At 46.0% G+C, this 144,179-nt stretch overlaps 2 protein-coding genes across 4 annotated transcripts; one reads left to right on the top strand and one right to left on the bottom strand.

Annotated features, from left to right (window-relative positions):
* Positions 1–24,844: 24,844 nt before the first annotated feature.
* Positions 24,845–81,391, bottom strand: LOC121443233 (protein tyrosine phosphatase domain-containing protein 1-like). Of its 3 annotated transcripts, none has more exons than XM_041644914.1 (10): positions 81,234–81,391; positions 62,922–63,012; positions 43,943–44,114; positions 40,773–40,853; positions 40,439–40,557; positions 38,399–38,536; positions 34,474–35,723; positions 31,209–31,394; positions 28,354–28,464; positions 24,845–26,977 (listed from the first exon to the last, which is right to left on the bottom strand). In XM_041644914.1, exons 2-10 carry the CDS (start codon positions 63,004–63,006, stop codon positions 26,858–26,860), a joined length of 2,262 nt encoding a protein of 753 aa, XP_041500848.1. In that variant the 5' UTR covers positions 63,007–63,012; positions 81,234–81,391; the 3' UTR covers positions 24,845–26,857. The 3 variants fall into 3 exon arrangements, with proteins under 3 accessions (XP_041500848.1, XP_041500847.1, XP_041500846.1); XM_041644913.1 differs by having other exon boundaries at positions 62,922–63,015; XM_041644912.1 differs by lacking the exons at positions 62,922–63,012; positions 81,234–81,391 and adding an exon at positions 44,545–44,770.
* A 23,690-nt stretch (positions 81,392–105,081) lies between these two features.
* Positions 105,082–108,193, top strand: LOC121443228 (homeobox protein BarH-like 1). The gene is made up of 4 exons (XM_041644903.1): positions 105,082–105,304; positions 106,916–107,207; positions 107,290–107,374; positions 107,743–108,193. Exons 1-4 carry the CDS (start codon positions 105,082–105,084, stop codon positions 107,905–107,907), a joined length of 765 nt encoding a protein of 254 aa, XP_041500837.1. The 3' UTR covers positions 107,908–108,193.
* The last annotated feature ends 35,986 nt before the right edge of the window (positions 108,194–144,179 follow it).

Here is a 144,179-nt window from a genome sequence, read left to right on the forward strand (position 1 = left end):
CTGTCTTGGAAGAGAGAGAGAGAGAGAGAGAGGGAGAGGGAGAGGGAGAGGGAGAGGGAGAGAAGAGGAGGAGGAGGAGGAGGAGGAGGAGGAGGAGGAGGAGGAGGAGGAGGAGGAGGAGGAGGAAGAAGCAGTAGGGAGCTTCTTCATAATTAAGTAGGTTTCCCCTACAAAAGAGGAAGCCTTGGATAACAGTTACCAGCTGGGTGACCCGTGTGGAGAGAGAACTCACAACGTGTAGAGAACGCGCTTCCCCCCCCCCCCGCCCCCCAGGAGTTGAAATGTAGCTACTTTCTAACTGCAGCCAAAATAATCAAAGTTGTTGACATTCTGGGGCCCCAAACAGGACTTTACACCATGGATTCCATGACCCCAAACCCACTTTCCTGCTCAGAGGGCACCTTAGCAGAGGAAGTAGAGGAGGCTGAAGGTGGGTCGGGTAAACCAGGCAGCTTCCTCGGACTTTGGCAGGGAGCCGGCACTGTGGGACACAGAACTTCCTTCAGCGCTGCAAGGTCCACCCACGCCCTGCCCTTGCCCTCCCCAGCCTGCTGCCTAGGGCTCCCGGAACCAGGCCCCGGGTCCAGCACACACTCAGACTGGACCTAGTCAGTGATGTCTGTTCCTATGGACACTTTGGCCTTGACGCGAATGCTCACCAGGAGCCTCCTCAAGTCAGCCATGTCCTGGTGCAGTAACTGCTCTGTGTTCCAGTGTTTCAGCACAGCCGCTTCATGTGCTGTAGGGCTGGCGCGAAGCCTGGAGGAGGCCAGCTGGAGCCCCTCCAAGGCGGAGAGCTCCAGCTCCCCCTCTCGCGAGGCAGTCCTCCTGCCATGGATGCCGTAAGCAACCATTCTGCCTGTGTTTCCAGTCCAGCACGTGTGGCGGTGGTCGACTGGTAGAAAGTTCCAGACGAGCCTGTTTCTGGTGAAGGGAACGAGAGTTTCTCCTTAGGAAAGATATCCCGGGAGATAGCAGGAGGCCACATGCTTGCTTCTAGGCTAGGAGGCCCAAGGCTTGCAGGCACTGCTGGCCATCTGCCCGGGATCTATTTGTCAACGGTCCTACCCAGGGAACCCTGATTCTTTGGGGCAGCTAAAAATATTACATTCATTTCCTGTTTCCTTTACAGTTGGGTGCAGTAGATGCCGATGCAGACATCCTGGGATGGAGCTTCCAGGAATGCGTCTCAAAGCTGGTAGTACCTCTGGGATAAGTTTGGACCCCTGCCCTTCCTGTTCACCCATAGAACCGTGGACCAGTTGCCTGTGTGGATCAGCGGTCTTTCTAACCTATGGGACGATTACAATGTGTTGAGGCCTCAGGGTGGGGAGCGTCCGGATCTCCCAAGCCAACCTCCTTCCACTTGCAACCCGGAGACATTAAGTCAGAAACCCTTCCCCGACACACACACCCCATCATCTACTTCTGCTGTAGCCAAATGCAGATCCTTATTGAAAGAAAAACAGAAGAAATTACCCAAATATTTTGAAGAAGATGAGACCTAGGATACTCCCCAGGTAATAGTCTAAAAACAAACTAAAAATAACAGCAAAACCAAGATCTTCCTCTCTGGGTTGTCTATAGTCAACATCATCCTGCCTGATTCACTGGACCCGTGGTCTACAGTTCATCCCTGAAGTTCAAAGGTCAGGCCTTCCCTGATATAGACAGCAAAGGCAGGGGAAGTACAGTCATGGCAAGCCATGAAGAATCACAGGGATCTTGTCTTGTAGCAGCGGTGAGCCCTGCATTTCAGTTTCTTGCCTTGTGGAGAAAGATTCTTGGATCCGAAGAATAGTAAGTGAGATGCTGGATATGCAGACCCAGGCACCGGGCCATGTGTGCGGTAAGCACTTTAACAAGTTCCTCCCTTTACCCTCTGTAACAACGTGCTCTTCGGTTTATCAGCAAGGAGATATGTCCTGCCACCCACAGGAGAGCCTAAAACCGGATATTGTATCCAACCCTAGGTGTACTATTGGTAAGGTGTACTCACCAATGGCAAATTAAGCAAAATAAGAATAACAACAATAAAGTAAGACAATTACAGCACACGTTATGAAAGGGTGGTCTCTCTCTAAATGCCTGACTGTACTCATCTTCCCTGTTCTTGGAATAATGGCTAATTAGCTTGCAATGATAATTAAAGAAAGTCCTTTGCAGCTTCTTGTGGGGCCATCGCTGAGTAAAATCAGGGTTTCTCGGACAGAAGTACTGCAGTACCACAACAGTCTGCCGTGATGGCTGAGATGCCTCAAAGGGACTAACAGGTAGGTCGTGGACACAGAGTGTACACACGGGCAAAGGGATAATCACGTCCAGGGTGGTATGGAATGTGTCAGCATGATGCCCACTTTAAAACTTAGGAGCTGTTAGTGGATTTTTTCCTTCACTATTTTCAGATTGCAGTTGAAACCATCAGTAGCAAAGCACAGAAAAAGGAAGGTTAATGTATATGCACCCTATTATCTCGCAAACACATGGCGATCTCATTTGATGTGAATTTGAATCATAGTTCAAAACAGTATAATAAGAATATTGTGGTGTTCTGTGTAAACTCTGTCACAGCGTGGGGAGCAAGGGGCAGATCAGGTCTAACTTGCTAACTGGCAGCTCCGGCTCTGTAGTGAAGCAGAGTGGGCCCCATTGGAGCTACCACTGCGGTCAGGCCAGAGATGAGGGAGAGCCCTAGCAATGGGGCAAAAAGGCGGGTTTGGCAGCATCTACATTGATGTCAGGACTCAGGGTGAACACAGTGAGGGCCTAAATTGTCTTGAGCAGGAACTCTTGTCTTGCTCATGGGTACACTGCATTGCCTTCCATAGAATATATGACCTGCTAGAACTATGAAGGAAGGAGGGAGGGAGGGAGGGAAGGAGGGAGGGAGGAAGGGAGGGAGGGAAGGAGGGAGGGAGGGAGGGCGGGCAGGCTGGCTATACTTCATTTACTGATAATATATATGTGCTTATTCAAGTTCAGTAAGCTTGACTCTTCACGTCCTTTAAACTGTCTTTAAAGCTGCCCTTTGGAGTAAAATTGATGTGTAAAAGCTCATGTCATTTTAAAAATGACTTGTGCCAGGCAGTGGAGGCGCACGCACTTGGGAGGCAGAGGCAGGCAGATCTCTGTGAGTTTGAGACCAGCCTGATCTACAGAGTGAGTTCCAAGACAGTCAGGGCTGTTACACAGAGAAACCCTATCTTAAAAAACCAAAAAACCAAACCCAAACAAATCTCATCTAATGTTTTGAAACCACAATCAAACTTATTAACAGACATGCCTATCATTCCCAAAAATGTCTCCATGCCCTTTAAAAAATTGTATGAGTGTTTGCCTACAAGTACATATGTGTACCACATGCATGTCTGAGGCCCATGGAGGACAGCAGACAGGAGTAAGATCTCCTGGAGCTGGAGTCATGAGCCACATTGTGGGTGCTGGGAACAAAGCCAGGTGTCATAGTTAGGGTTTCTGTTGCTGTGAAGAGACTCCATGCCCGCAGCAACTCTTAGAAAGTAAAGCATTTAATTGGGATGTCTCCCTTACAGTTCAGAGATTCAGTCAGTTATCAGCATGGTGAGACACAGCAGCGTGCAGGTAGACATGGTGCTGGAGAAGACATCTAGCTGAGAGTCTGACATCTTAGAGGTGATAGGAAATGGTTTGTGACACTGGGCTAAACTTAAGCGAAAGAGACCTCAAAGCCACCCCACAGTGACACACTTCCTCTGAAAAGGCCATACCCGCTCCAGCAAATCCACACCTCCTGATAGTGCCTCTCCCTATGAGCTTATGGGGACCAATTACATTCACACTACCACGCCAGGTCCTCCGCAAGAGCAAGAGCTCTTAATTGCTGAGCTAACTCTCCAGCACCCCTTTACCCATTCCCAACCTTCCCTCCCCCAGCATTCACTCATGTGCTTTCTCTGATTAGATGCTACTTCACAGTTTCAGGAATTTATATTAATGGAAATCATACTCTTTTTCGTCTAGCTTCTTTTTTTTATTTATCTATTTATTATGTATACAATATTTTGTCTGTGTGCATGCCTGAAGAGGGCACCAGATCTCATTACAGATGGTTGTAAGCCACCATGTGGTTGCTGGGAATTGAACTCAGGACCTTTGGAAGAGCAGACAGTGCTCTTAACCGCTGAGACATCTCCCCAGCCCCATCGTCTAGCTTCTTGTACCCAGATATATATATGTCATTGATCCACCCCAGTCTACCAGGTGACACCACACCTTTCCACACACAACCTATGACTTAGAGTAGTGTACTGACATGTCACCCGTGTGACTTAGAGTAGTGTACTGACGTGTCACCCGTGTGACTTAGTGTACTGACATGTCACCCGTGTGACTTAGAGAGTAGTGTACTGACATGTCACCCGTGTGACTTAGTGTACTGACGTGTCACCCGTGTGACTTAGAGTAGTGTACTGACATGTCACCCGTGTGACTTAGTGTACTGACGTGTCACCCGTGTGACTTAGAGTAGTGTACTGACGTGTCACCCGTGTGACTTAGTGTACTGACGTGTCACCCGTGTGACTTAGTGTACTGACATGTCACCCGTGTGACTTAGTGTACTGACGTGTCACCCGTGTGACTTAGAGTAGTGTACTGACATGTCACCCGTGTGACTTAGTGTACTGACGTGTCACCCGTGTGACTTAGAGTAGTGTACTGACGTGTCACCCGTGTGACTTAGTGTACTGACGTGTCACCCGTGTGACTTAGAGTAGTGTACTGACGTGTCACCCGTGTGACTTAGAGTAGTGTACTGACGTGTCACCCGTGTGACTTAGTGTACTGACGTGTCACCCGTGTGACTTAGTGTACTGACATGTCACCCGTGTGACTTAGTGTACTGACATGTCACCCGTGTGACTTAGTGTACTGACGTGTCACCCGTGTGACTTAGAGTAGTGTACTGACGTGTCACCCGTGTGACTTAGTGTACTGACGTGTCACCCGTGTGACTTAGAGTAGTGTACTGACATGTCACCCGTGTGACTTAGTGTACTGACGTGTCACCCGTGTGACTTAGAGTAGTGCACTGACGTGTCACCCGTGTGACTTAGTGTACTGACATGTCACCCGTGTGACTTAGAGTAGTGTACTGACATGTCACCCGTGTGACTTAGTGTACTGACATGTCACCCGTGTGACTTAGAGTAGTGTACTGACATGTCACCCGTGTGACTTAGTGTACTGACATGTCACCCGTGTGACTTAGAGTAGTGTACTGACGTGTCACCCGTGTGACTTAGTGTACTGACGTGTCACCCGTGTGACTTAGTGTACTGACGTGTCACCCATGTGACTTAGAGTAGTGTACTGACATGTCACCCGTGTGACTTAGTGTACTGACGTGTCACCCGTGTGACTTAGTGTACTGACATGTCACCCGTGTGACTTAGTGTACTGACGTGTCACCCGTGTGACTTAGAGTAGTGTACTGACGTGTCACCCGTGTGACTTAGTGTACTGACATGTCACCCGTGTGACTTAGAGTAGTGTACTGACATGTCACCCGTGTGACTTAGTGTACTGACATGTCACCCGTGTGACTTAGTGTACTGACATGTCACCCGTGTGACTTAGTGTACTGACGTGTCACCCGTCCAGGTCCTTGTCTATTATCGTACATTTGGATACACACAGTTTCTAAACTCCACCACGTGCTGTCATTTTTAAGCAGTCTGTTGAATATTTAAATCGTACAAAAACAGTTGTATCCTTCTGCTCCTACCTTCCAGGCTGGTGCTCCTCACCTTTTGTGCAGATCCAGATCGCCTCCAGCCGAAGGATGACTTTTGACATTCTTGTTCCGCTAGCAATGGATTCTTTCCACTTTGTGTATCTGGGAATGTCTTTATTTCACTTCCCTTTTTCAATGTTCTCTTCATGGCAGCACAGAATTTTAGGTAGAGATCCTCTTCACTTCATGTTTTTATGAGTTTTATTCCGTTGTCTTCTCGTTTACATTGTTTCTAAGGAGAAATATGATACTTCCTTATGTTTGTTCCTCTGTGAGAGAAAAGCCTTCCTTCATCATGAGAGACAGAGGCAGACACACACACACATCATGTGAAAACGCACTAACTTTCAGCACACAGTGGGCGTTATGGATCAAATTGTCCCAGAGAAGAAAATGAGCATCACCATTAGGACTTGAGGAAGTACTGAGTTCTATCACCAAATGTTTCATTAAAGCAAATGTGGGGGCATTGAGAGGATGGCTCAGTTGGTAAAGAGCTTGCTTGCCACAGAAGCATGAGTATGTGAGTTCAAATCCGAGTACTCATATACATCTTTTTTAAAAGTCCAAATTAGAGCCTGGTGTGGTGGCACACGAATTTAATCCAAGTGCTTGAGAAGCAGATGCAGGTAGATCTCTGTGAGTTTGAGGCCAGCCTGGTCTACAAAGCGAGTTCCAGGACAGTCAGGGCTACACAAAGAAACCCTGTCTTAAAAAACCAAAACAACAACAAAAAAGGTTGTATTTGGTGGGATGCACCTATACTCCCAGCACTAGGATGATGGAGACAGGAGGGTCCCTGCAGCTCAGTGGGTACTCAGTCTTGCTGAACTGGTAAATTCCGAGTTTAGTGTGGGACCGTCTCAGAAAATAAGGTGAGATGTGGTAGAGGCAGGCAACCAATGCCAGCCTCTGGCTGGCACGTACACACATGTGCATATCACACACACCACCGTCACGAGGAAACACATCAGCATATTTAATGTTTTGTCAGGTTTTACATTTGGAGAACTTTTGGCCATGTTTTTCTTGAAATAATTTTCTGTCAGTTCTATCTTTTTCTTCAGCGACTCCTTATACACTGATAATTGTTAAGAGGCAAAAAGTCACTTGACAAGAAGAGATACCAGATTGTGCATCCATGTATTTGGGACATTTGCAGTCACTCTACAGCTCACTGACAATCTAGTCCAGCAAAAACAAAAACCCCTGCTTTTCTTTGTTTCATCCTGTGTAATTTCTATTGTTATATTTTCAAGTTTGTCCTTCTTTTCTCTTACAGTATCTGACCTGCTGTTAGCCCCATTCTGTGTATTTTTCAAGACACTGTAGTTTTCATAAAAAAAAAATAAAACAAAAATTCTCAACCTAAATTTTTGTGAAGAGGGGCATCATGTGTAAGTATAATGTCTGTGTGTGTGGTGTGTGTGTGTGTGTGTGTGTGTGTGTGTGTGTGTGTGTGCAGGCGTACTTGCCTATGTGTGTATGTGCAAAGCCAGAACATATTTGGTATCTTTCCCAGTTACCCGTCACCTTATTATTTGAGAGAGGATCTCTTACTAAATGTAGAACATTCTATTCCAGCAGGACTGGCTGACCACTGAGCCCCAGGATCTGCTTGTCTCGGCCCCACCCCAGCATTGGAGTTACAGGCACATGCCACGGTACCTGGCTTTATGTGGGTGCTGAGGATCTGAACTTGCGGTCCTCAGGCTTGCACAGTGAGCTCTGTGACCACGTTACAAGCGTCTCTCCAGCCCTCCACCTAGATATTTATCTCTCGTGTCTCCAGCTACTGTTTGAAAATGTATGCAGTGCAATTATAATAATGTTTGAGTGTATTATGTTTTATTTATTTGTTGTGTGTGTGGGGGGGCACCTATATGCCATGACACATGTGGAGGTCAGAGGAAAAGTTATCGTGTCCATTCCCTTCATCATATGGTTTCTGACCACTCAAGTGGCCAAGCGTGACAGCAAGTGCCTTTGTCTGAGGAACTAGCTCCCCAACCCCTAGCTACAATTCTTAATGTCTTTGCCTGCGAATTCTACCATCTGTCTCTTCCGACTTGGCTGTGAGCCTATGGTTATTGTCCTCATGTTTTGCTACTTCATAGCCTGCCTGATTATCTTTGATTAGATGCCAGACACAGTAAATTTGACTCCTTTGGATGCTGGGTATTTTTGCATTCCTACATTTTGTCCTGGGATGTAGTTGAGTGACCCAGAAGTGATTTGTGAGGGACAGAGCAGTGGTCAGCATAGGGCTGGTTATTTCCACTACTAAAATAAGACCCCTCGAGTGCGTCCCAGGATGTACGGGGTTCAGAGCTTTCCATTAACTGCAGTGGGGACGAGCATCGCTGCAAGCTTGCTCTATCTCTCTGAGCTCCCTTTCCTCACAGACCTGTGACAGACGCAGCACGCTGGCCCTGCCTTCCCTCTGGACTCCTCCTGTGTGCTTCAGTGCTTCAGTCTTCCCAGACTCTCAGCTCTATCTCTGGAACTCAGGGAGTCTGTCACAACTTGCACAAACTCCCTCTGTCCTTGTTTGTTTTTCTGTCCAGGAATTGTCACTGGTGAACATAGATACAGTGCCTTTAAAAGTATTGCTTGTTAAGTTTTGTTTTTGCTATTGTTTCAAGAGGCAGAGTAAACTCAGTCCCTGTTACCCCAACCTGGCTAACAGAAGAGGTAGCCCCATTTCAATGGGCATTGTCTAGTATGAAAGGAAGAAATGCAGAGGTTGACACAGATATTGCCAGCCTAGATTTTCTTTTAAAGTTGGGCCGACTGTCCCAGGGCCTCATCAGCTTCCAGCTATCAGATCCTGTAGGCTTCCACAGCTGTGTCTCTCCCAAGCCACTTACCCTCAGCCCCATATGGGTCCTCTCGTGGACAATGCTGGGCAACTTAGGTTTCTTGCAACCCAAATTTTCAACTTCTGCTTCCAGAAAATCCAGTGTACACTGCCTACTCACAGATACTCCTCTTGACCCAGACAACAGTCCCAGGGTCTCTTTCCTGGCCTTTCTATTGATATCACCATCCACAAAACCAAAAGCTTTTTCCAAAATGACCATCTAGTTTTTTAGTGTGTGAGTCTGCATATATATATATATATATATATATATATATATATATATGTATGTATGTATTTGCATATATATAAATATATATATGACTTAGAAACTTTTGCTCTCTTGGCAAATGTATCCAAAAATTACTCCTTAAAATACATATTGCAGGGGATGGGGAGATGACTCAGCAGTTAAGAACACTGGCTGCTCTTCCAGAGGTCTCAGGTTCAGTTCCCAGCATCCACACAGGGGCTCACAACCACTCATAACTTCAGTTGTATGATATCCGATGCCTTCTTCTGGCCTCTGCAGGCACTGCATACACAGCCAGTAAGTCTTCCCTTCTAGCAAGCTGGTTTTCTCAGGCTTTTTGTGATGTGTACTCTCTCCAGTGATGAAGAGCTAACACAGACAGCTCCCATAATGCCATCTACCTAAAACCTCCTCTATTTCTTGGACAGCCCTTCAAGGCCTCTTTTCTCACATCTCATTTTTGGCCCTTGGAATCCATTGCTCTCTTTGGGGAATGCCTGAACCCCCCCCCCCCCGCCCCGCCCACCTCACTCTGCAGGTCCTGCACTGCCATTGCCTCCTCTCATGCTCTCCTACCTGCCTCCCATCAAATGCACACTGTGCGTTCTCCTCTTAGAGACAAAGCCACGGCTTTCATTGGCCATTTTCTATGGTGTCCGACCACCATGGCAAGGCACCTAGGCAGCAGCCCTACCCCAGTTCAAATGAACTATCATTCACATTGGGTCCCTCAGTGCCTTCTCAGCCTGCAGGAGAAGCCTCCCCTACCAACCATGAAGGCCCGAAGGACTTCCTTCGACCCAGAATTCCCAGTTCTTCTATGGGACAAAGTTTGAGGATCAATGACCAGAAAAGAATCTGCTACTATGTGCTGCTGGGGGTCAGATGGTGGAAATTCTCACTTTCCTACACAGCACACAGCAGGCATCTCCAGCACTGTTCAGGGTTGTCTTCTCTGTCTGCAGTAACTGCAGGAGGTCAGGAGAAGCAGGGCATGAATATCAGCCTGCATGGGATCAGTCAGTTCCATGCCCAGTGTCCAAGTGGCCTTTAGTCACACACAAATATGCCTGCTCTTCCAGCTCTGAGAACAGTCAGGGGACTCCACTCAGGAGATATATCTTTGTAGAACGATGGCCAGCAGAGCTTTCTCAGGATAGAGGCCCAGGAAGGGCTTCGGACACTCCAAGGAGAAGGCCCAGGAAGGGCTTCGGACACTCCAAGGAGAACCAGAGCATGCTAGGCAGCAGCAGCTCCGTCTAGCCCACCACTCTTAGCTGAGGAGGGGGCTTGTCTTCTTAAAAAATTGAGAAATCAGATGGCAAAACAAAACAGAACAGAATAAAAACAACAACAAGGCTATTTGAAAGAAATCATCTGAGCTGCAAAGTCTGAAATACTTACTTGATGGGGGCTTTTTCTTCTTTTGCATTCTTTGTATCTGGAGGCCAGACGACAATCTTGGCTGTCATTCCTCAGGTTTCATCCGCCCTTCCTTGGCTTAAGACTCCCCAGGTAGGCTAGACTGGGCGGCCAGTGACTGACTCTCCTCTCAGTGCTGCAGTTACAACATAACAACAGGTTTTTGTTTTGTTTTGTTTTGTTTTTTTCCATTTCTTTTTTTTAATATTTATTTATTATGTATACAATATTCTGTCTGTGTGTACGTCTGCAGGCCAGAAGAGGGTACCAGACCTCATTACAGATGGTTGTGAGCCACCATGTGGTTGCTGGGAATTGAACTCAGGACCTTTGGAAGAGCAGGCAATGCTCTTAACCGCTGAGCCATCTCTCCAGCCCCTCCATTTCTTTTCTTAACATAAGCTCCAGGGGCTGAGCCTAGGCTCTTAAGTCCTTATGCAAGCGCTTTACCTACTGAGCCATCTCTCTCTGGTCCTTCCTAGCTGGCTCCTTATGACAGCTTGTGGTCCCTTATTAGCATCTTCTGAGCACAGTCATCTCCACGTCTGTGGTAAGCTTGGAAAGGGAGACACGTGGAGACGGGGCAGGCACCTTGGCTCCAGGTTCCAGCCACCATCAGCTGACTGGACCTGACCGGCTTGGGCCAGGAAGCTCCAGCTGCTCTCCTTCTGTGTCTTCACCAGGGGTCTGTAAAACACGGCCTCGTTGGATCCCTTTTGGTTTCTAATCCTCTAGAGCTTTGGTCCCTGGCTTGTTAGTTTACAATTCCTAGCATCCTCCACATGCCTTACATTCAGGAATATCTTTGAACTGTAGTAGTTGTCTTATGATCAAGAAGTCAAGCCCCAGGCTGGAGAGATGGCTCAGCAGTTAAGAGCGCTGACTGCTCTTCCAGAGGACCTGGTTCAACCCCCAGTGCCCACGTGGCGGCTCACACCTGTCTGTAATTCAGCTTGAAGTGACTTGACACTCTCACACAGGTCTAAATGTAGGCAAAACAATGCCCATAAAATAAAAAGAATAAATCATGAAGAAGAAGGAAAAGAAGGAGAAGGAGAAGAAAATAAGTGGTCAAGCCCCAAGCTCTACCAAGATCGTAATCCAAACCGCGACAATGAGTCAGGGAGCTGATTCCTTGCTGGAGTAAGGAACTTCCTGCGAGTGAAGAACCACGCCTTTCTAGTTTAAGCATTGGCGGTTCTTTTGTTCGCTCTTAGCTGCTTCACAGACTGGCGTTTGAGCTGAGCTTGAAGAATGAGTTATGTTTGGACTTGCAAATGTGAAGGGAAGGTGCATCTTCTCGAAGAGCAGTCATTAGCGTGGGGCAGAGGCACGTGTGAGCCACCGCAGGCCCCATTGAGAGCCGCGAGTCCAGAAGAGAGCCTTGCAAAGGTGAGCAGTCAGGGCCAAAGACCCGAGCCCACAAAGACAGTGAGAATGATCGCGTTCACAGAAACATGGGTCCTGGCAGCTGCCTACGTTCACGTCTGCTTGAGCTTATTGCCCATCCCCACCGCTCTGTGTTCCCAGCCTCCCTAGGGCCTTGTGATCATTCTGGTTCTGGACTACAGGGCAACAAAATGAAAGCTGGCTTCTGCATTCTTTGTCCCCATCAGGGCTGGGAAGCAGCCCAGGGCCTGAGGGGAGCTGCCTTGCAGGCCCTTGCGGGAGTTTTTCAGCTCATACTGATACTCGGGGATGGACCTGGATGTAGTTTAGCTTACATCACGGCTGTTTAAACTGTCCATAATATAAGGCCAGTTTAAATCAAAAATTTAACATAACACAAATTGATACGTTTTATTTTGTGTGTGATGTGTGTATGTATGTGTTCACTATGCATGCACATGTGCATGTATTTGCTCCTGGAGGCTGAGATTGATGTTGGGTGTCTTCTCTCTCTTTTCTCTTTATGTTTTGAGACAGGTGCTCATCCTGGAGCTCAGGCTAGACCTGCTGCCCAGAAAACTTTATTACTGAGCTAGCCTTCTCTCCAGCCCCTGTCATTTTCTTTGGTTTGGTTTTGAGATAGGGTCTTGATATCTCTCCTGTCTCAGCATCCCAAGTCCTGGGACCACAGTTGTGACCACCACTTCAGATACATGCTTTCATAAGACGCAATCAAAAATGAATTAGGGGGAGTGTGTCCACACACAAAAAATGCTTATGCAAAGGTATCTTTATGTAACACGGGGCCATGTAAATTGAATATATTCAATGAATTTTTAAAATAAAATAAAATGTTGCAAAATAAAAAAACAAACAAAAGAAGCAACTAGAATACAAACCCAACTTTGTATTGTCTTTGTAATTATTCTATCCATTAAACTTTGTTAGATTGGTGCTGTTTCTAAATTCACATCCCACTTTCTACACCCTGTATTCCAAGAGAGCATCCTTGGAGCTGCCCTGGCCTGTCTTACACCTACTTCTCCTGCGGGACACCCTTCACTAGGCACGGGCACAGAGGCGAATGCTCCTCTCCTGCTCAACCTATCACCTGTTGCTTGTGTGCTCCAAAGGGAAGGACAGATTGTGCTTTTCTTGTGACAGGTTTCCTCTATGTGGTCAAGGATAGCCCTGAACTCACAATCTTCCTTCCTCAGCCTCCTGAGTGCTAGAATTTCGGGAATGACCCACCATGCCCAGCTGGACTGCACCGTGTAATAGCATATGCCCCCCAGGGAACTGGAGAGCTGTCATGGAGGACTGTGGCAGTTTGCTGAACTCTATTGGATGCCGAGCACTGCATCCAATGTTTCACCAGCCCTGCCCCACGCATCACAGGACCACCACATGGACCTGGCACTCATTTTCTTTCTCTTCAAAAGATTTGTCAAGTCTTCTGCTAGTGTAAGGGACCAGGATGGTGGCTCTGACTGATGAGGAAGAATGGGGCTCTGGCTGGAGTCTGCCTTGGTGTTTTCCAGGCTCTTCTGGAAAGCCTTTCAGGCTTGAAGTGGAAGAGGCTGGAGATGTAGCTAGGCTGATGGAATGCTTGCCTAGCAGATAGGACGTCTCACATAATCCAGGCAGAGACGTAATTCCTCTATGTAATTCCCATACTTACCAGGTGGAGCCACGAAGAGTGGAAGTTCAAGGTCATCCTTGGCTATAAAGTGAATGCAAGGCCAACCTGAGAAGCCTTGGTCCTGTGCTGTGGAATTCTCCTCTGTAGGCTGTGAATATGTTTTATTACCATTGGTTAATAAAGAAGTTGCTTTGGCCAATGGCAGGGCAGAATAGAGCTGGTGTGGGGGGCGGGAATAAACTGAATGCAGGGAAAAAGAAGGTGGGGTCAGGCATGTGCCATGTAGTTGCCAAAGGAGAAAGATGCCGGAACCTTATTGGTAGGCCACAGCCTCATGGTGATACACAGATTAATAGAAATGGGTTAATTTAAGATATACGAGTTAGCTAGGAATAGGCCTAAACTATTGTCCAAATAGTGTTGTAATCAATACAGTTCCTGTGTGATTTTTCGGGTCTGGGTGGCCGGGAAATGCACAAGCAGTCTCCTTTTATAGTCCCGCCTTACCTGACAACAAACCTTTGAGCCTGGACTGTGTTTAACGGGATTGCGGGGTCAGACCCTGTCTATTGTGGAATGAGGGCATACTGAGGTCAAGGTTTTGCTTTCACCTCTGTTGGTCAGAGCACAGACACCTGTCCTTTAGAGAGACTGGTCTCCAAAAAGGACTCTAGACTTTTAAGGGAAAGATATGTATGTTTCTGCTGTGCTGGAGGTCTCTGCCTGAGCCCAGGTGAGCAAAAGGAGGACTGAGGCACGGAACTGAACCTGTATCTAGGGCCACACACAGTCTTGAGTCTTGGCTGGGTCTTGGGGGTTCGGAAGACTAAGATATTTCACCAGCCTCGAGGAGCATGGTGCAGGGCCTGGGGACACTGAGATTAAAGAATTCCAACACTGGATTTTTTTTTAAAAAAAGCCTCGGTTTTAGTGGTACCCGCATTTTATGTCAGCATTCAGGAGGCAGAGCCAGGAAAACCTGTGAGTGTGAGGCCAGCCAGGGGTACCTAGTAAAATTCCATCTCAATACAAACAACCTGAAGAGCCCGACTCTTAGAACTCATTACCAGAATGACCCCCGGCTTAGTTTATCTGAATCTCCTCTTCCTCTGCAGGGAATCATTTGAACTTCTCAGACTACAGGAACAAAGAGCTCACATTTAGTGTCCCCGTGTCCAGAAAGTGGATCCTCCTGCCCGGTGAGCACAGCAGGCCCCTCCTGTGGCTTTGCCTATCTTCACAGGACCTGGCTTGGCGCGTCCCACGGTGGACACCCATCCAGCTTCGGGCTGCTCCCGGCTGCTCTCTGTTGTCACCCTCTTCGCTGTGGGCTGCTCAAGGGCAGAAAGCATTTCTGTGTCCCTCACTGGAGGGGGCTGGGGTGGGAAGACCCCCCCTCCAGGTTTAGTTCCAGTGAGGCTTGAACGAGGCGGGCACCGCTTCAGACCTCTCCCTGCAGCTCCGACAAAGGCCCTTCTGAAGCAGCGTTTCTCATTAGCCCAAAGGTTTATTTTTCAGGCAGCTTTGCTCCATGACTCAGTTTCTGGCTCACAGCCAGGAGGCCTTGTGTTAGAAATTCCTGCAGAGGAGGCCTCAGGGCCTTGGCCTGACCTTCCTCCCGGCCCTGCAAAAGCTAGTTCGCCTGTACCCCTTCCTAAGCGAGGTTGGGGAATCGGCATTCTTGGGCCTTCAAATTGAAATGATGTCAACATTTTAGATCATTGACCCAAAGAAGAAAATAAAAAAGTATGTGGCTATCACGGCTATATCTCCTCTGTGTGTTTTAAATATAGAAAGCAGGAAGCCGAACATCTGGCAAGAGAGGTTGTGTGCTGACTGTGTGGTGGAAAGCCAGAAGAACCACGAATTAGTCAGAGTAGAAAATGACGGTTTTCTCTTACTGAGCAATATTTGGAGACAGGACTGGGGAGGTTGGAAGATGGCTGTTACAACACAGGTTGTGTTTTTCCAAATTCAGTCCTTCAGAAATTCTCAAGGAAAAGAAAAACCTAAGAAATAAATTTCTATTTATTTAAAGACATTTCAGAGTGAAAAATGAAATGAGCCAAGCCTTTTAGTGCCAAAATGCAGCAACTGGCAGAGGTCCGCTGGAGGCCCAGAGTCAGCAGGCAGCGGAGTTCAGGTAGAAGGTCGATTTCTTTTTAACTTGTAAAAATAACGGGAGGTGACAGCTTAGTCAGGACAAACCCTTGCCGTAAAGTGTAAGAACTCAAGTTCAGCTCTTTTGGCACCCCCATGTAAAACACCAGTACAGGCCTGGCATCATATCACAGTGACTCCAGGGCCTGGAGGCAGAGGCAGTAGATTCTGGGGGCTCGGAGGCCAGTCTAGCCACATGGGTGAGCTTCAGGTTCAGGGAGAGACCCACTCTAACTAAAAAATAAAGGGAGAGAAAGATACCGGTATCAACTTCTAGCCTCGACATGTATGTACTTGGGCACGCTCACATGGGGGTGGGGTATGGCAACTTTAAAACTGTTTTTAAAAGTCAAGAAGGATTCATCATCAAGAAGGTATAATTGAAAATATAAAGAAGCTTGAACTCTGATATTGCCGGTGGGGAACACAGTGGCCCAATCACTCTGGGACGCAGTTGTATAAGACGTTAAAACTGTTAAATATGGAGCCCAGCTATTCCTAGATATCTATCCAAGAATAAAACAAAGCAAGAGCCTACCAAGTGCTCATGACATCTGGGAACACTGGAAGCAATGCCAATGTCATGAGCCGGAGAGGAAATAGGCATTTGTGGAATAATCGGGGCGTGGTGGTGGACACCTTTAACCCCAGCACTTAGGAGGCAGAGGCAGGGGGATCTATGACAGTTCAAGACCAGCCTGGTCTACACAGCAAGCTCCAGGACAGCCAAGACTGAATAATAAGACCCTGTCTCAAAAACCAAATGAACAAAAAGGAAAAAAAAACTCAGTTGGTATTTCTAAAATATATGGATTTGGGGACTGGAGAGATGGCTCAGTAGTTGAGAGCATTTCCTGCTCATTCAGAGGCCTGGGTTTGGTGCCCAGCACCTACATCAGATGTCTCGTAACTATGTGTAACTCCAGCTCCAGGGAATCTGACACATTCTCTGGCCTCCACGGGCCCTGTATGTATGCAGTGGATATACATGTACTCAGGTACACAGACATACATGGAAAAATAAAAATTAAAAATGCATGTGAATTTTGGGTTAGCGAGACGGCTTACAGGTAAAAGTGCCTGAGACCAAGTCTGATGACCTGAGCCTGATCCTCACATTCCACGTGGCAGACAGGAAGACTCCTGCACATGCCCAGGTCCCGCTCCCTTAATAAAGGTAATTTAATATATATACATTTTAAAAACAAAAACTGCAATGCTTCCTTGCATCACCAGAGCTCCTGTGGGCATTGCCATCGGCATCCTATGACAGCTCATTCACATCAGGATCAATGCCAGGTCCACACATTCTTCTCAACCCATAGATTCCACTCTCGTTTTCTCTTGTGATTTGTTGGCTGAAGGCAACAGGTCCTTGGTGCTGTAGTCCCCCATTGAATGGAAATCTACACACTGTCTCCAATACAGTGCCCATGACTCAGATGCAGCACCTTCAGGAATTCTAATGTCTTCTGATATGTGTGTGTGTGGAATTTGTGCATGGGTGTGTGCATGTATGTTAGGGCTTGCGGTTATACTGGATTACTCTACCTTCCATATTGAGGCAGGGGCTCTTCCTGAACCCAGAACTTTCTGTTTCAGCTAACCACTCTAGCCAGTTTGCTCTGGGGACCTCCTGTCTCCACCTCCTGAAGTTCTGGGTTTACAGAGGGCCTCCGCATACACGCAAAAACCTAATAAGATGCTTGCTCCCAGCACCAGGATACTTTTAGCAAATTGATGGCTAAGAGAATTCGTTTTCCTTGTAAATATTAGCCATTTTGTCTGCTTGTCCAAAAAATTTCCCTTTCCCTTTAAAATCTGATAATTTTTCTAGACTGTTCCTCACTGTTAGTCAAATGGGTTGGTTTTTCTTATATAAGTAGAATGATTTAAGATATATAAAGATGTATAGTTTAAGTCTTATTTCACCAGATAAGAATTTTTTAAGTTAATTTACCTTATGCATAATGTGTGTATGTGTGTGTGTGTCTGTGTGTGTGTGTGCACACACACGTGTGTGTGTGTGCATGTGTGTGTGTGTGTAGGCATGCACATGCCTGGGCGTGCATATATGTGAAGGTCAGAGGTCAAGATCTGGTGCTGTTATTTAGTCATTGCCCACCTTCTGTCTGACAGTCTCCTCCTGGCTTGGAAGTCACTGATTCAGCTAAGGCAGCTGGCCATTGAGCTCCAGGGATCCGCCCATCCCTGCCTCCCCAGCACTAGGATTAAAAGCACACACCACCATGCCCAGCCTTTTGACATAGGTTCAGAAAAATGAACCCAGGTCCTTGTGTTTGCAGATTGAGCACTAAACCGAGCTATCTCCCAAACCCATAGCTAGGACTTGAGACTCCTTCAAAGTATCTGTAAGGTTAAAACTGTCTTCAGAATGCTAAGATATCCTGTGCACGTTTCATTCTCACGAACGTACTGTGGAACTTTCCAGATGCAGCGGGACATGTGACGCTGTGACAGATTGCAGGAAAAGGCAGCTAGCTGTGAGAATCCAGCTGTCTTTTCTTAAATAAGATCCTTGGAAAATTTTCAAGTCATGCTGCTGTCAGCATTCCATTGCTGGGAAAAAATATCTCACAGAATCATTGTAAAGGAAGAAAGACTTATGGATCCAAAGGTGGACGGTTCAAAGGTTTCCTTCTGTGGGGGCTGGGCCCCATTAGTTGGGTCTGTTGCAGCAGTCTTGGGTGGGAGTGGTGGAGGGGAATCTGTGCACTTTGTCAACAGGATGTAGAGACCGGGGGAGTAGAGGCCATCGAGAGACCCTATTATCACTTCCAGAGCTACGGCCCCAATGAACTAACTCCCTTCCACCAAGCTACACCTTTACCCCACAACCCCCACAAACAGGGCCTCCACTGGGGAGGAAGCCATAACCAGTGAGGTTGAGAAGCAGGCGAATACAAGCCTGGAGGTGAGCATGTGCAGTAGCCTGGAGGACTGCAGGCATCCAGTTCCTTCCAAAATCATCCTCCTTGGGCCCCAGTACTTGGGGCCAGGGGTAATACAGCAGCATGGAAGATCCCTGAACCCCCCCAGAACATCCTCCTTGGTGTGGATGAACAGTACTAGGCTTCCTTCTGGCTGTACTGAACTTCTTACTAAGGGTCCTGGCTTGAAGCTCTGTGCCCTGCCTTCCTCTCATAAATTCTATTTTGAATAATTTCTTCTCTTGCTTTACTAGAAGAGAAGCCAGGCAGCATCCAGGACACTTTGGGGCTGGGAGATTTCTCTGGCCCTAAATTATGACTCCTAGAAACTTCTACAACAGACATGAAACTTTTTGCCACTTTGTAGCAAGGATGGCCTTTCCCCTAATTTCCAGTAAGATACTCCTGTACACCTATGGCTTCTTTGATTCTTTTTGTAAAAATATTTATTTATTTATTTATTTATTATGTATACAATATTCTGTCTGTGTGTATGCCTGCAGGCCAGAAGAGGGCACCAGACCTCATTACAGGTGGTTATGAGCCACCATGTGGTTGCTGGGAATTGAACTCAGGACCTTTGGAAGATCAGGCAATGCTCTTAACCTCTGAGCCATCTCTCCAGCCCCGGCTTCTTTAATTCTTTAATAGCATATCTGTCTGTCTATCTATCTACAGTATAATCTTCTTGTCCCGTACTCCCCCCCCCCCCACCAAGGTTTCTTTGTACCTTTGTAATCTGTCCTGGAACTAGCTCTTGTAGGCCAGGCTGGTACTGTATGATCATGTAACGTGGGATCTGAGAATTAATATTAGTAATTAAGCTTTGAATAGAAGAATCCATGCTTACAACATCCAGCTCTCGTGGGAGCTGGGACTGCTCTGCAAATTGCAGCCGACAAAACCGGTGTCACTTGCAACTTAATTCAATAAATTCGCTCATTGTGAAAAGATACAAACATCGTCCGTGTCTGGTATAGCGAGCTCACCACGTCGCTAAGAATGACTTGCAGCGACAGCACCAGACACAGAGACACAACTTTGAAACAGTTGTAGGCTCTCCTTGACCCAGTTCCCAAGCTCCTTCTTTCACTTGTCACGGCAACACCCTACTCCTGTGGTGTCAGCTTCTTGGTAATTAGTGAACAATTACCTCGTCCAGGCTGGGAGGTCAAGCGAGGCTTCCCCGCCCCTTGTGGGTCGTAGGTTGTCTTCGGCTCCTAAGATTGTGCCGGGCTCTTTCAAACTGGTGGTGGGTGGTGGGTGGAGCACACTGTATGCTCACGTGATGGAGGGGAAAATAAAGCAGACTTTTAGATGGGATGGTGGTGGTAAGAACAGAACCTCACGACCCAGTCACCCCTCCCCGCAGAGGCTCTACTCCCAGCACTGCTGCGTGGGGATTTAGGCCCCAACACATGAATCTGGGGCCCATTTGGAGCATAGCACCTTGGCCCTTAGATAAAGGGACTCACGACAAAGTCCTTCCCATGTAGCATTAGCACAGAGTGGGCGCAGAGCAGCAGCACACTTCCTGCTCAGAGGACCACGGTTTCATACTGGCCTCTAGCCGTTGTAAAAGAAACTAGTGTGAAAAAGTAGGCTGCTGTCTAGAATAATAGTCATCTAATCTAGACCTTACCAAAAACCCAGGGAATACCCCCTGCCAGCCATAGGAACATTTAATATTAGGTTGAACCACATTGAGTGACCAATTTGACCATTTCTTTTCTACAGAAATGGCCCCTCCACGTGAATCTGAAATCAAAGGCCTGGGTGTTGGTTTTTTTTTTCCTTTCTTTTTTTAAATTTTTATTATTTCTCTGATAGAGGAAGCATCTCTCAAGGAAGCCCAGAGTTAGCAGATACAGCAAGTTTGGCTAGCTAGCTTGGTTGGATGGGTGTCTCTACCTTCTGAATACTGAAAACACAGGTGGGCGAGCATGCCCGTCCTGAATTTATATGGGATTAGGGGACTTGAACTCTGGTCCTCATGCTTCTATGACAAGTGCTTTAATCGGTGAGCATTTCCCCAGTCCCCGACTTAAGAAGAAAATGAGAAAAATTCACAAGAAATCAAAGGGTGGAGGGCTGAAGAGATGTTTCAGCAGTCGAGAATGTGTGCTGCTCTTGCAGAGGACCCGAGTTTGATTTCAGCACCCATGTTCTCAACACCAGGGGACCTGAAGCCTTTTCTTGTCTCTGTATGTTCTCAAGTGCATAATTGCACACACACACACACAGAGACAGAGAGACAGCGCATACAGCAGGCACAATGTTACACTCCTGTCATCTTGGCACTTGGGAGGTGTGAAGGAGAATTCCTGGAAAGAAGCTGTATCTGCTAGACTGACAAACAGAACTACAGTACTGTGATACTGTGGAGATTGGAATGTCACGGTCCAGGGGTTAATTTCTTTATCTTGGGCTAAGTTCTGGCTCTCAAGAACAGCCATTCCTTATCCCTGTTGAAACTTAAGTCTTATGACTAATAGGTAAAAGCCTTTTTGAAAACTATTAACTTAGCAGACTATGAGCATGCACCAGCCCAGAAGCTAAGAATATCATCAGATAGTATCTTAGGCCTATAGAAAAGATGGTTCAGAGGTTAAGAGCACTGACAGGTCTTCCAGAGGTCCTAAATTCAATTCCCAGTCACCATGTGGTGGCTCACAACCATCTATAATAGGATCTGGTGCCCTTTTCTGGCCTGTAGGCACACATGCAGGCACAACACTGCACACATGATAAATAAAAGAAAACCTCCCCCATCTTGCTGAATTTGACTCTGATGTACCCACAAGTGTGCTTTAAACTTACCTTCATTTATTAATTTCTTTGTTCTTTAAAATGATAAAACTTCATAAAACTGCTTCCAATGCAACCCTAAAACTTCTCCAATGTGTGAAAATATCATCCATTTGCTGGGAAAAAAAAACCCTTTCTTTATTAGGAAATGGAGGGCTAACACAACATACCCAAATTTACGGGACACAATGAAAGCAGTGTTAAGAGAAAGTTCATAGGACTACATGACTACATAAAGAAGCTGGAAAAAAACCTACACTAGTGAGTTAACAGAACATTTGAAAACTAGAGAACAAAAAGAAGAAAACTTACCCAGGAGGGCTGAGTAGATAGCAGGGAATAATCAAATTGAGAGCTGAAATCAACAAAATAGAAACAAAGAAAACAATACAAAGAATCAATGAGACAAAGAGTTGGTTCTTCGAGAAAATCAACAAAATGGTCAAACTTTTATCCAAACTAACCAAAAGGCAGAGAGAGACTATCCAAATTAACAAAATCAGAAATGAAAAGGGGGACATAACAACAGACACGGAGGAAATCCAGAGAATCATAAGGTCATATTTTGAAATTCTGTATTCCACAAAATTGGAAAACTTAAAGGAAATGGACACGTTTCTGGATAAATACCACTTACCAAAATTAAATCAAGACCAGATAAGTAAATTAAATAGACCTATAACTGTTGAAGAAATAGAAACAGTCAAACAGTCATCAAAAGTCTCCCAGCCAAAAAAAGGCCTAGGGCCAGATAGTTTCAGCTCAGAATTCTACAAGATTTTCAAAGAAGAACTAATACCAATACTCCTCAAATTGTTCCACACAATAGAAACAGAAGGAACATTGCCAAATTCTTTTTATGAGGCTACAATTACCCTTATACTTAAACCACAAAAAGAGATTACTAAGAAAGAGAATTACAGACCAATCTCCCTCATGAACACTGATGCAGAAATACTCAATAAAATACTGGCAAATCGAATCCAAGAACTCATCAGAAAAATCATCCACCATGACCAAGTCAACTTCATCCCAGGGATGGTTCGACATATGAAAATTTGTCATTGATATATTTTGTTCACCATATAAACAAACTGAAAAAACCCACAAGATCATCTCATTAGATGATGATAAAGCCTTTGACAAAATATAATATCCCTTCATGATAAAGGTCTTGGAGAGAGCAGGCATACAAGGAGCATACCTAAACATAATAAAGGCAATATACAGCAAGCCAACAGCCAACATCAAACTAAAAGGAGAGAAACTCACAGCAATTCCGCTGAAATCAGGAACAAGACAAGGTTGTCCACTCTCTCCATATCTATTCAATATAGTACTTGAGGTTCTGGCTAAAGCAATAAGACAACAGAAGGAGAACAAGGGAATACAAATCAGAAAAGAAGAAGTCAGACTCTCATTATTTGTTGATGATATGATAGTTTACATAAGTGATCCTAAAAAAATTCTACCAAGAAACTTCTACAACTCATAAACACCTTCAGTAATGTATCAGGATACAAGATTAACTTGAAAATATCAGTATCCTTCCTTTACACAGATGATAAATGGGCTGAGAAAGAAATCAGAGAAACATCACCCTTCACAATAGCCATGAATGGCATAAAATATCTTGCAGTAACTCTAACCAAACAAGTGGAAGACCTATATGAGAAGAACTTTAAATCTTTGAAGAAAGAAATTGAAGAAGATACCAGAAAGTGGAAAGATCTCCCATGCTCTTGGGTAGGTAGAATTAACATAGTAAAGATGGCAATCTTATCAAAGCAATCTACAGATTCAATGCAATGCCCATCAAAATCTCAGTAAAAATTTTCACAGACCTCGAAAGAACAATATTCAACTTCATATGGAAAAACAAAAAGCCCAGGATAGCCAAAACAATCCTGTACAATAAAGGAACTTCTGAAGGCATCACAATCCCTGACTTCAAACTCTATTACAGAGCTACAGTACTGAAAACAGCCTGGTATTGGCATAAAAACAGACAGGAGGACCAATGGAACTGAAACAAAGACCCAGATAACAATTCACACACCTATAAACACCTGATTTTCGACAAAGAAGCAAAAAATATCAAATGGAAAAAAGAAAATATATTCAACAAATAGTGCTGGCATAACTGCGTATTAATATGTAAAAGAATGAAAATAGATCCATATCTACCACCATGCACAAAACTCAAGTCTAAATGGATCAAAGACCTCAGCATAAAACCGACCACAGTGAATCTCATAGAAGAGAAAGTGGGAAGTACACTTGAAAGCATTGGCACAGGAGACCACTTCCTAAATATAACCCCAGTAGCACAAAACACTGAGAGCAACAATTAATAAGTGGAACCTTGTAAAACTGAGAATCTTCTGCTAAGCAAAGGACATGGTCAACAAGACAAAATGACAGCCTATAGAATGGGACAAGAGCTTCACCAACCCCACATCAGAGAGAGGTCTGATCTCCAAAATATACAAAGAACTCAAGAAATTGGTTATCAAAAAAACAAATAATCCAATAAAAAATGGGGTACAGACCTAAACAGAGAACTCTCAACAGAGTAATCTAAAATGACTGAAAGACATTTAAAGAAATGCTCAACATCTTTAACCATCAGAAAAATGCAAATCAAAACAACTCTGAGATTCCATCTTAAACCTGTAAGAATGGCCAAGATCAAAAACATTGATGCCAACTTATGCTGGAGAGGATGTGGGATAAACAGAATATTTCTGCATTGCTGGTGGGAGTGCAAACTGGTACAGCCCCTTTGGATTTCAGTATGGCAATTTCTCAGAAAATTAGGAAATAACTTATCTCGAGACCCAGTAATACCATTTTTGGGTATATACCCAAAAGATGCTCAATCATACCACTAGGACATGTGCTCAACTATGTTCACAGCAGCATTGTTTGTCATAGCCAAAACCTGGAAACAACCTAAATGCCCCTTGACTGAAGAATGGATAAGGAAAATGTGGTACATTTACAAAATGGAGTACTACACAGCAATAAAAGACAATGACATCTTGAAATTTTTGGGCAAGTAGATGGATCTAGAAAACATCATATTGAATGAGTTAACCCAGATTCAGAAAGACAAATATCACATGTATGCACTCATAAGTGGCTTTTAGACATGAAGGAAAAAAAATCCTACAATTCACAGTCCCAGAGAACCTAGACAACAAAGAGAACCCTAAGAGAGACATACATGGATCTAATGTACATGGGAAGTAGAAAAAGACAAGATCTCCTGAGTAAATTGGGAGCATGGGAACCATGGGGGAGAGTAGGAGGGGAGGAGAGGAGAGAGGGAAAAATATATATAGCTCAATAAAAACAATTAAAAAAAAAGAAAGAAGAGGAAGGCTAGAATCTTGTCCACCTGGATTTTGATTTAAACCATTCCCTATAGAAGCCACTCTCCAACCTGGTCTCTCCAACAGAAGGTGAGCATGGCTAGCTAACTCAGCTACTAAAACAGCTCCCAGCAAAGGCTTACAGCATCGCTGGAGTGTGCACAACGGCCAGGGCCGCTACAGTGAAGAAGCACAAGACAGGGTAGCAGTTGTTCTTCTCATCTTTATTCAAATAAACACAACACCCGTACAGAGCCTGATTGTGTCTTCTCAGGCTGGTGTATTTCGATTCTCTGACATGCAGTGGCGTGATCACATGACTGTTCTAGAACTTACAACAAGCGCTCCAGATGCACAGGCGCAGCTGGCTTTGAGAAGGGAGGGTGGTGAAGTTCCATGGTGTCGCTTGCCCATTCGAGGCTGACATAGATGAGGACAAACACTCTTTGAACTCCAGATTTGAGAATGTACCAAGGAGACAGAATGAAGGTATTTCCTGCTGCTAGCTAGGCACTTGAAAAGGTATCTCTACACGGGGTGAGCCAGTTTATTAACAACTATCATATTTTATTTCCCCTGAAGACACTTCAGGGTGAAGAGGCCTGCACTTAGCCTTTGCCATCAGAGTTGTAAGAATAATGATTAAAACAGTTTCTGATATACTAGAGTGTAATTCAGCAAGGCACAAATTAGGGAAATTTCAGTTGTTCTAATTCAGTCTTGTGTCTTTCCTAAAATTCTGAGATGCCAAGAGTTACTTCTTTAGCTTGAATTGGTCTGATTCTCTTTATGGCATGGGTTTTGCAGTTCCTGTATATTAATTTAAATAAGTTAGGCTTCAATTGCTGATTAATAGATTAAAGGAACAAGTTTAAACAGTCATCTGTTCTCATTTGAAGCCAGTTAAGGTGAATTCAACCTGGGGTCAAATTCAATTTAAAAATTATAATCCTCACAACAAAACTGCAGCTAGTATCAGAGGCCGAGGCAAATGGGTTTATAAAAGGGCAGGGGTGGGGGGGGGGACAGGCAGCAATGCCACCACTCCTGGGGCAGACAGTGGGCTGGGGGAGGGGGACAGGCAGCAATGCCACCACTCCTGGGGCAGACAGTGGGCTGGGGGGGGGCAGGCAGCAATGCCACCACTCCTGGGGCAGACAGTGGGCTGGGGGGGGGGCAGGCAGCAATGCCACCACTCCTGGGGCAGACAGTGGGCTGGGGCGGGGGGACAGCCAGCAATTCCACTACTCCAGGTCTGAGCTCCCTGTCAAAATGGTCACAGTGCCACAAGAGAGCAGGGTTGGCGAGGAGCCTTCTCCCAGAGCTGCAGTCCCTTCTGCACAGTCCCTGGGAGGACAAAGGCCAGTTCTGCTCCTTAGCAACTGCCCCCAGTGGTCGCTTCTGATCCCACTTCTCTGAAAAGAAGTGAACTGGCTGAGCAGCAGGCTGGGGAAGTGAAATAAGGCTTCTGGGTTGAGAGCGGCTCCCTCCTCGGACAACCAAGGGAGAGGGTGTCTGGACGCCTGACAAAGAGCAGGGCTACTTTCCACAAGTACCAAGTCCCAACCTCTCCAGTCAGTCTATTAAAGAAAACTGAATCGTTGGATCGTTGAAAAATAACAGACTTTGAAAGGCTTTGCCACATCTGTAAAAAGAGAAAAGAAAACAAAAAAACTTCAAAGTTTTTTAAAGTTCTTTAAAATGTATTAATAGCCTTCTTAGTAACAAATATAAAACATTTTAAGACACTTGGTGACTTTCTTAGGTCATAGTTCTGATGAAGGGGACACATATATGCCTTGTGGGGGGGGGATATATAGTAAGGTTTTACTGCTAAAATGATCTATTTGGTAGAAACTCCAGGAAGAGTTCTGTTAAGAAAATATCTGTTTTGGAAGGAAGAGTTATTTTTTTTCCTTCAAAATGTCAAAAAGAGTAAGGACACAAATATACATAAAATGTCAGTACAACTATATTAATTCAGTAAATAAATAAAGTGGCACCAACTTTATGGCAAATTTTCAAGACACAGCTCAAGGATATTTTAAAATAAATAACTACTCTAAAAAGGAACCACTATTCTCAGCACAAGAGACACAGCGTTGACAACGAAGTGTGGCAAGGAAGGGCAGTGCCAGCATGCCACGTCCACATGGGAGCAGAAGCGCCACCCTTAGGTGGGATGGACCCTTAGGACGGATACTTGTCCAGAGAAGGAAGCTTCAGGCGAGGCCAGGCCTAGGGCTGTCTTTTGCCATTTTTCTTTTCTCTTCCAATGTGTGCTTAAATATCTTCTTCAGGGTGTTGTAAACTATTGGTCCATTTTCAGAGTCAAAATTAACCTAGTGACAAAGAACATTTCTATTTAAGACACTGTGGCAACAATTTAACCAGTTTCTGTTTGCAAAGGAAGGAAGGAAGGACTCAGCAAATGCAGCAATTGACTTAGAGAGAAATGCATGCAGTTAAAACCACACAGGATGGGTTTCTTTCCCCGAAGGGCTATGTTAGAGCTATCGATCTCATCAATCAAATTTGAGAGTGAGAACTCAAACCTGCACTCCAGTGCTGAGATTACAATCCACACAGCTGGCCAGCACGGAAGTGAGCAGTGAGCGGGAGCTCAGAGTCATTCATGTTGCAACAGAAGTCTCTTATCCAAAGGAAGCACACCAGCTGCTCTGTATGGTGTTCAGAAGCCCTGGGCCACTCTGGACTGCAGTCTGAAGACCTCACTGTCTGGCTTTCCACCTGTCCCTGTGTATCTCCACCTTTCATGTGGTGGTGGTTCTCAACCTTCCTAATGCTGAGACCCTTTATTTCAGCTCCTCATGCTGTGGTGACCGCCACCATGACATTACTTCATTGCTACTTCATAACTGTAATTTGGCCACTGTTATGAGTCGTAGTGTAAATATCTGCTATGGGACCCCCAAAGGGGTCAGACTGAGAGCCACTGGTACATGGGCTTCAATTTCCTTATGTGAAAATATAAAACCCAAAACCTACTGCCTTAAGATCTCTGTGAGTTTAAATGAAATCTGGCACCTGCAAGTGTTGTGTACACAAAAAACCTCAGTGAGATTGAGGGTCCCCTCTCTCCTGGAAACGCATTGTGTGCACACCTGGGGCCTCTGCCATGCCTGTCATGCTCTGCCGAGGAGTGATGCTGACAGACAGGGAACTAGAGCAGTCCCTGCACTGTCCCCAGAGTAAGGTGGGTCCTACTGAAAAGGAGCCAACATCTTGGGCACAGCATCTCACCACCACAAATTGCTCGTCTTTACACAAAGCGGGATCCAGGACACTGCGCTACTTGATTTTCAGTGTTCGGGTGCGGCATTCCCAAGGCTCACGGGTCAGAATTAAACTCCTGGAACCATGCATTAATGTTTTTGTGGGTACTGACCTGACTATTCTGCTTAGACGATTCTTGTTTAAACGCAAGGGGGAACTGACAAACAAATACCCCTGACTCCTATGAGGAACAAGATTTAAAATACTTGCTGAATACTCAGCTGTTTCTCTCTTTGGCTCTATAAATGCTCTTTGTTCCGACACCGCCCTTCAACTACCTGGCAGTTCAGCTTTGTCATGACACCACTGTTAGGAAACTCCCTGACTTCTTATAAAACACATGCGCAAGAGCTCGGAGTCTTACCTGAGAAGTCCTGGCTTACAAAGCTGGTGTGACCAGCATGGGGACACAAGGACTCACCTTGGTGAAAGCTTTGACGGCATGTGAAAGGCACGCTTCCTCCACCTCCACAGGAAGTGTCTGCAGGCTCACTATACAATGCAACACACAGAGGATGGTCTGGTACTGACCCTGTTTCATTTTTTCCAGATATGAAAAATAAAAAAATTAATTTGAAAATATCTCAAGAAATCAGCTCAAATAATTATAGAGGGAGCTTCTGGCTATGCAGCTCTATGACTTAGCACTCAGTTTTAAAGGTTGTTCATCAAGCACTCAGCCAGGTGTTTACTGTATATATTAATATGGCACGGAAACTTCATGAAATGGGTCAGAGCTAGTTGATTTATCTCAAGTTTGGTATGGTTTTAAACCACATGCTTCTCTTGCAGTGCTCAGAATAGACCTTTCTTTCCTACTGTTTCTGGCTATAATCACTTCAGCTTGGTCAGCTGATGCTGCAGTTGAGTGCACAGCTCACTTGGGCACCAGGCAGTCAGTACTGTGGGTGCGCCCAGCTCCCTGCAGACACTGTCTGGGGAGGTGGGCAGACGGAGCCCCCCAGTGGCAACAGAGATGTAAGGAGGCAGCTGTAGGGTAGATGCTGTAGGAAGGGTCTGCTGACTAGAATGCTAGGGATCTTCTACCCTAGCAAAGGAAAAAACCCCATCACCATGTATGTATGTATGTATGTATGTATGTATGTATGTATGTAGATTGGACTCACTGAGGCCAACCACCAACATCTCCTCTAGAAATCTATTCTAAGGGAATAATCTGAAATACAGAAAAGCCTGTGAAGACAGATTATTGTTACAAAGATGTTTATAAAAGTAAAAATCCGTGGTGCAAAATAATTGTACTCAGGAGTTGGGATGGGTGTAGTAAAGCAGACGGGACTTGATGCGCCTCAGTGTGTGAGCCTCGCCCAGTAGGATCCAAGTTGGAACCCTGCAAGAACACCTGCCATAAACTTGGGGCAAGCTGGTCTCCCTTGCCTTGTCTATAAAAGGGGCCTTCGTTCTAAGCACTGTCAAGATGAACAGGGTGAAAGTAGCCACTACTTCCTGACAGGGTTGTCCACAGCTGCCAAACAAGGCTAATCTCTTTCCTATCACTTCCTATTTGATCGCTGAAATTTAACGACAGAGAAAATATCCTAAGAATTCTAGACACTGGGGCAAAAAAATCTTATCTTAAAAGGTGTACACAGGGCTGGGAAGATGGCTCAGGTAAAGTGCTTGCTGGGAAAGCCTGCCGACTAGAACCCATGTAGAAAGCCTGGTGGGCATGACAGGCCTGGTGTAAACAGTCAGGGAGTCAGAGATGGGATTCTGAGAACATGCTGGCTACCAGGAAGGTAGAGAGATGGAGGAAGACAGCTGACATCAATCTTAGGCCTTCACATACACAAATGTGTGCCCACACATGTAAGCAAGCAAGCAGTTACACCACACAGCGTCTGTCTCTCTGTTTTATACCTTGATATTCATGTGAGGGGATATACTTTCATGTGTGTTTGTGGAGTGACAGTAGCTTGTGTGAGCAGACACAGTCACATATTTTCTGAAGACTTGGAGGCAATGAGATGCTTACGCTGTAGCATGGTGGGCTAACAGTCAGCATTGTTCCCCAAAACAAAAGCAAAGCCTATTTTGAACTAAAACACTTCTATTTTTATGTGGTTAAAAATGCTAAATTGTATGGTAGGAGCTACAATGAAAAGCAGTTTCCCTCTCTTCCTACATCCCTGATGGCAAACATCAGAACCAGTGTATAGCCTCCTGATACTTTTTTCTATTTTATACATATATAAGCTATATAGACATATGCACACATACAAGCTATATAGACATATGCACACATACATCTTTAAAAATAGCAAGGAGTATATATTTGAATCTCCATTTTAGTTTTTATAGACACATACTCACAGTAAGCAGAAACAGACACTTTGAAGAGGTATTTAGTTATAATGTAACCCACATAAGAGCCAAACAAGCTCATTATAGTTACTGAGATGGTCACCCATTCATGAAAAAATCATACAGTTTGTTTTGGTTTGTTTGTTGGGACAGAGTCCCACTATGTAGCCCTGGATGGCCTAGAACTCACTATGTAGAGCAGGCTGTCGTCAGACTCGGAGAGATGTGACTCCTGAATGCTGGGATTACAAGTACTCGCTGCCATTTCTGTATTTTCTAAACGTCTATGTTGTGTATCAATGTCTCTGTGTCTACAATGTTGTAGATCAAACACAGGGCTTGTACACACTAGGCTATTTCTCTACCACTGAGCTACATCTCCAGCCCCAATTTCTCTTATTTTAGAAAAACTACTAAAAAAATGGGGAACTGGAGCGATGGCTCAGTGGTTAGGAACATGTGCTCCTCTTGCAGAGGACCTGAGTTCAGTTCCCAGAACCCACAGCAGGTGGTTCACAAGGGTCTGTAACTTCAGTTCAAGGGGGATGGGATGCCCTCTTGTGTCCTCTGCAAGGGTCTGTAACTTCAGTTCAAGGGGGATGGGATGCCCTCTTGTGTCCTCTGCAAGGGTCTGTGACTTCAGTTCAAGGGGGATGGGATGCCCTCTTGTGTCCTCTGCAAGGGTCTGTGACTTCAGTTCAAGGGGGATGGGATGCCCTCTTGTGTCCTCTGCAAGGGTCTGTGACTTCAGTTCAAGGGGGATGGGATGCCCTCTTGTGTCCTCTGCAAGCATTGCATTCACATAAACACAGAAGCCAGACCGTTTATACAAAATTAAGGGGAAAAAAGGAAAAAAACCACTAAAATAGACAAAATAATATTTTCATTCTTTTTTTTGCACATGTGTGAGGGCCTTAATTAACTTATTAGCTGGCCCGATAGCTACTTTACCTTTTCTAGTAAAAACAGGGCATCACCAGCATCTGCTTGTCTGTCAACCAACATGTCCACATCCTCTTTGGTGATTACAGGCTCTTTCAGTTGCTCCACCCAAGACCACATCAAACTGCACAAGATGAAAGGGTCTCTCTCACCACATATTCTTTCCCAGGCTCCCTCTCGGGAATTCAATTCTTTCTGCAAAGGAAGAGGGAGAGAGAGATGGCCAGGGGAAAGAGAGGTGTATGGAGCCTTACTGGAGGATCCACAAGTGACTTAAGAGTGAAGGCTGGGCTCTGGTGTACAATGTGGACCTTCTTCAGGGCCTGCACCTCTAGGTAGGGGTGCCTGGCTAATCGCATCGCTGTCACAAACAGAGCAGGCTAACTACTGAGAGAAGAGCCACTGAAGCGTGCAGCCCTGACTCCGATTCAGAGGCCAGAGATGCAGTTCAAGAGGCAGTCTTCTTTCTTAGGCATCTGATAAACAAAACAGAAATTCAGGCTGCAAATGAAGTGAAATTGTAGATTAAAACTAGGGGAGCAATTATAAGTTAGCCTGGGGCCTCAGCTAAGCCTTTAAACACACACACACACACACACACACACACACACAGAAAATTGCATGAAAGTTGGCAAATGTGGAGTGTTTTTCTGAAAGTGCCTTTTAGAATCCTACAGAGAATCCTACAGATGAAGTAATAAGCCTGGCAGCCTGAGATCTGGGAGGGTAAAAACAAGTGGGAAGCCTTGTGAACACACCCAAAGATCTGCAGACAGGTCAGTGTATTCATGTATGTGCCTGCGCATGTGTGTGCACGGAGGTCAGAAGCAGCGCTGTGCAGCTGCTCTGCTCCATTTATCATGTGAGTCTAGGGACTTGGAGGAGTCATCTCTAATGACTCAAACTGCCAGCCTCACATGAGAATTTAAGACTTCACCTTACAAAGAAGAGTTAAGAAATTTCTGACAGGGATCAGATTTATGTTTTGGTAAATCAAATAAAACTTTTCAATAGTCAAAAACACAGTAGTTGTTAATATCCATTTGGTTACTCAGTAAATCTTGTAGCCTGTACCACAAAGTGGTAGAAATGGTAACAGAAGACTTAGAATACAAGACTTATTTCCAGTAAGATGGATACAGTAACTTGTGCAGAGCTCAAAGCTAGCAACTGGCAGGGAGGCATTCCACTAACTTGCCTTACTGCGTGGGCCATGGCCTAGGAACCCTCCAGTGCTAGCTTCTCTTTATCATATAAATAAGCTCATACTTGGAATTGTCTATATTCCTGCCTATCTCACATATTGTGTACAGAAAAGGAGAGCTTTTATTTCATCTCAGGGCTATATGAGGAGATAACTGGGCAGAACAAAAGCTGTCTTAGTGAAATGAGCATTGCACCAGGAAGCTTCCCAGTGAGGCAGAGCTGTGACTCCGGAGAGCTTGCCTATACGTACTACCGCATGAACCACAGCCTTGAGTAGCCACTTGACCTCTGGAGTTCTTAACCCTCACCTGTGACTCTGAGTTCCTAAACAGACCACCTGCATCTAGGGGCTCTGTGAAAAGCACAAGACATGCTCACAAAACAGCTTAGTATAGGCACACACAGCACTGCACTGCTTTTCCCAGAGTACAGTCTTGCTCACAGTCCTAAAATAAAGCTAAGAAGTAAAAGGTTTTTGGTTCCAGAAAATGCTCTTTATACATGTTACACGTTGAAATAGCCTACCTCAAATGAAACCTGCCCATTTTTGTTGTTGTCTGAGGCAAGCTCTCTCTGTAGCCCTGGCTGTTCTGAAACTCCCTATGTAGACCAGGCTGGCCTTGAATTTGTAAGATTTGATCTCTCTTGGCTTGAGTGCTTGATTAAAAGTATAGCTGACAGCACCTGACCCAAACCTGCATTTTCTCAGCTCGTGTGGGTAATTGGCTGAGGGACGTGCAGGGCTGACCTGGGAGTGGCATCGTGACATTCTTAGCACTAGGGTCCTCTTACTTGTTAGCTCTCAGCATAGAATACTGCATGAGAAATATCTGCTGTCTAAATGACGGGTTTTTTTTTTTCGGTTTATAGTGGAGAATAAAGAAAATTTATTTAGAAGGAAAACAATATTTGAGTTTTTAATTAGGTAAATACACTAATTCAGTTCTCTCTTCTGTTGCACACTGTAAGTTGTTAAGAGCTCCAAACATAAGTTCCTACCTCTGAAGATATCCTAGCTTATAGAAGTTTCAGGTCCTTGGTTCTATCCATCATGGCACATGGAAGAGTAGCAATTACTTTAATAGCACGACCTGAAGAGATGGCTCACAGCTAAGAGTGTGTGCTTCCAGAGGACCTGAGTTCAGTTCCCAGCACTCACATCATCAGCTCTAGGGATATCAGACAGTCTCTTCTGCTCTGAGGGCACCTCCATGCCACTGTACACAACCTCCTAATACACACAATTATAATATAAAATGAAATCTTTCAAGTAATCCACAGAAGAGTATAGCTGCCAATTCAGGATTTCTCTGAATCAAAAAGCCCAGGTCAGTTCCATGTTGGGGCTGGTTTCCTGTTTCTGCTAGCTGAGTTTCTAAGGACCCATCTTTTCTTCTAGACAAGGTGCTCATCCCAGGAAAGGAAGTACAACCGAAGACTGCTTTCCTACGAAGAGTAAAACGCACACACACACACACACAAAAGGAGTTAAAATCTAAAACTTCACATTCTAAATTAGAGCCGAGAAATGGGTTTTCGAGTCCTCCTCTCAGATATAACAGATCACTGGGCTCATTCTCATTTACTATCTCTAAGCCTCAAGTGACATCGTTGGGATGAGGCCAGCAAATCTGTGAGAGAGCAGGCCAGGAAGGCAGGCCTGACTCACCACTTGTACCAAGAAGCTTTGGGAAGTAACTTTATTTTTATCACTCGACTAGTGGTTCCCAAATGTGGTTCCCTGTTCCAGGCCCTCAGTCAGAAAAACACTGCAGACCAGGTCCTAACATCATCTTCTGTGGACTTGACTGTCCCTAGGAGAAAGCTACCAACATTAACATCATGTATGGAGCAAGCATCACACTAGATGTTTGGAAAAATGTGTCACATACTTTTGGTCTGACAAAACCATTTCTACGTGTGTGTGTGTGTGTGTGTGTGTGTGTGTGTGTATGTGTGTGTATATATATATATACACACATATATATATATTTACACACACACACATATATGCATACACTCCATATAAATATATAAGTACATATATATTTAAATGAAATACAAATACCTGCCACATTTCCACTTTCCTTTTCACTTCCTCCTTTTCCACAAACTCATTTAAATTTGCAAGGGCTTTGGCTGCCAATATTCTCCTTGCTTCAGCGCTCAGTTCAGACTGCAAACCAGCATGTGGCATTGCTTCCGACAGGTATGTGCTGTCTTGGATTTTCTGTCCATGTGGGAACTGTGCCTTAGGACTGGAGGAGCCACAGTTTAGAGGGCTGCAGGGAGTCCTCCCTTCCCCCTGAACAGAGCCTGGAACCCAACCACCAGGAGCTTCACCCCGACAGTGAGTGACTTGCTCTGGACCCCTAGGGATACTTGCAAAGTTGGGTGGCACTGGTTCTCCAGGATTGTGTGAACAGGAAACACCCACAGAGAAGGTTCTGCTCCGCTGTACTTCCTTTGGAATGTCCTTCCTACAGAAAAGTGGTGATCCCTCATCCTTGAGTCCTTCTAAGCCTCCACACTTTGAATGAGTCCAGAAAGAAAATGTACTGTGAACCAATGCTTCCTTATTTAAACCTAGCTCTGGATTCGGTGACATGTAACAATGGCTGATATGCTTCTGATGCTGGAGGCTGTGGTCTAGCAAGTCCTGGGCAGGTACTGTCCAAGGTGTCTCCCCTTGCTCCAGGATAGCTTTGGCCCTTTTTAAGTCTGAGTCACTGTAGCTGAGCTGCCTTTTCAGATGTGTTAGGGGCTGAAGACTCTCAGCATTCCTCCTCTTCCAGAGGGGGTCAAGGTCATGCTCATTAGAAAGGCTCACATCCTGGTCCTCGAACTCGGCCGCCACTGCAGGGGGTTGAAACGGGTCAGGTGCGTCACTGCTCTGCCTCAGTAACTCTTGATCCAGTTGCATCGTAACCATCTCCGACACAGTCTTTTCAATTTCAGCAGAGAGTCCAGGTCCTTCTATCATGCTCTTCATGACGACTGGCCTGTTCTCAGCCAGGTCGAGCAGGAGCTTGCAGACCAGGTGGATGATCTTTGGCACATGTTTTAGAAGTCGGGCCTCGTAACCATGAAGCAGATGACGCTGGCGAATCAGGTACTGGGCTAGGGTAACGGCATGTGCTTTGGGATCACAGCAAGAGAAAATATTTCGGAGTGGAGCCAGAAACTGAGTGAATTCCCGTACACAAAGCAGCTGCCCTCTGGTTTGTATGGAATTGGGGCGTTTTGCTCGCACAAATATAATTGCTTGGTCAGCAGTCATTCTTGTTGCAAAAACTAAGTAACATGCTATTAGAACACCTACACAGTAAAGAAAATTAGTATGAGAAAAGGCTCGTTTATGTATCAGTCTTTGATGATTTAAAACTTTGATGATTTATAAATCATATGTTAAGAAAGCGTATTTGAAAGATAGTAATGACATCTGCCAGTTTTTTATTGCTTTTTTTTTTTAATACAGGGACTCATGTAGGCTGGCCTGGAACTCTGTATATAGGCAAGAATGACTCTCTGGCTTCCACCATCCAAATGCTAGTATTACAAGTGTACACCACCAGGCTGGTGTTATGAAGTACTGGGTATCAGACCCAGGACCTCCTGTATTCTAGGCAAGCACTCTGCCACCTGAGCTTTATAAATCCCAACCCCTCCAGCATTTGTTACTGCAAAGACTTCTCCTCATCTCTGTGGCAGTTCCTTCCTGTGACTGAGTCAGCTTTGCACCCCAGAGAGGAGCTAGCACACAGCTGGCAGGTGACAGGGTGCTCAAGTGAGAAGGGCTTCAGAAGAAAGCTAAGGGTCTGGCACAGTCTCCTCCTGGCTAATTCTGGCATGGAAGGAAGCCAAACTGTGCTTCTGCATTCAGGGTCAACAGTTCTTGACGTTTACATCCAATCCACCACCCACTCCACCCTTGAACTTCCTGCTCTGATATCTCTGGCATCCACTGACAAGATAGTCTTGTTGAGCCTTCCCCCAGATTGGGAAGGTTTTGCTTTGGGATTATCTACGTTCACAGATTCACTTCTCTGCCCGACAATTCTTCCAAACCATGTCTACACTAATATGTGTTTTTCACCGCACCAGGCTATAACTCTGTTACGTAAGCAAATACTATGAAGGATGTCAGCTGCAATAGTATAATGACTAATTTTCATTAGTTACTTATTGGTAAGAATTCATAATCAATTAATTGTAATACAATAGCTAACAAATAAAGGCAAATCAAAGACACCCACACAAGTCCTAGATTTGTGAACATCTAGTTACACATGAAAATCAGAACCTCTGAGAACTACATGTCCTCTAGTTTGCAGTGAATACAATATAGGTCTCTCATGGGGAAAACAGCAGATCTTTGGTATAAAGATGAATATCTGCAGAGCTATACCATGCAATGTCCAGGAACAAAGATATTTTGGCTTTATCCTAAGAGTTGCTAATATTTACATGAGTTCAATTCTAATCTGGGTGCTCCTAGGTAGGTAGGGAATTCCATATACACTGGGATGGTTTTGTCTAACTAAATCACATGACAATCAAACTATTGACCCCATACCTTTTATTTTTACTATCAGACCAGCAGTTAATAAAGTTTGTTGAGTGTTTGTATAAAGCCACTGACTTTCACATAGAACTTTACATACAAATAGTCTTCTTCAAGTACACAATTCTTATGAATCCCAAAGTAGAGAAGACACGAAAGATGGAGCCAGACAGGCATGAGTGGAACACTGAGCCTGCCACTCACTAAATGTAGCAGATGACTTAATTTTTCCTAAGCTGCAGTTCATTCAACCCCAACTGTTGCTAACAACTTCACAGGAGAGCAAATACAAAATACTCGGAGTATGGCAGGTGAATAGGACTTGCTATTCTAGTTGCTCTTTAGCTAAGAAAAATATTTTGGGGGCTGGAGAGATGGCTGGGTGGTTAAGAGTACCTATTGCTCTTGGAAGATGCCGGTTTGGTTCCTAACAGCTACATGGTATTCACAAGGGTCTGTGGCTCCAGTCCCAGGGGAATCAGACACCCTCCTTTGACCTCCATGGGCACCAGCCTGCATGTGGTACACAGACACACATGCAGGTAAACATGCACAGACATAAAAGTCTTTAAGAAAAAAGTCTTTCTGCCTGGTGGTGGTGGTGCACGCCTTTAATCCCAGTACTCGAGAAGCAGAGGCAGGTGGATATCTGTGAGTTCAAGACTAGCCGGGTCAGACAAGGTTACACACACACAAAAAAAATCTTGTCTCAAAAAACAAAACAAAAAAGGAGAGAAAAGGGGGTTGGAGAGATGGCTCAGAGGTTAAGAGCACTGACTACTCTTCCTGAGGTCCTGAGTTCAATTCCCAGCAACCACATGGTGGCTTACAACCATCTGTAATGAGATCTGGTACCCTCTTTGGGCCAGCAAACATACAGACAGACAGAACACTGTATACATAATAAATAAATAAATATTTTTTTAAAAAAGGAGAGAAAACAGTATTTAAAAACACTACTAACGTGAGGTGCTCCATTTCAATAAGCAGATCAATGAAGCAGTTTTAGAAACATGAAAACATGAGTTTTCAACTCTAAATTATTGAGAATACTCTTATCGATTCAATATTATGATTATTATTACTACTACTACTACTACTATTAGGGTTTTTGAGACAGGCTTTCTCTGTGTAGCCCTGCCTGTCCTGGAACTAGCTCTGTAGACCAGCCTGGCCTCGAACTCACAGAGATCCTCCGCCTGCCTCTGCCTCCCTGAGTGCTGGGATTAAAGGCGTGCGTCACTACCACTTGGTTTCAATTCATGGTTATTATATAGGCTTAAGACGCTTCAAATATCTTTTATTTCTTTAATTTAATTCAAAATCTTTGTTATAATTCTAAAAACTATTTATCTTTAGAATTAGGAAATCTCATTCCTACATATCTAAATATGCCCACACACCAGTAATTTGATTCTCTAGAATTCACCTGTTCGCCCAAGCCCTGCGTGGCAGTGGACAGCTACTTTTCCTTCCTGTAAGGCAAATGTCATCACTTTTACCATGTCTAAGATGGCAGTGAGGGATGCTACGCCATAATCCTTCCATCCGAAGTTGTAGAAATAAACTAGACAATGGAAGAGAAAAAGAAAAACAAAATTAATATATATTAAAAATACTTGCAAGGACAGTTGAAGAAAATGAGTTACAAGGTGCCGAGATTTCACTCAAGAAGTAGGCTTACATTATTTATAAAAGCCAGAACCTGAAAACAACCTAGATGCCCCTCAACCTAAGAATGGACACAGAAAATGTGGTCCATTTACACAATGGAGTACTATTCAGCAGCAAAAAACAATGGCATCTTGAAATTTGCATGCAAATGAGCAGAACTAGAAAAAAACCATTCCAAATGAGGTTAACCAGACCCAGAAAGACAAATATAGTGTGTATTCACTCATAGGTGGATACCAGACATAAAGCAAAGGATAACCAGTCCACAGTCCACAACCCCAAAGAAGATAGAATGTCTTTCAGAAACAGATGGAAGCAGATACAGAGATCCACAACTAACCACTGGGCCGAGCTCCAGACAAAGAGCGATAATATAAATAAAGGGGTCAAGACCATGATGGGGAAACCCACAGAATCAGCTGACCCGAACTTACGGAAGATCACTGACTCCTGACTGACAACTGGAGAGCTTGTATAGGACCAAATAGGCCCCCTGAATACGGGTGACAGTGGTGTGGCTTGGGCAGTCTATAGGGCCACTGGCAGTGGGACCAGGATCTAACTCCAATGCATGAACTGCCTTTGCAGAGCCCATTCTCTATGGAGAGATACCTTGCTCAGCCTAGGCATGGGGGAGGATCTTGGTCCTGTCTCAAAGAGGGAACTGTACTTAGTTGACTTCCCAGGGGAGGCCTTAACCTCTCTGAGGAGTGGATTGAAGGTGGGGTGGTGGGAGGGAGGCAGCAGGAGGAGGGGGAAATGGGATTGGTATGTAAAAAATTAATTAATTTAAAAAACCAAATTCAAGGAAAGAAAGGAAACCCTAATAAATGAGAACATTAAAATAAAACAAACAACAACAACAAAAAGAAGCAGGCTTACAATAATAGGCTTTTTTATTTGTTTTTATTTCTTGAGGCAGGGACTCGCAGTGTAGCCCTGGCTCTCCTGGAGCTTGATATGCAAACTGGGATAGTCTTGAATGCATCTGCCTCTGCGCTTCCTGAGTGCTGGGATTAAAGGTGTGAGCCACCATGCCCATATAACAGGATTTTTATATTTCCAGTAAGTTTAACTTTTCTTAAAAGTACATTCTTTATTATCTAATATATTTTCTGCTTTAGTGCAGATGGAAAAAATTAGAATAGAATTAAAAATTAAGGTGGAGGTAAATAACATGTATTCTTGTTTAAGAATATAAATTCTCTAAAAGGTTAATAAATGGTTATATATCTCTATCTCTACCTCTTTATCTCTATCTCTATCTAGAGCTGGCTAGACATAAGCCTCATAAGTACACGTTCCCAGCCCACATGCTCATCTGGATCAGCCTGCTTTCAACAACCCCGCTGAGTGGACTTTCCTCCAAAGCTCCTGTGAGGAGCTCTGGGCTGGCCACAAGGACATATTCTTATGGGGCCAAAAATTATTCAACTTCTAATCCTCACTGGACTTTCTAAGCTATGTGATCTCAGACAAGCAGATAACTCTCTAAGCCTAAGTGGAGTCACACAACTACTGTAAAGAGATAATGAGGCCATCATGTCTGACAGGTACAGGCTCTAACTAAACAGAAGCCTTTTACTGTAGCATTTCCTCCCACCCCCTCCTAGAGGAAAAAGAAACCCTGTACTACTCACAACTGCAACATCAAAGAACAGTAGCATCATTTAGAGTGAAATCAGAAGCCCACCACTGTGCAGATTCTATTGATAATCATTACCTCTTTAACCTAAGAGCCCGGGAGACAAAAGTCTCTAAGTATTGTCCTTGACAAGGGTGGAAAGGGACTTACTGCCGGCCTCCATGAAGGCTTCAGGAAGGTACGTGAAACCACTCTCTTGTTCCAGCGAGTTCCCACAGCTGGCATGCTCACCAGGGCGCTGAAGGTTGATGATTGTTTTTATGCCGTGACTTCAAAGAAAACGAGAAATCAGTTATAAGGACCTGGAGTCATGAGAAATGATTTCAGCATTAGTAAGACATTATTAATTGTTCTCAAACTTTTCTTAAAATCAGCTCTTCATGGCCTGTTTTTTAAGCGAAGTCCTTTTCCCTTGATGCCATAACCAATGGAAGAAAAGCATGCCTAGCGTATTCACTACAGCTGTGAAGGCTGCGGTACTTACCCGAGGAACTGCTCGATGATGTGATACTTCTCCAGCAGCTCAGAGGACGGGCGAGCCATGGCCAGGATACTGTCGGTGACCCTGGAGATAGTATGGACTGCTGAGATGCGCAAAACTCAGATCATTCTACCTGACAGGATCAGCAACTTTTTCCCTATCACAACAACTTCTATATTCTTACACAAATCTGTCTTCAATTCTGCATCACAATTAGAACTCTGAGAAACCTTGCAGCTCCTTAAACCCCCTGGAGGGGTGGGTTTCAAGACCTAAGTCATCTATGGATTCTGACAAAAGGTCTCCAAGGACTCTAGAGAGATTCTAGTGGACAGGAAGGGCACTTCACCTTGCGATACAGTGGTCAGTCAGCTAAATGGAGGACAACTAGGAGGCTGTTACCTGAGGTGTGAAACGGGGTAATAAGGCCAGACACACACAGGGTTGGGGTGAGAATTCAGGATGATGTAGATGTACAAATAGAGCACAAGTCCTGGCCTGTGGCTATAAATAAATACTGAGATGCTGTAATTTAGCAAAGAAGGAAGGTGGCGATTCAGAGTCAGTTGGGCCTGACTTCAAATGTTCTTTTGCTTTTCTGCTTTCTATCTGTGAAGCAAATTAATTCATCTCTCTGGGCTATCGATAAAATGTCATTAACAACTCATAAGGTTTTATGAATATTAGTGATAATTTGAAAGCATCTAGTAGCAAAGTGCCTTGTCCTACAATTAAATGCTTATGAATGTATCTATGAACAAAGCAGACTGAGTCAATGAACAGCTGGCCATAAAAAGGGCCATAAAAAGCCTGTTGCTCTTATTAGACCTCCAGCTTTACTGTTTTATTCAAATTTGTCATCAAGTAGAAGGCGAAAGATGTGTAAAGTAGTCCATTGCAAGTTGTGACTCATGAATCTCAGAGGAGAAGCAGAGTGTCAGGTCAGTATCTGAAAGACAACTCTCCCTCCTGGAGCAATGTGTAGAGCCTCACATGAACTCCCAAAGACTAAGATGGAACCTGGTGTGAGAGGGCAGGGACAGGACAGGCTCACGTGGAGAGCTGACACGTGAGCAAAGCGTTCGTGTGAGCTGTGCTCCGCCGGACATTTGCTTGCCCGACTCTGACTCAGGAGGGTGTCCTCATGGCCATTACTGTCATCAGGCTGCACATGACTCATACAGAACACTTACAACAGTGCCTCAGGCTGTGTTACCACAGGTGTACCAGAAATTCAACATAAAAAAGTAGAGACAGAAAGTCAAATAAGCAGTCTACAACATCTGATCTTAAAAGTGGTTTCTTGTAGAAGCTAAATAAGGTGAACCCAAAGAAAAACATATAGCTATCCTCCTGGATATGGGAAGTAGACAAGATTGCCAGGCAAAAAATTGGGATCTTGGGGGTGGGGTGGGATGGGGGTAAGGGGAGATGGGGAGAGAAAAGTGAGAAGGGGAGGATGGGGGAACTTGGGGAAATGGGATGATTGGGATAAAGGAAGGGTGGATATGGGAGCAGGGAAGCATATATCTTAATTAAGGGAGCCATCTTAGGGTTGGCAAGAGACTTGAACCTAGAGGGGCTCCCAGGTCCCCAGGGCGATGTCCCCAGTTAGTTCCTTGGGCAGCTGAGGATGGGGAACCTGAAATGGCCCTATCCTATAGCCATACTGACGAATATCTTGCATATCACCATAGAACCTTCATCTGGCGATGGATGGAGATAGAGACAGAGACCCACACTGGAGCACCGGACTGAGCTCCCAAGGTCCCAATGAGGAGCAGAAGGAGGGAGAACATGAGCAAGGAAGTCAGGACCACGAGGGGTGCACCCACCCACTGAGACAGTGGGGTTGATCTATTGGAAGCTCACCAAGGCCAGCTGGACTGTGACTGAAAAAGCATGGGATAAAACCGGACTCTCTGAACATGGCAGACAATGAGGGCTGATGAGAAGCCAAGGACAATGGCACTGGGTTTTGATCCTACTTCATGTTCTGGCTTTGAGGGAGCCTAGCCAGTTTGGATGCTTGCCTTCCTAGACCTGTATGGAGGGGGGAGGACCTTGGTATTTCCACAGGGCAGGAAACCCTGACTGCTCTTCGGACTAGAGAGGGAGGGAGAGAGGAGTGGGGGAGGGGGAGAGGAGAGAGAGGAGGGGGAGGGAAATGGGAGGCTGGGAGGAGGCGGGAATTTTTTTTTCAATAAAAAATAAATAAATAAAAAAAATGGGTTCTTGTGTATAAAATAATTCATGAGCAAAACTCTTTTTAAACAGTAAATTCTAAGAGTGTTCCAAATATGATTTTGTTTTTTGAGTTTTTTGAGACAATGTCTCTCTGTATAGCCCTGGCTGTCCTGGAACTTACTATGTAAACCAAGCTAGCCTTGAACCCACAGAGATCTGTTTACCTCTGCTCCCTGTGTACTGGGAATAAAGGCAGTCACCACTATGCCCAGCTCAGATATGATCTCATTATCCATATTTTTGAGACCACAGTGCATACCTGACTAGCTCATTGCTACCAAGAAAGGCAGGATGATTTAAGTGTAGAATTAACTGTGCTTAAACACAAGAAACCACGCCAGCATCTCATGGGCTGCCTGCTGAACTGGCAGCCTGTGCCTCTTCTTCAAGGAACACTAGAGTATATTTCATAATAAGAGATAAATTCACATTCAGATGTGAATGCTGAACTGCACAAACCCGAAGACTACACATGTGATTTTCTCAAATGTATAGCTGAACATTTTTATTGTTTTCACCAATTTCTGAAATTTAAGAACTATCTAATTATCTATTAATTTAAGAAAAAGACAAGATCTCCTGAGTAAATTGGGAGCATGGGGACCTCGGGGGAGGGAGGGTTGAAGGGGAGAAGGGAGAGGCAGGGAGAGAAGCATGTAGAGCTCAATAAAAATCAATAAATAAAAAGGAAATTTTTTAGTATCATTTCATTTAATATTAAGGCTTTGAATTTAATTATTTCCATTTTGCAGATGAGAAACTAAGGTTGAGTAGGTCAGTATCCCACAGGCAACCTACTGGTAAACCCAAGGATGGTTGCAGGGTCCCCTGAATCCTTCCTATTGCCTGCCTGTAGCATGCATCCTCACATGCATTCCTGCTTCCTTCATCCTACAGAGATGTGCAAGACCCAGAGCCATACTTACCAGGAGGAGTACACTCCCTTTATGGCTTGCTCCTGCTCACTCCAGCGTGCAGGGTTCTCATACTTACATGCTCTCCCACCACATGCCATGGAACATGCCATGTGTCCAGGGATGACATGCCGTAAACGTTCTCCCACCTTTGTGTACTTTGGTGTTGGGCGTTCGGAATTTTCTAGAATATACAAGGAAAGTAAGGTTCAAACTTCTATCCTCCCAGTAGAATAGTAACATGGGAAACAGTTGCATTTTGCCTCAGGATTGTAGATGGGAACCAGTTTAAATCCCTTCATGTAGTATTAAAAAGCTTTCGCATGCAATAATTTCTATATACTATACTGGTAAAGAGAAGAAAAAGCAAAAGCTCATCTTTTTCAAGAGGGTGAATTTTGTTTAAAACTATACTTGTAACAACAACAAAACCACCACACATCATGCCATCATTTTATCTCCTCTTATACATCCATTTGGTCTTAGCCTGAGCAGAGTCAAAAGCATACCCAGAATCACCTGTCAACACTCTAAAAGTACAGACACAACAGGAGCCTATTCCCACTCCTTACACTTAGATACAAAGGGTAGAAAATTATAAGAAAGAGTTTTACTTTTTCTCTCGGGAAAAGTTGGTTTCCCCTCCGTACGGCTGACAGAAGACACAGCCACCATCACTTGGACAGAAGATGAGGACAGCAGCTTGGTGGCAGAGCCAGAGCCACGCCGGGCTTGCTGTAGTCTCAGGACCGGGTCAGAAGTGGAGTGCCGGCGGCCCTGCAGGAAGGCACTGAGGAAGTGCACAGCCGAGGGCCTCCGGGATGGGTCCTGCACCTGCATGGCACTCACTGGCTCCGGGGAAGCAAGAGCTGGAGGCAGGCAGAAGCCAGCTCTGGCTTGCTCAGTGAGGAGCTACACTGAGACACAGGCATCGCTCTGTATGATCTAAGAGCTTTTCAGGATAGGCTGATTGGTTTCCATAGCGACCAACAAAGAAACTACTGATTCCCACTTACATGTGAACAGGCAAAAATCCTACACGAACCAATTGTGTTTTGGACAAATTGTTCAAATACAGGGAAGAATACTATGCATTTAAAGTAGATTGTTCTTACGTCTAGATTATTTTGTTTCTCAAATACACTTAAGATCTGACTCCTCAAAGAATTACTTCCAAAATATCGTTATGAGTTTTAAAATGCTTTTATGACATTGCCTTCTACACACAAAAATTAAAAGCTTAATTTTTGTTATGCCTTTCATAGCTGGTCTCCAGGTATTTTAACAGAAAATTCTACTTTTCTTTGGAACAGGACAGGAAAAAAAAGTTTATTGTAATTCAGCAGTATATGCTAGATCCTACAACATTAGATTTTTCAATTTGTCAGAACCAAGTACCTTCTTATATTTTCTTGACAGAACCAAAGAAGCACTTGAATGGAACAAATAAAGACATTCTATAGCTAAGAAGACAGCTTTGTATTTTGACTTTCAGAAATGAAGCCCCAATCTTGGTTATACGCTGTTGGGAACAACTTAGCTGTAAGCAAGGTTAACTATGAGCAGCCATGCCTTCCCAAAGTTCACAACTGCAATCAATCCTCTGCCTTCCGTTGCTATGGGAGGAAAACAGCTTCTAAGTCTCAGCGGAGGCATTTGAATAAAATTCTCTAAAGTATCACATTTTTAAAGGAACTGGATGAGGGGGAGGTGGCAGTTTGAGAATAAAGGCTATAAAGAAAACAGAAACTCAACAACTGCAAAGCACTTATTGTCCGCCTCCTCCCTCACTAATGTCAGGCTGTGCCCGCACTTTCTCTCCTGCGCTCTCTGCACAAATGGTATTTCAGGGGTGTGCGGACAGAAACATAAGTACTGCTATAGATCAGGCTCTAATCTATGCTGTTAAGTTTCCACCGTCATATCCCTGGCATCATGTACTTTTGTGAAATAAGACAGGGACAGAGAAGTCTAGTTCGACGCTTCAATTGCTACTTTATCTGTAGTATCATACAGAAACGGAAAAGGTCCCCCTACACACACACCAATTCAGAAAGCAGTTACTCTGCCTGGAAGAATGGCCTGAGAAATATTCTAGACAAAGCTCACTGGACCCTTAGAATGCTGCAGGGCAGATCCACAAGGGTTTGCAGGAGAGCAAGGAGGGACCTAAAAGCAGGAGGCCCTTTGAGCTGTGTGTTTGCTACTCTGGTGACAGAGCCTGAGAAGACTTCGGGTTGGCAGCACATGGAGAGTCTGAAAGAGACCAGCACGGGAAGCTCACTGTGGCCTCATGAAGACAGCAGCTGTGGATGGGGACATGCCAAAGGGTGGACTGCTGTGGCACCAATGTGGTGCTGGGAGTCCAGCTCAAGTGGCCAGCACATCTTTCCGCTGGCTCACACAGAACCCATGCACAGGTGGTAAGAGAAACCCGCAAGCTCTGAGGCAGGCGCAGATATTTAAGGCAACAGGGAGGAGGTGCCAGTCAGTGAGTGCGTCCGGAAAACGGAGGTTGCACTGAAGGATGTCTACGGATGGGGGAGGGGGGGGGAACACCTCAAAAGTGGCTCTGCTCCTGACTGTACTAAAACTGCAAAGTCATCTGATGTGGGACTAAGAAAGGGATGGTTTAAGTGATTTCTGCTGTAAAATCCTGAGAACTGGGCTAACCTCAAACACAGAGAAAGCACACGGCTGAGCTGACTGGACATGTTAGTGCAGTAAGCCTGTGTCAGGGCCTAAGGGAGGGTGGCCTGGTGCAAAAACGGACTGGGTAGGCAAATGTAGCCCCCTTCCCCCACCTGCCTCCAAGGATACATCCTGCATCCACCCGGCAGACAAACTGGAACTGCACTCACCTCCCCACAAGAGACAGGCACCCGACCCTTTGCCTCTCTGCTCATTTGAAGGAATCCTCAAAAACTACACCTTGGCCAAGTGCTCAATTTACAGCCAATCCCCTTTGGAAAATAAACTTTAGGGATGGAGGCATGGCTCAGCAGTAAAAAGGACTGGCTGCTCTTCCAGAGGACCCAGGTTCAATTTTCAGTACCTACATAGTAACTCACAATCCAGGAGATCTGATGACCTCTTCTGGTATCCATGAGCACCAGGCATGCATGTAGTGCAAAGTCATACATGCAGGCAAAATAGCCAAAAACACAAAAAAATTAAGTAAGAATGTAAGTTTTATTTATATCATAGAGGGCTTTACAACTGGCATACAACCTTTAGTCTCCATCCAACATGCTAGCTTGGTTTCCTTCTCCAATATGTTCATGTATTTATGGGTTTTCTAGGTTTATTTGTTTTCTTACTTAGAGACTGTGTGTAATCCTTCCTGACATAGAACTCATTATGGAGACCAGGCTGGACTGGAATGCACAAGGATTCCTCTGTCTGGCTCCAGACTACTGGAATTAAGCAGACCATCACTCCCAGCCTTTTAAGTATTTACAGCCCCAGTGCACATACATTTTTCCTGCTCTTTCCAATCAAGACAGGTACATCTTCCATTTTGGTTTCATCTTAAATTTGCATGTAATGAAGCACAATGACTATGAAAGCTCATTTAGCTAATACACCATAAAAAAAATTCTCGAATCCCTTAGGTGTTGGACAATTAGGGCATTATCAACAGCTTATTTTAAAAATAAGATACTAAACTTTTGAAGACCAAGACGTTTATTTTGATATTTTGCTTTAGTAAACTTTTGGGGAAGATATGATTCATGAGTAAAATTAATATTCAAAGTGCAAAGTTTTATTTAGTTGAGTCTTTACATGTTTAAAAATCATCTATAAACTGACAGAAAGAGGGAACCTGTTCAGCAACTCCACTCAGGATTCAGGGATTGAGGCTGGATTGGAATGAATAGAACTAGGATTTTGTGTGTGTGTAGGTGTGTATGTACACACACATACATACAAACATAAGTAAGTACAAGCGTTGATACATAGTCGCTATGGTTATCCACATATCCATTCTTCAACTCTGACAGCCCAAGCAGTCCTTGTGGAAAGTAACAGGATAGTAATGAACACATATGACAAGCAGACATTGGTTTGCAAGTTCAATTTTTCTAGCAATAAGCACTACGGTTTGTTGACTGTAATCCTGATGAAATAGACAAACTCAGATTGAGAGAATTTAGCAGCATAACTTGCTGTCTTCTTCAGAAATAATGAGGTCATCAAAGTCAAGGAAATTTGGAGTGTGTCCTATCATGAAACATGTGAAAGAGACAGGACCCAGAGCTTGGCCCTGGACTGCCAGCAACCCTTCTGGGGTAATCTGCGAAGCTCCAGTGAAGCTGGAGAGCGGAGGGGAGGCTGCGATAGCTCCGTCTAATTTGCTGATGTACGGAGTGGGGAGAATGTCTTTGTGAGGGTAATGGAGAGTCATGTCTGCAGTTCACACCCAAGTAATTCAAGAAAAACATCTTTATGCTACAACTCCCCCACCTCCCAAGTTTCAGACTGCTTCAAAATGAAAACAAATCTCTGAAAGATGCCAAACAATTAAAACTCAGGGTGTGTGTTATGTACTGCTCGGCAAAGAAGAGAACTGTAGAGCCTACTTCAAATGGGTCATCAGTGACCTCAGTCACAATTTCAGTGGACACCAGCGACAGACGGCAGAGCAGACCTGAGACTTGAACAAGCGACAGAGATAGCTACTATCGTCAGCATCTGTCTGTGACAGGAAGAGAAGGGCCTCAGACAAATTATAGCGAGAGGTCTAGAAACCATCACATGCAGCAGGAATATGAGAAGTTCTGGAAGTTCAAGGAATGTTTTTTGTTTGTTCTGTTGTTGAGGATGAATTAGAATTAACGCTTATTGAGAAACAGATCCGACCCAGCATCAGCAAACATCCTGAACTAACAGCTCAACAGTGGCTGCTTTGTAGGAAGTGGGCCTGTCTCAGAAAGGAGAACAGAGCTGGGAAGTCAGCACCACAGCCACGCTCCTGGATGTGCTCCTGTGGACCTAAGAACGTGAGCAGGTAACCACCATTTCCCCTGAACATCTTAGGGGTTTGTCTAAAACCCTGAACATAAGGAGATGACCAGTCCTCGGAGAACCAGGCCTGGCACTGAATGCTTGGGATTTGAACCACCTACGGGAACAGCTGAAGAAGAAAAGGCCGTACTCACTTGGTAGCACTTACTCAGCTTGTTGCTCTCATTGTGCTTATCAAGAGAATGTGTACTTTTGCATTCTGTATAAAATAGCTCATTTTACTGCTTATTACTCTTAAGCTCGGTTCTGCCTAGCTGCAAACAGGCAGCGGCCCCTTAGCTGAGGCCCCAGCACAGCAATTTCTCCACACTCTCATGCAGAGGGTGTGGGAGGAGCCCAGAGGCACGAGTGGTCCTGTACATTATATATATCTAGTATTGTTTCCCTGAATTTTCTTGAAGCAGATCTTCTTTTTCTTTTTGGAGACAGGGTTTTCTTTGTGGAGCTCTGGCTGTCTTGGAACTTGTTTTGTTGACCAGGCTGGCCTCAAACTCATAGCGATCCACCTGTCTTTGCCTCCTGAGTACTGGGATTAAAAGTGTGCGTTACCACACCTGGCCTCAGGTTTTCTTTTTCTAATGCATGTTTGGAAGTAGAGAGAGGAGTAAGACAGATACTGAGGGCAGTTTCCTGTAATTTTGCAGAAAATGAAAAAGGAAATGGAACATCTTTTCTGGGTGCTTATTTAGACCATGTATTGTCAGAGGAGGAAAAACAGGATAGCTGTTAGGGGTGAGTGAGATGCAACAGGCGGACTGGTTCTTGTGACTGTACACAATGAAGGAGAGGGACCCTCAAGGAGCAGGGCTTGTTATGTAAAAACCTCTTCATCTGTTGAGTGTCTGTGGAAAATATGGTTTTTCAAAAAATTACTCATACTAAAATATTTCCATATAGCTGGGCAGTGGTGGTGTACACCTTTAACCTCAGCATTTGGGAGGCAGAGGCAGATGAATCTCTGAGTTCAAGGCCAGCCTTTTCTACAGAGTAAGTTCCAGGACAGCCAGGGCTACACAGAATACCCATCTCAAGAACAAAAACTGAAATAGCTTTCTGATTCTGTTACGTAAAAACATGGCTTTTGGGTTAATGCTTGTATGTGGCATAAGGACGGCCAACATCATTCCTTTGCAGTGAATGAGCCTGTGTTTCTGTTACCCTTTGCTGAAAAGATGCCATTGCCCTGCTAAACAGTCTCAGTACACTTTTTGAAAATCATTTAAGGACTGGGGAGTGGCAGAGTATTTGCCTAACATACTTGAGGTCCTGGGTTTAATCCGCACCACACCAAGTAAAACAGAGTGGGTGATGCTCAGTTGGTAAAGGTACCAAGTCTGATGGTATGTCAGTTGGCCTCTGACCTCCATGTATGAATACACAGACATAAAGATAATCACACACAGCCGGGCGGTGGTGGCGCATGCCTTTAATCCCAGCACTTGGGAAGCAGAGGCAGGCGGATCTCTGTGAGTTCGAGACCAGCCTGGTCTACAAGAGCTAGCTAGTTCCAGGACAGGCTCCAAAACCACAGAGAAACCCTGTCTCGAAAAACCAAAATATATAAATAAATAAATAGATAGATAGATAATCACACATGCAGGGATTCTTTCTGGGCTCTTCATTCTATTACACTATATAGTTGTCTTTATTTTGATTAATGTAGCCTTGTATAAAAGATTTAAAATTAGGAAATGACTATTTTTCAATATTATTTTGGAGGTCTTTGAGATTCCTCTTAAAATGTGGGTAGACTTTTCATTTCTATGCCTAGGGGATTTTAACAGGGATTGTGCTGAATCTGCAGGTCAGGTTAGATTGCGCTGGCATCTGACAATTCTGTCCTCTACTCACAAGCTCAGTCAGTCTTTTCTCTCCCCAGCAAGCATGCTGAGAGGACCAAGGCCAGACTGCCCCGCTCTACTTCATCCGTAGTGTCGGCCTATCTCAGGAAAGGCATCAAAGTCACACATGGGGAAGCAGTAAAACAAGCCAATCAAAATTCAGAAGAGCAGAAGTAGAGAAATGACAAAATATATACTGTGAAATTCAACAGCAGACATAAACCCAGAAATTAGAGAAATTGAAGACAGAAATTATATACATGGAAGAACAGAGAAAATAAAGAAATAGGAAAAATGAAGAAAGTCTTCATAAAATGCAGTCAGCAACATGTATACAAAGAATATACCAAGAAACTAAGAAAACTAGGAGAAGAGAACAAAAAAGAATGGAGAAATGATGGCTTCACACATCCCAGGTGCCATGACAGCGTGAATAAACACACAGCACACTGAAGGAGCTCAGCAGGCCCCATGGTAAAGCCACGGCTCCACATCCAGACAGGGTCTGTAAGACTTCTCAACATAAACATTTTACTCCTCGCCTACAAGAAAATCCCCGATAAAACTAATACCTAATTTCTTACTAGAAACAATGGAGGCCTCAATTAGAGGGACACATATTCAAATTGCTGAAAATAAAACACTTAAGTTAAAAATCTTATAATATCATCTTTCACCTGGGCGGTGGTGATGCACGCCTTTAATCCCAGCACTTGGGAGGCAGAGGTAGGTGTGAGTTCGAGGCTAGCCTGGTCTACAAATGTGAGTTCCAGGGCAGCTAGGGCTGTTACACAGAGAAACACTGTCTCAAAAAAAAAATCGTCTTTCAAAATGAAGTAGAAATATAGACAGTCTCAGATCAAGAGAAACAGAAGTTGTTGTGTGGCAGGCCCATTTAGGAGGGTCCAGACGAAGTTCTTTGTGTTGAAACCATGTTACCCAAGCCAGTAATAAGAAGGGACACTGGTAAATTAAAGGTTAGTAAGACATAAAAGACATAACACATCACATAGTATAAATGTTTGCTTCCCCCCCCCTTTTTTTTTTTGGTTAGTTTAAAAGGACTATATAAAACAACATGCATGTAATTGTATTTATTGTTGGTCATAAAACAGAGAAATGTGATTTATGTAACAAGCACGGAAGAACTTGAAGTGAGTGAAGACTTACAAGGAAAAAAATGAGAAAGAGCAAGAACAGAAGGAGAATTTAATAAACTGGAGTCCAGAGAACTCTTACAACAGATACAACTCAACAACACAAAGACCAACCCAGTTTCAAAATGGACCAAGAATCTGAATAGGCATTTCTCCCAGGAAGAGAAGACATTCAATATCATTAGCCAGTAGGAAAATGCAAATCAAAAACATTTATTTAGTGGCTATAATTCTTCAAAATGTTAAACATACAGCTACCATATGAACTCTTAATTACACTCCAAGGTTTGTGCTCAAGAACAATAAAAAATATACCCACAGAAAAATATGTACACAAATATTCATAACAACATTTATTCATAGAAGCCAAAGCAGAAACAACCCAAGTGTCCTTCAACTCAAAAGGATTAATAAACTGTTCTATCCATGTAATAGAATATTACCCAGCAATAAAAGGATCAAGTACTACTTTGCTTAAATGAGGTTGAAGACATTGCATTTAGTTATGCTAAAATAAAAAAATCCACTGGCAAATCTATAGGGGTAGAAAAGTAAGTGATTCCAGGGACCAGGGAGACAGCAGACTGGAAATCGGCTTTTGGTCACTACGAGATTCCTTTGTGGTCTGACCGAATGCTCTGGGTTAACACAGTGGTGCACACTGCCCAACCTTGTGCTTCCAATAACCTCCAATGCCTTCTTTACAATGGTGAAGTCTTGATATGTCAATTCTACAATAATTATTCTTAATAGCAAGTGACATCACAAACAGATACAGAAATGATCAACAAATAGATGGAAAGATGTTTAACACTACCAGTCATTAGGAGAATGTTTATAAAAACAACAACGAAATATCTCTTCACACCTTCCAGGATGGCTTAATTGGACAGTCAGATAAGCTCCAAGTGTTTATGATAACAGACATACAGGAGCCCTCTCTCACTGCCATGGGAATTTAAGATTGAACAACCTCTCTGGAAAACAGTCCAGCAGGTCCTTCTGTGAGTAAAGGAAGTGACCTTATAAACCAGGCTTTCCTCCTAGTTAGAAATCCAAGTAAGTGAGGACAGTCTACACATAGCTCTGTACAATCAGTACTCAGAACAGCCAAAGCATGCAGCAACCCAAACATTTATCATCTGGTACATTTAAAATACAGTTATTATCTATGCAACTGGAGAGCATACGTACTGACACACGCAAAACAAATGAACTCTGAAAACTATCAAGTCAAGTGATATTAGTAAATCACTAGACCACACATTGTATGATTCTGTTTAAAACAAAATGTTCAGAAAGAGGAGATGTGTGGAAACAGAAAGTTGACTGGTAGTTCTTAGGGTTGCTAAGGAGAAAGAGAAAGCGGTGGAGGGGGTAATGACTGCTATAGTTTCTTTTACTCCAGTTTCAGAGGGAACAAACAGAAAGCTGCCTATCCCCCCAACATCCTGATCCTGCAGAAAAGGACTCAACCCCATCAGGTGTATCAGAAGGACAAAGGAAAGCAAATCTACCAGAGTAGCACAGAGGATTCATCAGAGAGCTAGTGTGCTGCATCCTGTTTGAAAGAAGGATACGGCACTTTGAGTTGCCTGCTGGGGTTAAAGTGATAGGTTGGTTAGAGATGTTTTCCCATCCTTATCAAGCACAAGCAGACAATGCGGCAATTCTTCTGGCAAGCAGTGCCTTGCGGTCTACACTCATTTCGCTGCAGCAAGTCCTGATGGGAGCCTGATGCACAGCTAGTCAATAACAGGCTTGCCATCCCCTCCTTATCACCAGTTCCTCAGCCGAGCCTCTATCTTCACCCAGCATCAAGGAGACTAAAGAAAGCAGTGCAAATTATGATTGGTAAGTACTCTACTTTGCCCAAACTTTGGTCTTGGTGAGGCGTAGTAGGGAGACAAACCTATACATTCTCCTGGTAGAAACAAGACTGAACAATGAAGCATGAAGCAGGGCTGGACTAGTTCACACTGTTGTCTACAGTGTGAGTGGAGCCCATGGAACCTGAGCCTCCTCCACCTTAACCTTCCGTCAATGAGAAGAAAGGTGTGATATAAACTGGTCTACACTCCCTTTCCTATCACCTGGTGTTAGTGGGGCCCAGGGGGGAGCTGAGCCCCCATTTCTACTTGGCATCAATTAGAAAAAAAGGGTGGAAGGTGAGAAAGTGACTCACAAGGCACAGCAGGGAAATGAGGTTCAACCACAACTCAACAAAGCATGAGTCACCTCCCATCTACCCTAGATGGCAGTGGGGCCAGACCATGACTTCATTTCTCAAGGAGCTAATCTTACACGATTCAAAGGCAACCTGACCATGCAAGGCACTGCCCACTTCTACCATGAAGGTGTCAACAGAGCAGAGGAAAGCTGCACTTCCACCCCACCCACATGCCATGGGAGGCCGAGCAGATACCTCTCATAGGAAGCTGTAGCTGACTGTCCATACGGAGACTGCTGAAAAGTAAGAAAAAACAAAAAGCAGGGTCCAAAAATCCGTAACAAATCATTTGTCACACCAAGAATTAAGAAAATCACAACTTGAATGAGAGGAAATGATCAACAGATATGCAACATTGAAATTATTCAATAAGAACTATAATTATAACATGCCTTGGCATTAATTTTTAAAAGAACTGGAAGCTTTGAATGTTCTCTCAACAAAAAAGGAATTGAACTAGAAATCACTAACAGAAAGACAACAGGAAAAAATTCTAAAGACTTAGAAATTAAATATCAAAGCTATAAATTAATTTATGGATTAAAGAGAACGTCTCAAAGGAAATTACATAACACAGAATTGAATCAAAATGAAAATGGAACATACTGAATTACATGGGACAGTAATAAAGGAAATTTATTCCACTTTAAAGAGGAGCGATCTCAATCAATCCAACCACAGTCACAAGAAAGGTATGAGAAACAAAAACACAGAGCAAGCATTGGAAGGGTAAGAACAAGGGCAGAAATTAAAAACAAACAAACAAACTTTAAAACAGAAAAACGGTGGCAGCTTTCTACTGGCTTTATGGAAAAATTAATTGATGTAACTGATAAACTTCTGGAGAAGCTGACACACACAAATGGATGAGCTATCACTTTAACCTGGTACCTGTCCATGTGTCCAACCTTCTGACACTGTGACATAACGTTATATACAAACGCTCCAGATAAAATCACTCAAGTATAAACTTCTTTAAAAATGTAGGATTCTATGTGTTGAAAGATTTAAAATTCTGATAAAAATAATATTAACTCAATGTAGAGACATTATGTTTATGTACTGAATCAGTATAGGGAAGATGGCAATCTCCTTGATCTCATTTATATAATTTAATTCTTAACAAACTCCTGCCAGTTTTTTTGTTGTTGTTGTTGACATATACAAGCTTATTTAAAATTTACTGGGAGTCACAGGTCATAGCTACAACAATATTTAAAAAAAAAATTAAGTGGAAAGAGTCCTCTATAGTGATCATAGCAGGACGGCTCTGCTTAGAGGTGAGACAGACAGATCAATGAGACAGAAAAGAGAGACGACACACACACAAACCAGGGCATGAGGAACTAGAGCTGTGGTTACAGGAAATGAGCACATGACAAGCGCAGTATAAGGGCCAAGGGGAGGCGCCATGTTTTCAACACTTGGTCTGCAGCTGGTGGCCATATCTTGGGAGGTTGTGAAAATGCTGGAAGGCTGGCCTAGCCGGAGGAAGCAGGTCCTTCAGCTGTGCCTCTGTAATGCTGGGCTCTTAGTCTGCTCTTCCTTCCTCTGCCTTCTGGTGCAGTAAGAGAAGAACAGCTCTCCTCTGCCACACATTTGCCCCATGCAATGTTCTGTCCAAGTACCTGGGACCAAGCCACCATGAACAAAATTCTCTGAAACCATCAACTAAAATGAACCATTCTTCCCTTAAGCTGTTTTCTTTTAAGCTAACAACTGAGTTAGGAAGGGGATAAAAGACATCACAGACTTAAGCAAAGGAGAATGTACATGTGACAGAGAAGCACAGAAATGATAGTTACAGTCATTAGCCAAGATGGATTAGTTTCCCTCGGTTCTTTACTGGCCCAAAGCTAAATGCAATTTGCAATAGAGAAATACAAATCAAGAGGAACTGGAGCTATAGTCCAGTGAGAAGTGCTCACATAGCATGCACAAGAGCCTACATTTGTTCCCCAGCACGGTGAAAACAAAATACCACAAAGAAATGTCATTCTCCACTGGCTAGAACAGCTAAATAATGACAATACCTAAAACTGATGAAGAAACAGAACTTGGACTCTTATACATTGCTAAAAAAAAAAAAAAAGTAAAATGGGGCCCCCAAGATAACTCAGTGCGTAAAGACAGTCATTGCCATGCCTGACAAACTGAGTACCATCCTGGGACCACAGAACAGGAAGAAAGAACTGACTTAAGCATGTTGTCCTCTGATCTCCACACATGTGCACTGGCATGATGCACATACATGCACATACATATACATACAAAACAAATAATTGTCAAATATATTAAGCACTTTTGATTGAGAGGAATCAGAGGGAGAAATGGAGAGCATGACCAAAATACATTGTATGCATAAATGAAATCCCCAAAGAACAAAAATATTATAAACCATAATAATTTATTTAGAAGAAAGTAAAATGGGGTCTGGGGTACTTGTGGTACAAACATGAGGAACTTAGTTAAAAGCCACAGAACCTAAAAGCCTATAACCCAGCAGTGTGATGGGGGTGAGTGGCAGAGAGAGGAAGCTTTCTGGGGCTTGCTCCTCATCAGCCTAGCTCCATTTTCAGTAAGATATTAGACCTCGGGGGAATAAGGCAGAATGATAGTGCAGGACCCCTGGCTTCCTCCTGTGGCCTCTGTGTGCACCAGCACACACATGTGCATACATCACACACATCATATTCATATACATATGCATGTACATACAGTTTTAAAAAGTAAAATAATATAGCCATTTTGGAAAAAGTTTACTAATTACATATAAAATTAAAATAGAACTATCAGATGGCCTAAGAGGGAAGTTCTTCAAGCATTTATCTCACAGTAATAGAGACTCATCTTCATACAAAGCTTACACATGTATATTCAGAGCAACTTTGTTTATAATAGCCCAAAACTGAAACAACCTTTTTGGAAGTCAATGAATAAACACACTATGGCATGTTTCAGAAATAAAAAGGAATATACTACTATAATACACATGGCCTGGATGAAAATCAAGGGAGCTGTGCTAGATGAAAAAAAGGATCACAGACTGTAGCCTTCATTTTGATAACTTCTCCCAGATGGAGAAGAGTTATAGAAACAGGAAAATAAGCTGTCGCCAGAAGTCTTGGGAAGTACATGGAGACGTCACCTTGTAGATGAACTGCTCAGCACCTGGTAGCAAGGCCAGAACCCTGACCAATAGTGCCATGATGCCACTATTAAAGGAAACTAGTTCTGTTGTGTGTGGATATACAATTCTTAACATCTCAATTTAAAATATATCATCAAAGAGAAAATCTACTAGGTAGACCTAAACAAGAGTTATCCAGCAGAGTTCAGACCCACAGTAGGGAAAATTATGACCTGAGGGGTTATAGCCCTGTGTAGGAAAATCAGCTGAGACGGTGGTGTGGGCAGGGCTGGGAGACTTAGAAAAGAAGGAATAAGCAAGCACAGTGAGGATAAGAGCAGGTTTCTCATTCTTGGAGAAGTGAATTACAAAAATGGGAAAAAACTAGAATGATAGCATATATTAGATTGGATATGAAGGCAACAATGCCAAGTTTATATATAAACATATATATTACATATATATATACACACATATATACACAGAGCACATTAAATATGATATAAAATTGGTATGTGTACTGTGATTTTGAGTGTATGTGTTCCTTAACTTTGCCTGAAGTGGTTTGGGAACCTCAACATGGGGCAACTGCAGTGGACATACCCAGATTTGGGGGGGGGGCAGATTTATTTTGTTTTAAATTATGTGTGTGTGTGTGTGTGTGTGCACATGTAAATGCAAGTGCCTAAGAGGCCATAAGAGGGCATCAGACCCCTTTGAGCTGGAGTTACAGGTCATTAAAAACCTATTGATGTGGCTTCTGGGAACTCAATTCATGTCCTCTGGAAGAGTATCAAGTGCTTTTAACTGATGAGCTATCTCTCCCACCCCAGATTTGGGTTTTTAAAAAGGGCCATTACCCACTAAAATGAAGTAGGACTTCTTGGAGAAATATCAGCTTTCAAAGATAGAGCAGAAACGGAGGAAAACGAGCTAGTGTCTCAGGAATGGCAGAGAATATAGAAAAGCTGAAACACCAAGACAAACAGGATCAGATTCCATTGAACAAAATACGAATCCACACTGAAATAACTGAGCACACAAAGAAGCAAAGATTGTTCCTTACGTAGAATACCCTTCACAGTCATCTATCACAGTAATGATTCAGGGAGAAACACCAGTAGGTGCTGTAACACTACTGAGTCAAAGGTGATAGGAACAGGACATTACATGGCTTCAAAGCGTCTTTCTATGAAATATTAACTATGAATGGAGTGACAATAATTTATACTGGGTAAATCTTGGCAGATACCAGTTTACTGATATGATCAAACTTAAAATTCCCAGTGATAGAACAAAATGACATCTTGGGTGACCTGATTATATTAGTTATATAACAAAACTGGTTATATTAGTTACATAACAAAACTATAACTTCAGAGGTACCATTGATAGAGAGCAGACATTCCAGACCTGGATGCATGATACAAAATAATTTAGCCGATAGTAAACAAATAAGGTCATTAGAAAAGGCCTAAGGTCTTTGAAAGAGACTTAAAATCATTACAAGGCCAGAATATTATGGAGAATGCCTGTAATCAAGCACTTGAGAGATTGAGGCAGGAGTGTCAACATGAGTTTTAAGGGCAGTTTGAGAAACAGAGAGTTTGAGACAAGCCAGGACTACATGGCAAGACCTTGTCTCAAGGGGGGAAAAAAAAGGAAGAAAAAAAAAAGACCTTTTGCTATTATAGGTATTAAAGGATATTATAGGAACCGCTGACAAAACTTGAATGGAATCTATAGGTGAACAAAAGACTGTGTGTAGCCGGGCGGTGGTGGCACACGCCTTTAATCCCAGCACTCGGGAGGCAGAGGCAGGCGGATCTCTGTGAGTTCGAGACCAGCCTGGTCTACAGAGCGAGTTCCAGGACAGGCACCAAAGCCACAGAGAAACCCTGTCTCGAAAAACCAAAAAAAAAAAAAAAAAAAAAAAAAGACTGTGTGTATGCATATATCTCACGTGAGTGTGTGTATCTGTCTGTTTGTTCATGCGATATAGACTGGAGGACCACCTCAAGTGTCATTCTTAGGCCTGTCTTCTACCTCCCTGGCCTGAAACTCACCATTTAAGCTAAGCTAGGCTTAGGCAGCCAGTCAACGAGAGCTAGGATGTCCCTGCCTCTTCCTCTCTGGTGCTGGAACTACAACTCTGAATCACTACATCTGGCTTTTTTTCTTTTAAACTTGGGAACTGGAGATTGAATTCAGGTCCTCAGTGCTTGCACGGCAGTATTCTACCAACAGAGCCATCCCCCCAGCCTCTTCGTATATGCTTTTCATCCAACTTCTAAGACTCACATCGTTCTTTTGTTTTTCAAAGCATCACAAGAAGGAAGAATATGGAAATCTAAAGGAGGACTATTGCACTATTCATGTAATATTCTAGTCAATTAAAAACTCATTCTGAGCCGGGCGGTGGTGGCGCATGCCTTTAATCCCAGCACTCGGGAGGCAGAGGCAGGCGGATCTCTGTGAGTTCGAGACCAGCCTGATCTACAAGAGCTAGTTCCAGGACAGGCTCCAAAACCACAGAGAAACCCTGTCTCAAAAAACCACAAAAAAAAAAAACCCAACAACCTCATTCTGATTTGTCTCTGTAGTATTCATAAGAATAAGAAATATCTAATAGACATAATAGGCAAAATTGTAGCAAACTCTATAAAGTCAAAACCCCAATTTCCTTAACCAATAGACTATTAATAAAAATACATAAGTGAAATTCAAGATTAAAACAGATTTAATATGCCTAACAAAGTGATAACATAGTGACACCTTTTGGATCCTGATACAAATGATACATAAATACATTTATGGGACATAGGTATGAGATAGTGAGAATTCTGAACACTATTTAGAAAGCTGATGATATCATGAGTTAGAATTTTCCTTATGGCAGTGTGGTATTTACTAAAGGGATACACACCCATTGTGAGTGCAGAGGAAGTGGGTGACACAACTGTCAGCTGGGAACTGTAACTGTGCATGTGAGGGGTGACATGGGGATGTGAACTCCTCTATCTTACTCTTTGTACTTCTGTGATTTAGGAGTTCTCCCTAATGAGAGTGGCACTGTTCAGAATTGTTGTTTATAAGTGGTACAACCAAGACTTAAATCTAGGTTTGTCTCATCAGAAAGCTAGTTTTTTCCCCTCTAAATGTTAAGTTTGTTTGTTTTTTTATTTTATTTATTAATTATTTAGTTTTTGGTTTTTCAAGACAGGGTTTCTCTGTAGTTTTTTGAAGCTTGTCCTGGAACTCACTCTGTAGACCAGGCTAGCCTTGAACTCACAGAAATCTGCCTGCCTCTGTCTCCTGAGTACTGGGATTAAAGGCGTGAATCACCACTGCCTGTCAAAAATTAAGTATTTTATTCATGTACCTTGACATTAAATTTTCTTTTTTTTTCCTAAATATTTATTTATTTATTATGTATACAATTTCCTGTCTGTGTGTATGCCTGAAGGCCAGAAGAGGGCGCCAGACCTCTTTACAGATGGTTGTGAGCCACCATGTGGTTGCTGGGAATCGAACTGGGGTCCTTTGGAAGAGCAGGCAATGCTCTTAACCACTGAGCCATCTCTCCAGCCCCGACATTAAATTTTCTAATGATTCATTAGTCAACATTCAAAACACTATTCTCCACCCTAAAATATAATAAAGTATAACTGACTACCTTTAATGAGATGTAATTTTTAAAAGTTAGATATTAAGTACATTTTTCTGGATTTCTTCCTAATTAAAAATTAGCTGTACTTTTATGAGAAAAATATTAATAAATTATTCAATTAAAACATTTGAATAGCTAAAAAAAAATCAGCTTCTTTACTGATCAAAATGGTCTCCCTCCCTGGGGCATTCGGGAAAGTGCAGAGGGTTCAGGTGTCCCTGAAACCTGGATGACTGGATTCAGTAGGTGGAGCCCTAATTTTCTCCGTGTAATGAGTTTACCCTATCAAAGCTAACAGAACCCCTTCAGAAAAGAAATCCACTAGAAGGTAACTGTGAGGAAGGAAGGAAGGAAGGAAGGAAGGAAGGAAGGAAGGAGGCTTGTGTGACTGTTGCATTTGTTGCCTGAGGTGATGCGGAGGGGACATGGCATACACTGTCACTGCGTTTGCTGTTGTCACTTCAGGGCCAAGGAAATTGGCAGGGAAGAGGACTGGCACAGACAGTGTCCACAAACGGCAGTTACCAGGGTTAGCTCCTCTAAAGCCAGACACAGCGGACAGATGGAGGACCTACAAGGCTTTGGGCTTTAGCCATGGGAAACACTGTTTCTCTCGATGTGAGAGAGGGCCCTCCTAGGATGGACAGATAACTGAGAGCTGACTGTTCCCAGCAAGCACTGAAGGCAACAGCTGCAGCCAGAGCTTCCTCCTTTACTTTCCTATCATCTCAGCCACACTGTGAGAAGAAATCCTGCAAAGTCCACTATTCAATAGCATAAAAATGAACTTTTACGGTTAGAATATCCTGCAAGATATTGCCAAGAAAATGCTCAACATTTCTTCTGGCTACCACTTGTAATGGCATCAAGGCCCACATTGTGGCTGAAATCTTAAATGCCCCTCATAGGCTCCTATGCTCAAAACTTGGTCATCAGTCTGTGATGCTACCGAAGGCCAGTAGAACCTTTAAGAGGCGGGTGCTAGTGAGGTCAGTCACTGTGAGCATGCCTGTAACAGAAATACTGGGACTCTGACCTCTCCTGTCTTTGCTCCCAACCCAGTAAGCAGTTTCCTCTGCCATATATTTCTGTCATGATGTTTGACCTCATACAGGCTCAAATGGAATAGGCCAGCTGGCCATGGACTGAAACCTTTGTAACCATGAGCCAAATAACCATTTTCTCTTTTGAATTAATTATAATTTTATTAATATAATACTTATTTATGTTCCATGGGTACAGAAGTATGGAGCTCAAATTTGCAGGAGTTGGTTCTGGGGTCAAATTGAGGTACTCAGGCCTGGTGGCAAGTGCCTTTACCTAGGGAGCCATCATCCCACTGACCCCCAAACTGATTTTTTCTGGGTATTTTGCCACAGTGGTGGAAAGCTGCCTAGCACAACTGACAAGGCCAGAGTGGAATCACGTCATCCATTTCCTGCCTCAGACCTGCAGACGGACGAGAGGCAGGTACAGCAATAGGAATGTAGGTTTTGGCTTTCTCGCCTGGGCAGCACAGGGAAATGCCCACAAAAGCCCTGGCAGAGCGGGCCTGAGCAGAGCGGGCCTGAGCAGAGCGGGCCTGAGCACTGCTGAATGCCTGGCAAGTGGCTCTTGCGTGCACTGAGGGAGAAGAAACAAACAGCTGGCTCGCAGTAGGCATTGAGGGTAGGAACAAACGTGCAACCTCGGTTTAAGATAACAATCGGCAGACACGCACTGCTTCTAACATCTCTACTTCAAAAGGCCAAGAGCATTGTCCAAGGTTTGTAAAGGAACTCTACCAGGCCAAACAGAAAGAAAAGGTCACGGAAAACACCTGGACCTGGGCTTCAAGTGAAGAATAGAGCTTTTTCTTTCAGATACTTTCACATAATTACTTTTATTAAGCATTAATTTCCACAGAGACACAAAGTACACTAAAGAGATTATTACCATCCATGTTTAGAGCGGCATGCCCACTGTTATTCACCAAAGTGGAATATGGCTTCTCATTCTGCGGCAAGACTCCTGCAGCCATAGTTGTCTGCTAGAAAAAGAAAAAAAAAAAAAGATTATTGCTGAACTAATCAAATTTTTTTAAAAAAAGATTATTGCTAAACTAATCATGTCAGACACCTGCTGCCCGATGTGGCAGCCATTAACTATGTGGCCCTTTCTTCTTTTCTTCCTTCTCTGTGTGACTGAACTCAGTACTCCACTACAGACCGGCATCCCCAGATGCACTATTTGAAAACATAGTACAAAGAAGGGTAAACTAAAGTTGGGTGGTGGTGCACACATTTAATTCCAGTACTGGGGAGGCAGAGGCAGGCAGATCTCTGTGAGTTTGAAGCCAGTCTGAGTTCTGGAATTCTGTAAGTTCCAGGACAGCCAGGGGTATGTAGACCCTGACTCAAAAAAAAAAAAAAAAGGCTAGTGTAATAACTTTTTCTAGCCAAGGTTGTCCTCTGCCCTCCCCATGTGCCCTGACATGCACATGTCTGCACGCTCAGAGCACACACATCACACAGATACCAAAACAACTAAAACAAACCTAGATACTGGTATTGTACAGAAATTCTTACATTTCTGTTTACAATTGTTATGTTAAACTGCTGAAAGCTTTTCTTTGTCACAATTAGACTTAATGTTTCATGTTCCTGAATTTATACTGAAAATTTACACAAAAATGAAAATGCAAAACTGCCCATATCTGATTTCTGTGCCCAATTTTTTTACTCACAGTCACACACTTGGGTACATTTTGATTCCTTGGGAAGAGAAAATATTCTAGCAGGAAGAAGGGGGTGTTCTTGTTTTTTAGAATGCAATATTTTCCATCATAGTGACTTCTTACGCACAATCTCCCTTCTCCATATATTCAGGTGCTATTACATGTCTCTGGCTGTCACCGTAGTTACATGTGTGGTGTCGAAAAGACCCAACCACAAAAGGGAGGCCAGAGAGGAGGATCTCAAATCTGAGACTATGAAGTGAGGCACTATCTCAAAATGAGCAAAAATCCCCAACCAACCAACCAACCAACATGCTTGCCTGTTGTGCAGCACTACCAGCTGAGCTCTGGCAGCGCACAGCTCTTTTGATACAGGGGATCAAGGCTGGGGATACAGTTTGGTGTCAGTGCACTAGCCTAGCACGCTGGAGGCTGGGTTCAATCCCCCTCACTGCAAAAAGCCTCCATCAGAACAAAACAAATAGTGTACAAGAATAGAAAGCCTGTCTAATTATGGGAGTTATATTGTCAATTCTCACAGGTCTGAGCTATGTAATAATAAGTCAATGTGAGAAACAGAGTATACAGCCTTCAATGTCTGACAACAGAAAGTCAGTTCTGCTTGTATCTGCTAAGCCTACAGTACACCACGCAGAATCCTTTCTCAACTGTGGTTGTCAATCTGCCCTTACCTGGGAATCTGGTGCCTGAGTTTCACTGCTTTAGAAATTTAAGCTTTCCTCGCCGCCCAAACACCTGTAATCTTCCTCCTTGCTTTCCCTTTTTGAGTCCCTTCTCATCCACCTTCCTCAAAGAAATCCTGGTTAGTTTTCCAGCTGCTCTTGACTTTTTCTTATTAAAGAATTTATTATTCCTAAAAAGGAACTTTTCTTTGAAATGTTTGTTGGGGCTGCCCCTTCTTGGCCTTGACTTTGGGCTAGTTTAGATGTACTGCTAAGGCTAACCTTTTCTATAGTTTTGCCCCTAGGTGTCCAGAGGCCTTCCCATTCTAGCTGACAGAGCAGAACTACTTGGGGCAAGTTCCCCGACTTGTATTTTCCTGGTCTCAGATGGTTTATACAGATCAGTACTCACCAAACTGCAGTTCAGCAAAGCTGAAGACCTTCTCAGGTGGGGTGTCCCTCCCCTCTCTGGGAGACCTTAACTATGCAAATCCTAGCTACTTTGGCTCCACTGAGTTCAGCCCTCTATGTATCTCTGGGAAGGCCTGGTCCCTCTCTAAGCCCAAGTCTGGAACTGTCCCCAGAGAGGCAGCTGGTGCAACCTTAAAGTCACCGTGTTTACATCTCTAAGAGACCAAAGCCATGGGCTGCCTGCTTTCCAATAATTTTTTAAAAGGTTGTCTAATATTTTAGTTAAGAAAACCCCTCTGCCTTATTTATGTGTTAGGAGCAGAAGTCTCTCCACTCATCTCTGAAACTCAAATCTGAGATCTCTGAAATATTATCTACTGTATGCTTCTTTGCATAGAAACACAGTATAGTTATGCATAATTGCTGATCAAAAATATCAAGATTTAAATATATTGTCGAGTCAGAGTTCTGTGTTTAAATCTTAGTTATTCAATTGCCATCTATATGAACTGGTCTGAGCTTTGATTTCTGTGGCAGAATGATTATATGTGTACTTTCAGAGGTTGTAAGGAAGAGAAAGACTGTGTATGCGTGCATGTTTAAACGTGTCTAAAGCAATGCCTGACACAAAGGAGATGCTTGGTATTTCACTTTGCAAATCAATACTGTGATTTTTTCCATTCCCTTCCAAGGCTATCGTCATTTTGCTCCTTCCTTAAAATAGTTTGTCAGTGACTCTCAGCATTACCTGTCTAATTGTCATGCTAATAGTGAAGCTGAGCTTCCAAGAAGTCTTAAGAACACGCCAGCTCCATTCACAACTCACCTACTCGTGTGCCTAGCTGCAGGACAAGGAGAGTTTCGATTTTAATCCTGACATTTCACTCTTATGTAACTTCCTGACTCAATGACAAGGGTTTTGCTCACTCTGTACCACAGTTCTTTCATCCCTAACCCGTCCCCCAGATGACTCAACTGTTGGAATTAGTCACACATTTCACTAATTAGTACCTACTACTTAAAACTTGAGTACAGTGCCGAACTATTACTCACACGGTCACAACAGTCAGGAAGTAATGTTCTACTTCATAATCAGTTCACTTCACAGAGATCAGGCTGGGAGACACTCAAGAACCTCAGCTCTCTCTTCTGTGCTGTGGAGGCAACGGTGTTCTGCATATTTCTTCGAGAGACTTTGCATTGAGCAAGTGCTCTAACCTTTCCTTCATGCTTCCAGCTCAAGCACTCCACTTGGGAATGCATCAGGATGGCCCTGGGTACCTGAGGAAGGACAGATCCCTTCTTGTTCCCACTTCCAAGGTGTCTGAGTTCTGGAGGAGCACAATTAGTAATTTACACTCTTGTCGTTCTGATGTGTGAGGTCTGTGTTCACTCTTATAGGCTACACTGTCAGTCAGTATGGTAAGATTCTAGACAATAATCACAGATGCTCAAGAATGTAAATGAATTTATCCAGGCCACATAAATATTATGGTGCTCAAATGGAAGTGGTGGAGGAGGTTCATCTGTCTATTTGTTACTTTCATTAGTTAATAAAGAAACTGCCTTGGCTTTTTGATAGGGCAGGATTTAGATAGGTGGAGTAGACGGAACAGCTGGGGACCTAAGATTCAAACATCTGAGTCTATGCAGGACATTCTCATTCAAACCATCATAGTCCACTCCCTGCTCCACCCCCTAGGTTGCTGGCCATATCATAACTTAAAATATATTTAGTCCAACATCAAAAGTCCCCATAATCTTTCATAGTTTCATCACTGCTTAATATCTAAGTCTAAAGTCTCTTCCAAGACCCAAGGCAACTCCTAATTGTAACTCCCATAGAGCTGACAGTGACCTTGAACTCCTGACCTTCTAGCTTCATCTCCCAAGTACTAGTATCACAAGCATATGCTATCATGCCTAGCATGTCACTCTGTTTCCAAAAACCCTTCACACAGCCCACCTTAAAATTTAAATCATCCCAAATTACAATATTTCTCAATAGGATCATGGTAAAAATACTCTTTAATACTAATAATTTATCCTGTTTATTGTCTGTTTTTCCTCTTCTATAATGTAAACTCATAGAAATACATTTTCTGAGGAGGATCTGCTTTGCCAACATCCGAATTTCTAGAACCTACGCTGGAACCTAGCACATAACAAGGACTCAGGATTAGGTGAGTGCACAGTGAACATCAACCACTACTTGAATATCCATTTTCCATCTATAAAGCAGGAACTGTAACCATGCCTTACTTGTCTCAGTGACCCTGAAAGCATATAATTGTGTAGCAGAACAATACAAATACAAGATGTTTTATGATGCTTTCCTGAACATATTCAAGTTTCTAATTTCTTGTAAATCTTTCATCTGACAAATTTGTGTTCTAATTCCTCAAGGGACTGGATCTGCTTTCCTCTCAGCTTCAGCCCATATTTCCTCCTTGCTAGGATACCCCCCTAAATGCCAATTACATATTTTACTCATTTCTCCTTATCTTGTAGGGCTGAGTAAAGGTTTACCTAGGTCTGGGTAGGCTCAGGCACTATGAAAACAGCCCTATCTACAGTCCTCAGAGAGGGGGCTGAAGGCCATCTTAAAAAGACAATCTGTCTAGCAGTTTACTACTAACTTCACTGGCTTCTGTGATCTCACACTTTAACTACACCTTAGGGAAGACTGCAAGGCTCCCAGGCGGCAAGTCACACAGCACAGAAAAATAACACTCCAGGAACCCTATTTCACCCTTTAAAGACTATGATGCTCAAGTCATACTCTGCAGACAATACTTCAGGACAAGACAAATGAGGTAAACTGGTAGCCATAGCTGAAGCTGTTCCACACTCCCTTTTTCCTGCTAGTATCTGCACCTGGCAAGTTATCCTCCAGGTCGGAGCCAATCTCAAATTAAGGCACAAACACTTCTAAGATCATCAAGACAGACAACTCCCAGCTCAGCACCCATCAGAATGACCTGGTGGGCTGGGGACTATGGTTCAGCATTTGTCTTACACAGTTTCTAGTCTCATAAGTAAAAAGAAACTGGTTAAATGTTATAAAAACTCAATGCTTGCCTCCACCCTCATTTCAGACTCAGAAGGTCAGGAACTGAGAGCCTCTAACTGGCTTCCGTGGTGCTCACATATTCAGAACCACTATAGCAGGCAAGAAGTCTACACACACCTAACAGCAGATTTACATTTAAAGAGTTTGTCACGGAGGACTGCTGCCTGGCTTTCTTCAGCTGTCAACATTAAACATATTTTACAGTTTCTAAGCCAATTCCCATAATATCATGAACTATACTGAGAAGCCCCATATCTTCAACTAAATCAGGAAGCTGGCTAATTTTCCTGGGTGAGATTTGGGTATTAATGTTCTTACTGAGTTTCTATCTTAAACCAAATTGCCTGAAATTAGGAAATTGCTATCAGGCCGATGTCAATAAAACCAGACTGCTCAAAACATGGGCTACTTTTTGGTCAAGTACCAGATACCATGTCTCTTTGAACATCATTATGTGAATTGCTATCATGTTCATTATTCAGATATCCCTTTTAACATATATTGATATATGATACTATAACACTTAATTATATATCTATATATGCATATCTTCACACACGTTGTGACTTTTAAGCTTTTTTCAATCACCTACTGTTCATCATGAAAAGCTCAACATGGTTTGTTATTTGCTTTCCTTATGACTGCTCATTTCTAGACTAGAAAGGATACAAAGACTTTTTACCCATTTAATTCCTGACGAGGAAATATGTGAAATGCATTTCAAGTGACTTAAAATATGTCAGGAATGTGCTCCTAAGGATTCCCAGAATGAGTTAGACCTTCCACAGCAGGACACACAGGACATCTGGTTTAAACTGAGCTCATTTACCAGCCTTTCCTTCTTCCAGAACAAGGCAAAGGCTTGCAGAAATTTTCAAGAGAATAAGCACATTCTGGGGGCCACAGAGCCTTCTGCTCTTCCCACTAACCCAAGTTCAGTTCCCTGCTCCATCAGTAGCTCACAACTGCCTGTAGTTACAGTTTCCGAGAATCCAATGCCCTCTTCTGGCTTCCACAGGCACCTGCACACATGTGACAAACTAAAAGACACAAGACAGGCTGGCAGGCAGGTACACACGTGCACACACACACACACGAAGATAAATATAAACCTTTTCTTAAAAGTAAGCACACAGAACAAGAAGCAGGAGTAGGCCAACTATCTTCGCAAGGTAGCTGGAGGACAAAAAGCATATGAACATGAAGGGACAACACATGTCAAGCAAAGGAGTTCAGTCCAGAATGCAACCATGAAGAAGTTACTGACTTATGATTCATAAAAAAAAAAAATGGTACTCAAGCCAGCTGCAGTGGCACATACCTTCAATCCCAGCACTTAGAAGGGCAAGGCAGGCAGATAGTTATGAGTTCAAGGCCAGCCTGGTCTACGTATTAACTTCCAAGTCAGGTAGGGCTGCATAGTGTGACCTTTTCTAAGAGAAAGAAAGAGAGATAGAGATAGATAGATAGATAGATAGATAGATAGATGGAGGGAGGGGGAGAGAGAAGGGAGAGATGGATGGAAGGAGGGAGGGAGGGAGGAAAGAGGGAGAGAGAGAGAAGAAAGAAAAGAAAAGAAAAAAGAAAAGAAAAGGGAGGAAGGAAGGAAGAAAAGAAAAAAGATGAAAGTTAGGGCAGTGAAATAGCTCCATGAGTAAAGAAAGATGCTTGCTGCACAGGCCTGGTGACTGAGTTTGGTCCCAGGAACGATATAAATGCTGAAACAGAGAACTGACTCCATAAAGTTGTCCTCTCATCTCCACATGCACAATATGGCACAAGTGCCTGTCCTGCTCACCACTTCACTCATATGTACAGACTCTGAATAATAATTTTTTAAAAGATGAAGTCAAAGCTGGGCAGTGATGATGCACACCTTTAATCCTAGCACTTGGGAGGCAGAGGCAGGTGAACCTCTGAGTTCAAGACCAGCCTGGTCTACAGAGTAAGTTCCAGGACAGCCAGGGCTACCCAGAGAAACCCTACCTCAAAAAAATCATAAAATAAAAATGAATAAATAAAAGATTAAGTCAAAATGAAATGGAAAGACCACTTTTCAGTGTTGAAAGAAATGAATAGTCAACTAAAAATTTTATACCCAGCCAAACATTCTTTCCGATGTAAAGAAGCAATCTACACACTTTCAGGCTGAAACAAAGCCTGCAAGAAATTTTTGCTGGTAGATCTGATCTGAAAGAAATCGGCTTCTAGGGGATAACAACCAAACATAACAAAATAAAATATAGTAACATGAAACAAAAACTTCACATTGAGACTGGACAAGGCAACCCAACAGGAAGAAAAGAGAGCCAAGAGCAGGCACAAGAATCAGAGACCCACTCTTTCGCACGCTCAGGAGTCCCATAAGCTTCTGTAAGGCAAAGGACACAGTCAATAAGACAAAATGGCAGCCTACTGAATGGGGAAAATCTTCACCAACCCCACATCAGACAGAGGACTGATCTACAAAATATATAAAGAACTCAGCAATAATCCAATTAAAAATGGGGTACAGATCTAAACAGAGAATTCTCAACAGAAGACTCTCAAATGGTTGAAAGACACTAAAGGAACTGCTTAACATCCTTAGCCATCAGGAAAACAAAAGTCAAAATGACTCTTAGAAACCGTCTTACACCAGTCAGATTGACTAAGATCAAAAACACCAATGACAGCTTATGCTTGAGAGGATGTGGAGTAAGAGGGACACACCTCCATTGCTGTGGGAGTGCAAACTTGAACAGCTACTTTAGACATCAGTATGGTGGTTTCTCAGAAAACTGGGAATCAACCTACCTCAGGACCCAGCAATACCACTCTTGGGCATATACCCAAAAGATGCTCAATCACACCACATGGACATTTGCTCAATTATGTTCATAGCAGCATTATTTATAGTGGCCAGAACACGGAAACAGATGCCCTTCAACCGAAGAATGGATAAAGAAATTGTGATACATTTACATAATGGAGTACAACTCAGCTGTAAAAAAACAAAACAAAACAATAACATCTTGAAATTTGGATGCAAATGGATGGAACTAGGAGAAAAAAAAAAACATTTTGAGTGAGATAACCCAGACCCAGAAAGACAAACACGGTATGTACTCACTCTAAGTGGATATTAGATGTAAAGCAAAGGATAACCAGCCTATAGTCCACAACCCCAGAAAAGCTAGGTAACAAGGAGAACCCTAAAGAGAAACATACCTAGATCCCCCTGGGAAGGGGAAATAGACAAGATATCCTGAGAAAATTAGGAATGTAGGGGTGGGGGGAGAAGAGAGAGCAGATGGGAGGAGGAACGGAGAAAGAGAGGAGAAAAGAGAACATGAGGGAATGGGGTGGTCAAGATGGGGGAAGGACAGAGAGGGAGAGCAAGGAAAGAGATATCTTGATTGAGGGAGCCACAATGGGGCTAGCAAGAAATCTGGCACTAGGGAAATTCCCAGGAATCCACAAAGATGACCCCAGCTAAGACCCTAAGCAATAGTGGAGAGAGTGCCCAAACTGGCCTTGCCCTGTAGTCAGACTGATGACTACCTTACCATCATAGAACCTTTCTCCAGCAACTGATGGAAGCAGATGCAGAGACCCACAGAAAAGCCCAAAGATCAGTCGAAGAAAGGGAGGAGCAATAATATGAGCAAAGGAGTCAAGATCATGATGGGGATACCCAGTGAAACAGCTTACCTGAGCTAGTAGGAACAGCAGGATAACCAGCACTGGATCAAACTAGGCCCTCTGAATGTGGGTGACAGTTACATGGCTGGGGTAGACTGTGCAGCCACTGGCAGTGGGACCAGGATTTATCCCTACTGCTTGAAACTGGCTTTTTGAAGTCTATTCTCTTTGGAGGGATACCTTGCTTAGCCTAGATATAGGGGGGAGGGCACTGGTCCTGCCTCAAAGTATGCTAGACTTTGTTGATTCTCCATAGGAAGCCTTACCCTCTCTGAGGAGTGGATGTGGGGGGTGGGAGGAGGAGTATGGAGAAGATGGAGGGAGTGGGAACTGGGATTGGTCTGTAAAATGAGAAAAGATTGTGTTTTAAAAAATAATTTAAAAACTTTTTTTAAAAGTATTGCATGCAATACTCACAGAATACAAGTAAGTTACATTTTTAATCAGACTGATACATAATGACCTGGAAATTTGGTTGTAACAAGTTAAAAGGTAAAATCAAGTTGCAGTATAATGATTTTTTACATCAGGAACATTTAGACAAGTATTTTGTAGTATACTCCATATAGGGGAGGAGAAAAATAAGTCATGATATACCACTAAACATTAGCATGGTAAAAATGAAAAACAAACAAACAAACAAAAGGTCCTGGGCTGTCGACATGGCTTGGCAGACAGAAGCACATGCTGCATAAGCCTGACAACACATCCAATCAGAACTGACGTGTGGAAGGAGACGGACTTCTAGTTGTCCTCTGCCTCTGCATACATGCCATGGTGTGCACATGTGCACACAGTATAATGACAATTTAAAAGTTAAAGTGTACAAATCAGCCCAGCAATAACTCCATCAAACGCTGGCAAATATTGAGAGTAATTGGAACACTCCTTTACTGATGGTGAAATAAAATGAAGAGCGTTCAGCAGTGCCTAACAGAGCTGTGCATGGTCCAGAAACCCTGTTCCCAGCTGATGTGAAAACTCCATCAGCACCTGCCCTGGAGCCGTCACAGCAGCACTGCCTACGACGACGCAAAGCCAGGGCAGCCACGATGTCACTGCTTATGTCACTGCCTACGACGACGCAAAGCCAGGGCAGCCACGATGTCACTGCTTATGTCACTGCCTATGATGACGCAAAGCCAGGACAGCCGCGATGTCACTGCTTATGTCATTGCCTATGACAACGCAAAGCCAGGGCAGCCGTGATGTCACATCGTACTAGGAATGCTGTTCTGTGACCAAAATGAAAGAGCTGTTCATTTGAGCAATATGGGTAGATCCTACAAGAGAGCTGTCTCTCATCTCTACATGTGTTCTGGGATTGTGCTAGTGGAAACTCTAGTCTGAGGAGGCTATGAATACATTTATAGACTTTCTGGAAAAGACAAAAACTACGTGGACAGAAAAGTAGACAGTTTCTGCCAGAGTTTTCAGGACGGAAGCTGAATTACAACACAGGATTATTTTCAGGACCAGGAAACTATTTTGTCTCTTATAAATCTGTGTCATCTACTTATCAAGAACTATGGATTGTCAAAACACAAAGAATATCTACTAATGGTTTTTAAAATCCAAGATTTTTAAGAATTCAACCAAGAAGGGGATGGGTTGCAGCACAGACCTCATGCTACAACAAAGAATTTCCTGCAGTGCTAAAGTAGGACAGAGCCTCAGCAAGGAGACGGTGAGAAAGTCACAAATCCTCTGGAAACGAACGGAAACTGTGAGAGGAAAAGAACTGGCCACACACATGAGGTTGTGCTCCTTATGGAGGTCAAGTTAGCAGTCATAATATGGTTCATGTACACCGAGATAGGAAATATCGGTGAAGAGATGTAGCAGCAACAGAGACTATGGACTAGGAAGTTCCAGGTAAACAGGAAGAAGTGGACTATGTCGGCATTAGTCTGGCCCACTGTGGGGAATTCCTGGTAAGCTTAATAGAACAGTCCCACCTTACTGTAAGGACGTGTCTCAAGGCTCCTCGTGAATGCCTGAAACCATGCACAGTAACAACTACAGATACCCACTGCTCTTTTTAATACATACACATTTACTATAGACTACTGTAAAAAAAATAGGCAGAATAAAAGATTAGCAATAGCTAATAAAATATAATTTAACGATATGCTGCTAAGTATATTAAGTTAGTTAAGTGGCTGTCTCAAAATGTCTTCTTATATTCAATCTACTATGTGAGATGATACAATGCCTACATGATTGAATGAAGTGAGGTGAAGGACACAGGAACTGTGGTACAGTCATTAGACTGCTACACAAAGTAGGCAAGTATTGCTATATAAGTGAACACAAGCATTGTGACAGCCTATGAATAGTGACTAATGAGTGGGTAGCATTCACAGCATGGGTACACTGGACAAAGGGATGACTCATGTCCAGGGCAGGAGAGAGTGGAAGGGTGCAAGACTGCTTATCACTCAGAATGGCATGCAATTTAAAGCTTACAAATATTTTATTTCTGGAATTTTCCACTTCATATTTTCAAACTATGGTTAACTAGATAACTGAAGGCATGGAAAGCAAGACCACAAATAAGAGGCGATCAGTACTATACAGGCATCTACATTTATACAAGTTAGTACGTATACATGTATTTTATAACTCTGCAGACAGTTACCTGAAAGCAGTGAAACTGTGATGAGCACATCAGAGCAAACCTGGTTCCTAATACCATTCTCCAACAAAGGGACCCTTGTTGAGATGACTCGTTTTAGGGCTAGAGCAGAGGATGATCCCAGATCATCTTGTAGTGCTACAAAGAAGAGAAGGCTCAAAACTCTAGCAGGCAAGAATGTCAAAGGAACGGAGGCCCAATGAGAGCACTCTTGATGGCTGGGCTGCACAGGCCGGGGACAGAATACAGTGCAACACCGCCATCCCTGGACAGCAGCCGCAACCCCTCACACACGGGAATGCAGGCAGGCCACTCTGCACTGTTTCAACTTTAGATAACATAAAATTATGTCATTGTGCAGGCATATTCTTCCAAAGTATGAGAACAGCACATACACAACCACAGATCAAAAGGGGCATACACAAACTAGTACATGTTCAGAGAGAAAAGACCACGATACAGGCACACATAAACCAATTCAATCTTATAAATACTTGATAAATCTTATATCACAAAATCTTATATCACATGATTTTCACCACAAAAATCATGAGTGGAAGTCAGAAGACGAACTCAAGTAAAGTTCCTTGCCTTCTACCTTGTTTGAGACAGTCTTTTGTTTACTGCTAAATTATGCCAGATTAGCCGATCTGTGAGCTACCATGATTTGCTTGTCTCCACCTCCCCTCCTGCTGTAGGAGCACCAAGATTACTCAAGTCCTTTACCTATAAAGTGTTGGGGAATACAATTTTAAGATGTGAGATTTTTGTTTATGCTGCATTTGTTTGACTCTGTAAAGCTGCGATTCTTTGCCTTAAAACACCTGATGGTCTAATAAAGCGCTGAATGACCAAAAGCAAAGCAGGAGCAAGGATGGTAGGGCTGGCAGCTAGAGAGGATAAACAGAAGGAGAAATCTAAAGAAAGAGGAGAAGGGAACAAGGAGAGGAGAACATTAGAGGCCAGCCAGCCACGGAGTAAGAGTGAAAGTAAGATACACAGAAGTAAGAAAAGGAAAAACACAGAAGCAAAAGGTAGACGGGCTAATTTAAGTTAAGAAAAACTGGCTAGAAACAAGCCAAGCTAAGGTTGGGAGACTTTAAGAAAGAATAAGACTCCGAAGGAGTGATTTATTTGGGAGCTGGGTGGTACCCCCCCAAAAAAGTCAAAAGAATAAAAAAATCTTACAACAATAAAGCCATCTCCTCAATCTTTCATCTTAATTCACACAATTGAAGATTATTTTATCCTGCAATTTGATATCACCTAGAAAAGTTAATTTTCTAAAAGTAAACGTTTAGAAGTCTAAATTTTAATATAGAGAAAAATAGTTCAATTTTATTTTTGTGTTCATTAACTTGAGGAGTTTATCTGTCAAGAAGGTCTACACGATTTAATAATAATCACTAAGAATACAGAAATGGGAGGTATGGGCTAAAAGTAGAATTATCCTTCATATGTTTATACCAATTTAAATCATTATGGGCATTACCCTTTGAAATTCCACAAATTGTAAGTAGCATTCTGCTTTCCATAGTTTGAATCCCATAATCATTTGCATCAGATAAGAGAGAAGGCTCTAAATGAGAATACTTTTCCCATGTGCCTCAGGAACGAGCACGGAAAGCACAGAAGCAAGACCCTCCCCTGAGGCCCTTGGCGTCTGTTTGTAAAAAGCTTCTGCACACAGGAAAGCAAATACTGAGCTACAGTCGGCGCCTCTGTACAGTCCTTGCCTAGCACAGTCAGGCAGACTAAGATGGTGACGTGATAGGACTTTTACAAGCTAGACCCTCATGACTGAAACTTACTCAGCTACTGGACAGAAAGACACAGCAGCCATTAATAGTGTTCAATAGCACATAGAGAAGGTAGCATTCAAATAGGCCACTGACTCAAAGAACCAGAAAAAGGAGAAGCATTCAGGAAATGACAACAGTAATGATAAATTATCTAATTAGGAAATCAGCATGTAGGAAACCTCATGTAAGACGAGTTGGGAAAGGTATGTGCTGGTATTTAGTATATGTATTATATTATATTATATTATAGTGCAGAATACTATATTACTAAGGCATACTATTATGCTAAAATATGAAAAATCAATGTACAATAGAAGGTAAACATAAATGTGCACAGGAAAGGGCCTTGTCATGCAGCAGTCCATGCTTTAGCAGCCAGACACAGTCCTCACTTGTGCCCTGCCTGCCTTTTGTCCAGTGAGACCACATCCATGCTGTCTGTACCTCTCTGGCTTCTTCTGTGTGCTGAGGGGCAACAACTGATCCTGAGGTCTGAGCTAACCCTCCTTCCGTGCTATCCCCAGACTGAGGTCACTGAGGACTGAGAACAAGGGCTTGGAGCTGAGCAGCAGCCGGTCTGCAGTAACCATAAACTCAGGCCCAAGACCTGCAATCTGGCCACAGCTGGGGATGGAAACACCTGAGAGCTGCCAAAGCTTGGAAATGGCAGGTAGGGCCATTTTTCTTCATTTGCACTGGCTGTGGGGCTTGGCCCTGCCCTGTGTCACCTCCTAAGTCATGGTACCCAGTCTGGGACTGAACCCTCAAATGCCAAAGACACTATGGAGGATACCTATATAGAAGCAGGCAGGCTCCCCCACCTTTACTCTCCAGAAGGGTGCTGCCTGCTTAAATAATTTAGATGAGGTTCAGACCTGACATCTCAGGGCAGCGGTCAGGATTGCTGTTTTTAACCTGTGAATTTAACTTTTGTGTTTTTTAAGTCACGACTCTGATACAAAAATACTTAATGTTTGAAAAAGCCAGTTCTCCTTTTAAATGTAGATTACTAATTCACACAGATGAAGGAACAACTTATAGCTTGTACCAAGCCTGTTGGTTACTATGGAAATGGGGCAGTCTGACACTACCCCATGCTCAACACCTATGCTTAATAAACCACTCAGGAAATCACACACACACACACACACACACACACACACACACACACGAGGGGGAAAAAAGCTCCTTTCCTTATGTTTCTACATTTTATACGGTATCATTTGTTTAGTTTTATTATTTTGTTAAGATGATTGAAATAATTTATTAAAGTTAGTTTAGTCCCCTTTCTTCAGAAGCTCATGATGGCCTGGATATCTGTAGATATTCAAAGACCATCCATTAGATAGGTTAAAATATTTAGTGGCTGGGAGTATGGCTCACTGACAGAGTACTTGTCTAACAACCCCAGGCCCTGGATTTGGTTCTTAGCGTGGAAGTGTGGTTGAAGAAAATAATAATATATTCTACATATACACATCCAATTCGCATAATGAGAGTGGTAGATTAAAAACTGCAAGAAATCAATGTTTTAGAGTGTGCTCTTGTACTAGGCCCACTAGGCCAGGCCCAGCCCAAATGGTTAGGTTACAAAAAAAAAAAAAAAACTTGTAAAGAACCAGTCTTCCAAACAGGAGGTTAACAGCAGCCAATCAGAAGGCATTTGGTTTGTCTGAAATGACATACACAGAAAATCCCACCTTAAATCTGCAACTACCTCTAACGACCAATCTGGGTTCCACTCCTTGCTTTTCTTTTTCTACTTATAAAGCCCACCTCTTCCTAGCTTTAGCTATAGGAGCACCTTTTAAATAAACAGGATGCTTCCATTTCAAGAATGTCTAGCAGAACCAACTACATCTGCAAGAACACTCCGGTGCTGACTACACTTCTAAGTCTTCCTTCAGGAACACTGCCAACAGACTCGCGCTGTCCTGGGACTAGAAAAGTGGAAATGGAACAAAAATTAGTGAAAGAAAAACAGCAGAGGCTTTTGGTCCTGGGTCAGCAGTTTAGGCTTCTGAATTTGTCCTGTGCAGTAACTTATTAACAGGATTCTTCTAGTCCCAGTTCTAGCAACAAAACACTGGAGTCATGTGAGCAAAGAACATACTTATTTACCATGTATCATCAGACTAAAAATATGTCACAAAACATAATACACAGGCTGGCAAGATGGCGCAGTGGTATAAGAGTGGTTGTCCCTGAAGCCCGCTAATCTAAGTTCCACCCCTGGATCCCAGCAGGGAAGGAGAGAAACAACTCCTAGACGCTGTTTTCTAATCTCACACGTGCACCATGACGTGTGGACCCACACTTCTACATACACACCACAATAACAATAACACAGTTTAATATAATACATATAATACAGAGTATGTTCTCAAGTCTACATATAACACAGATGAAAGAGTGGCTCAGGTGGTAGTAGTACTCAGGATGCACTTGGGAGGCAAAGGTAGGGGGATTTCTATGAGTTCCAGGCCAGCCTGGTCTACAGAAGGAGTTCCAGAACAGCCAGGGCTACACAGAGAAACCCTGTCTCAAAAAACAAAAACAAAAAAACAAAACAAAACAAAAAAGAGTGGACAAATACATACCAAAAGATTAAGAATGGGTTATAGATTTTTTATGCTCTTTTCTGATTACTGATGTTTTCTAAGTTTAACTATATTTTATCTTTGAAGAAAAACATCTTATTTACAAAATATGATTATATTATACTTCATACTTCTTAGGAAGCAGTATTGGAAACAAAATAAAATACAGAGCCACAACACAATTTTTTTAAAAAAAAAAACAGGCAATTAATCCCTAAAATCTCTAGAACCAGGTATTAAAAATAAATATAAATAAATAAATAAAACTACCAAGGGCTGGCTTTGCAAAGCTATGAATTGAAATGCAAATTGTTTCCACAAGCAGACAACATCAGAGTCCTTCTTAAATACACAGGAATTTACTATGGAATTCTGTAGTAGGTACACTTACACCATTATCATATCTAGTATGCAGTAAGTACTCAAAATTTCTTGATGAAAGAATGTTCTGAATTTATATATATGTGAGGCAAGTTGGTTGATGGGGATAATGTCCTAATCACAAGGTGGAACAGGTGTGCGCAGAACAATGTTACTTGAACTATAATTAACAGAAATAACTCAGACATTAAAAGATGACATCATTTCCTCCCTGTGATTGTGGGTTTTCTCTTCATCTGTGGTCAGCTCCCCTTGCTATATAAACATTATAGCATTCAGACGGGAAGGCTGGTCTAGAGACTCATGCTTACCCATTTTCAGAAAAATCCAAACCAGAGACGGTGTTTTGTAGCAGCGAGAGCCTGGCTGTGTAGATGTACCACTCAGAAAGTCCTTACCTAACATAACTACCATTCACCTGGGTCACAGTGCTCTGAGTACTTGCACAAAGGGTTTGAAATCAGTCTTTCAAAGAGTAATCTGCACTCCCAAACTCTCTCTAGCACTCTTCACAATAGCCTCCCTCCATACTGCTTCCTTTAGAACTGAGGGGGAGGGGCAGAGAACTTTGGACATGGGGCCAGGTTTGGGTTTGGAAAAAGGGTTGAAATGTGATTTTAAGAGAACAGTGATTTGAAGTTTATCCTCAGAATAATTTTCAATTTGCTTTCCACATTTGGAATTGTGATATTCAAGTTCATCTCTGAGAATTTTCTAAATTTTTTGGACCTGAATAACTTATGTGGTATGAGAGACATCACTAACAAAGATAAAGCAATATAAAGACCATGACGTCGTCTTGTTAGACTCGTGGTCTTATGGGTAAACTGTGGTTTTCAAACTCTTCTTCGTAGGGTCTGTGATTCACAGTGACTTTACAATAAGCACCTTGAGCCGGTTTTTTGTTTGTTTTTTGCTGTTTGTTTTTAAAAATATATTGAGTAGCACTCAAGGGAGATCATGTAAAAAGTGAGAAAGCAAATTCAAATTGTCAGGATTTTCTTCAAAAGGAGAGCTATTCAACAGTGCTCTACCATAACCCTTGGATTTCACCAATGAAGGATTTTCTTCTGAAGAAACCCATCCTCTTGAAGAGAAAACAGAAGCAGTGCTTGAGATGGGAAATTTGAGTCTCCAGAACACAACCCTGTGAAAGCATTGGGATCGGGTGAGTAATTAGTTATTGCTAAAATGGACTATGGGTTACCAAGCAGGAATCGTCTATGAGATTTCAGGCAAATTCCATGCTGGTCTTAGGTTTTCAGCAATGCCTGGGTATCCATGCTTTTTAAAAGGTCACAGGTACTTGGCTACAGCCTCACAGGGGATCTAGAAACCACATGATTCTGGGTGAGCGGTTTGGGGACATACATTCGTGTTTAAATCCCATTTCTTTTAGTTACTAGCTCGGATTGTGGCAAGTCACCCAAGCCTTCCATTCTCTAAGAGAAAAACGAAAATAAAAAACTAGAATGACTTTGTTGTTAAAGATTGTGCTGAGTGCAGGGTGGGGGTGAGGAGTGGGTATACGTGGATGTCTACATGGACACAAAATTCTAAAATGCCCACGACAATGGCTTCTCAGGTTCTTTCAGCTCTAAGTCAATAAATGATAGTTCGCGATCATTAGCATAGACAGCACTTGCGGAATATTTGATCAGCTATGTCCCTAAAGTACTGTTTCTCAATCCCCCCAGCCTACCCCCGGGGCCTTTCTTTATTATATTTTCTTTTCTATTAAAATTTAATACCACAGGTGCTGTGTATCTATGCTGTGGTCCTCTGAAAGCCCACAAACCCTGGGTTATATAAGATTTCACACACACACACACACACACACACACACCACACACACGAACAGGGGCATCATTATCAATGTTGAGAATGCACGTCAGAGAGAAAAGTGACTTGGACAAAGTCAAGTGACTCATTTACTAGCAGAATTAGGTCTGAATTAAGGATCACAAAGTGGTCATCTGATACCAGCTTGTGACTGTCTTGCTTGGTGTATTTTTTTTTTAATGAAAAAATTAGTTACGGATATTTGCTAATCAAGAGATTTTCAACTAAAACACCCAGGCATCCCGCTGCTCACGAGACCTCGGAGCGTCGCCCCTCTGAGCTGGACGGAGGGGCGCCCTGGACCCCGCCCCTCCCCTAGGGATGCGCCTACTACACGCCTCCCTCCATCACCCGCCGCCTTAGGACAACCATCTGGGGGCCGCTCGGCGGGCGCCTAACTGGCTGCAGGTTCCGAACCTCTTGGCGCGCTCGCTCTCCGGCTTCGGAGCCCAGGAGCCGGCCGGTCGGTCTCGCACGTCTAAGGCCGGGCCCGGCCTCCCCGCCGCGCCGCCAGCAGCGGGACAGACTCCCCGCCGGGCGCGCCACACAACGTCTCCCTCCGGCGCGCGCACGGGCCACTCGGCGGCCCGGCATCCGATGACGCCGCGTCGCCGGCGCTGCCTTGCGCGCGCCCGGCCCGCCAGCCAATAGCCGGAGCCACTCTGTGCACGTGACACTCGCCAGCCAATGGCGGCTCGAGGCGGCCCGTGACGCGCGGGATGGCTCCGAGGGGTTTCGAACCGGCCCGCGCGGGGCCGTGTGTTCTCGCGGTCCGCCTAGGCCTGTGCGCGGAGGGTCTTAAGGGGGAGCAGCTGCCAGCCTGCAAAATAGGGGCAGCGACTCCCCATAGCGCCATGCAAAGTCGCAGGTGAGGAAGGAGGAACGAGGACAGCCCTGGGGCTTCGCAGACAGAGCCACGTGCTCCGTCGCAGCTCCCAGCGAAGAGCCTGTATTATGCATCTGATGTGTTTAATGTGCAAAATAAATATAGTGGAAGTATTGTCTTGCATAATGACAGTTTAAATATCTGCTCTAGTACTGTACTAATAGGGGAAGTTGAATGAGAGAGAGAGGAGAATTGGCTCTACCCAAGGATCCAAACGTTCTACTTTGTAACCCTTAAAAAATTAGTCTTCCCTTATCCTCTCTGAGGAGTGGATGGAGGTTGGGGTGGGGGGAAGGTGAGGGAAATAAAACACGATGCCTTTATTTTAATAAAGAAGGACTTTGCTAAAAGCCCACCCAATAACCTAACCATATTAGAGATCTCATATACTCAGACTCAGTATCACGGCTTCGTGTAATTGAGAAATATCTTCGCTGGGCCCTTTACTGTGCTCAAGGAAATCCCATACCCAAAGAGGGAGGGATGAATCTGAATAGGCATCTGGCAGCTTCTGCTCCATCTTTGGTGTCAAACTCTGCAAGAAGTTCTATTAACTCGTACAGCTCAGTAGAGAAAAGTCTTTCCAGCGCAGACCGGTTTGTTGGCAAGTGTTTGCTCCGTGGTGCCCTGTGCTGGGTACATTTTACATACATTTCCTATTTCATGCCATCACTGGGTTTGTGGAGCACATGACGCTGATGGATGTGAATGGTAATAAACTAGAATGTAGAGGGATTTAGGCGTCCGAAATGACTGGTCTGCTTTGAATTAGTTGTACAGTATTGCAAACACATAAACGTAAGGAATATAATTCTGTATACACAGTTAACAAAGTTCACTCTGTCTAAAGTTAACAAGAATCAACAACGGCAGGCGATAGTGCCACACACCTTTAGTCCCAGCACTTGGGAGGCAGAGACAGGCAGATCCCCATCAGTTCAAGGCCAGCCTGGTCTACAGAGTGAGTTCTAGGACAGCCAGACTACACAGAGAAGCCCTGTCTTGAAAAACAAAACAAAATATCAACAAACAGCATAAGGGAAAAAATGTATCACTTTGTAGCCTAGGAAACAGGTCTTATATAAACATACAATACAAAAAAGATTTTTCACATTAAATTATCAATGCAGTATTTGGAAAAACAAACATTTTTGGTCAAATGGAAAGTGAGAATTGAAATTGACTTGGTGTTTCTTATTACTATCCAAGGTCACAAATATTGCCTATGTTTAGGGTTTTTAAAGAAGAAACAGGGGTGTGGGAGACAGGGAGGGTAAAAGGGGAGAGGGAAGGAAATAAGTGGAGTGGGAAAATAAGTATAGCTCAATAAAAACAATAAAAAAGAAGCAGGACTAGTTTTATGCTTTAATAAACAATGCCTGTTACATACTTATGATACATTAGAAAATCAACAATTAGCCTTTGAGAAGACCAACAAGTATACAGATAATATGAACATGTAGAGATTATTTGTATATGGGTTGTGTAGACGAGAAGGGATCTATTTGAGAGAGGAAGAAGAGAGACTTGTCGAAGACTTGCTAGGGAACAATAACAGCTAAATCTCCATGCAGACTTGAAAGGATCTAGTTAGGAAGAAGATGGTAGTCCAATACCACTGAGGTATTAACAAGGATAGCATATCTGACTCATGGATGTAAGGAAAAGCACAGGAGAGCAAACCGAGGGGGCAGGCAGTATGCTGTCACAGCGTTTGTACATTGTCCTCCTGCGGAGTTTGTACTCTTGTGGCCACTAGCATCCATTCTCTCTCTCCCTTGCTTTTGGGAGGATCTTTGTGTGCAGGCTTATGTGGCAGTATGATGCCCTGTGCTCCCGGCCAACAGATGGGTAAATGACCAGGTCGGACAATCACATTATTTGCTAAGGATAAGAGAAAATAGTGGGATAGGAGATGAGAAGTGTTTAAATGTGCTGTGTGTAGCAGCAATTTTCTTACAAATCGAAACATCCTAGATGGAGGTTTATAAAGACCCAGAAAGTAAATATCTGAAAATTCTTTTTTTAAAAATATTTATTTATTGATTTGTTATGTATACAATAGTCTATCTGTGTGTATGCCTGCGGGCCAGAAGAGGGCACCAGACCTCTTTACAGATGGTTGTGAGCCACCATGTGGTTGCTGGGAATTGAACTCAGGACCTTTGGAAGAGCAGGCAATGCTCTTAACCACTGAGCCATCTCTCCAGCCCTCTGAAAATTCTTTAGAGGTTCTTGAAACTTACAGGACCCACAAGGACCCTCATGGTTCTATAAGCAGTAAGGACTACTGGCTGTCCTGGAACTCACTCTGTAGACCAGGCTAGCCTCGAACTCATAGATCCACCTGCCTCTGCCTCCCAAGTGCTGGGATTAAAGGCGTGCACCACCACCCAGCAATTTTACTTTTAAAGCTTACCTTGGGATACTATCTACTGAGATTTTATATTTCAGTGGAAAAATGCCCTTCAGTATATAGTATTTTTCAGTATGTAATTGTTACTGAGCTTCTGTAAATGCCATCTCAATGTAGTTTTATGTCATTGAACAGAAACCAAAATAAAATAAATGCTTAATATCAAAGCAATAAAACGTTTTTCTTTTTTTTAAAAGATCAGCCAACTTCTTTTTTTTTTATTTATTATGTATACAATATTCTGTCTGTGTGTATGACTGCAGGCCAGAAGAGGGCACCAGACCTCATTACAGATGGTTGTGAGCCACCATGTGGTTGCTGGGAATTGAACTCAGAACCTTTGGAAGAGCAGGCAATGCTCTTAACCTCTGAGCCATCTCTCCAGCCCCCAAAAACGTTTTTCTTGCCAGGCAGTAGAGGCACATGGTTTTAATCCCAGCACACAGGATGCAGAGGCAAGTAGAACTCTGAGTTCGAGGCCAGCCTGGTCTACGGAGTGAGTTCTAGGACAGCTGGGGCTACAAGAGAACCCTGTCTCAAAAAGGCTTACTTGCATCTGTGTGCCTGCCAGGGTGTATATACTCATATGTACACTGGAAGAGGGCCGCAGATCCTGAGCTGGAGTTGGGGGCGGCCTGGCATGGGCCCTGGCAACCAAACTCCAGTCTGCTCTTCTACAAGAAGAGCAAGATCTCTTAATTGCCGTGCTCTCTCTAGTTAACCTTTCATCCTCACCCTTCCTCCCTCCCTTCTCTGTTTCCCATCCCATCAGTGTTGCCTAGGCTAATATGTAGCTCATGGGCTTACTTGACCCCCCAGCCTCAGCTTCTGGAGCAGCTGGAACTGTACGCAGCACCATGCTCATCATGTCCATTTTACACGTGAGCAGAAGCTTGGAGCGACAGAAGGACCCAAAGTGACATGGTTAATAAGGGGGGAAATGAAGGATTAAAACCCTGAACTGAATGAATACGGTGTTCAAGTCGATTCTCAATATTCCATTATGGCCTCTTAAACGTCCACAGATCACCTAGCAGATCTTTAGTTACTGTGTCATCATTAGTACACTCAGGGCCTTTCAAGTGGATGTTTATCTTCTGAAGTGGACGAGACCCAGACCCACAGATCGTGTGAGCTGGCATGAGCCAGAGGGAGCGCATTAACCTCCTTGACTGCCGTCAGTTCCGACCCCTGAGAAAAAAGGCAGCAGACGGAGTGCTGTTCTTTTCCTCAGCCGTGTGTCTGTTTCTGCATTTTATCCTGTTCCTACCCATCTCATTGACACTTACAAAACCCCGTGAGATATTTATTCTTATCCTACAAATGAGACATCAGCTCGGGGATTAATGAGTCGTCCAGCTGCTCTCTGATAAAGCTGATGCTACATCCACAGAGACCTTGGGTGGTAGGCAGGGTTCCGTCTCCTGAGATGTCCCACCCACCACTTCCATGTTTACATCCTACATAATCCTCAGGACTATGAATCTGACTGAATTCATTATCATTTATACGGCAGTAAATGTGACAGGGCACAATTAATGTTAAGAAAGAGAAACTAAGCCGGGCAGTGGTGGTGCACACCTTTAATCCCAGCACTCGGGAGGCAGAGGCAGGCGGATCTCTGTGAGTTCGAGACCAGCCTGGTCTACAAGAGGTGGTTCTAGGACTGGCTCCAAAGCTGCAGAGAAACCCTGGAAACCCTGTCTCGGAAAACCAAGAGAGAGAGAGAGAGAGAGAGAGAGAGAGAGAGAGAGAGAGAGAGAGGAAGAAGAAGAAGAAGAAGAAGAAGAAGAAGAAGAAGAAGAAGAAGAAGAAGAAGAAGAAGAGAAGAGAAGAGAGACTAGAGGACTGGAGAGATGGCTCAGTGGTTAAGAGACCTGACTGCTCTTGCAGAGAACCCACGCTTGATCCCCAGCACCCGTATAGTGGCTCACACTCACTTGTAAGGTCCTGTTCAGGGGATCTGGTGCCCTTTACTGACCTCTACAGGGACCAGACTCACAAGCAGCAAGTAGACAAAACAGGCAAAACATTCACACAATAAAAATAAGTAAAGATAGGCTGGAGAGATGGCTCAGTGGTTAAGAGCATCGCCTGCTCTTCCAAAGGTCCTGAGTTCAATTCTCAGCAACCACATGGTGGCTCACAACCATCTGGAATGAGGTCTGGTGCCCTCTTCTGGCCTGCAGACATACACACAAACAGAATATTGTATACATAATAAATAAATAAATATAAAAAAATAAGTAAAGATATATTTTGTAAAAGAAAGAAGGAAAGGAATGAAGGGAGGGAAGGAGGAAGAAATTATCAGGGCAAGCCTGACATAACCATCTGAAACTTTCAAAGGTAGGGAGATCTCTGGCTGGATCAGGGGTTCAAAGAACAAAAGAGAGTCTGTTGCTGTTTTTGCCCTGGCCCTGAGGAGTTGAGAGCAATACTTGCCTAAAACCCAGCAAGAAAACAGGACCTTCAACCTCCAAGTGGAAGGAAGCGAATCCTGCAGTCAGCATGAGCTTGGAAGCCTCCAGGTGGAAACGGCCTCCCTGACATTTTGATTTGCCTAAGTCAGACCTTGATGGAAGAACCATGCGCTAACGAGTGATCACTGTTCTAAGCCTCTAAATTGGAAATAATTTACACAGTCTAAGAAAACCAATAATACTCCTTGCTTTTCTTGTTAAATCTTAGTACTGGAGCAAGTCTTTCGCTTTCTCTGGTTCTAGTTTTCACAAGGTCCTTTCTAGCTCAGTCGATACTGAGATGTGTGTGTGTGTGTATATGTGTGTGTGTGTGTGTGTGTGTGTGTGTGTACACGCGTGTGTGTGCCCACACATGGGGAGGGTAGAGGATAACCTCAGCGACTGTTCCCCAGACACCATCTGCCATGTTGTTGCTGTTGTTTTAAGACAAGATCTCTCGCCGGCCAATTAGACCAGGCTGGCTGGCCAGTGAGCCCCAAGGCCGCACCTGTCCCCACTTCTCCAGTGCTGGTTTCACCAGCGTGCGCCACCAGGTTGTTTTTGTTTGCTTGCTTTTAATGAGAGCCCTAGGGATGGAACTGAGGTTCCTCAGGCTGGCAGGCAAGCACTGTACCAGCTCAGCTATCTCCCCAGTTCTAAGATTCTTAATGGCGTCATGTTTTAGTCGCGGGACCATAGCAGAAGAGGAGGCAGAAAGATTGTAAGAGCCAGAGGCTGGGGAGGACCAGAGCTGGAGTGTCTTCAGGACGTGACAGAACTCACAACTGTGCTCACCTGCACAAGTTCAAGCCTGCGAACCTGCCAGCATGGAGAAGGACGGGGTTCATGAGCCCCTACATCTTACTGAAGACTTACGACAGCTGACAGCTTCTGGGGAGGGGCAGTCTGTCTTATGGCTTGACCTCTGATTGGTTGGCCATGCTCCAGTGGGTGTCTCCATATCCAAGTGTATATGGACATCACAGATTGGATTTGCTAAAGTGTTAAAAAAAAAAAAAAGAAGAGCATGAAGTTGGGTGGAGAGAGGAAAGTGGGAGCGGATCAGAGAGGAGGGATAGGGCAAGTGAGGTGAATATAATCACCATGCATCATATGAACATCTCAAAGAATTATTATCTTCAGTGCCTTACTTCTACAGAGATTGAAAGAAAATATGCACCTGAAATTAATATGCAAATGAATGGTATATAACCGAATAGTGTCAGCAGACGGCCTCACAGGCTCTCGTTCTGTAGTTCCAAATCTTTCAGGACACCCTGCTATGGAGGTTGAGAATGAAGAATTTCTGTTCCTAACTCCCTGAGGGACATCAACAGCTCTCCCAGGGAAGGGACAGTGAGGTGGGGAAGGAGGCTCCTAGGCGTACTGAGGCCTCTGCTAGCGTGGGTGCAGGGTCTGCGTCCTTATAAACAGGGATTGCAAAGTGACTTCTGAAGCCCAGACGAGGGAGCAAACATCGTCAGAGGTTATCACACTCGGGCTGGTTGGTAGATTTGAACTACACAGACTATCAATGTGGCTCTTTATGAGTTGAGAAGCCAGAAATCCTGTAAGTAGGGGCTGGACAGATGGCTCAGTGATTAAAAGCACTGGCTACTCTTCCAGGGGACCTTGGTTTGATTCCCAGCGCCCACTTGGTGGCTCACAATTGTCTGAAACTCCAATTTCAGGGGATCTGACACCCTCTTGTGACCTCCGAGAGCACGGGACATGCAGAGTGGTGTGCACAAACACACATGTAGGTTAAACAGCCATATGCATAAGATAAAATATAAATATTTTAATGAAAAAAGTTTCTTAAGTACAGCATAGTGGTTGGGTGTGGTAGCACATGCACGTGACCCCAGCACTTGGGAGGCAGAGGCAGGTGAATCTCTGTGAATTTGAGGTCAGCCTGGTCTACATAGTGAGTTCCAGGACAACCAGAGCCATAATAGTGAGGCTCTGTATCTCTATATACATGTTATGTATGTATATATCATATATATGTATACATAATAGCTGAGGACTAGGTGTTTTGGCAGTGGACACTGTGAGAATAAACCTAATCCAGGGAGGTGAGATTCTCGGGGGAAATGGTATTCCAGGTGATAAAGTAATCGTGGGTTAGAACAGGGATGGATGGAAGAAAGAGCGAGAAAAATCCCAAAGGAATAACGACATTAATGTAGGATGTTCTTAAGAACTTGAGAAATCCAGGGCCGAGTTCCTCAAAGAAAGATATTCTATCTGAACAACACAGAGCTGTATGATTTCCTTCTTAAATCAACTGCATTCTTTTCTGAGAACAGCACCATCTTGTGGCTTGTGTCTGCCAGTGCACATGTTACACCAACAGGCCTCAGAGGCTATCTCAGGAGTGCCAAGTATTCAGTCAATACCATTGATCCCCTGCATCCTTAGGGACCCATATTTTGAACAACATATGTCAAAATTTATACTTTCTTTTTCATAACTATATTATCTTGGTTAATAAGCTGATATGGTTTTGTTTAAAAGGAAATACATTGTTTTCTGTTAACCTTGTAAATCTCCTTAGTTTCTCTTTTATAAAGGTGTAATTGCTTCTGGCATATTTCCTCTTCTAAAAACGAGCCTGGTAACTGGGCAGTGGTGGCACATGCCTTTAATCCCAGTATTGGGAGGCAGAGTCAGGTGGCTCTCAATGAATTCGAGGCCAGCCTGGTCTACAAAGCGAGCTCCAGGACAGGCTCCAAAGCTACACAGAGAAGCCCTGTCTTGAAAAACCAAAAATAAATAAATAAATAAATAAATAAGAAAGAGCCTGGTAAGTAGGTACTTAAAGAATATTCCTTGCTTTGTCTTTTAATTAGAAAAAACTAGCTTTATTAAAGTCTCTGGTCCCCCATTCATATCTTTGAGAATCCAATGCAAATCCAAGCTAGACTAAGGAGTCTAACCCTAATCGTGTTCAACCTTTATATCATAGAGACATAGACTAAGAAAGACCCAAGAGAAGGGAAAGGGCCAACCTCTTTTCTGTCCTTGATGTTAATTTGTATATCAACATTTTGTGGTCATAATAAAGAAGCAATTAGAAAGACAAAGCTGGGTACTTTTGGGCACAGGAAGGAGCCCCAAATGGAAGACAAGAGTGGACACGAGGAAGAAAGCCACGCAGAGAGGCAGGCTAAGGTCTCCATCACCAAGTCATGAAGGCCGCTGGACCACGTTAACTCTCTTGATCCCTACTCAGGCATGGGAAAACAGTAAAGAACAGAAGCTAGGGGGCTGGAGAGATGGCTCAATGGTTAAGAGCATTGCCTGCTCTTCCAAAGGTCCTGAGTTCAATTCCCAGCAACCACATGGTGGCTCACAACCATCTGTAATGAGGTCTGGTGCCCTCTTCTGGCCTGCACATATACACACAGACAGAATATTGTATACATAATAAATAAATATTTTTTTTTAAAAAAAAAGAACAGAAGCTATTCAAAACCTGGAAATCCCAGTGTTGCTGGGATGACAGATACTTCTTATGTGTTCTGGGGATCTGAACTCAGGCCGCATGTTTGTGTGACAAGCAGTTCACTGATTAAGCCATCTCCCTGGCCCTTGGACGTAGAGTATCTTTCACACTAGTGATAAATCAATGATCTCAATAATGTAATACTTTTATATTTATCCACCTGAGGTCTCGAGCACTCCAGAACTCTATATTCAAGCCTGTTAGATGCTTCTACCTATCCCACAGGTATCTCCCAAGGCAGAGTGTAAACTGTTTTAACATTCTGGAGCTCAGTCCCTTAACCCCAGACTGCCTCTTCTAACTGAGTACATTTAGCCACTGCTGGTGATCCCTTAACATCATTAAAACCCTGTGGGTCGTCTTCCTCTCTGCTTTCTGACCACCTGACTTGCACATCAGAGCCATTTGAATTAACATGGTCTTCCCCAGTTTTGTTCCAACTGCCCTGTCTCTGCCCCTGCTGAGGTCACTATACCAGCCTGCGCAAGCCCTCTGCCTGGTCTTGATTGCATCTAGTCTAATCTAACACACAAGCAAACTTTCTAAATATGAAGCTGATCATGCCACACACCCTTCAAAGGTTTTTCTTATTTTCCATAACAAATCTAAATCCCTTAGAACGGTATCCAGGGGCTTCATGGTCTTGCTCATGAGCTCTTCCCAGCCCCACTTCCCTCAGTCCCTAAACCTAGTCCTGCAAACTTTGGTCACTTTGCCAGACAAACCATGGCCTCTTTTGCCCTTGCCAGGCTCCTCTTTTGTCTAGACGCCCCTTTCCTTCGTACATCCTTTACGATGTCCCAGAGTTACCGGTTCTTCCAGGAAGTTGTTCCCTAGCCTGAGTTAAATGTCCATCCTGAAAGGATCATATTGCACTTTGCAGTTTATAATGTGTTTTTACTTCATAATTATTTAGTTTCTTCCAAAATGCTAGATGTACATCCACTCATAGATAAGGATCAGGGAAACTGACCTCCATGATCAGTCGGCTGGATGTCAAAGAGGAGAACCTTGGTACCTTTGTACCTATTGGAACCAAATCAGAGAGCAGACAGTGCCCACTCCAAACAGTGGCATTCTGCCACAAATCCAGAAACCATCCCTCTGTCTCTCACATCCCTACCCCTTCACTCTGATCTAGCCTAGCAGGAAGCCACCTTCTGTAGTTCAGCACTTGGGGCTGCAGAATGTATTTTTAAATGTTGAAAATATCATTTTTTCCTGACATTTATGAAAGAGCTTCCAGAAATGAAAGTCAATTAGGCAACGACTTTGTTGATTAATTCATCACTTAATTAATGTGGAAAGGACACTTTGAAATAGCCAGATGAAAGACCTGGATAAGGGCAGTCAGAGCAGAACTCTTTCTTGGTGTTCCAGGCTCTGGGGGTGTGGGCCGTTCAGAATAGAAACCCTGACTGAGCTGGCAGCAAGAGGTCTCGTGGAGAGCGAAAACAGAGCTCACACCTGTCCCTGGGCCTGTGATGCAGCATAAATGGTGGGGGTTGATGTGTTGGTACCAAGTGGAACCATTGTGAGCCTCGGACACTCAGCAGGACACTCACAGGACCGTCACTGTCCTGGGCTTGTAGTAGGAGCTGCGGGCAGGCCTGCTTTTCATCCCACCTGACTCCCGGCTGCCTGGCTAGCTTATGCCCTGAAATAACAACACAGAAACTGTATTCTTTTAAGCACTGCTTGGCCCATTATATCTAGCCTCTTCTTGGCTAACTCTCATATCTTGATTAACTCATATCTATTATTCTGTGTAACACCACGAGGTCATGGCTTACCGGGAAGGATTCTAGCCTGCTTCCATCTAGGAGAGGAGAGCTATGGCGACTGCTTGAATGTGCTTCTTTCTCCCAGCATTCTGTTCTGTCTACTCCGCCTACCTAATTTTCTGTCCTATCAGGGCCAAGGCAGTTTCTTTACTAACCAATGAAAGTAACACATAGACCCTCCTCCATCATGGGCTTATGGAGCACGTAGTTTTTGGAAACTCTTTTGACTTGCTGCTGGATCTCCATAGAGGCTGCACGCCTTAAATATAAAACGTGAGGTGGCCATGTGACCAAAGCTTCCTATCACCAAACAGCACTGTCTACCAACTTACTCATAATATTGGGTGGGTGTAGCAGCGATCTCTCATCAAATAATGTCATAGTTTCATTTCTATTGCTGTGGAAAGATGCAAGCTTTATGACGGAAAGCAGTCTTGAGGAGAAAGGGTTGAATTTTAGCTCTCAGTTCCAGGTCATTATGTATCATCGCAGGAAGTCAAGGCAAGAACCCCAAATCCACAGCCAAGAGCAAAAAGAAATAAAAACATTCACGTTTAGATTTCAGCTACCTTTCTCCACTTTTATACAGTCCAAAGCCCCAAACCAAGGAATGACGCTGCCCACTTTCTGGCTGGGTCTTCACTTACGGCAACTAGACCAATCCCCCATTGATGACAAGCTGGCAATTAAACCAGCCATCACAACTCTAGTAGTGTGCAGGAAGCCAGCCTGGCGATCCTGGAAGGCAAAGTAGCTTAAGCAAGTGAGTTAGGCTTTTGCCATACCAGCCGCCACTCAGCTGTCTTCTCTCCCCCGTTGCGGGCCTTTGGACGTATGGTACTGCTCCTTACAGTTGACTGAGGGAGAATTGAAGCCTGACTTGTTTCACTGTCCACAAATGGATAGCTACAGCACTAGAGTCCACTCTTCTGAGGTTTTGTTGCTTTGCTCTCTTCATTCCCCTCCTCCAGGGCTCAGGCTCAAGCCTGGGTCTCTGCAAGGACTCTCCCGCTGACCCCATCCCCAGCCCTTTGCTCTGTTCTTTCTCGTTTCCTTCCTTTACTTTGTTTAGACTTCATTTTCTCTTTCTCCCTCTCTCTTTTTTTTCCTAATCTGCTCATAAAAGCATGGAGCATTGGTTTCAGATGTTTTTATCTTTTCCTAGAAAGTCATTCAATGCACTAAGCTTCTTTCTAAGCACTGCTGTGGGTATCCCTAATTTCATTTATGTATGTGCTTTGATGTGTGCATTTCGATTTGCTGGGATTGAACCTAGGACCTCTCATACAAGGCCTACACCTCCATGCTCCACAAATATAATTTAAAAAAATATTTTATTTATTTATTATGTATACAATATTCTGTCTGTGTGTATGCCTGCAGGCCAGAAGAGGGCACCAGATCTCATTACAGATGGTTGTGAGCCACCATGTGGTTGCTGGGAATTGAACTCAGGACCTTTGGAAGAGCAGGCAGTGCTCTTAACCTCTGAGCCATCTCTCCAGCCCCACAAATATAATTTTTATTCAACAGAGTTTGTCATAGAAAGCACATAGTTAAGTTTTGCCTAACTATCTATGCAAATTTCTATTTTTACCTTTCAATGCAAGTGTTTAAACCACCTTCATGTAATGTAATTCTCTGTGTAGTTAGATTTGAGTCTCCTGTTTTTTTTAATAATCTTTTATTTTTATGTGTATAGATGTTTTGCCTGCCTGCAAATCCATGCACTAAGTGTATGCAATACCCATTAAGGCCAGAAGAGGGTGTTGGAACCTCTGGAACTGGATTTGATGGTTTTGAGCCAGCAAATGGATGCAAGAGACCCAGTCCTAGTCCTTTGAAAGAAGTAGTGCTCTTGACCACTGGACCATTTCTACAGGGCCAAGTCTACTGAACTACTTTTAAAATGTGGGGTTTGTTCCTGTTTTTCTTCTTTGCAGCATTTTGGGGGGATAGCTATTTTTATGAAATAAGTTTTCACCCCAACAAGTTCTGCTTGAGTCTGTACAATATTTTCTACTTTACACGATTTTCATTAGTTGCTTTAGTGTCTCTGTCTGCTAATTTTATTTCCTCTGCTACTTTTTCAATCTGTTTTCAATAACTGATACTTTTGTTGTCTTGTTGTTGGGCCCAATTACAGATCATATTTTCTTGTTTCTCTGCATACCTGGTAATTTGCAACTGGATATTGGCTCTTTAAACTCCATGGAATTCGGTTCTAAACATTGTTATATTATTCAGAGACTATTCTAGTGGGCTGGCTATAGGTAGTTTATCTACAGAACAATTTGATTCTTTCAATGTTTGATGTAAGAGTCATAATTTTGTTGTTTTGTTCTGCTTATTTTGTTTGTTTTTCAAGACAGGGTATCTCTGTATAATCTTGGCCATCATAGAACTCACTCTGTAGACCACGAACTCAGAGATCCACCTGCCTCTGCTTCTCAAGCGCTAGAATTAAAGGTGTGCACCACCACCACCTGGCTCATAATTTTAGTTTTAAAGGGACTCCAGAGCAACTCATACCCTAGGAAATTTTGAGCTGCTTCTAAGCATGACCCTAGTGTGTGGCTTTCTGCCTATTGCCACATGTTATCATCAGGTCACCAGACTTTAACGCCCTCCATCCTACCTCCCCTGGAGGAATTGCTCTGACAAAGAAGCCACGAGACCTTTGGCAATTTCTAGACCTCTTTCTGTGCAATATGAGTTTCTTTGTCCTAAAGTTTCCTGTCTTCTCAATGCCCGAATTTCCCTGTCCTCAGCTCAGTAAGCATTGTGTCCCGTCCTCTGCAGCACTTGGAACTGATCCAGGCGTGTGGCGAGGCATCTACCTCTCCCCTAAAGTCATACCGCTGTGCTGGGTCTCTACTGTGTTTCAGACCTGTCTCTGACTCTTCCCCTCACTCCAGCTTTCCTGTCCTTCTTCCCTCTTCCCTCCTCCCTCCTCCCTCCCAGAAGTACTACTTCTGTCAGCCTATCCTCATACTTACATGTGTCTAAAGTCATACCCCAAGCTCACATTCCCTCTGGTGTCTAAACTCACACCCCAAGTCGCTCAACTGGCAACTTTGAAAGGCTGGTTCATTACCAGTGGGTAGCGTAGTACTGGCAGCTTTGACAAATAAATCTGGCTCCTGCAGCTAAACTCATGTTTTTTTTTTCTGTTTCAGTTACATGCTTGTCTGGTGTGTGTGCTGCTGGTCTGAGTGGGGAGGTCACCATGCAGTGACTTGGGGACCCAATTCCTTTCCCTCAAATCTTCTCCATCCTTTGTCTGGGCAATGGGAGGCGATGACAAACTGAAGGTTAAATGGTGTTCACTGGGTTAATGTTAGATTCTACTCCAGTCAGTAATGGGAGGTCCTGAGTTCACATCCTCAGCACCCACATAAGAGCCAGGTGCCATGGAACACATCTATAACCCCAGAAGTGGAGGGACAAGACCAGCAGCCAGTCAATCTGTCTAGAATGGCAACTTCCAGGTTCAGTGAGACACCCTGCCCCAAAAACTAAGGTGGAGGAGCATTGAGATGGTTCTGTGGGAAGGTCACTGCCACATGGTGGAGAGAGCGAACCAATTCCCACAGTTTGTCCCCTTGGAAAAAAGTAGAGGCTGGCCACACAGTAAAGCTGAATCCAGTTACTCCTGGGCCGTGCCTTTACCTCACAGGCCTCTCATTGGTCTTCATGGGGCTTTGAATACAGTCTTGGGAGCCTCGGAGAGCCTCCAAGCACCCAGTAAGAGGCTGAGGATTTCACTGAAGCCTGTCATGGAAAAAGAGGGAAGAGCCTGTAGCCCAAAGGTAGAGCTTATCAGGGGCGGGACCCACACAGCAGATGCCAGGCCAGGGGCCAAGCAGCTGTTTCAGGACCAAATTCTATGCCTTCTATTCCTACCTCCCAGAGCCCAGGCCAGTTAAAACCCCACAGGAACAGAGGAAGCAAAGAAATCTGATTTGGTCTACAACCCTTGCTGGTGGGCTCTGCTGCTTGATCGGGTGTCACTGCCGCTCCAGCTCAGGACCTGCCTAGGTTAGGGACACTTCTGCCTCTCACAATGATGCCCTCTGGGTCATTGTTTTTATGTTGTTTTTTTTTTTTATTAATTTGGCTAGATTTTCCTTTTTTTCCCAGGCTGACTTTGAAGGCCAGGCAATCCTCCTGCCTCAGTCTCCAGAATATTGGAACACCGTATCTGGTTCTGAGTCACTCTTTGTCATGGTAAGATGGTAGCTGATGGACCAAAAGACACTGGGAGGGTCAGGGCACAGGGACCCTGTTAATACCACACAGTCCCTCCTTACACCTGTCAGCCTGGCGAAGGGGCTTTCCCAGGTAGTGGCAGGTATTACAGGGACAGAGGGAGGTCTTGGACCCTCAGGAGGTAGGCTCACTGATGTGGCTTATTCTGAGGTTTGTTCCTGGTTGGCGGTGACAAGGACCCAGCTGGGCATCCTGGCAGACAGGATCTGCTGAGTTGTCTGCCAGGGTCTCACAAGGCTGTGATCAAAGTGTCTGTCCTGCTATGGCCTCCGCTCTGCCAAGGAAGTATCTGCTTCTGAGGTGACTTGGGTGGGCAGCAGACGCCGATTCCTTGCTCCAGGATTCTGGCCGTTAAGCCCCTTCATTTCTCCAAGGCCCCCAGAACATCTCTGACCTCCGCAAGGCCCCTAAGGCTTTTTAAAGGTATCATCCAATTAGGTCACTCCAAGATCATTTCCCTTTTCAATAAATTCATTATCAATTATCTAAGGGTTCGATCATATTTACTTTTATCATAAAGGTAGCTTAGTGTGGACCGTGGCTCCTACAGCCATGGTGAGACACGTCTTTGCTTTCAATTTGATGGGTTATGCAGAGAGTGGACACTAGGGGGTGACTTCTGAGTTAGACTGCCACACCGACTTCCCTGCTTTACAGACCTGCAACAGAAATAGGATACCAAATCAGTGAATTTCCAGAGTAAAGTGGGTTCTGGTTCTGAATGGGAAGCACAAAGATAGACTGTGTTTCCTCCTTCTCTCTCAGAGGTCGTGTATCGTCTAAGAAAGGAGCACACAGGCATTAAAGAGCTTAAACTAATGTTGTTTTCAACCCCACTTGGGATGGGAACAGAAGGAAATAATAGTAGGACTGTTGGACACAGTTTTCTACTTCCCCACAAGCTATAAGAATCTTCTTCTCCTAGACAGAGATGTGGTGGGACAGGGAGGGGTCAAAAGCAGGGGCTTGCTCATGGAAGAGGTCCAGTACTCTGGGTATCCTAAGTCACAGTATCTTACCCTCTGAATGGTGATGCCTAGCCTGCTGTTTGAGCTGCCTCCTGGACACTCGCACCGCCTCTCTATCCAAGTGGTGGAAATCAGGGCAGGACGGCTACTCCAGCCCATCTCAACTCAGCATGTAAGGCCCATGGTGCTGAGTTCAGATCTGAGAACCAAGCATAGAGCGTGCGGAACACAGAAGTAGAGACACATGAGTAGCAGGTGCTTCAGCACTGAGCCTCAGTAGCTGTGGGGGGACAAAGGAGAAGTCAGCAGGTGGCACTGTGGTACCCAGCAAATGGGTCACCATCCCTCAGGTCTCCTTGTAGCATCCCTGTTTGGGAAAGATTGGGGATCACAAGTTGGAGGCCAGCCTGGGCTAAATATTGGATCTCCTCCCTCTCTCTCTCTCTCTCTCTCACACACACACACACATACACACACCATTTTCCCACCCTTGGCTCCTGGAAGCCACTACTCCATTGTTTCCAGAAACCGGGCTTTTTTAGGTTCCACATGCTCAAACTTTCTGGTTTTCCTTTTCCTAAGGAAAGACGTCCCCAGTGAGTCTAGTTCATACAGAATGTGGCCGGTAGAGGGCGCAAGAACCCTGGAAGATGAGGGGGTGGAGCCATGAGACCGTTTTTTGGGCACGATTTCCTGGAAAAACTCTTAGCTGGCTTCCCATTTATAAAAGCCCCCTTTCTGTCATTTTCTTTCCCTTTGCCTAGTCCCTGCAAAAATTTGTCACTTGGCAGCTGCAAAGGCTCAGGGCTTGGGAAACTCCCAGCCAGTCCGAGCCACAGCCCCCTGTCCATCCGCGTTTCAGCAGCTGGAGGGGATTTAGATGGAACTGAGGGAGATGGGAAAGGATGTGGCGTGGATGGGAGCACTCTCCCCAGTGGTGGCCTTCCCCAGGATTGGTGCTCCAGGTCACTGGGCTCTCTCAGGAGACTGTCAGGGCTGCCGCTGAAGGGGATGGGCACCCTGTCACAAGGAGTGTGCAAGGAGTTGGAAGGCAGGATAAATAACTCCGAGGATTTGTGTTAGAACTGATTGAGAAGGGGACTGTGGAACTGAATTTGGCAGCACTTAGGAAGCAAGGGAGGAGGATCAAGAGTTTAAGGCTAACCTTAGCTACATATTGTAGCCCTGCCTGGACTGCATAAGACACAAACAGAGCGGGAAGGAAAGGAAAAGGTGAAAGGAGATATTGGGGGGGGGGGGGTGCGCTAGAAAGATGGCTCAGTGGTTAGGAACACTAACTGCTCTTGCAGAAGACCCTGGATCAATTCCCAACACCCACATGGTAGCTCACAACTGTCTGTGACTCCAGTTTCAAGGGATCTGACACCCTCACACAGAGTATATACAAGCAAAACACCAGTGCACATTAAATAATAATCATTTTAAAAATAGGAGATATTGAGAGGCAGAGGCAGACGGATCTCTGTGAGTTCAAAGCCGCCCTGGTCTGCATAAGAAGACTCTAATTGAACCTCATCTAGTTCAGTGTTTGGGCACGGAATTCCCAGTAAGAACATTTTGAATGCTGGAAATCCAGAGGCGGGCAGAAGGGATAGCTCCTGGGACTCTGTAGGGGTACTGTTGGACGAGCAGGTGCCTCCCTGGGAGTGGGCACAACAGCTAAACCGTTTTGTAAAGCTAAGGGAACCCTATGAACACAAGTGTATGTGTTTTGCAATCAGAAGAATTTATTCTAGCCCAGGAATTGGTGAAAGGTGATTTCATAAGGCAGATAAGCCTAAAATAGATCTTACATTTTTCAGTGGTTGAAAAAAAAATCAAGGTGAGAATAATATTTCATATGTGAAAATTGTGTCAAAGTCAAATTTCAGGGCACACAAATGAAGTTGGGCTGAAGCAGAGCTGGAGCCACTGGGCAGAGCCAGGCTCTGCAACGGGTCCTGGGACCTGAAAAGCATAAAGTTTTTTGTTTGGTTTTGGTTTTTACTTGTCTGGCTCCTTACAGTCAAAGGCTTTTGGTCCCTGCTGGAGGCTGTTAAGAGCTGGCAGGAAAGTATTCAAGGGAGAACCACCCCCCACGGGGCCTGTGAGGAGCACCTGTAATTCCAGCCGAGAGCCAATCTCAGCAGCACAGCAAGTTCAAGTTCAAGGCCAGACTGCCTGGGCTGTAGGAGACTTTCTCAAAAACCAAAATTAAATAAATGCCTGCCTCTTTCTGTTTTGTTTGTCTGTTGTTCACTTGCTTGTATTGTTTGCTTTTTTTTTTCATTTAGGGAAACCATGGAATGAAATGAGGGGTCCTAGGTGCCCAGTGAGGTCCCTCCCCTCCCCGTGGGCATTTGTGACAGTGGTCAGCTAAGCCCGGCTTTAAAAGACCATCCCTAGCACCTAGTGAATTTGGGGCCCGCCAGAGCTACGTGAGACTCGGACATAGAGGATATAGAAAAGCGGAGGGCCTGTGGAGGTTCCGCAACCGGCTGCTCTCTTCTCATTTCCCGTCAGTTCAGAAGAACGGCCAGAAGGGCAGACTGGATTCCGGGTAGGAGGCTTAAACCTGAGGAGTGGGGCGGCTTTACCTTCTCCACACCCCTGGGAGGGTCCAAATCCCCGCCTGAGGCAAAAGAGTTACAAGGAAGTCCTCCCAAAGTGTTCCTAGGAGGCGAGAGCTGCAAACTACTCCCCAGCCGGCTCCTCTCACCTGCATCCCGTCTCCTGGCAAAACTTGTATCTAGAGTGCTGTCAGGAAGGACGCGCAAGCCACGGACTCTTCCAGCGAGGGCAAAGCAGCTAACGGGCACGTGGGCTAGGGCCTGGACTCCCACCTCTCACCCTAGGGCTGATTCCTCACGGTGCCCAGGCTGTAAGGAGACCCTGTCCCATAAACAAGCTAGAGAACCTTGCGGGTACCCAGTGTGTTTATTCCTACATTAGAAACCTTGAAGACTTCTGCACCCGGTGGCACAGGCCTTTGTGACCGCCCCTAGTCTCGCAGTTGGAGAGAATGGGAAACCATGACTTGGCGATCCAGAGCTAAAGAAATAGAAAGGCGCAAGGCATTGAGTACTAGAGTTGGGGAAATAAGACGGAGAAAATGGATAGAGGGGAAAGAAAAGAGAAAGGAAGAGAGTTAAAAGCAGGGCCCTTTTCCAGCAAGCCTTGCCTCCTCTGTCCTTGAGCCGCCACCTCTCTGGGGCCTGTTCCGCAGTAAACGTCTTTCGTGGAAGGCTACCCTGCGGCTTTTGAGTCTAACCACGGCGACTAGAGCCTCTGGGATTTTGGCAGAACCCCGGGTGCGAGCTCAATGACCGGACACCTGCCCACAGAGGGCTTGGGAGGTGCCTCGGGACAGTCGTCACGAAGCTTCCTCTCTATCCAGAAGGGACAGGAATTCTGCACTCCCCAGCCGGCACTCCGTGGGGTTCAGACCTCTTCTGACCGGGGCATGGTCTCCCAGGTTCTGCCTTCGCTGCCTAGTGGAGTCGATTTGAACTGCTCCTCTCCCAGCAGCTGCGGCCCACGCCACACAAGCCAAGGAGTCGCAGGGTCAGCGACCGCTGTGTCTCAGTCTTGGCAGTGACCTGGTTCTTACCTCTACTCTAGGATCCGAGGTTGCACCGGAAGCCGCCAAGGGCAGTCCTGGGTGTGAAACGAGACAGGACCAGAGAAGGATGGCCAGGGACCTTGATCGCCGAGAACCGTTTCCTCGGAGAGTCCTCTGGACGTATCCTAACTTAAATTTCCAGAGGAAATCACACATTCTTAAACAACAAACCGTACAAAAAAAAAAAAAGGAACCAATTTCAAAGGTCGAATCGAAAAAATTCAAAACGAAAGTCCACACGGATATCGAACTAGCCACAACGAAAAACAGTGACTGAGCCGGGCTTTCCAACAAAAAAGCAATTTTGATGTAATCTGTGAGTGTGGGAACCGCGTAATTTTATATTCCCGACGGTTTTGTGTATTGAAGGCAAACCTCTCTAGCAAAACACAGGGCACCCACGATAGCCTGCCCAGACCTCGCGTTGCCCTCTAGGTTCAGGCGACTTCTGTCCAGCGCTGCCTATCTGAGGCTGAAGCCACCTCCCTACCGAAGGCCACCGCCACTGCCACCGCGGCAAACCTGCCTGAAGTCAAGAGGCAGACTTAGAGCAAGAAAACGCTGGAGGAACAAATCCCATTTGGGGGCTCTGGGAGGGGGTGCTCCTGGAGAGAAAACTTACCCAGAGCGCCACGGGAGCCCGGCGAACTTGGGGGGGGGGGGTGCTCAGAGCTTGCTGTGCACTGGGGAAGGGAATCAGAATTCCGCCAGGTGGTTGTCAGTACCCAGAGGAGAGGTAACCATTTTAAGAAATCTTCCTTCCAGACACTCACGGTCCCAAATTCATCTTGCTGAGTAAGATACATATCGATTGCAAGTGGAAAAGGAAACAAAAAGAAACCTTCAAGGTCCAGGGAGGGTTGGAGGGGAGCCCCACTTAGAAGCTTCCTGATGATGCTGGTCGCGGACCTGGCCTAGGGCTGCTCTATCTGCCTTGGCGCACAGGGACTACTTCTCAAAAAGCTGTCTCCAGAATCCCGTCCCTCCTGGGGGCGCTTGGGAAAGAAACCGCAGCTGGAGATGGTGCAGATCGGACCCTCACACCCACGCTCTGGGGGTCGGCGTTTCATCCGGTGGCCCCTGTCTGTCTTCTACTCGCTAAAGGCCGGCTGAAGCTCCGGGGTGTTCCGGGCTCGCTAGTGGGAAAGGGGATAGGTTCCACTCAAGGGTACTCTCTTGGCGAGGAGGTTGCGTGGAGGACTCCCTGCCGCCTGGAGTGCCTATTACCAGGCCACCTGGTAGGGAAGCTGGCCTGGGGCGCTGAGGTCACCTTTTCCACTGTGTCTGTCTCTCCCAGAGCGGCCAGTTTCCGGAATTTTCGCCTAGGCGACGGCGGGAGGCCCTGGCGGGTCTCAGGCTTGAGTCTCAGCGGCTGCGCCTCTAGTGGGGATTTGCCTTCCTTTCGTGTCTTTCATGAAGAAGGGGGAACCCCATCCTTTGTGAACCCCTTTCCAGTCTGTCAATGCAGGATTTCTAAACAAAGGGTCCCTGACGCTCTTTCTTTGCATTTTTTCGCCTAAAAGGGGTTTATTCTCAGGTTTGTTTTAGGGTCCCTAGGACTTTGAGAAGAATGTAGTTCGAAAAGGTTGAGCCAAGGGCTCGAGCTGAAAGGGCATATCAGGGCATAGGCTGGCTTTCAGTCTTTGGTGCCAGGCAAAGCTTTTAGCCCTTGCGGCCTCATTCCCAGCAGGCACGAATCATTGCAGGCATTCGGCCCGGGCGGCTTGAAACAGCCCTGGCCAGGGTCCAAGGGGGGGGGGACGGACGGACGCAGGGGCGGGGGAGGGCACACCTGTGGAATGGAGAGGGGGTGAGTCTACATATGTCTCTTGACTCTCCACATCTAGAATTAAGGCCTTCATGCTGAAAATGAGGCCCCTCTGCTCAGCTCGACAATTGGCTAATGGCAATAAAAATAGATTTGGTGACTGGGGAATCTACCATATGAGTGGTCTTGGTGTCTCAGACCCCGGGTTCCAGGACCAGTCTCGACTTTGTGAAACTTGGCTAAAATTGGAGGAGGGTGCATTGGGTTCAGACACGGGTGAGTTCAGTCAAGTAAGAGAGGGTGACGCTGACTGCGACTAACCCCTATAGAAACCACTCCAGGCTATACTTCAAAGCGCAAGAGGAAGTGGAGGGGCCCGATGTTGATCCATCCAGGGATGGGCAGAGTGGAGGCAGTAGAGGCCGAAGGGCCTTGATTGGGGCACGACAGGGGACCAGCCATTTTACTCACTGGAGTGCCTGGACCAGTACTTGGACTCAGTAGTCTTGAGATAGGAAGTAGTTGGACTCCCCATCCAGAGAGGGTCGCCATCTGGAATTCCTGTGTCCGGAATAGACACTGACTTTCCTCTCTGTCCAGTGGGAAGTAAGATGACTATTGGGGCAACAGAAGCAGGCCCGTCTCTGAGAGGCCTGCTTAGGGGTACAGTAAGTCTTAGTGGGTCCCACATCGCCGTTTCTAAAATAGTTATTTTGGCTAGCTGATCATTCACTCTGGGAGTCCGAAGCAACTGGAAGCCACCAAAGCTACCTTCCTTCAGTCCTGAAGGTGGCTCAGAAAGTCACTAAACAATTGGCTGAGCTGTGACAAAGGGCTTTCAGGGCCTAGGTCTCACCAGAACATCTGGAAAGATGTTCCTTCCCATCTCTCAGTGTCTCAGATGCTATAGTCCAGGGCCTCAGAAGCCTCAGGTCAACAGGTGGAAGAAATGATTTCAACTTGGGAAGGAGTTGGGATGTGGGCGTGGTGAACTCAGTGTCCCAGAGGGGGTGACTTAGGCTCTGCTGAGAGCCTGTGCACTGGAAGTGGGAGTGGCCTAAACGTGCAGTTTGCCCCAGGAGGCACTGAGTGGCAAGGCTGGACACAAGGGTGACAGAACCCAAGTCGCTAGAGCTGGGCAGGAAGTGCAGCAACTCCTCTTCCAACTTCCTGGGGGACACCCTACCTTTCTCGTCACCCCTGAGCAGACCCGGTAGACCCCCACACCCTGCCCTGCCACCACAGCCACGCAGCCACGGCTACTGCACCTTCAGCCTCCACAAACTCCCTGGGGCCAAGTGTTGGTTTCTCCTCCAGGCAGGAGACAATTCAGAGAGTAGCAACGCCAAGATCCAAGGGTATAAACTCAACAGAGTTTAGCTTGGGGATTGGTGTGCTAAGGAAAAAGAGAAAGATCTAAAAGCCTCATTCTAAGTCCTGTGAATAGTGGCCCCGAGACTCTCAGAGCATCCCCATGAATCCCTGCCCCCCAAATCCATCCAGCAACAGGTTTTCCTTTTTTTATTACTCAAGCTAAGAACAGGTGAAGCGTTATCCTGTCTTTGTTCTAACTGAGTGACCATAACTCAGTCTGGTGGTTGCCAAGGAAAATGTGTCCAGGTACGCTTAGATTCGAAATTTAAGCAAATTCTAGTCGGGAAATCTTTTTTTTCTCTCAGGGTAGCATCCAGAGTTGATATCAGAAGGATAAACTGAGGTTTGTGGACAGGGAAGGGTGATGGTGCAGAGGTGTGGTCGCCACCTTGCGAATTACAGCTCTGTGTCCTGCTGCTCCTCACCCCTATAGCATCCCCCAGTCCTGGGAGGCTGCTTAGGGCTACGACTTTCCCGTTGAGCTGCAAGGCTTTTGCCCCTCCTCCCCCTGATCTCTCCAGTCCCTCCCCATCCCACCCAGTCCCTGGCCTTGCTGTTCCCTCCCTTTGCCCTCCCGCTTCTCGGGCTCTCGCTCCTCTCTACAACTCAGCGCACTCACGTAGAGGAGGCGTCTTGGACACCTTCACATCACTGAGTGGTACCCTGCGCGTTCCTCGCTGTCTGTCTCTTGACTCCTTCTCACCTCTCACTCGTGATCCCTGATTTGCCCATCTCCGCAGGGTCCTGTCCACAGGGCTGTCCTCTTGGGCGTGCGCTCTGCTCTTGCTCCCTTGGTGCCGGCCTGCCAGCCCCTATCCCGGAGCTCTTTCCCTCCAATCCCTCCTCCAACCTCCTTTCCCCCCTCCTGGGTCCCTCCCTCCGGCTCTGCCTAGGGGGTGGGGGGGCGGCGGCGCGGGGCGGGGCGGGGCAGGGCGGGCGGGGCGAGGCGGTGACGCGGGGGCTGGCCAGGCTAGAGGCGCGGCGGCGCGGGGCGGGGGCGCAGTCCCGGGTCCGACTGGCCGAGCCCCGTGCGCCCCGCCCGCGCCCTGCGCCTCCGCCCGGCCAGCCGGCGGGGGAGGGGGCATGAGCCGGCGCCCGCGCGCCGCCGGGAGCTGCGGGCCGGCCTAGAGCCCCGCGCGGGCCCCGCGCCCGAGCCTAGCCACCGTCGCTACCGAGCCGCGGGCGCATCCGCGGGAGCCGCGATGCAGCGGCCCGGGGAACCGGGCGCCGTGCGCTTCGGTCCGCCCGAGGGCTGTGCTGATCATCGGTCGCACCGCTACCGCAGCTTCATGATCGAAGAGATCCTCACCGAGCCGCCCGGGCCCAAAGGCGCAGCGCCTGCGGCTGCAGCAGCTGCCGCGGGCGAGCTGCTAAAGTTTGGCGTGCAGGCGCTCCTGGCCGCGCGGCCCTTTCACAGCCACTTGGGTACGTGCAGCGGACTGGGATTGACGGGAGGGTGGGAGTCAAGTCACGGGGCAGCCCAGAATTTATCCTCCTTCTCCACTCTCTTCCTGGAGCGACCTGGGATGCAGGCCCCAGGAACGTCTCTTCACAAGCTCCAACTGAGAAGTAGAGGGTGCAGGCAATGGGCTGCGCAGAAACCAGGCCTATGTCCGCAGACCAGGTCAGAAGAGTTTGTCCTCTGCTTCAGGGCGGCTTCGGCTTTTCCAATCGGGTGATAAACCAGGTCCAGGGACTAGAGCCCGCATCCCCTTCAGTCAACCGATCGATCGCTCTGGATCAAAATGACTTCAGTCCAGGGAAGCCTGAGTTTCTCGTTTCTCGGCAGAGAGCTGTTTGGGCATGGCAGTAGCTGCCCAGACTGGAAAAGCTGGGACCTCTGAAAAAGAAGGTCCTGTTCCCCAATGCTGGGTGCTAATCGTTGTCCATGCCACCAAGGAGCCCCCCAGAGCCCTCTGCTCTCCAGTTAGCGACAAACCGAGGCCTCTCTTGCAGACATGATCTCCTTAGGCCTGGTCTGAGGCCTGTTTGTGAGCCATGGCCCGGCTGGCCGGTCCACTTCCAGGTCAGCGTCTTGAATCACTGCTCAGACCTTTTCTGGCTTGGTCTTGTCTCTTGGGGGATTGTGGGGCAGCCTGCCCTGTTCTGCAGGCCTTCTCCATCCTGGCAATAGGGCTTGTACAAACTCTCTTTGGTTGACCTCCATCCTTGTCTTTCGGTGGAGTCGCCCTGTTTCCCCTCTACCGGCTTTCTCCTAAGATTGTCTTCCCACTCCTTACTGGGAATGCTTGCCTCACCCCGATGGGTCCCTTGCTTTGACCCACTTCTTTATGAGAAGCCTATCGGGAAAGAAAGCCTCCTGCATAGACTCCAGCTCGGCCAGCGGCCTTCGGGATCAGTATCAGCCCCGGTTCTGTCCTGGTGGCAGTTGATCCAGTTTGCCTGTTTGAGGTTCATCGGGTTCACAGCCTCTTTACTGCCTTTCACGATCAACGTTTCTATTGTTGGTAATTCGTTTGAAGCGGGCAAACAGCTAGTTTAGAACTAGAGAACATGGAGGCACCCTCTCAGGGAAAAGCCTGAGCAGAGAAAACAAGAAAGACAGTTTTCGGGTTCAAAGGATGCTTTGGCGACCCTTCCTTAGTTGATGTCCCGGCTTCAGCCGGCGTCGTAAATCGCAGCGCAGAGCCGGGAAAAACAAACGCTCACATTTCCACCGCGCTCTTTTCGGAACGCACAAGCCCCCCTTCCAAATTCGCCCGTTTCTTCTTGGTTTCTCTTTTTCACAAAAGACAGTTCTGTGTCCTCCAAGCAGCGAACTTGCTCTTAAGAACCTTGAAATCTCAGAGGCAGCTGCGAGGGATGGGGGACAACACGGAAACACCAGTACGGAGCTCGGGGTGGGAGGGATTGTCCTTTCTAGACTTCCCAGGATACCTACGTCAAGGAGGCTCTCCCTTGGAGAGTTGGAAGTCCCTACTCTCCTCAGGGAGTGGTGGGCTCAGGCAACCAGGCGCCTTTACAAAATGCAGAGGACTCCAGTTCACCCTGTTCCTTTCTTTTCTTCCCCTGCAGCAGTGCTGAAGGCTGAGCAGGCCGCTGTGTTCAAGTTCCCACTGGCGCCGCTCGGCTGTTCCGGGCTGGGCTCGGCGTTGCTGGCCGCGGGGCCTGGGATGCCCGGCACCGCAGGCGCGTCGCACCTGCCGCTGGAACTGCAACTCCGCGGGAAGCTGGAAGGAACTGGCTCTGGGGAACCCGGCACGAAGGCCAAGAAAGGACGCCGGAGCCGCACAGTGTTCACGGAGCTGCAGCTGATGGGCCTGGAGAAACGCTTCGAGAAGCAGAAGTACCTCTCCACCCCTGACAGGTAGTGCCGGTTGAGGCTGGGCTCAGCGGACAGTAGGCCGGCGGCGGCCTGGCTTGCTAAGGGTGTGCATTGCTCTTTCCAGAATAGATCTAGCTGAATCCCTGGGCCTGAGCCAATTGCAGGTGAAGACATGGTATCAAAATCGGAGGATGAAGTGGAAGAAAATAGTGAGTGTGGTTGGTGGCTTCCTGTGTGCCAGGGTTTCTTGGGCATCGTCCCCGGGATCCTCCAAGAACTGCCTCTCCCCCCCCCCCCCCCAACCACACACTAAGACTGCCCAGTCCACCCAGTGCGCTCTGCTCTTTCTGTTTGGGTTCACTATGGAGCCGATGTTCCTTCCCAGCCCATGCATCTCCTGGCAGCCTCTAACTCTTTAAAGAGACATCTTTACCAATCGCTGTCTCTTTAGGGCTTGGAGTCAGTCTCTGGTGATACCTTGGTTGAGTCCTTTGGTCCCACCTGGGCACTTGGCATGGGGTGGTCCTTGGTCTGATTCACACCTCACCCTAGTACTTACTGTTCATTCTCGGAACAGGTGCTGCAGGGTGGCGGCCTGGAGTCTCCTACCAAACCCAAGGGGCGGCCCAAGAAGAACTCCATCCCCACGAGCGAGCAGCTCACGGAGCAGGAGCGTGCCAAGGAGGCCGAGAAGCCAGCGGAATTGCCGAGCGAGCCCAGCGACCGGAATTGTGAGGACTGAGCTCAGCCCGGGGTGTGCGGCACCGTCGGAGGGAACCCGGAGCTGGCCCTTCCGCATCCATGCCGTTTGCTTTTTAAACGATTCATTACTACTTTGAATGCGGACAATTAGGGGCCAAACAAGAAGGGACAGAAACCTGAAAGCCAGACCCAGGTCTCAGCGAACTCCTGTCTCTTGCTCCCAGTCTGGGAGAATCGTGTTCAGTGCGGCCGAAGCTTCTGGTCTTTCTCGGAGTTCTGCGGTGCCCTGCGCTCCATGCGCATTCACGCCCCGCTCCTTGCCCACACTACCCCCCTAACCCCCCCCCCCTCGGCCTCCAGCCGGCCTTCCGGGCCGGACACCGGCAGGCCCACACCCGCTTCCGCGCCTTGGGGACCGAGCCTCCGGGTGCAGGCCTCTACGGCCCTGTCCTGCAGTGTCGGCTCCGGAAAGACCCGGCAAATCAGCTGATGCCCGGTCCCGATGTCGCTGGAGGTTCTACCCACCTCTCGCGAAGACGGTGACTTTTTTTTTCCAATAAAATATTTTATGACACAGCGGGGGACTTGATGGTGGGGCTTCCGAGTCCGTGAGGGATGGAGGGGAGGCGAGGTAAGGTGGGCAATGGAAATTACAGCATCCTCCCCTCAGTGGAAACTAGCGATGCTCTCCCTGACTGGCCCAAATACTGCAGTAACTAGGTTACTTCGGAAATGAACACTAGGTGTGAGGGGCCAGGGTGGACACTTCCTTTCCAGCTGTGTGTGTATGGGGGGGGGTCGCCATCAGCATTTGGCCACCAGTCCACAAGTGTCCCGGAGCTCTGAGCCATTTAAATTGTTGATTAGGTCTCCTGGGGCTTGACCTCTGTGGTCCTTGCGATGTTCCCAGCCAGCTCTTTTGAGGCGAATAGGAAGCCCCGCGTGTCTTAGGAAGCCCTATTGAGGGGCATAGCTTGGCAGGAAATGTCTACTGGTGCCATCACCAACCAAAAATGTCTCAGTTGTTTGTCCTTGGGGAGGGAGTGATCATATAACCTTCTGTTTCTGTGGTTGGGGGACATGGTGACCACTGTATGGGAATGGAGAGATGGTCATTTTGTTAGCTAAATCTCAGAAAGGTGACACAACTTACAGTTCCGGCACACTAGCCTTCAAAGCCAGGTCCTCCTGGGGTTCAAAAAATGCCATAGGTTTTGTGGTTTGGACTCATTTTTAGCTTTGGTGGTGGTTGTTTTAAAGCAGGATCTCACACTGTACCCTCACAATCCTGAAACTTGCTACATGGCCTAAACTGGCCTTGAACTCATGGAGACTCACCTGCTTTGTCTCCCAAATGCAGGGATTGAAAACGTTCATACCATGCATGGCAAGTTTAAGAATATGACAGACTCCTGTGTTGGTGACCGTCCTCTATTTTTAAAATTTTGTATTTTCACGTATTTGTGTGTCTCTCTGTGTGTAGTTGGGGATGTTGTATGTGTACCTGAGCACAGTTGCAGGTCAAGGACAGTCAGATCAGAGGTGTCAGATTCTCTTAGAACTGGAGTTAGAGGCAGTTGTGAAGCCAAGGGATCCAGAACCAGGATCTTCTGCAAGAATAGTATTCACGATCTTAGCTGCTGGGCTGCTTCTCCAGCTCCAGACTTTTCCTTTCCGACTAGGTGGTCCCTTCCTAGTACCCAGTTTGAACTTCTCCCTGGAATTTCCAGCCTCAGGGTATGGAAAAACTAGAGCCCACATTTTATGAGGACTTTGTGAACGATTTTCTTCGGCACCCGTGTCCTGCTCGGTCTTTGGGAGATTGTCTTCTCTGGCTCGGGGTCCTAATTCAGCCTCACCAGCAGCTGTGAAAGAAGAAAGGAGGAAAACTGCAACCCTGGCAGCCTGGAAGAACACATCGTGTGTGTGTGTGTGTGTGTGTGTGTGTGTGTGTGTGTGTGTGAGCGAGAGAGAGAGAGAGAGAGAGAGAGAGAGAGAGAGAGACTGTGTCCCTCTAATTCCTTTTGGCTTTGGAGTTAGCCCCCAGGTCAACTCAGCCTAGCAGTGCTATTACTAAATACCCTTGTAGCAGGCCCTCATAGTCATTTAGACTAATCCTTACAGTTCAAAGGAAAGATCTGAATTCGGTGGCCAAAAGGCCTGGGGGACAAGGTTCCAGCTTTTTCTCCATCAATTCTGTCAAATTGCGAAAAGGTGGAACCCATTGGGGTGCCTGCAGAGGGTTACAGGGGGATCTAACTCAACAGGTTATGGTTCCGGTAGGGTCCCCTCGGTATGCTAAATTTGAAGAGCCTAATCTTATGCAAATTACTTGCTAATTGTAACTAAGGCTTTCTCAGGGCAGTCCCTTACTGACACCCCAGCTGAGTCAGAGCGCCGGCAAAGCAATGTTACCAGACACAAGGCTCAAGGGCCAGCAAATTTCAAAGTACGACGTCCTCCAAGCACAGATGGAGAGGCAACTCCAGTTCTCCAGTTAGCAGTGGGACACTGGAGGTAAGCAGGGTCTCTAAGGGCAGTTCTTTATCCCGGTGCAGAAGGAGGTGGTTTTGTCGCTGTCTGCGCGGCGGAGCTCCGGGCATAGATCAGGATCAGGTAATGCGAACACAAACAGAGCCACCCAGCCAGGAAAAAGAGAACGGAAAGTCTTTCCTTTCGCGAGCAGATCCCGAGTTTTCTTGCTTAGGGGAGGGGGGGGGGGGGAGTACCTGGGACTCGAGGGAATTTCCAGGCAGGTGGCTCCAGAGGAGCGAAGTCCCAAATGTTCTAAGAAGTCGGGGTTCGCGGTAAAGGGCTCCATTTAACTACCCGAACCTTAAGACACGGACTTGTGTGCCACTCGCCTGGGCCCGCAGCGCTGAGGCCCCCTCCCTGCCTCCATCGACCACGCCCCTCCCTCCGGGCGGGCGATTTGGGGGAAGGGAAGGTCCCCTCTCATTTCTCCTGGAACCTTGCCACACAAGTCTCTTTTCGGCCCCCAAGGTCCTGGGAAACAAACCTCGGAGACGTCGCGGGCGGCCGTGGCCCGGGTGGTGTTTTGCGGAGACTCCAGTCGGAGGCTGCAGGAGGGAGCGGACTCTGATGTCCTTGTTTAGCCCAGACCTAGGGCGGGGAGGACCTGAGGGACATGGGGAAAGGAAGGGCAGACCGCTTGGCGGAGGCTGGGAACCCGGGGCCGCTGCACTAGCGGCTCTTTCGGTCTGCGCTGTCCACACCAGTTCCGTGGCTCGGCAGTGAGCGAACTCCCAGGCAGGGTAGTGGTAGAGGTCCGCAGAGAGTGGGGTGTGTTTCTCTGGGCCCTAAGCTCTGAGCCGGGCTCCCTGCTAGGAGAGCTGTCTTTGGGGCTGCTCACTGAGGACCTGGATTCCCACCTGGGCCTTGGAGCCTCTGCCCTGCGTCTGGCCTCACGCACAGCCCCGGTAACCGCCAGCATGGTCTCTGTCGCTAGTCCATTCCACGCCAGCTCCCCACTTTTCCAAAACAAATAATAAAGGTCGCTGTCTTCCAATCTGTGCTCTTGATCTCTTGAAGGGTCGTCGGTGGGTACTTACAAAGCGGAAGAAAGAACGGCAAGGCCGAGGTCTGTTTAATTACGACCCAGTTTAAGGTCACCTGAAACTGGAGGGCACCACTTGGGAAACCAAGGACCAGGACCGTTCCAGTTGCCGGTGGCCGAAAGGCTGGTCTCAGTTTGTTATATCCTAGCAGTTCCAGCGAAATTCCCAGAAGAAATCAGACTCTTAGCTTACTCTTTTATCAGAGTCCCGCGGCCTGGTTTCGTTTCGCGCACTTATTTTGTTTCTACATGATGGGAAATCCTGACCCAGCGACAACATGGTGAAGAATCTTAAGAGACAAACCTGCTCCTAAAACTTGTCCAGGCCAGGAGTTCCTGGGAAGCCAGCTAGTTGGAATCTCAGATCTGCCTGATCTCCAGGAATCAAGTGAGGGAGGGCACTCACTGTAGGGCACCACCACCGACTGCTTGCCTAGCGTGCTGGCCTCTGGGCATCGGACACTCCTAACTCCCTGGGGGTAGATGGGCCAGTGCTGGCACTTGACCTAGTAAGAGGCTCTTGAGGACAAGGCTTCCCTCTTGGGTACTTCCTTCTTCTGAAAGGGGATCCACATGCTCCCAGTGCCCCCACAACAATCTTTGTATTCTTGCAACAGGTGGGCCTTCTCTTGGGAAGTCAGAATTGGTTGTGGTGTCTCTTGACTAAGAGGTACCATCCAGGACCAGGACCGTGTGGAGCAGATTTGAGGGAGCTAAGATTGCCTTAGCCAAGAGGAAGAAGCTGAACTAGTAGGGGAAAAGGCCAAGGGCACCAGAAGAGACCCAAGGGAACATTTTAGCTGATTAGTCTCTCTCTCCACCTCTTTTAAGTTTTTAGCCTTTCCCTCTTCTTTTTGTGGTGCTACGAATCAAGTGCTGGATGCTGGACACTTGTTCTCCCACTGAGTGACATTCCCAGGCTCCTCTGTTACTTTCCAAATGTTTTATAATAAAAAAAATCCATGTCCTAATAATGCTGCAAGAGGTCTTTGGGTAAGCAGAAAACAAAATTCCCAGGTGGTGGGGAAAGGTGGCTGCAGCTTCATTGGCAAGGTTGAGAGTGTTTTGCCCCTTAGTACTTCAGGAAGCGATTGTGTGACTGACAGGGCGGCACCTTGAGTCCTCTAATACTAACCAGGCTCCTACATGATCAGCCCTCCCTCCTTTCCTTCTTTCAAAAGATTTGTGTATGTATGCATGTATGTGTGTACATACAAGCAAGTGTGCACGCATGTATCTGTTCATGTGTGTGAAGGCCAAAGGTCAACCTCGGGTGTCATTATTCAGGAACTATTCTTGGGTTTTGAGACAGGGTCTCTCACTAAAGTCTGGGGTTTACTAATTAAACTAGACCTTCTGGCCCATGAGTCTCGGGGACCCTTTTGTCCCATCTACCCAGCACTGGGATTACAAGCCGTGCACCACCAGGTTTTTGTTCAAGAGTGCTTGGGATTATAATCGGGTCCTCATGTTTAAGGGAAAGGTGGTGTCCTGAGTGAGCTGCTCCATTCTCTTCTTTTTAAATAAACATTCACCCAGGAAGTGGTGGTGCACACCTTTAATCCCAGAGGCAGACAGAGCTTGGTGAGTTTAAGGTCAGCCTGATCTACAGAGTGAGTTCCAGGATACCCAGGGCTGCTACACAGAGAAACCCTGTCTGAAAACAAAACAAAAGCAAACCAACAGCCCCCAAGCATCTGCTGAAATGAAGCAGGTAGTTCCCAGGGCTGGGGGCAGAGCCTGCTTCCATCCTGAAGTGCTCCCATGTCCACAGGCAGACAAACAAGAGAGGTGCTTCATTTGGCAGATGAACAGAAAGTTCAGAGATGTTAGGCAACTTGCCCAGGAACACAGAGACACCAAGAGTGGAATTTGGATCTGACTTGGCTCAGAGTCACCACAGCCCCTTCCTAGCAGCCTGGAAGTCTAGTTTGGGGTTGCCTCAGACACCTTAGGGTCCCCAGTACCTTGACCCACCCATAACAAATCTTGGCATTTGTTCAATAAGTACTAAGACCTGCCATGAGTAAACATTGCGCTAGGCACAGTGCCCACACCCCTCTGCTTCCATTACCGGTGGGAACAGGCTAGATAGAGGGTAATGAAGTCACAGTGAAAACCAGAGTTGACTGCACGGAGAGACAGAAGTAAGCTAAAAATTTGATGCTCTTGGGAGGCAGAGGCTGACAGATCTCTGTGAGGCCTAGGTCAGACCCATCTACATAAGGAGTTCTAGGACAGCCAGGAATACAAAACAAAACAAGCAAAAACAAAACAACAACAAAAGAAAGTAAGAAAAGAGAGAAAATGAAGCAGGTGATAGACAAAGAGTGGGTGGAGTCTTTAGTCCAGGGGGTCCAGGAGACTCTGAGACTGAGCCCTCAACCACAAGAAGGAAGTGTCTGTGCTTGCCCTAGGGAAAGATCAGGATCGAGCAAGTGCAAAGGTCATTTTTTGAGCTTGGCCTAAAGGTGTGAAAGAAATAATAAGCAGAAGTGAGGAAGAGAGAGAAAGGCCAGGCGGTGGACCCAGGAACTGCACAGAAGGCTGCTCTCTGAGCCCTCATTACTGCTACTGCTCTGCTACAGGCTCTCCCTCTCCCTCTCCCTCCCTCTCCCTCTGTATATGTGTGTGTGTGTGTGTGTGTGTGTGTGTGTGTGTGTGTGTGTGAGAGAGAGAGAGAGAGAGTGAGAGAGAGAGAGAGAGAGAGAGAGAGAGGGCGCGCGCACGCGCTCGCTCATATGCGCGTTCTTTCTTTTTCATAAGGTTGCAATTTTCTGCGTGTTTTCAGGACATTAGAAGGGCGTTTGACTGACGCACCATGCGAAACACATTAGGCGGGCTACAGGGGCGCTGCTGGAGGGAAGAGGCAGGTGGAGGCAGGAACTGGTCCTTACAGGCCTGGTGAGAGGGGGGCAGAACACAGAGATGGAGGCAAAGGAAAAGAGAGGGGAAGAAAGGGGAGGTAAGAGGAGGGAAGAAGAGAGGAGAAAAACTGAGCTGGGGCAAAGAGAAAAGGCAAAATCGACCCACACGGGTAGAAAAAGTGAGACAATGGCAGGGTGGGGGGCACAAAAAGAGAGCAAATGGTGACTGCAGAAAGGGCTAAAGGGAAGAGGAAAATGAAGGAAGGAGAAAGAAAGGAAGTCTTTTAGGAAACTGCAAAGGAAGACTGTAAAGTCCAGGGGCTCCCAAATTCACTTGTGAGCACACACCTTTGCCTGGGAGACAGTGAAAGAACAGGACATAATGGAAAGCTCCCTCACTTGCATGCTCATCCAATCCCCTCCTTCCTTAGGGTAGTCAAGACCTGCTTTTGCAGCACCCCTAACCTAAGCCTCCCAAGTCCCTGTGACTCAGACCCAGTGCTGACACCCTCAGATGTCCTGTGTTTGTGGTTAGAGTTGTGTCTCTCGGTTCCTGACACAGTATTAGTTCTTGGCATGTTCCTTCCTACTCAGCATTGTGGATACACACTGAGTGGCAAAGGAATGAGGTGACTGGCAAATCTTTAGCAGACTCTTTTGGGGGATCTCTGCTGACGTCTCTGCTCAGGACCTTGTAGGTCAGGCCAGGCTACAACTATAATTATTCTTTAGCAGTTCCTTCTCTGCCTTCTATGCCCTGTAATGATGAATGGAGAGATGGGTGGAAGACGGGCAGGTGGGTGGATAGGTCGGTACACAGATGGATAAGTAGGTGAGCGGGTGTGTGCATGCGTGTATGGCTGGCTGTACAGGTACATGCATGAGTGAATGGATAGGTATACGGATGGGCAGATGGTGGGTGGAAGGATGGGTAGGTGGGAGGATGGATGGATAGAGAGGTAGATGGATGTATGATGGACAAGTGATGGATAGATGGGCAGTGAATGGATGTCACCATGTGGTCTTCTCTTTGACTAAGGAGCTTCTACTGCCATCAGAGCCTGGAAGTGTCCAGAAATTCACATCCCTTATCCCAGTAAGTGTATTAACCAGGGGCTAGTGGGAATTGGTGTTTAAACACCAGGTTCCTTCAAACCCAGGGAATGATGCTAAGGAATGGTGACCACACTGGGGTCCAGAGTCCCCCTGTAAGGTAGAACTCCTGTTGCTCGCAGGGGTGACTTGTAGCACTGTGCAGGTGTGCATGTCTCTTTTACCAACTATGTATATCATAGCAAACTCCTCAAGAGCAGCCCCTTCACGTCTCAGAATTATTCAGGCTTAATGGGGTCTTATTTAAGTAGCAGAGTTAATTAAACAATGAGACTTAAGAGCATCCGCGAGTAAGCACTTTCTGAGGACCCCTCCCAGGACAGTTCTGAGAATCTCTTACTGCTACAGCAACCCCTGGCTGTGCTTCCGCTCTGCGCTGTCAATCATGGGGAGAAAAGAACAAAAATGGCAAACAAGGTGGAGGAAGAAAGGCAAATTCTTTGAGGACACTATGCTATCTGATCTCTGACCTGTACTTTGTAGGAGCAGCTGCTGGATGCTATAGTGAGTCTTTCTTTGTACTGCCAGCTCCCAAATAACAATGTGGAGACGTATTGATTGTAAAAGTTTGGCCTATAGCTAAGGTTGATCTACATTCTGCCACATGGCTCAATACCTCATTTCTCCCAGTGCTCATGCTGCTTCCTCTGAGTCTGGCTGCCCACTCTGCCTTCTTTTTTACCAGAGCTTTCTCTGGTCAGAAGTCCCTCCTGTACCTTTGCCTAGCTCTTGGCCATTTAATTTTTTATTAAACCAATCACAATAACCTATCTTTACACAGTGTAATCAAATATCTTGCAACATTTCCTCCTTTTGTCTAAATAAAAAGGAAAGGGTTTTAACTCTAACACAGTAAAACTATCCACAATAGCAGGTAAGAATTACGTCTACAATATTCAGTCCATTTGTATTTTGCAAAATGGGAGAAATTACTCTATTATTTATCTTATCTTGATGAGTCAAAGTTTTATACTTAAGTCATTTTTATCATAACTTGTAGTACAAGTTTGTAACACTAAACTATCTTTTTAGATCTAAAAACATTGTCTTAGATAAACAACATAAGATTTTTTTTATTACTCAACCTTATATACTTTATACCTCTTTTGTAAGTCTCTTTTTTTAATTTGGTAACAAGGAAAACTGTAACTATAAACTATCTAGTCTTCAACTCATTCAGAGACCCGAGGAGGATATAATATTACCTGAGCAAACAGAAAGTGCAGGTCAAGCAACTGCCAAAACTATATGACAGAGATAGCTGGCTTCCCGGGGTTAAATTGGTACTGCCAGGAGACATGTCTCATTGTCATAAAAAGCCTTAGGTATTTAAAACATTGTAAATGCCATATTCTGTAGGTCTCTGAAGTGTTGTCTTGAAAATATGCCTAACATGAATACAAGTTTGATGTTATAGATGACTAACTACTAATCTATATTTTTTTAAAAAATATTTATTATATTATCAGTGTTCTGCCTGCACACCAAAAGAGGTCACCAGATCTCATTACAGATGGTTGCGAACCGCCATGTGGTTGCTGGGACTTGAACTCAGGACCTCTGGAAGAGCAGCCAGAGCTCTTCTCTCCAGCCTCTTAACCTGTATTTATTTATTATCCTAAATAGCTCTCAAGGACTAGAACTTTACATTACACTGTTAAATAAAGTGCATAGGTACAATACTTTAAACAAGAGTAGAAACATAGAAATAGTATAACAAAAATAACCTTAAATTTGTATCAATATAAAAAATCCATACCAATGTAAAATATTTGAGACTAGTGATTGTTCAAAAGTAGATTCAACAATCCACCCTTCTGTTCCATTATCCCTGAGTATTTCCTATCCCTACATGGCTTTTTTACATTAGATTTTTTCCTTAAAGCCTTTCTTTATTTTATTATTTTAAATCTATCTATCTATCTATCTATCTATCTATCTTATAACTCTCTATTCTCATTTTTTCCTCAGCATTTAAGTGCCTTTTAAATACACTGTACCTTTTTAGAGGTTTTCTGTGTCTGGACCTGGCTTTCCTAAGCTTCTTCTGCATTATCTGCACGAGACAAATCTTAAGCTGCCATGTCAGCCACCGCCGAATGTAGCTTAGTGCACGGTGCTGGCAGCTGGCTCCAGCCCTCAGGCAGCAACTGGTAGCTGTACCCCTTTTCGCCACTGAGCCCCAGCCACCTCCCAGAGAGACTGCAGATACCTGGCTTCTTGCTGTGCAGAACTTTCCTTAGCTTCCTCGGGCCCTCTGTGTGGATATTTGAATCCTCACGTTGGACACCATATGTACACATACTTTCTCATCAGGACCACCAGTTCACAAATAATGACACAGAGACTTATTAATAATTATAAAAGCTCGGCCTTAGCTTAGGCTTGTTCTTAACTAGTTCTTAGAACTTCTATTAAGCCATATTTTCAAATCTATGCTTTGGCACATGGTTCCTTACCTCACCTCCATGCTGCCCATCCTGCTGCCTGTCTCTGGCTGGCTACTCCACCTTCTTCTTCCCAGAGCTCTGTCTGTCGGCAAGTCCCACCTGTATCTTCTGCCTAGCTGTTGGCCATTTAACTTTCTGTTAAACCAGTCACAGTGGCATGTCTTCATACAGTGTAATCAACAGGATGTTTCTCTGCATCTTCCCCCAAGGGGATCCTGGGCTTTGTTTGAAAATAAACTAGTGGAAACTCTTTTGAACATGTCCCTTTGTGACAAGAACCTGTTTGTAGCTTGTCTGGACTGTGGGAGGTCCGGTCCACGCAGAACTTCCTTGTTTCTCCCCATGGTGGGTATGACAGCCTAGAGGAGGAGAGGGAGGGAAAGGAAAGATGAGTGACACTATGGGACTCACGAGAGAAGTGTGCACCTGAGGAAGGCTCCATTTATTCATGTGCACAGTCACCTCCTCGTTCCCTCTTTCACACTTGCAACCACAATGCAATTATGTCTTATTTGTGTGTCCATTGTGATGTTGAGTATTGACTGTGAATCTGGTGGGATCTAGACTCACCCAGGAGACCAGCTTCTGTGAGTGGAGCTTTTAGATTGGATTAACTGATGAGAGGAGAAGACCCACCAAAGTGATGACATCGTCGTTCCATAGACTGGGGTTCTGAGCCAAATGGGGTATGGAGGAAGCAGGCTGAGGGCAGCATTCACCCGTCTCTGCTTCCTGACTCTGAGATCTCATGTCCCTGACATCATGACTTCTCCTCTATCTGGACCATGCTCTCAAACAGAATCAAAACAAACCCTTCCCATGTAAGTTGATTTTTCTTTCTTTTTTTTTTTGTCAAGTATTTTGGTCACAGCAGCAAAAATGTAATAACTAGAACAGGTGGTGGCACACGCCTTTAATCCCAGCAGCCATGAGGCAGAGGCAAGAGAATCTATGAGTTCAGGACCAGCCTAGTCTACAGAGTGAGTTCCAGGACAGCCAGGGCCACACAGAGAAAACCTGTACTAAAAAAGTAAAAGCAAAACAAACAAGATAGCCGATAGACCCGCTGCTCTGGCTTTCTCTCTGCTACTGTGATGAAGCACTGGCTAAAAGCAGTTTAGCAGAGGAAGGGTTTACTTTACAGGGAAGTCAGGGCAGGTATCTGAAGCAGAAACCACGAATGAACACTGCTAGCTGGCTCACTCATTCGCTCAAGCTTAGCTGGTTTCTTTATTTATCCCAGGACCAGCTGGGTAAGGAATGGTACTGCCCACAGTGGTCAGGCTCCTCTTACATCAATTAACAATAAAGACAATACCCCCACAGATGGGCCCAAAGGCTTACCTGACCTGAGCAATTCCTCAAATGAGGCTTTCTTCTCAGGTGTCTCTAGGCTGTGCCAAGCTGACAGTTAAAGCCAGCTCGGGCAGCCATGTTCATGTCTACTCTATCCACAAGATACCCGTTACTGGATAAACAGATAACAGAATGTGCTGTGTGCATATGACAGAATGTTATTCCACCTTGAAAATAAGGAAGCTATGACATATGCTCAAAAAATGATACAGGCTTAGAGGCCAACATACACTGCAAAATAAGCCAAGCATAGGGCAGTCCCCATAGTATCTGTGCGCAGAAGACCCCTGGGATAGACAGGAGGGACAATGGAGGGCTTAGGATGACTGGTTTCTCTGCCCCTTCTTGTCTGTGGTCCTTCAGAATACCTGCGGGCTGGGCGGGAACATCCTGAGACTGTGGGCAGACGATAAGGCTGGCTGGAGCACTGGGTAGGACATAGGAGCCCTTTGGCCAATGAGCCACTCATCCCGTACAAAACCCAAAGCTCTGTAAACTTTTCAGCCTCCCTTGGTGTGGGTGTAAGTGGAGGTTCATGTCGACAGGACCCCACCTCAGGCCCCAGCAGGCACCAAGCATTGTGAAACAGCTCACAGTGGCTTCTGAGCGTGTCTTGACCTCTGTTCCATCAGCATAGAACTTAGAAACATTTGGTGCTGATGCCCGCACGGTGAGTCTACTTCCTCCAGGGGCTGTGTTCAGTGGGCGCAGAGTTTGGCCCTGAGGATGGTGAGCTCAGGAGGTGGTGATGACTATACAATGTGAATGCCATTAAAATCACTGAACTAGTCAGGTGGTGGTGGCGCACGCCTTTAGTCCCAGCACTCGGGAGGCAGAGGCAGGTGGATCTTTGTGAGTTTGAGGCCAGCCTGGTCTACAGAGTGAGTTCCAGGACAGCCAGGGCTACATAGAGAAACCTTGTCTCAAAAAGCTAAACAAACAAACAAACAAAAACACTGAACTACACAGAGTAATTTTTTAAAAAAATGAAGATCATTTATATTATTTTATGTGGGTGGGTGTCTTTGCCTGTCTGCCTGTGTACCATGTGCATGCAGTGCCTGTGGCGGCCAAAAGGGGGCCTCAGATCCTCTGGAACTGGAGTTTCGAAGGGTCGTGAGCTGCCATGTGGGCGCTGGAAGTTGAACGTTGGGTCATCCGGAAGCTCACTCCGTGCTCTTAACTGCTAAGCCATTTCTCCAGCCCCATGCACAGATAATTTTATATTATGCATATTTTGCATACTTTTGGAACAGTTATTGTGCTTATTGCATAAGCTCTGGAGTTCTCTTGTTACCTCTGAGTACTCATTCCCGCACCCGCTTCCTTCATTCCGTGTGGACTGATGTCCTCTTTACCCTTCCACTCTTCATGCCCCTCCTCCTCCCCACCTCATTCCTCCTCCTTTCCTGCTTGGGACACAGTCTCATGTATCCCAGGCTGGCCACAAACTCTTTTCTTTTTGTTGCTGTTAAATTTATTTATTTCTATTGCGTATGCATTGCTGTTTTGTCTCCATGAGGGTTTCAGATCCCATGGAACTGGAGCTACAGACATGTGCCATGCTATGGATTGAACCCGGGTCCTCTGGGGGGAAAAAAAAAACAGTGTTCGTAACCACTGAGTCATCTCTTCAGCCCTTAGCCTCAAATTCTTTATGCAGCGGAGGATGACTTTGAGCTTGTGGTCCTCCTGCCTCTGCCTTCTGAGAACTGAGAATATTCTAGGCATTCACCACTACGCTTGACTTTTTGCCGCGCTGGGGATCAAACCAGGGCTTCTTGCATGCTAGACAGGCATTCTAGCAACTGAGTCAAACCCCAACCCCAACCCCGGGCTTCACTTGTTAGTGGCTCCATGAACAGCGTTGAGTATCTGCAGGTGGGGACAGACAGAGAGCAAACAGTGCAGAGAAAATGCAATGAGAGCTGGGAGCGGGGAGGGGATGAAGCAGCCTGTGGGTGTGTGAGAAACTTCACAGGCACCACCAAGAGGCTGAGGAGATGAAAATGAAGAGGTAGGAAGGAAAGAGCAGCAGACATAAGAGTCCCGGTCTGTTCTGTCTAGCTAGGAGCCAGGAGACACAGCCAGGCCTTGGCTTTGCTTTCTTCTTCAAAATGGTGTGATGGAGGTCTGGGAGCCCCCTTTTCTGTGTGCAGAAGCTGGGGAGGGCTGCCGCAGTCTAGGAGGAAGATGGCGAGGGTGGAGCCAGAGCTGTGAACGGGGAGCATGCTGAGGGCTGGCCTGAGCTGTGTGGGGTGGGAAGGTCTCCAGGAAAGCAGAAGGCCCATAGCTTCCTGTCACAGCGTGAAGCGATGCTCAGCAAGCAATTTCCAGTCAGGAGGACCCCAGGGTCATAGGAGAGGATACACTGGGTCTTAGAGACAGGAACAAGCTGGGTCCTCTGCTTCACAGGACACTATAGGAAACGGTTCCTGGTGCCATTCTAGGGGCAGCTGGCAAGGATAAAGAGGGACTGTCCCCCAACATCAGTCACCAGGGATGCCTGTCAGAGAGTGAGCTCCCCTTCGCAAGAGGCATGCAATTCAGGAAGGCTGCAGGACTGCTTCACCACACAGGCACCTCCAGCCTGTAGCATCACTCGGTAAATGGCAAGGCTGCGACCCAGGAGGCATCTGCAGCCCTCCTGTACCCAATGCACCCAATGCGTATAGCCACCTCCCGCTCCCGCTCCCACTCCCGAGGCATCCACGATGGTGAGCACAGCAGGGAATACTCTCCCTGTCACTAGTGCTCCGGACACAAGGCTGACGTGAGTGCCCCACTCCTGGACAAGTACAGGTGTGTGCAGTAGGCATCCTACACACGCTCAGGCCCTAATCCCGCTAGGGTGCCCTGCAGGACAAGTCCTTGTTCATGGCTATCCTCACCACAAAGTGCTGTTTGTGATTTTAAAAAAAGTTTCAATGAGTGACTCACACATTTAAAATTATTTTCATCTATTTTACACTCTGTATAAATGGGGCTGAGTGTTTCTTTCTGTTAAAGGTGTATTATTTAGGCTGTGGGGACCATGACTAGGAGGGTCTCTGCCAAGGTTGGGGTGTTCATGGCGTCAGAGAGTAGTTGGCTCACATGTGAACTATATGGTGTACCTTTGCCAGGTGGCCCTGACACGCTCCTCTGGGACACTGTAGACCCTGTAGCCTAGGCATTTGAGTTCCGAGCTCCCTTCGCACTGTTATATGCTCCAAATTGGTGAGAGTCACTTCCAAGATCTCAGAGAAGGCGTTGATCAGGAAGGAGTGCTCTCAGATCCTGAGTGGTCATATCAGACTTCAGGCAGCCCAAGTCCTGACCTCATGCGGCAGATTTAATAAGCTGCAAAATACCAGGGGTGTGCTAAGGACACTCCTACCTCTGCAGGGAGGTGGGCGTGAGAATGAATCCTGACATTCATCTTGCTTCTGTCTATTACCTAGCTTTTCCTCCTTTTTCTTTTTATGTGTATGTGTGTGCCTGTATTGATCTGTTCGTGTGTGTGTGTGTGTGTGTGTGTGTGTTTATTTGTGTGTGTGCCTATGTGGGTTTATGTGTACTGATTATGTACAGGTGCCTTTCAAGATCACAGATAGCATTAGAAGCCACGAACTTGGTCGTGAGCCACCTGATGGGGTTGACAACCGAATCTGGGTCCTCTGCAAATGCCACTGATCCATCTCTCCTGCCCCACCTTTTATCTTTAAAGAAAGAAAACCAACAAAAACAACACCAGGATCTCTCTAGCTGGACAGCAAGACTCAGGGATACACCTGCCACCACCTGTCCAGGCCTGGGATTACAAATGTGCACCCGTACACCTGGAGACCACCTTGTTTTTATGCGAGTCCTGGAGACCACTCTCAGGTCCTCAGAGAATACTTTATAGAGACATCTCCTTGGCCCCTTCTTCCTCCTCTTCTACTACAACCCTCAGCCACACTGGCCACCTGGATAGCCCTCTGCCACCCACCCAGGGACCTTTGCAGATGTCCCCTCTACCTAGACTGTTTCTCCAGACCTGTCCCAGCCAACTCCAGGGTCATCTTACTGCCACTTAGACACTCAGATGCTGTCTTCTGGGTGGATGTCCTTCCCAGACTCTCAGGTGTGGCTCCCCAGTCCAGGCTCTCTAACTCTGCCTGGGGAGCTTCACAGCTCACACCCCATGGGCAAGGAGCCTGCTTCCTGTGTTTCTCTCCAGGCACCTGGGCCTCTTGTGTCGCTTTTATGCTCTCGGCTCCAAGGACTAGGCTGGGTGTACACAGAGACTATGACAAATATAGAATGTGTGGGTGGGTGTGTTGACAAATGGGGCCACATGCCTTGGTGAGCCTATCCCATGCATTTCAGTATGTCCCTTGGGGTGAGATTGTCGGCTCCTACCCTAGGTCAGCTCTTCTAGATTCCTCTTGGCAGTTCTCCAACGTCAGCTACTCCCCTTCACCTCCTTCCAGGATCACTTTAGGAATTCTTTTTTTTTTTAAAGATTTATTTATTTTTTATGCATACAACATTCTACCTCCATGTATGTCTGCAAGCCAGAAGAGAGCGCCAGATCTCATTACAGATGGTTGTGAGCCAGCATGTGGTTGCTGGGAATTGAACTCAAGACCTCTGGAAGAGCAGCCTGTACTCTTAACCACTGAGCCATCTCTCCAGCCCCACTTTAGGAATTCTATAGCCCGGGCTGGACTCCCCATGTAGCCGAGGACTGATTCCCCATCCTCCCGCCTCCCCTTGTATGTGCTGAGATCACAGGCATAAGCTGTGCCCACCTCCCTCCCTGGGTTTTCTGTCCCTGTGTTAGCACCGTCCGTGCATTTACTGCCATGTGGAGTTTCAGTTTCCTGAAAGGTCTCAAGACTGTGCTCCATCTCTCTGTTGGGCTGACTCCTTATTCTTTATTGGATTAAGGAATCATTTCCATACTCCATGAAGACCCTCTGCCAACACCACAGTTCCAATACACATACCCAACATGTGCCCTCCCTGCACGTGTGCCTGGAGCTGGGAGTGAGCTTGGCTCAGCTCTGTGGAGACCCCTGGTCCTTCCTCGTCACCTGGCCAGGCTAGTTGATCTGATGCCCAATCAAGAGCCCTGCTAAGAGGAGCCCAGGCATGGCAGGCTGGCAGCATAGAGTGTGACTTTCTGCTAAGGCTGACATAGGCTCTGGTGTCTCTTTTAGCAGACGCTACATCCGATATGGCTCCACAGTAGTCCTCTTGGCCAGTGCGTGCCCCTGGCTCACCTTATCGTTGACACTTTGCTCCCTGCCTATTGGTCAAGTGGACTTCTGCTTCTCTTTTAAGATTCTGCCTAGAAGGTATCTTCTCCTGCAAGGCTTCTGTGTTCTCCCTTGTGTCTCCACACTGATGTCGTTGTCATCACTGACAGTGTCTGTCTCCCTCTACACTGCTACTCACAGCAGACCCAGACACTGTAGGTACCAAGTAAGTGTTCTTGCAGCCCTGGGAGGAGACCATGGGGTGAGTCTCACTCTCCGCTACCTGGGTGTGCTACCATTGGATTGAGCAATGCAGTGTGGCCATGCACATTTCTGCAGGTCCTGGACTGCTCAAGGTCGCCGCCTACAGGGCGGAAGGCTCAGATCTGACTTTCACTCACTGAGCTGTGAGTAGCTTTGCTAGGAAACCACATAATTCTCCTATGAAAGGCCTCCTATCCCAGTCAAAGGCTGCCCTGGGGACATTGTTGTCTGTCCTTCACATGGGGCATCTATGTTTGCCAGTGACCTGGAGTAAGCACTAGCCACATCGTAGCTGTCTCTTTTTCCCCTCGCCCCTCGCTCTGCTCTGATGAGCTGAATGACTGAGCCTTCACACGCACATAAAGCGTGTGTTATTCTTTGGAAGTCTGGGACTGTGCCTGGCGCACACAGGCCCTCTGGCCGACCATAGCACCTAATGAAATGAATGACTGAAGCGAGCTTTTTATTTAGGTGGTTGAATCATGATGTCACCGTGCCATCTTGCTATGAGGCATTCCTTTCCCACTGCGCTGTAGGTTTTCAAGGCCTATTTGTGTGGCTGGGAGCCATGTTGCCTGCGGTTCCTAGGAGCTGCTTGGATGTGCCTACCACAGCCTGTGCCTGATTTCCCAATGGCAACAAGGCTGTCTTGACCCTCTATTCTATCCCTTAATGCACTGAGGCTCTGCATCAGGCAGGATGTCCTCGGATGCTAGACCTGGGAGCAGAATTGTCAGCCTCCACCACCCCACTCTCTGTCTTGGGCAGGGCCATCCTTGCTGCATGGCTCGTTATGGTAGCATCACCAGGAAACAGCAGCAGGCAAGGACAAGCCTGAATTCAATGGCTCTCAGTGAGTAAGGCTGAGCAGCTGGGCATCCCCCTCCCAACACTTTCTGTGGCTTACTCTGGGAAGGGCTGACATGTCACCAGTCAGGCCTGCTTTGGAGGCCAGAGGGGAAGGGCAGAGAGATAACTATGTTTGGAACCCTGACACTCTGCTCCTGGGTCCTAGCACTGTGGCCAAGTGGAAACCAAGTAAAGAGCCCTTCCTCAGGGCAGTCTTTGTGCCAGTCTCTGAGGGAGGCTCCCTCCATCTTCTCCTTTGTTGGCTAGGCTTCAACAGAAGCCTCCTGTCTTCACCTGCATGGTGCCAACATACAGGCATGTGCAGCCTGTCTGTCTTCACCTGCACAGTGCCAACATACAGGTGTGTGCTGCCACTGTCTCCACCTGCACGGTGCCAACATACAGGTGTGTGCTGCCACTGTCTCCACCTGCACGGTGCTAACATACAGGTGTGTGCTGCTGCTGTCTGTCTTCACTTGCATGATGCCAACATACAGGTGTGTGTTGCCATATATGACTATGTATATAAGTGCTGGGATCTGAATTCGGGTCTGCATGTATAGCAAACACTACTGACAGAGCCATTGCCCTCATCTCGATCTGGCTTCAAGGCACTCATGTGGACAAGAGTCCCACAAGAGACTTTCACGTGCAAGCACCATTTCCTGTCACCACAGCTGGTGGGCCCTGGTTAGCTCCTCCATGACTGCAGCAATTCAGTCCTGAGCACCTTGTACCAAACCTGAATGCTGCTGGCTCAGGCTTCGAGGCCTTTGGAGGTCTGGAGGCCTGGATACCATGCCATGTATGTCTCATGGTATCTAACCATGTCATGCATATACGGGACAGGATATGACCAAGGGCTCCAAGAGGAGAAATAGTTACAAAAGGCCTCCAAGTTGGCTTTCCCCATCCCTACAAACTCTGCCATTTCCTTGCTTTTCTGATTCAGAATTCCTGAGTTCCATTTCACTGACAAGGACACGGGCACTAGGGAGGTGCATGGGACACTGGTCTGAAAGCAAGCTGAGGGGCTGCTGTGGCCTCGTCACAAATATGGGGCAATTCATCAGGGCCATACTAGGGTTTCCTGCATCCGTGTTTCCTTGAAGCCAGAGAATCTGAGTTTAAAAAAAAAAAAAAAAAAAAAACCGTGTCTGGCCTCCCTCCAGGACACCTACAGGACAGGGTCTCTGAGCTGGGCAAGGGCAGGTGCTGTTTGGAATTCTGACCAGTTTTTCCCCACCCTTTGTAGTGATGACTTCAAGCCTCATCATGTGACCGATCGTGAGAAGTCTCCTTTCTTTGCGTTCCCTTCTAGTTCTGAGCTGAAGCTCTCAGCCTCTGTCGCCGGGGACAGGGTTGCTCGAATCTCCTGGAGTCTGGGAGGCGTTGGGGAGCAGAGTTACAGAGGATGAGCCAGCCACAGTCCACCCACTGGTCCTGCCACCACTCCAAGCCAGAGGCTGCAGCTGTGGTTCAAGCCACTAAGTTTTGCAGGGGGAGGAGCTCCCAACACAGCTCCAGCTACTTGATCTATCATCACTCTGCCCACGGCTACCTGCTCTCATCTCTTTTGGTGATGAACAACTCAGATTCCCCTCTTAGAGGAAAACTATGCGTATCTCTCCACACTGTCTATAGAGCCTGTCTTACAGGAAGGTCCCCTTTCTGCCGGAAGCCATCCCTGCCTGAGCTTCTGCCTTCCTGTCCGCCTCTTGAACTCTTTCTTCTCCAGGGACTTAGCTTCCTGGAGCTGCAGAGATGGAGCCCCACAGACCCAGCGCCCGAACTGCAGGAATTGATTATCTTCCAGTTCTGCAGGTCAGAAATCTGAGAGCCAGGTGTGGGCAGGGTGGCCTCCTTCTCCTGCTGAGAAGGAGAGCTTGTCCCCTGCCTGCTCCCAAGTTTCTGGAGATTTGTTGGCAAGCTTTGGTGTTCTTTGGCTTATAGAAGCATTGTCCTGATGTCCTGGTGTCTGCCTCCATTTTTTCTCTCTACCTCCATTTGTTTCTTTAAAATTTATTTATTTTTATCTTATTGGTGTTTTGCCTGTATGTATGACTGTGTGAAGATGCTAGATCCTGGAGTTACAGACAGTGTGAGCTGACGTCTGGGTGCTGGGAATTGAACCCAATCCTCTGAAAGAACAATCAGTGCTTTAAACCTCTGAACCATCTCTCCAGTTCCACCATTTTTTTTAAAGACAAGTTCCCAGCCCGGAAGTGGTGGCACACACCTTTAATTCCAGCAGAGGCAGGCAGATCTCTGTGAATTCGAGGCACACGCCTTTAATTTCAGAAAGGCAGAGGCAGGTGTATCTCTGTGAGTTTGAGGTCAGCCTGGTCTAGAAGAGTTAGTTCCAGAGCAAGCTCCAAAGCCACAAAGAAACCCTGTCTCAGAAAATAAAAACAAACAAACAAAAAAACAAACCAAGCCAAGTCAAACCAAGACAAAACAAAAGACAAGTTCCCATATAGCCTAGGCTGGCCTCAAACTTAGGCCTTAGAATAACCTTGAATTCCTGGTCCTCTTATTTCCATTGAGTACTAGGATTACAGGTATGTACTATAAAGCTGCTTCATCCAATGCATGAGATCAAACCCAGGGCTTCATGTATGCTAGGCAAGCACTCTACCAAATAAGCCTCAGCCTTTCTCCCGCCTTCCCTCCCCTCTCCTTGTCTTCAGTACTAGGAAAGGGACCTAGTCTTATACAAGACCTCCATCTCTGAGCCTTCCTACCTGTCTCTGTCTGTGACAACATCCCCCACATGCACGTTTCCGTGACTGAATTTCTCCTTTCTTTAAGGACTCAATCATGTGCTTTTGGGTCCAGACTACAACATTGTGTCCTCATCTTATCACATCAGCAACAAATCTGTTTCCAAATAAGGTTCAGGGGGTCAGGGCCCATGATGACTAATATTGAATATCAGTTTTATAGGATCTTGGATCACGAAGGAGATGAGATTCTGGCCTGCCTGTGACAGATCGTATAGATTAGGTTCATCTCAGCACACTTATGAAAGATTGTCTAGATTAGGTTAGCGGAGATGAGAAAACCCACCCTGCATGCTGGTAGCGCCACCCTAGGGTTGGGAGCTCAATCTCTATAAAAAGCAAGAAAATGAGCTGAGCATGCCCAGTCAGTGCTCGCTGCTGCTGCTTCCTCTTCCTCTTCTTCTTCCTCTTCCTCTTCTTCTATTTATTTATTTATTTATTTATTATGTATACAGTATTCTGCCTGCAGGTATACTGTAGCCAAAAGAGGGCACCAGATCACATTACAGATGGTTGTGAGCCACCATGTGGTTGCTGGGAATTGAACTCAGGAAAGAACAGCCATCTCTTAACTGCAGAGCCATCTCTCCAGATCCTGCTCTCTGTTTCTTAACTCACAGATACAGTGTGACCAGTGACTTTAGCTCCTGTCACGGTGGTGGACTGTGTCATGGTGCTGCAAACCAAGTCCTTCCTTCCTAGAGTTGTTCTCTTCAAGTATTCGTCACAGCAAGGAGGGACCTCATTCTGCACAAGAAGGAGTGTGTGTGTGTGTGTGTGTGTGTGTGTGTGTGTACAGAGCCTAAAGCAGATCAGCACATCTGTGTGTGAAAAGAATCAGGAGCTGTGCTTCAGGGCAATGACTTGGAGTTAGGCACAATGGGAGAGTTCTTGCTGGACCTCGGCCCTGGGGTCCCCTGTGCTGTCTGTTTGAGGGGCTCTATGAAGAGGCTCTGAGATGCTGTATGTGCCCAGTAAAGTCCTGTGGGTTCCACCTTGGTTTTACCTCAGCCTCTGTCCAGACTCTCTTCTGTCTCGCCCTCTCTATTGACACTTTCTGCTCTTGACATGTGAGCAAGTCAGTGGCATCTTCAAAATCCAACCTGCAGCACCCTTGCAGCCACATCTGGTGGGGGGACAGGACTTTTAAAGGGACCATAAGAGTGGCCCTAGTTTAACCTGCTGGTATCCTCCTAAGAACAGAAGATTAGGACAGAGACACAGAGAAGTTAGCTAAGGACTCGGGTCTATCTTCAAGGCAGACAGGGGCCTTGGGAAAGCCAGCTCTGAGTGCCGTGATGACTCCAAGCTCCAGAATCATAAGGCAGGAGATGTGTACATTCTAAGCCACCAGCCTGAGTCACTTTGCTGACTATCCCCTAGGGTGCTGAATGCCTGTTTAGTGTGACAAAGGCCAAGCTGGCTTTCCAACGCTTCTAGTTAAACAACAGGATGGGACAGTGCCCAGTATGGGCTTGACTTCTGCTAGCCCAGTTTGAATCTCGCTCCTAAGGCCTGCCACTGGAGCTTCTTGGGGGCCTTGGGGAGGGTGCTTTCACCCCCGCAGTGCCCTGGTTTCCCGCTGTAAGGTGAGGCCGGTAAGGAAATTGTGAAATTACCCCAAGGATTGTTTGATTTGTTTGTTTATTTATGTTTTCACACAGGGTCTTATTCTGTGGCTCAGGCTGGCCTAGAACTCATTACATAGCCCAACCTAGATGCCAATTTGCCATAATCCTCCTGTCTCATTTTTCTGAAGATTATAGGTATCTGCTACCACCATGCCTGGCTTCAAAGGAGTCAGCTAACACACTGGATAGCTCACTCAGATGGCTGTGGTAGTCTCCTCCACATGCCAATCCCCTTTTTCTTTTTAGGATTCGCCTTTATTTTTTCCACTCTGTGTACAGTGTGTGTGTGTGTGTGTGTGTGTGTGTGTGTGTGTGTGAATATGAAGACTAGAAATAGATGCCAGGCATCTTCCACTATCACTTTCCACCTTATCTTATCTTTTGATACAGGGTGGCTAAGCCATCTGTCTCTTCCCCCAAACAAAGCTATGGTTACAGGTGCATGCCATTGTACCCACACTGTTTTTAACGAGTGTTAGGGCTCTGAGATATGGTCCACTTTACGTGGCAAGCACTTTACAGACTAGGCCATCTAACCAAAACCTCCGGGCTTCTTTTCCAGTCCTGGTCCTTTAGTCCAGTGCTCCCAGGGTCTGCTTTGCTCTGTTCCTCCCACTGAGGTCCACCCTCCCTGACTCCTGCCTACCCACGCTGCCCTTGATTTCACACACTGAGACTCAGGTTCTTTCCTGATACCCTTAGGTGTTCTCAGACAACCCAAGGTCACCTGCCTTCCACCCAGACTCCTTCCTCAGCTCCCTGCCATGTTCCTGTCAGGTTCCCCTCTAATCTGATGAGAAACGTTGATTAACCTGCCTCCCCTCGGCTTCATCACCTTCCCCCTCCTACAGGAGCATCCAATGCTCTTCTTTTTCACCATTGATTTCTGCTGGTAGAATTTTTGTCTTCCCTGGGTGGATTTAAAACCCTTCAAAGTCTTCCTGGGGCTCTAAGCCTGAACCACACTCTTCATATCTGGTTACACACTGGCCTTTGCACAGTTCCTGCCTGGAAGATTCTCTCAGCTTCCCTCACTAAGTCAATCCCTTTTACCCTTCAAACTTTGCTCAGATTCTTCTCTCCAGACCTTTCCCTGAGCGCAGCCCCCATCACATGGGACAGTCACAGGTGCAATGCTCTCTTTCTGCCTCTGCTGTGACAGCCATCTGCAATCACAGTCACGAGCCTGCTCTTCATGAACTGACTCACTGGTTATGTCTTCACTCCGAGAAGGACAGCCATGGCAGCAGCCACCTCCTATCCTGCCATGGCTGTCTCCTGAGCCCAGCACAGTGCTGGCACATGAGAGATCCCCAGCACAGCCCTATGGGGAGCTGTGGAAGAGACAAAGTATCAGAGGAGAAAACAGGGCTAGAGGGCTGGGAAAAGGGCAGAACGGTGCCTGGGTGGAGTGGGGACTTGCAGTACTCTGAGGTCTGTGCTGCTGGTGGGAGGGGTCCTCCTATTTGCTCTCCCCCGGATCTTACCTTCCCATACCCCATCCCTCCTGAGCCTAGCTTTCCTCTCTCTCCACCCTTGTGGAAGTCTGTAGGAGACAGAACATTTTTTTTTCTACAGAAGATTTGTAGCCTGCAGCCCTTCCCCCCTCCCCATGGCTTCGGCCATTGTTCTCACAACCTCGTCAGTATCGAACAAACACATGTTTATAGTTAATCCCTAATTTTGCCATCAAAAAATATACAATCTTGGGTAGAAACCGAAGAGGAAAGAATTTTTTAATTTACGGTGTCTCCCCACTGCCCCACTCCTGAAATTTGAAATTGCTGAACGGCCTCCAAATTCAATATTGCAAGTCAAACAAATGTATGTGTTCTCCTAAAGGAAGTATTGAATATCTGACCAAGATGGAGCTGGACGAGAAAATCAGTGAAGAGGGGTGAGCTGGGCGGTGTGCAAGCTGCTTCCCGGGGCGCTGCTTCCGGTGTCACAAGAGTTGGTTCTCTCCTTCCACTGTGTGGGCTCTGAGCATCCACCTCGTGTCATGAGGCTTGGCAGCAAGTGCCTTTACCCTCCTGCCACATCGCTGGTCCTTATGCTAAAAAAAAAAAAAAAAAATGAAAATTGGCCTCCCTTGAGGAACAGGCTGCAGGTCACAAGCAATGGTGGGGAGGAGCAGAGCCTGCATTGCTGTGCCTGGTTGCAGGCTTAACCCTTGGTGAGCCTGTCACCTGGCTAAGAAAGTTCTATGGGATGTGTGTGACAAGCAGCAAGGATGCAGGATGACTGGGGGTCCCGCTTAGACCCTCCCCCAACTCTGGAGTCATCTGTTGGTGGAGGCTGCCCCATTCTTCTCTCTGCTCCCTCTCTAGGTCCCCGGCATGGCCTGGGCAGAACTGTGCCACCAACTGACTGCAGAATGGCATCCCCCAGTTGTGTGTACACCATCTTTTCTTCTTCCCTCCTTCTTCCCTCTGCTCCAGTGCCTCTCTGCCTAGTCTAGGTTAGCCCCTACTGACCAGTGTCTTTCTAGTCTAGGTTAGCCCCTACTGACCAGTGTCTTCCTAGTCTATGTTAACCCTTACTGACCAGTGTCTTCCTAGTCTAGGTTAACCCCTACTGACCAGTGTCTTTCTAGTTTAGGTTAGCCCCTACTGACCAGTGTCTTTCTAGTCTAGGTTAGCCCTTACTGACCAGTGTCTTCCTAGTCTAGGTTAACTCCTACTGACCAGTGTCTTTCTAGTTTAGGTTAGCCCCTACTGACCAGTGTCTTCCTAGTCTAGGTTAGTCTCTATTGACCAGTGTCTTTGTAGGCTGTCATTGATGCCTGCTTCCCCAGATCTTGAACACAAATACGGCAAAACTGTCACAGTGATCAGACATGGCAGAGTTGACCTCAGGGCAGTCTTGGGGAAGATACGGTTGCTTCTGTGGATAAGAGAGTATTAGACCTTAGTCAGAATCTGTTGGTTGCTAGTGACAGACACCAACTGGAAGTGGTTTAAACGGAAGAGATGGCAGAGGAGCCGCAGAGGGATGCAGGGAAGGGAACTAGCGTGTGTATCTAACTAATGTATCTGCTGGTGCACTTCTTTCTATAGCCCCAGGCCTGGGAAGGATGTGACCTCACCACTGGGGACTCTCCCAGGCCACCCCACACATTTAGGGATGTCTAGGCCAGGCTATGACTAGCGTTCTGTGCTTATGACCGCAACAGCCACAGCAGCTCCACAATACCCACTGCCCCTGGAAGGGAAAGTCCTGGGAGGGCACACGAGCAGGCATCCACCCTCAGCTGTTCACCAGACAGAGGCTATGACTTGAACTTAGGTTCCAGATGAAACACTACCATGTCTGTGACAGATGCAAGCCTCTACACCCAAGCCCCAAAGGACAAGTCACTGGGTAACATCCTCACAAGGTGGTTGTTGGTGGGTCTGTGAGCCAAAACATACATCAAGACCCTTCCCTGGGCCCTGACAGGTTTCTTGCTGGTTCTTATTACCAATACCTCCTGGCTCCAGGACAGCCCCCTCTCTGCCTCCAAGACAAGCTGATCTGCCCCTCATAGCCTCCTTCAGAGGAAGAGAGAGCAGAATAGACTGGCGTTCAGCTTGCCGATAGACATCCCTCCAGTGAGGCAGTGTGGGAAGCACTTTCCCCAGGAAACCCCCTCGTTGATGGAAGCCTTGGTGAGTCAGTGATTTGCTCCCAGCTGGCTACCTCATAGCAAGGACTTGGGCCAGTCTAGTGTGCTTAGCTGCCATGAAACGGGACATGATAAAAGGTACAATGTAGCAAGTACTAGACATGATGGGAACCAGGCTGCCGGAACCCTGCTCCCATGGCTGTGGGAGAGACTCACCAGCCACTAAGACACTAGGCCCTCCCTTTCTAAGCCCACTCTCTGCAGCCTCATGTTTGTGGTTTGCAGTGGGCTGTGGAGGCCACGGCAGTCTATGAACACCCCAAATCAAGGCCATTACATCGTTTGTACTGTCCAGATGAAAGGTTTGCAAATTTCACTGTAAAGGGTTATATTCTAGGTCCAGTCAGCCACGTGGGCCACAGTGCCCCTCCCACTTTTATTCTTCTTCCTTGGGCCTCATCTGCCTTCCTCCTCCTTCTCTTCCTCCTTCCTTAGCTTTTCACAAACAATAAAACCACGCTTGGCTACAGGTTGAGTCAAACCAGACCACAGACTGAATTTGGCCTGGGGACAGTAGTCTACCGAGCCTTAGTGTGAATTTAGGAATGTGGTAGGCACATGTCCATCAACCATGCCAGTTTGAGTACACATATCTGAAACTGATGCTTATGATTTGCACAAAGCCCAAGGCCTCGTCGGTCCTTCCAGAATCTAATCTGGCAAAGAAGCATGCGAACACAGATGCCTTCCACCTCTGAGCTACAGCTGGTCAAATGGTATAAATGACTCTTCAGTGCTCAGCCACAAATCAGACATCTACATCACCCTCCAGCCCCAGGCTCAGAAAACATCATGGCAGAGAGGCTGAGAGGATGTAAGAGCGTGAGGACGGGAAAGGATGTGAAATGCTGGCGTCAGGGCATGGCCACTGTAGCCATACAGTGCAAGATGGAGCCGAAAGATCAGTCAACATTCCGCCAGGAGCCACTCACTGGGCTCAGGGAGTTATTAACAAAAAGACAGAACAGGAAGCAGGGAGGGAGATGTAAGGAGTGGAAGGGAAGAGTTTGAGGTTCCTGGGGGGAGTGGAAGGGAGGAGTTAGGGGGCCATATGAGCAAGATCCATTTTTATATACATGAATTTGTCAAAGAATAAATAAAAGATACTACTAAAAAAAGAAGACAAGTGATGATTCAGCAATTGAAAGTATTTATTGCTCTTCCAGAAGACCTGAGTTCAATTCCCAGCATCCACTTAGCCATCTCACAACCACTTGTTGCTCCAGCTCCAGGCTATCCAATGCCTTCTTCTGGCCTCTAAGGGCACAGACATGCATGTTCACACACACACACACACAAATAAAAATTTTAGTATGTGTTTTTTATTTAAAAGCTCTTTAAAATAAAGTTTTAATAAAAATAAATCTATAATAACAAACATTTTTTAAAAAATTAAGCATAAGGGGCTGGAGAGATGGCTGCTCTTCCAGAGGTACTAAGTTCAATCCCCAGCAACCACAAGGTGGCTTACAACCATCTATAATGGGATCTGATACCCTATTCTGGCATGCAGGCATATATGTAGATAGAACACTAATATACATAAATAAATAAATCTTAAAAAGTGAGACGATAAAAGAAACAAAGGATCAGTGCATTGCTACATTATAATAATTTGAAAAAGGTAGCGTCCTGATGAGGGCATTAGGGTTGGGCTCTAGGGTGGAGACCTAGGCTGGATGGGCCTCATCGCTTGAAAGGCGATTCTTCAAGGCTACTTCTCCGCTTTGCATGGATTTGTGTTTCCCCGGCTGTCTTCTGACAGCAGGATTAGGGAAAGAGGGCGTAATGAGGGGAGGTGGCTGCAGGCCCTGAAAGCCCTGCCTGCTACTTTGCTCAGCAATCCCGCAGCACCTCTGGATTTTAGTCCTCAGTCTGGACATGGGTCTCAGCCTCCAGGGGTTGATGTCATGGTGGAAATTACTTTTGGGTAGGGGATGCCATGTGCCATTTGGGTGCTGAGCAGACTCCCTTGTCTTAATTTACCAGATACCAGTAGCACACCTCAGGTTGTCCTGATGGCCAGTGCCTCCAGATGTTTTCAGTAGACTCAGCTCAAGAGCATCCCTCTTGGGTAGCTTCCCTCCAGATGTTTTCAGTAGACTCAGCTCAAGAGCATCCTTCTCATCCAATGTCCTTCCCAGGCGGTCTTTTCCCTGGCACAGCAAAGCTGCTGTGGGTACCAGGGAGCCTTGAGTCACTTCAGTAGCCAGAGGGAGGAACAAGACCTCTTCTCGCTGATCCAGTGGGACTCTGACCTGAGCTCAGCTGGGGAAGATGCAAGTCCATCCATGTCCAGAAGCCCATCATGGTGCCAAGTGAGTCATGCTTCAGAACTCATGTCAGGATGAGGCTGGGTCACTAGATTCAGATGGACCCAGATGGATAGAGACATGGAGTAAGTGACTGATGAAATGTGTGGCTAATCTCCACAGAGGGAAACTTCCAGAAGCATGGCGAGAGGACCGATGAGAGAATGGGCAGGAATTCCCATCAACTGCAGAATACTGGTCTAACTGTAAAGTGCTGGTCCCCACAGTTCTGTTTTAAGGATGTGGCTGAGGATGCTCTCCACGTGTGTACCTCTGTATCTCTGCTTTCTGGGCCTTCAGGTATCCGCAGTGACACCTGGCTACTCAGCAAGCACATGCTGAAGTAATAAGGGCGGCAGCGGGGCCTTGTCCACAGCACCCCGGCCGCCTGCTCGGCTAGCTTATGCCCCGAAATAACAACACACAAACTGTATTCATTTAATCACTGCTTGGCCCTTTAGCCCTAGCCCTTACTGGCTAATTCTCACATCCCGATCAACCCATCTCTAATAATCTGTGAGCATCGGTCTTACCGGGAAGATTCTAGCCTATGTCCATCCTGGGTCGGAGTGTCTGCCTGGGAGCGGGGCATGGTGTCTCTTCTCTGAGGCGTCTGCTCCCGAGAGAGCAGAGCTGTGCAGTCTCTGACCTCACTTCCTCTTCCTCCCAGCGTTCTGTCCTGTTTTCTCCTCCCACCTATCCTCTAACCAATTAAACGGGCCAGGGCAGTGCCTTTATTAGCCAATGACCTTCCTCCATCATTTCCCCTTTTTCGGTTTAAACAAAAAAAAAAAGCTTTAACTTTAACATAGCAAAATTACATATAACATAACAGTTATCAAGTAAAAGTTACAATAATCTTTATCATGACTAAGGAAAACTATAACTATAACTAACTATTCTTAACTCCATCAAAGACTCCAGAAAGATATAATATTACCTAAGTAAACAAGAACTAAGAAACTTCAAACTCTAGAAATGACAAAGACATCTCGCTGCCTGGACAGTCACCCAAAGTTTCTCTGTACCGTTGGGGCATCCATCTTCAGCCTTCAGGCCCATGGTATCCAGCAGACATTTCCATAAAGCAGGAAAATTCAAAGTCAGTTCAGTCACTATCTGTTGTGTCCTGCAGAATGTCTCGCAGACTCTTTCAAAATGAATCAGGAACCCCGAAAGATCATCTCACCTTAGGCAAGTTCAGTAGTCCTCTCTCTGCGGGTTCTCTGTGTCCAGTTTATGCAATAGTCCAGGCAAGAACAGTTCTTGCCCAAATGGCTATCAAACTCCATAAGGATCCTCTTTGATGCCCATCTTCCTCTCGAAGTAGATTGGTGCTGCCAGGAGCAGAGTGTCTCATTGTCATGAAAAGTCCTCAGTTATTAAAACATTAAATGCCCTATTCTGTAATCTTTGAAAGACATGAAGAATGTCTATCTAAAATATATCTCTATATATCTAGAAAATCTAACTAACATGACTACAAGCTTTACTATTAACGATGATTATCCACTAACAACCTATATTTCTTAATTATACAGTACATATTTAAATGAACTACACAATCACAATACCTTAATCAAAATCAGAAACACTTATACATATAACAAAATTGACCTTAAATCTCTATCAATAAAGCAAAATCTATACTAATGTAAATTATTCATATCTATATCATATCCCCCTTAAAATGTAAAAGAACGTTTGTAAACCATATTTGGGAATATGGGCGCAGTTTTTTCTCTCCAAACTGCTTCCTGCTGAATGGGGGCGTCGTTAATTAGGTCTTTCATGGTATAACCTGTGTGCTAGTTTCATCTCAGTTGGCAGTTGAGCAAAGCAATTTTCTGAAGATGTTCACTGCAACGCTTCAGGAGGGCGTGGTCCATCATATCAAATCGGAATAGAAGAAATGAACAGCGTCTCATCCTCTGTGAAAACAAAATAAGAAACTCCTTTCCAAAGTATCATATCCTTAGATACAAATTCAAAATATCTATGTTGGATTAGTTCAGCAGCATTTATAAATATCTTTTAGTAGCTTTTGCTCTTTCCTCAGCATTCAAACAATTCAAAGAGAGCATAATAGCATACAGTATCAAAATTCTCTGTGTATTTTCCATCTTTGTGCAGCTGTGTTTTAACCTCTATTTTGTTTATTTTTACTTTTAACTCTTTGCTTTTTGAGACAGGTTCTCTGTATCTTTGATCTGAAGTAACTCTGTAGACCAGGCTGTCTTTGAACTCTCAGAGATCTGCCTGTCTCTGCCTCCCAGGCATTCGGGATTAAAGGTGTACACTACTACACCTTGAACTCACAGAGATCTGTTTGTCTCTGCCTTCTAGGCACTGGGATTAAAGGCGTGTGCTACCACACACAACTCTCTTCCTTTATTTGTTTTTTACTTTAAGAACTTCAACTTTTAGTCTGCATATATTTTTAACACACTTCAAACCATTTAGAAATTTTCTTTGTCTTTGAATCTCTCTTTACTGTATATCTCTCTTTTTCTGACCACACGAGTCTTTAATTTACCAAGCAATATCAGTAGGATTAAAGGCGTGGCTTTGCCGGCTGGATCCAGCCCATTCCTTAGCTTTCCAGCCTCATGGCTGAGGTACTGGCTGTAGCCAGCAAGCAAGCTTCAGCAGCCTGTGCTTGCAAACCGCACAAACCGCCTGCGTAAAAGAGTCAGAGTTTGTCCTGGCAGGACAGCCCAGAAAGCCGGCATTTTTAAACGGCGCAGCTTTTTTCCTGCTACAGCTGAAAACTGAAAGGCATGCGTTCAGCTTTTCGTCAACACCGTTTAAGTGTTTCGTGGCAGGACCTCTTAATGAGCTGCAGGCTTTGCAGCTAAAGCTGAGTCAGGAAGCTTCTCTTAGAAGAAAGCGCATGCTTGCCTCTAACAAGCAGAGCAGACCCGAGAACACAGCGAGTCTAGTTGCCATCAAACTAATCGTAGCACTTTACTCCAAATGCTCTATTCAAAAGCTCTGTCTCCCGCAGGAGCCAGACAGAGATCGCAATGGCGGCACAGCCCCAGGAAGTCGCGCTTTAAAATGACACAGCATTTTTTCTGCTACTGTTGCCGAATCAGGAAATCTCTCTACAGCACGCCACCAACAAACAGCAAAAATCTGTGTTAAACTCTCTCTCCCTTATTTTTAAGCCTTCTCAGGTTTTTTAAGTGGGTTTAGTCCATCAAGTGGGCGTCCCCAACACCCCGGCCACCTGCCCAGCTAGCTTATGCCCCAAAATAATTACACGGACACTGTATTCTTTTAAGCACTGCTTGGCCCTTTAGCCCTAGCCCTTACTGGCTAATTCTCACATCCCGATCAACCCATCTCTAATAATCTGTGAGCATCGGTCTTACCGGGAAGATTCTAGCCTATGTCCATCCTGGGTCGGAGTGTCTGCCTGGGAGCGGGGCATGGTGTCTCTTCTCTGAGGCATCTGCTCCCGAGAGAGCAGAGCTGTGCAGTCTCTGACCTCACTTCCTCTTCCTCCCAGCGTTCTGTCCTGTTTTCTCCTCCCACCTATCCTCTAACCAATTAAACGGGCCAGGGCAGTGCCTTTATTAGCCAATGACCTTCCTCCATCAACATGCCATCACCACGTTTTGCAGAGGAAATAACCAAAGCCTTCTCTGAGGTCAAAGGAAATCACAAAAGCCACACTTGCAGAGAGAGAGGTAGAGAGGGGCCTGCGATGGGAAGGGAGCCTGGAATGGGTACGAGAAGGGGTGTAAGGTGGGTGTGATCAGAAGTGGGTGTGGCCCACAGCGGGGGTGATGTGGGCTTATCTGTGGCGGGTAGGACAGTGATGGGCTGTGCCTGATGTGGGGAAGAACCAGTGTGTGGCAGACTTGTCTTCTAGGTGATTCTAGATCCTGGCAATTTGGCAATAAATGCTAACAGTCATTTGTGGGGTGTGAACCTGTTGTTAGCTGCAGCCCGCCTTACAGGTGTGCATTTGTACTGCCGCTTCTCTCTGGTACTTCTGATGCCCCTGTGAGACACTCAAACTGCCCTGCTCTGTTCAGTCTCCTCCAGACCAGCCTCAGCACACAGCTGAGCCATGGGCATTCTAGCTAAATCCCCGCTTTTGTGGTATTGTCACGTGAGAGCTTGGGTGTTATTGTTTGTTGGGACCAATGGTTGTACAGCATCTCTGCAGCCCCAGCTAAGCCAATACTACAGCCAGTGGCCCAGTGGACTAAGTACAGACTTCCAAGAGGCCTGTCTGGCCATGGAAACCCTGCACTGGGTTGAGCTGGTGATGGGCTGGGCGGGGAGAGCAACCCAGGCTGTAGCAGGTGCTAGAGTCAGGGCCCCAACCCTTCTCTGGGCTTCTGACTCAATGGTTACCCTGAGCTCATTCACACACCAAGGCAACTTTTTAACCTGGAGAGCAAAGATGTTGGGCCGAGCCCATGACAGTTGGGTAGCTTCTCCCTGTTGTCTCTCCATCCCAGAAGCCTTTGGGTGACCTAGCTGTGAGCGACAAGGTACCTCCAAGAAGGGGCTCACCATGACAGTGAGCCATTCCTGGAGATGGATTTCATTATGGCAGTACTCTTGACCTCTGTCTGGAGAGTGGCCTTCATTGACATCTCCAGAAGCCCCTAGGAGCCTTGGGTTGTGTTCATCATAGCATAGTGCTCGTGTCCCATTCTGTGGATGAACAGAGAGCCCAGAGAGGCCATGTGACACACGGGCACTCATCCCTGGGAGGTAAGACCCACATGCAGGCCCAGGACCGTCCAATCCCAGTTTTCCCTTAGCCTGTTCGCTGATGGGTATCTGGAGATGGGCTGCTGTGGACCCTCAGAGTCTAGCACTGTCCTGGGGCTGTGGGGACAAAGCCCGGCAGCCAGGACGGCTGAGATGCACATGTACAGTGTCTCCTGCTTTGGGATGTGGCAAATCCAAGATCAAAGTGTTGGCAGGCTTTCTCCGGTGAACCTGCTTGGGCCTCTCCAGCTTCTGGCTGCCTCTTTCTCGTTGTAGAATTTCTCTACCAGCCTCCCTCCCTCCCTCTGCGGACCTCTTTGCTCTGAACATGATCTGTGTCTGAATTTAAAGATACAACCATATTGGATTAGGTTCCAATCAATTCCACCACCACCTCATCTTAACTAATGACCTGGTCACCAGTCCCCTTGCCAAATAAAGTCTCACACTGAGGTCCCGCGTGTGTAGTATGTATGGGGCACAGGACATAACCTACAGCAGCCCTCCAGCTGCCCACCTGAACACCTAGATGGCTGCTGGCTTGGAGAATGAGGGCACCTGCTTGGCAGAATGCTCGTGACTTCCCCTGAGGATGTAAGGACAGCACCTACAGCCTTGGGTGGCTAAGGCCAGGTAGATGTGGCTCCCAGCGGAGACCAGGCAGGCTATGGGGTGGCCCATCTCGCCAGAACAAGAAGAGTGCTATTATGTGTACATTAGCCCAAAGTAATTCACTTGAACTGTAGAAAGCCCCACTCGGGTAGGAAAGCCTCATCCTGGTAGGCCCGTGCTTAACCCTGTGCGTTTCAGATGGTAAAGCATGGAAAAGAATTTTTTTTTTGTTTTTTTTTTTGTTTTTGTTTTTTGAGACAGGGTTTCTCTGTGGTTTTGGAGCCTGTCCTGGAACTAGCTCTTGTAGACCAGGCTGGTCTCGAACTCACAGAGATCCGCCTGCCTCTGCCTCCCGAGTGTTGGGATTAAAGGCGTGCGCCACCACCGCCCGGCTTGGAAAAGAATTTTGAATTTGAAAATTCTATTAAACTAGTTGGAAGCTTAAAACAAAAAAAACCAGGGCCTACCTGGTGGGCCTGGTGAGGAGCAGTGAGCTAACGGATGGAAACTCTCTAGTCTGGCCTGGCTCACTGGCAGATGCTGCTATTATTAGCTCCGGCCTCTGAGGTGGCTCCAGGCTCCGGCTCAGCTGGCTTGGCTGCACTTGGATGCGCAAGGTCCTTCCAATCTCCACGGCCAGGGGAGGCCTGGTGTTCTCTCAACCAGGCTCAGTCTGTCAGTCAGACAGACTCTGTTATGGGACTGGGCACGGGTCAGGCTGCTGTCACAGCTCGGGATGCCTCTCTACCTTTGCACAGGTGGGAGCCTTCTTCCCTTCCAAGGCTTCTCCCCTCCGACGTAAAGCCTTTTCCGCCCCCACCAGTCCAGCTGCCAGGCCAGGCAGCTTAGGGGCCTTGGCAATCCGGGCTGGAGCCTCTAGCTGGAATGATGGATGGGGCCACGTCATCGCCCGCCGGAGAGTGGATTTTGTGTGTGTTTGACATTTATTTACTGTCCGTATAAACACTAACACCTATGAAGCATGCTCGCCGTGTGATAGCTTGGCTGAGGCAGCTCTTAAGTACATAAATTATGTACACCTCGGTAATGAACGGTTTGACAGGCGGGAAGTTCTATTTACTGCTGGCTGAGTTTTCGTGTGAAACCCGGGCACCAGCAGGCTGGGATTTGTGCACAGCCATAGACCTGCCTATTCAGACTCCCACTCCCCCCACTTTTTTTTCTTTTTAAAGGATTTCTGCCCCGTCTTCTCTTTTTTATTCCCCCCTCCTCAAGGTCTGACACAAAGCCTATGTGTAACTTCTCTGCCTGGAGCGAGTTGGGGGAGGAGGTGGCCCATCTGGCGGCTGGTTCTTCTGACGGGTGTGGGCTGGAACAATGTGCGGTTTGACAAATTTCAAGGCAGGCTTATGAAAAAATAACAGCGGTGCAGCAGCCGTCACGGTGAGTGTCCGTCCACCTGTGGGGGGGCAGGGGTGCCAGGCTTCGTGAGTCAGGATGCCCAGCAGGGGATTAGGAGGCCCGTGTAAATCACCTCCCATCCAACATGTGTTGACATAGCAGGGGACCTACTCCTGAGACCTGTCTCCCAGAGTGGGCGCCTACCAACACCAGGTGTCTTTGGCTGGGGTCTGGAGGGATGCGCCCTCTGGCATTTGCCCATCTACCATGTCAGCTCTCTAACGCCTGGGATCTGCTGTCAGTCTCCCATGAAAGAAAGGGGTACTGGGTATTGGTTGGACTGTGTCCTCAGAACCCTCGATTCCCCACCTAAAAGTGAGGGCAGTGCCAGCTGCTGCTCTGGCCCTGCAGGGAGAAGAAAGCATCCATCGTACTTGGGAGCACAGCAACCCACGGTCTGGACTATCTGCTGGGGGCTTCCCCATGACTCCCTCTTTGGGATCCCTAGTGCCTGTGTGGGAGATACTGGACTATGTCTCTATGAGGTGCTGTCAGCCATCCTGAACATTGCGAGAAGGCATAAACGGTCCCCACCTTGAAGATTAGGAGGTGTAGGCAGCTGGGCTGAGCCCACCCATCCCTCATAGATGGGAAATGTGTGGCCAGACCAGAGGTGCCAACCTCTCTCACATCCTGGCACTGGGACATAGAGGAATGGAGAAAGTGCCCAAGGAAAGAAAGACACACGTAAGAGTCTGTCTCCATGGAGCGTTACCATGACACTCCACATTGCTACTCTTTGGAAGCAGGGGGGTGGCCACATTTTGGCCCTGGTCCTTTTGAAATGGTCATATCTCCAATCCTGGACAGCTCTCACCCTGACATTTGTTTTCTTTGTGACCTGGGAAACCTTCCTGTAGATCCTGGGCCCCATTCTCTTTTTCAGACCAGTGGGGTTGAGATCTTCTGGTTCCAGGATAGTTCTGAGAGTTACAGCCCATGACAGCAGGTAGTGTGGCCAAGGACAGCAGGGACACAGGTCTGCCAGGGGAATTTCCTGCAGGAGAGGGACCCTTGGTTGTAGCTGGCTGGAGGACAAGGCAGGCAGGAGTCATGGGACATTCTGGCAGGAGAGACAGCATGAACCAAGTCTTGATCCCTAGTGTGATCTCGTCACTTGTCAGTTTGGTGACTGTGGGGTGCAGAGAACTTTCAGACAAGGTGGGATGTGCTGCCATCTCCTCACTTGCCAGCATGAGTTTTCTGACCTCTTAGAGGCTCATAGACACAAGCTACCAAGGTCACAGAACAGTGAATGGAAGCTGGTGCCAGCCACTGGGATGCCCAGCCCTGCTGCGAGCTATTGGGACAGCCACTTAGAGGCCCCCTGGAGTAGGGCCACGTGCCGCCAATTTTATTAAATTCATATTTCCACCTCCGTTCCTCACAAATATCTGTATTTACCATCAAGCTCAGCAGTATTTATTTTCTAAAGTAGTTCTGT

Source organism: Microtus oregoni, unplaced genomic scaffold (genome assembly GCF_018167655.1).
Source record: "Microtus oregoni isolate MIOR12 unplaced genomic scaffold, Mior012 000103F_ref0000194, whole genome shotgun sequence".
NCBI classification, from domain to species: Eukaryota; Metazoa; Chordata; class Mammalia; order Rodentia; family Cricetidae; genus Microtus; species Microtus oregoni.

Excerpts from the sequence above, each read along its gene's own strand:
- LOC121443228 (XM_041644903.1), top strand. The coding sequence starts at position 105,082 with ATGCAGCGGCCCGGGGAACCGGGCGCCGTGCGCTTCGGTCCGCCCGAG. Across the intron at positions 107,208-107,289 it reads TACCTCTCCACCCCTGACAG|AATAGATCTAGCTGAATCCC; the intron begins GTAGTGCCGGTT and ends TGCTCTTTCCAG. Across the intron at positions 107,375-107,742 it reads GGATGAAGTGGAAGAAAATA|GTGCTGCAGGGTGGCGGCCT; the intron begins GTGAGTGTGGTT and ends TTCTCGGAACAG.
- LOC121443233 (XM_041644912.1), bottom strand. The coding sequence starts at position 44,770 with ATGCAGGTGCAGGACCCATCCCGGAGGCCCTCGGCTGTGCACTTCCTC. Across the intron at positions 40,854-43,942 it reads AAGGGAGTGTACTCCTCCTG|GGTCACCGACAGTATCCTGG; the intron begins GTAAGTATGGCT and ends TACTATCTCCAG. Across the intron at positions 31,395-34,473 it reads GGAAAGTGGAAATGTGGCAG|AAAGAATTGAATTCCCGAGA; the intron begins GTATTTGTATTT and ends CTTCCTTTGCAG.